General features: G+C 51.9%; 13 protein-coding genes and 1 non-coding gene across 18 annotated transcripts; 11 read left to right on the forward strand and 3 right to left on the reverse strand.

Moving 5' to 3' along the window:
- Positions 1 to 285: 285 nt before the first annotated feature.
- On the forward strand, positions 286 to 7,291 carry TNK1 (tyrosine kinase non receptor 1). The gene is made up of 13 exons (XM_045570090.1): positions 286 to 378; positions 1,708 to 1,887; positions 2,000 to 2,070; positions 2,181 to 2,369; positions 2,501 to 2,656; positions 2,774 to 3,057; positions 3,253 to 3,526; positions 4,577 to 4,671; positions 5,011 to 5,175; positions 5,418 to 5,497; positions 5,935 to 6,233; positions 6,319 to 6,414; positions 6,499 to 7,291. Exons 2-13 carry the CDS (start codon positions 1,725 to 1,727, stop codon positions 6,610 to 6,612), a joined length of 1,986 nt encoding a protein of 661 aa, XP_045426046.1. The 5' UTR covers positions 286 to 378; positions 1,708 to 1,724; the 3' UTR covers positions 6,613 to 7,291.
- Positions 7,256 to 14,432, reverse strand: PLSCR3 (phospholipid scramblase 3). 2 transcript variants are annotated; one of them, XM_045570091.1, is made up of 8 exons: positions 11,713 to 14,432; positions 11,329 to 11,501; positions 10,832 to 11,067; positions 10,698 to 10,740; positions 10,383 to 10,603; positions 9,999 to 10,160; positions 8,130 to 8,291; positions 7,256 to 7,943 (listed from the first exon to the last, which is right to left on the reverse strand). In XM_045570091.1, exons 2-8 carry the CDS (start codon positions 11,333 to 11,335, stop codon positions 7,887 to 7,889), a joined length of 888 nt encoding a protein of 295 aa, XP_045426047.1. In that variant the 5' UTR covers positions 11,336 to 11,501; positions 11,713 to 14,432; the 3' UTR covers positions 7,256 to 7,886. The 2 variants fall into 2 exon arrangements, with proteins under 2 accessions (XP_045426047.1, XP_045426048.1); XM_045570092.1 differs by having other exon boundaries at positions 11,329 to 11,505.
- A 3,407-nt stretch (positions 14,433 to 17,839) lies between these two features.
- Positions 17,840 to 17,947, forward strand: LOC123621329. Its single transcript, XR_006729065.1, has one exon. It is a non-coding gene; the product is annotated as a U6 spliceosomal RNA (small nuclear RNA).
- Positions 17,948 to 18,049: 102 nt separating this feature from the next.
- Positions 18,050 to 19,188, reverse strand: TMEM256 (transmembrane protein 256). The gene is made up of 4 exons (XM_045570094.1): positions 19,051 to 19,188; positions 18,734 to 18,765; positions 18,407 to 18,487; positions 18,050 to 18,302 (listed from the first exon to the last, which is right to left on the reverse strand). Exons 1-4 carry the CDS (start codon positions 19,133 to 19,135, stop codon positions 18,159 to 18,161), a joined length of 342 nt encoding a protein of 113 aa, XP_045426050.1. The 5' UTR covers positions 19,136 to 19,188; the 3' UTR covers positions 18,050 to 18,158.
- NLGN2 (neuroligin 2) lies at positions 18,124 to 33,126 on the forward strand. The gene is given in 11 exon segments (XM_045570093.1): positions 18,124 to 18,333; positions 19,065 to 20,630; positions 23,026 to 23,727; positions 27,093 to 27,143; positions 29,261 to 29,410; positions 29,577 to 29,762; positions 29,882 to 30,074; positions 30,445 to 31,041; positions 31,847 to 32,609; positions 32,611 to 32,691; positions 32,693 to 33,126. Coding segments are annotated over 9 exon segments (2,508 nt in total). The 5' UTR covers positions 18,124 to 18,333; positions 19,065 to 20,630; positions 23,026 to 23,270; the 3' UTR covers positions 32,723 to 33,126.
- Positions 33,127 to 33,500: 374 nt separating this feature from the next.
- SPEM1 (spermatid maturation 1) lies at positions 33,501 to 36,526 on the forward strand. The gene is made up of 3 exons (XM_045570095.1): positions 33,501 to 35,413; positions 35,512 to 35,572; positions 35,787 to 36,526. Exons 1-3 carry the CDS (start codon positions 35,270 to 35,272, stop codon positions 36,491 to 36,493), a joined length of 912 nt encoding a protein of 303 aa, XP_045426051.1. The 5' UTR covers positions 33,501 to 35,269; the 3' UTR covers positions 36,494 to 36,526.
- A 2,141-nt stretch (positions 36,527 to 38,667) lies between these two features.
- Positions 38,668 to 40,562, forward strand: SPEM2 (SPEM family member 2). The gene is made up of 3 exons (XM_045570101.1): positions 38,668 to 38,873; positions 39,016 to 39,073; positions 39,198 to 40,562. Exons 1-3 carry the CDS (start codon positions 38,736 to 38,738, stop codon positions 40,505 to 40,507), a joined length of 1,506 nt encoding a protein of 501 aa, XP_045426057.1. The 5' UTR covers positions 38,668 to 38,735; the 3' UTR covers positions 40,508 to 40,562.
- Positions 40,563 to 41,320: 758 nt separating this feature from the next.
- On the forward strand, positions 41,321 to 45,197 carry SPEM3 (SPEM family member 3). The gene is given in 4 exon segments (XM_045570096.1): positions 41,321 to 41,458; positions 41,607 to 41,664; positions 41,784 to 45,103; positions 45,105 to 45,197. Coding segments are annotated over 4 exon segments (3,552 nt in total). The 3' UTR covers positions 45,141 to 45,197.
- A 2,105-nt stretch (positions 45,198 to 47,302) lies between these two features.
- TMEM102 (transmembrane protein 102) lies at positions 47,303 to 49,414 on the forward strand. Its single transcript, XM_045570097.1, is given in 3 exon segments — positions 47,303 to 47,995; positions 48,095 to 49,374; positions 49,376 to 49,414. Coding segments are annotated over 3 exon segments (1,533 nt in total). The 5' UTR covers positions 47,303 to 47,781.
- Positions 49,415 to 50,284: 870 nt separating this feature from the next.
- FGF11 (fibroblast growth factor 11) lies at positions 50,285 to 56,689 on the forward strand. Of its 2 annotated transcripts, none has more exons than XM_045570102.1 (5): positions 50,285 to 51,709; positions 53,358 to 53,468; positions 53,660 to 53,763; positions 54,337 to 54,535; positions 54,813 to 56,689. In XM_045570102.1, the coding sequence occupies exons 1-5, from the start codon at positions 51,517 to 51,519 to the stop codon at positions 54,881 to 54,883; spliced, it is 678 nt and encodes a 225-aa protein (XP_045426058.1). In that variant the 5' UTR covers positions 50,285 to 51,516; the 3' UTR covers positions 54,884 to 56,689. The 2 variants fall into 2 exon arrangements, with proteins under 2 accessions (XP_045426058.1, XP_045426059.1); XM_045570103.1 differs by having other exon boundaries at positions 54,421 to 54,535.
- Positions 56,690 to 56,816: 127 nt separating this feature from the next.
- CHRNB1 (cholinergic receptor nicotinic beta 1 subunit) lies at positions 56,817 to 64,864 on the forward strand. Of its 2 annotated transcripts, XM_045570099.1 has the most exons (11): positions 56,817 to 56,940; positions 57,026 to 57,165; positions 57,806 to 57,850; positions 58,750 to 58,859; positions 58,945 to 59,053; positions 59,439 to 59,586; positions 59,906 to 60,115; positions 62,161 to 62,384; positions 62,902 to 63,074; positions 63,422 to 63,569; positions 63,894 to 64,864. In XM_045570099.1, exons 1-11 carry the CDS (start codon positions 56,880 to 56,882, stop codon positions 64,032 to 64,034), a joined length of 1,509 nt encoding a protein of 502 aa, XP_045426055.1. In that variant the 5' UTR covers positions 56,817 to 56,879; the 3' UTR covers positions 64,035 to 64,864. The 2 variants fall into 2 exon arrangements, with proteins under 2 accessions (XP_045426055.1, XP_045426056.1); XM_045570100.1 differs by lacking the exons at positions 56,817 to 56,940; positions 57,026 to 57,165 and adding an exon at positions 57,273 to 57,363.
- A 999-nt stretch (positions 64,865 to 65,863) lies between these two features.
- On the reverse strand, positions 65,864 to 80,027 carry ZBTB4 (zinc finger and BTB domain containing 4). Of its 2 annotated transcripts, none has more exons than XM_045570104.1 (4): positions 79,861 to 80,027; positions 72,880 to 72,950; positions 70,987 to 72,077; positions 65,864 to 70,372 (listed from the first exon to the last, which is right to left on the reverse strand). In XM_045570104.1, exons 3-4 carry the CDS (start codon positions 72,066 to 72,068, stop codon positions 68,428 to 68,430), a joined length of 3,027 nt encoding a protein of 1,008 aa, XP_045426060.1. In that variant the 5' UTR covers positions 72,069 to 72,077; positions 72,880 to 72,950; positions 79,861 to 80,027; the 3' UTR covers positions 65,864 to 68,427. The 2 variants fall into 2 exon arrangements, with proteins under 2 accessions (XP_045426060.1, XP_045426061.1); XM_045570105.1 differs by lacking the exon at positions 79,861 to 80,027 and adding an exon at positions 73,690 to 75,441.
- A 930-nt stretch (positions 80,028 to 80,957) lies between these two features.
- Positions 80,958 to 83,073, forward strand: SLC35G6 (solute carrier family 35 member G6). The gene is made up of 2 exons (XM_045570107.1): positions 80,958 to 81,080; positions 81,572 to 83,073. Exons 1-2 carry the CDS (start codon positions 81,078 to 81,080, stop codon positions 82,586 to 82,588), a joined length of 1,020 nt encoding a protein of 339 aa, XP_045426063.1. The 5' UTR covers positions 80,958 to 81,077; the 3' UTR covers positions 82,589 to 83,073.
- An 890-nt stretch (positions 83,074 to 83,963) lies between these two features.
- On the forward strand, positions 83,964 to 112,862 carry POLR2A (RNA polymerase II subunit A). Its single transcript, XM_045570106.1, has 29 exons — positions 83,964 to 84,457; positions 97,591 to 97,723; positions 97,870 to 98,006; positions 98,102 to 98,275; positions 98,469 to 98,750; positions 99,066 to 99,227; positions 99,357 to 99,577; positions 99,816 to 99,948; positions 100,414 to 100,538; positions 100,649 to 100,859; positions 101,668 to 101,877; positions 101,969 to 102,137; positions 102,280 to 102,374; positions 102,506 to 102,709; positions 102,871 to 103,093; positions 103,518 to 103,701; positions 104,118 to 104,289; positions 104,380 to 104,485; positions 104,572 to 104,777; positions 107,228 to 107,452; positions 107,564 to 107,810; positions 108,171 to 108,271; positions 109,442 to 109,546; positions 109,636 to 109,818; positions 110,053 to 110,256; positions 110,402 to 110,588; positions 110,720 to 110,833; positions 111,018 to 111,167; positions 111,271 to 112,862. The coding sequence occupies exons 1-29, from the start codon at positions 84,365 to 84,367 to the stop codon at positions 112,425 to 112,427; spliced, it is 5,913 nt and encodes a 1,970-aa protein (XP_045426062.1). The 5' UTR covers positions 83,964 to 84,364; the 3' UTR covers positions 112,428 to 112,862.
- The last annotated feature ends 22,686 nt before the right edge of the window (positions 112,863 to 135,548 follow it).

The raw sequence follows: 135,548 nt of genomic DNA on the forward strand, positions 1-135,548 counted from the left end.
GGGGACAGGACACGGAGGAGCGAAGCCTGGGAAGGAGTGGAAAGTTCTTCGGAGAAGGCTGGAAAGACAGTGTGAAGGAAGGCGAGCAAAGGACAGGGCAAGCCAGGGTCCTTGTGCTCTGGGGGTCGATCGGGCCTGGAGGAGAAAGGGGCCGCCAGTCGCGTTTGTGACCCTCACGGAGTCTTACCAGGGAATTGGAGGTGCGGCCTTTGCCAGCCCCTGGCCAGCCGCCAGGTCCCCGCCCTCCCCGGAATTTACTCCTGTCCCGCCCTTCTCGGGATTTAGTCCGGGCAACCTGGGCGGCTCCGCAGCCGCCGCTTCCGCCTTCGCCAGGTGAGGGTCGGGACCGAGCCGCGCGCCCCGGGTTGGGGCGGGCAGGTGAGTAGCCGTCGCCTGAGGTGCATCCGCGGGATGCCGGGCCTCCCGTCCTCTGCCCGGGTCCCTCCCTTCCGCGGCCGCGTTTCCTCCCGTCTCCCTCCTGCACGCTTTCCCCTCCCCGCCTCACCTGCGGGTCTCCCAGCGTCCCGGGCCTTCTCCTCCCTGCCCCCTGCTCGCGCCCAGTTCCTAGCCCATCTCTCATCTCCGCGTTTCCAACTGGGCCCCGCGTCGGGGCCTCCACTTAAGGGGGGGCGGGAGAGTCCAGGTGTGTGTGAGAGTGTTTGTGCGGGCAGCCAGTACGTGCAGTTCCTAGAGGCTTGTTTAACAAAGGTTGGTGGAGTTGCCTTGAAGCCAAGTTAGATTGAGTGACTCAGGCTGCCGGCAGGGATCTACACCTGGAGCTGAGAGGTGGGTGTGGACGGGACTGTGCACCCGGTAGCCTAGGTGGCTCTCTAGGCAGGACCTAAGCTTAGCGGCCCATGGCAAATGCCCGATTTCATTTCAAATGTCGCTGCCTCAAGTGTATAAGAGGCAATGAGGCTGGGTGTCTGTCTCTGGGTTGAGCAGCAGTATGGTATGTGTGGACACTGGACGTTGGTGTCTTGTGTGTTGTGTGTGTGGGTATCTTTGGTGTTTGGAGGCAGTGAACTATGGTGTCTCAAGTACACAGATGTGAGAGGCATGTGGCATTCAGCCTGGGCATTTTGTAGCCCCATGCTGGGATGTCTCAGCTTTGAGAGGGCATGTTTTGCAGCATATCCGAGGGTCTCAGTATGTGCATAGGTAGCAGAGTGCAGGAGGCAGCATACCTTTGTATGTGTGTGCCCGAGTCTACCTACTTGTCTGAGGTATGGAGTAGTTAGCATATCTGGGCATCTTCACTGTGTGTGCGGCAGGCAAAAATGTCTCATGTCGGAGGAGGGGAGGTGTCTCAGGAGTGAGTGTGTGCAACAGTGTAGCTCAGGTCTAAAAAGGTTCTGTATCTGGTGTCCTGGGTACAGAGGGAGTGTGCCATATCTCAGGATTGAGGAAGGCACCACACCTGGAGTCTAGTATGAGCAGGCAGTGTACTAAAACCTCAGGTGTGAGGAGGACAGGTTACTCAGTGGTAAGGGGTAGAGTATCTGGAGGCCTTGGCATGGGGCGCATTCTACCTGGGGTTTGTGTGTGTGAATGGCAGGGTTCCTGGCTGGCTGATGCGTCCCTCCCTCCGTACCTGAGTGTTTCTGATGGCTTTCGGGTGGAGCTGGAGACCCTGTCTCTGGTGTCTGCATGTCTCAGGTGCCTACCCTGGGCTATACATCTGAAAGGGAATGCCATCGTCCTTAGGGATTCCTTCTCCAGACATGCTCCCTGAGGCAGGCTCCCTGTGGCTACTGCGGCTGCTCCGGGACCTCCAGCTGGCCCAGTTTTACCGGCCCATCCTTGAGGAGCTTAACGTCACTCGGCCAGAGCATTTCGACTTTGTAAAGCCTGAGGACCTGGACGGCATTGGCATGGGCCGGCCTGGTGAGGGACCCCTGCCTCAAGACCCTGGTCTCTCCTTCCCCAGCCTATCAGTTGCCTGTCTCCCCCACCCCTTTTCTTGCCTGTAAATCTCTCTCTGCCCTGTCCTCCCCAGCCCAGCGCAGACTGGCTGAAGCTCTGAAGAGGCACCGTTCAGGGCTCAAGCCTAAGAACTGGGTCTACAAGGTACGTGTTGTCCGGGGTTGGAAGGCAGCTTAAGCCTGGGAATGAGGTGGGCCAGGTGGCTGGAGGGGGATGCAGGGTTCTGCACACCTGATTTCCCACCCCTGTTTCAGATCCTTGGAGGTTTTGCCCCAGAGCAGGAGTCCACCCCGCCCTCAAACAGACCGCCGTGCCTCCCTGAGCCAGAAGGTGGACTTAAGTGTCTGATCCCAGAGGGTGCTGTATGCAGGGGGGAGCTGCTGGGCTCAGGCTGCTTTGGCGTGGTGCACCGAGGGCTGTGGACACTGCCCAGTGGCCAGACTGTGAGTGTCCAGGGACCCTACCTCATCCTGGGTTCCTAGCCCAGCTGCCCCCTCTGTTCCTCATGCCCTCTGTGCTCTTGTCTTGGCGTGGTGGTTCCCCAATGTGCCTGACGGTGCTCCCCCGCCTCCAGGTCCCAGTGGCTGTCAAGTCCCTCCGGGTAGGTCCCGAAGGCCCCGTGGGCACAGAGCTGGGGGACTTTCTTCGAGAGGTGTCGGTCATGATGAACCTGGAGCACCCACATGTGCTGCGTCTGCACGGCCTTGTTCTGGGCCAGCCTCTGCAGATGGTGAGCAGATCCACACGCTGGTTCCCCGCATAGCCCCGGGGCTGGTGTGCGGCAGGAGGGTGGGCGGTCAGAGTCCCACGGGGCGGACCCAGCTCACGAGGCGCTGTGCTCCTACAGGTGATGGAGCTGGCACCACTAGGCTCCCTGCACGCGCGCCTGACGGCCCCGGCTCCGACACCCGCACTGCCCGTGACCCTGCTCTGCCTCTTCCTGCGGCAGTTGGCGGGGGCTATGGCGTACCTGGGGTCCCGCGGGCTAGTGCACCGAGACCTCGCGACACGCAACCTACTGCTGGCTTCGCCACGCACCATCAAAGTGGCGGACTTCGGGCTGGTGCGGCCGCTGGGCGGTGCCCGGGGCCGCTACGTCATGGGCGGGCCCCGCCCCATCCCCTACGCCTGGTGAGGGCGGGGCGCTCGAGCTGGGTGGGTCTGGAGGGCAGCGGCTAGGCAGCTAGGCTGGGACAAGAAGGGTTGTCGCCCTTGGAAAGGAGGACTTTTGAGGACTTTGGAAACACAGGGAGCGGGGGCCTTCAGTGGAAGATGAGCTCCGAGGGGCACATATCCGGCCCCCTTCATCTCCACTTCCTTCCGCAGGTGTGCCCCAGAGAGCCTGCGCCAGGGAGCCTTCTCATCTCCCTCAGACGTGTGGATGTTTGGGGTGACGCTGTGGGAGATGTTCTCCAAGGGCGAGGAGCCCTGGGCCGGGGTCCCGCCGTACCTCATCCTGCAGAGGCTGGAGAAGGACCGAGCCCGGCTGCCTAGGCCTCCCCTCTGCTCCAGGGCCCTCTACGCACTCGCCTTGCGCTGCTGGGCCCTCCACCCTGCTGACCGGCCTAGCTTTTCCCAACTGGAGGGGCTTCTCCAAGAGGTGGGGACCCCCATCTCCTCAGATACAGTCTCTCTTTCCTTCATTCTCTGTCCCAGGGTTCCATGCACAAGACTAACATATCCAGATGCCAGTGCCGGGCTCTGGGACCCAGCTCTGAGAAAAACACATTCAGTCCCCACCTGCAGGGAGCTCAGAGCCGTGGGGAGGCAGCTTGGGGCTACCTAGATGCAGTCTGGGAGACTATGGTCTGTGTCTGGGCCAGAAAAGGGCACAGAGGAGAGACCAGTAGGTGGCAGGGGGTGTTTGACAGGCAGAGGAAGAGTTCAGCATGGGAGGGGGAAATGGAAGCAATGTGGCGGCAGAGTGAGCAGGGGCTGCTTGCTGGAGGGTTTTCCAAGGCATGGCAGGTGATGCTGGCTAACCGGTACAGCTCTCGACCTGTGTAGGGTACCACACTGCGTGCTTTATGTGGATCCTTATGCAGATTCACTCGTTTCATCCTCTCAGCCATCCGATGCGGTAATTATTATCTCCATTTTAGTGATGGGGCAGTTGAGGCACCGACAGTTTATGTGACTTGCCTAAAGTCATACAGTAAGTGGAGGAGTTGGATTTAAACCAATCAATTTGACTTCAGGGCTGTTCCCTAAATCACTACACTCTACTGTTAAAGTTTAGTCTTTACTCTGAGGGCATTTGGGAGATATGGAAGGGTATTGAGCAGGGGAGTCACAAGCCAGCTTTGCACATTATATCACTCCGGGGTGGTGCAAGAATGGACGAGAGGGATGATGCTGAGGATGAGAGGACCAGGTAGGCGACAGTGGCTGTGAAGCTCTAGGTAGAGATAGGGCCCTTCTCTGTTGCTCTTGAACCCTGTGCAGTGTACAGCTTGGCATGGAATCCAGGTCTACCTCCCCCACCGGATCACAACAAGGGGACAAGAAGAGTCCCACCCTGGGCCCAGCACAGAGGACATATGTGCTGTGGGTTTGATTGGTGGGTGCACAGAGGGGAGTCTTCTTTCTTCCATGTTCCCATTCTGACTGAGGCCACAAGCTCAACCACCCTTTCCTCCTGTGTTCATAGGCCTGGCCTTCTGAGGGACGCTGTGTAAGGGATGTCACAGAGCCAGGTGCCCTGAGGATGGAGCCGGGTGATCTCATCACCATCATCGAGGGCAGGTGACAGCCCCGTACCTCCCAAGCAGCCCCAGGAGGAGGATGCCCTCCAATCCTTCCTGACTCCTGGCCGCCTCTCTGCTTCTCCCCAACTCCTTGAACCCCGATCTTCTGTCTCTTCTCCTCATCTCCCCACTGGGCCCTGAGAGCTCCAGCACAGTCCTGGCCTCCCTGCTGGGGCTGCTGCTGGCTCACAGAGCACTTTTGCATCAGGGAGAGGCTTTCCTGCCTGCAGACAGATGCAGCTCCAAGGCACACAGCCTGGTGAGCTCACTGTGGGCTGCAGCCCAGACCCCACTCTTCCTCTTGTCCCATCCCATTCACCAGCTCCTCTTCCCACAGCCCCAACTCCACAATCTGGAAGGGCCAGAATGGTCGCACCTTCAAAGTGGGCAGCTTCCCAGCCTCGGCAGTGATGCTGACAGACTTGGCGGGCTCGCCAGCTGCCTGTCCAGTGCACAGAGGCTCCCCTGCCCAGGGAGAGCAACCCCCAGGAAGCATAGAAGGGTGAGGACCTGAAAGCGTGGGGGATAGGGCTGGGCTGGGGGGACCAAGTCTACCAACTCATCTGGAACGGAAGCTTGGGGACAGGACCAGAGTGGAAGCTGGAGGTGATCCTAGACTTGCCTCCCAGCTAGAGCTTCCACCTGGGTCTCCTAGGTGTCCCGGAGAGTTTCTTTGAGGGAGAACATTGGTATGTGTGGTGGAGAGGGGTGGTGTTGAGGATGAACTGGATCACTCTCTGACAGGGACAGAAAGAAGGAAAAGCTTCGGGATCTACCCCCAGCACGGGGCCAGAGAATGAACATTCCCCTACACAGGATGAAAGGTGGGCACGGTGGGACTCCACAGTCTCTGAGGAGATCCAGAACAGCCCTCCATTTGTGCCCCCTGCCCCTAATCCATGCCTTTGCATGTATGATTTCATTCCTCCAAATTCTGTCCATTGGCATCCTAGCTATACTGTGAGAGCTTAAGAGACAGGAAGCCACTCTGCCTTCCCTACTGAACAGAACCTCCCCACTCTTGGACCCTGAGCACTCAGTTATTTGGGCCCTCAGCTGCCTAGGCCTTGGTGTCCATTTGCACGCCTATCTTCTTACTGTCCCATCTAATGTGTGGATTGTCCTGAGGGCAGGGCTGGCTAGCTTATCTGCATTTGTTTGCAAAACCATCCAGCTTAGCACAGGTAAGACAGAGAGCAAGAAGAAGGCAGGACCTAGCATCTGTGCCTCCTCTCAAGCTGTTTCTTTTTCAACTGTACAGGCATTTCCAAGAGTCTGGAGTCAGTTCTGTCCCTGGCCACTCGCCCCACAGGGGGTGGTTCAAGCCCCCCTGAACTTCGACAAGCCAGAGCTGTGGCCCAGGGACCCCCAGGCCTGCCTCCACGCCTGCCTTTCGCCTCCAGCTCTTCTCAGCCCGGCCAGCCCCCTAGGGAGCGGCCTCCCTGGCCCAAAAGAGAACCCCCCCCCAATCACCCCATGGGAGTGCCTGGAGCCACTAAAGCCTCTGTCTCCACTGGAGCCCTCCTGGCCAACCCTGAGTTGCAAAGGAAGATTATAGAGGTGAGGTCTCACTGCAGTGGCCACTGTAGTCCAGAAGGGGTTACAGGCTGGGGCAGGAGCCTAAATAAAGCTTTGTCTCCCACAGATGGAGCTCAGCGTACATGGAGTCACCCACCAGGAGTGCCAGGCAGCACTAAGAGCCACTGGGGGAGATGTGGAGTCTGCCATCCGGAGCCTCAAGGTAAAGCCAGACCCTTCTCTCCGACTACCTCCTCTCCTACCCCTGACACCTAGTGGTCAGCTGCCCTCTCTGCTGCACCCGCAGGTAGACCAGCTCTTCTACCTTAGTAGCCGGTCCCGAGCTGACTGCCGGCGCATCCTGGAGCATTACCAGTGGGACCTCTCAGCTGCCAGCCGCTATGTCCTAGCCCGGCACTGAGCTCTGCTTCCCTGGGCATGTACACCAGCATGGAAAGCCTGGGCCCCTCAGGGCCTGGCCATGTGGGACCAAGCAGAACCAGAACAAGGTCCTGACAGGGGCAGACTTTCCCACCTGGGGAAATCCCACCTGCTATGGGTGGTAGAAGAGGAGCCCTGGGTCAGACACTGACAAATGTCTCCTGCCTACCCTGCCCCTTGGCCTCTGAGTGCTCAAGCTCCTTTGGCTAGGCCAAGAAGGATCTAATCCACTCTGCCCACCACACTCCCAAACAAGAGGAGGACTTGGAGGAAAGAGCTGCTATATATCCTATCCAGACGAAGCTTCTACTCGCTACAGAGAATGATGAAGTGGCCACACTGGACCATGGGAACACCCACCCTGAACTGTCATCAGCTACCACCCTGAACTCTGTAAGCAGTCATCCTGGATAATGGAAGCAGCCACACTGACTTGGGACACATGGCCCAGGGCCATTGTAGGAGATGACAATTGCTCTGTTGGACTCAAGAACATTTGATCCTGGTAGCATGGATTATGAGGCAGGCCAGCCCCTGCCCAAATTCAGCTGTCACATTTCCCTTTGTTTCTTTCCACACCAACTCTTTCTTCTACCCTCCCCCATCACATACATCTTCCAACGTCCAAAAAGTTACAAAGTTTATATGAATATAACATACAAAGATGCAGCCTCCTTCCTAGGGCAAGGGAAGGAAAGGGTGGTTAAATAAGGCACAGGAAGCTGCAGCAAGCACCAGCTGTGGGCAGGGCCCAAGGGGGAAAGGAAATTGGCACTGGGGCCCTGCCCCTAAAGCTGTTGGTAGGGAGGTGGGGACCCCCTCAAAGTGCCATAGTCTGAGGCTGAGCTAATTGGCCAAGCTGATGCAGGTGGCTATGTCTGCCATCTTTGGTGCCGCTTGCCCTTCCCCACCCAGCCCTGTCACAAAACTGTAAAACCCAAGTCCTGGGTTCCAGAGGCCCCCAGAAGGGGGCAAGAGGGAGTGGGTAGGGGAAGTTTGAAAGCCGATATGCCTGTGTGCTGAGGGACTGCTAGGAGACAGTGGTGGGAGGTAGCAGGGGACAGGTTCTCATACATACTCTTCTGTGGGTACCACAGGGGAGGAGGCCAGGGAGTAGGGTAGGGATGGGCCTCCCGTCTGTCCCCTGCAGTGCACATGGAGGAAAGGGGCTGCCTCTGAGGAGGGGCCAGGCCAGGGCAAGTGACCATCTTGAGTTCTGGTTGAGGTGATGGTCTCCTCACACCGAGGTGGCTTCTAACTGGCGATGGCAGAGGGCCCAGCGCCTCCTCGTTTCTCGAAGAACATGTAGTCCTGAGGGGAGGCCTCAGTCAACAGGAGATCTGCTGGGCCAGCCTAGCTCAACTCTCACAACCCAAGTCTGGAACCTCAACCCCCCATAACATTAGCCCTAACTTTCTCCTAGCAAGAGGCCAGGAAGCACACAAAGCTTCATACGACAGCAGAGAAGCAGGAGGAGAGGGAGGGCAGCCAACTCACAATGAGGAACGTGGCTCCCAGCAGCACAGCCTTCACCCTCACATCCAGGTCCAGCGGGAACTGCAGGCCAAAGTCATCTGCATCCGTGAGGGCTTCTTGGAGCAGCCCCCCCCACTGCTTGCTGATGCGGCCCACACTGCGGGATTCATCCTTTGTCTTCACCTGTCAGGAGGGAGGGAGGAAGGACCCAATTGGGGAGAAAGTAACCGATCTCACCTGCCTCCAATCCCACTCCCACAGTCGCCACGTGTGAATTGTGCAGGCTCTACACTCAGTGAATCTTCCCAGCCAGAGATCACCCAGTTACCTCTTTCCCAACTGGTTCCCATCACAGAATGCAACAGCTGGGGAAGCAGGCACCCTACGTCACACTATGAGTCTATAGCAAAAATCAGGATTCAGACTCTGATCTGTTGCTATTCAAAGGCCATGCATGAAATAAATGGACATCAGTGGTGGGAGCACTGGAAGCATGATATAGTCTAATCCCCTTAGTGTATGGCTGTTTGCTAGGTTTGCTTTTGTTCCCAATGTCCCTGCCACCCACAGTGGGTGCAGTTTGTGCCCTGCACAAAGTACCCTAGCTGAGAGGGCAAGGAAGGCTGCTGAAATCCTGACTGTACTTCTACCAGCCAAGCACACTCCCAGAAGGCTTTGTCTACCCAAAGTAGTGCCTTTTCCCTACTCTGCAAAGTAGGGGTGGGGGGCCTGTACAGCATTGCATGCAAGCCTGATCCAGAGGGGATACAAGCCTGTTTGTTAGGGGGAGGGGAAGCAGTAAGTAGCCTTCGAGGACCACAATTTCCACTGGCCTCTCTGAGCCCAGCAGCAACAGGCCCTGCTGATGTGGGTGGTAACTCACAGTGACTTCCTGGTCCTCTTGCTGTGCTCATTCTCCAGTGAATAGAACTGGAGTGATTTCTTTCTGTGTCCTTCCCATCCTTATTCCCCACGGTCCTACAGCTCTGGCACACTTCTTGCAGCCCAGTCCTAGGCTAGGCGGGACCTGTCTGAGCTAGCCCTGCAGTCCCAAGGGTACAGCCCCAAGTATGGACCATTCATAATTGTGTAAAAGGGACACTATGAGAACCCCACAATCTACACATTCTCATCTAGGGATCACCCACTTATCTCTTTTCCAACCAGTTCCCATCACAGAACCTCCCTCTGGCTACCAAGGTGACTCATTTTTTACAAGTAACCTTATGTAGTGCACCTCATTAGAAGTGCTGGAAAGTCTACTGGATTATATCTGTTGTTTTTCCCTTATATGCACAGGGAATTATCCCTTAAAGACCCAAGGATCTGTGGAGTGCCTTTGTCTTCTGCAAACCAAGGTGTTTCCCAGGCCTCACTCTGAAATTCTCACCACTTGGGATGTCCAGGCTCCGGGTTGGTGATAGGAATGCACGGTGAGAAGAATATCACCTGGATATCAGGTTGGAGGGGCCATTTGGACTTCTAGGTTGGCGGGCAAGCCACGAGATGTTAACACATTAAATTAGCACTTGCTCCAGGGCCTGGGCTCACAAACTTATGCATAGCAGCCACATAGGCCCAGCCCATGGCAGACTTAAGTCATGTTTCACCCTAAATCCAGTCTGGCCTTAGGTTCCCTACCACCACCAACTTGGAGCTGTATGTAACCATCAGCACTGGTCCTTAAGATGAAATCCTCTTTGCCATACTATTATAAGACCATGGGGCCATCCTTATTTCCCAATGGAGGAAAACTGCAAATGTGGTAGGAGTCATTGTGGATTTGGATTGATGAGCTCAGGATCTTGACCTTAATGTTGGCCATCCTGCCTCATGGAAGCTGCCATCCTGCTTATGAAGATCCCAGGAATCTCCCCGTATTCCTGATACCTCAAAGTTGGTGTCTGTGCCACAGCCACAGGTCCAGCAGGGCCCCACCACTCGCAGGACCGTCTGGCGATCGGCATCCTGGATGGAGAACTTGGGGAGGAAGGGATGCCAGGTCTGTAGTACATGGCCAATGGTGGTGCCTGGTGGAGCCTGTACTTCCATCTGGAGTGGGAAGCAGACAGGGTCACTGCCCAGCCTGGGCACCCTGGCCCAAGCTCTCACTGGTCCCAACCCTACCTATGTGGCCCCTCACTAAACCTCCCATCCCCATCTGCCCACTCCCACCCAGCCATGCCTCATCCTGGGCCTGCCCCATCATTGTCCCGCCCCATCAAGGCCCGCCCCCTACCAGAGCCTCTTCCCAACCCCACCCTTCCCACCCACCTCCTGGAGGCCACAGGGGCAGCAGCTGCAGCCACAGTGGAGTGGGCGGAGCAAACGCAGCACCTCCCGGTCCCCGGGGTCTGCCAGGCGGACACGCAGTGGCCGGCGGGCACCACAGCACAGACGGGCGCAGCAGTTGCTCTCCTCGGCCGCCTGGCCCAGGGGCTGCCCGGCCCCCGAGCGCAGTTCGTACCGGTTACAGTTCTCCCAGCCTAGGAACGCTGCCAAGGGTGACACTGAAACTCAGACACAGCCTGCCTAGGCGCCCACCATCCCTGTCACCGTCATGAGGCCCAACGTACTCCTCCTACTTACTTTCCACTCGCTCAGCCTTCTGGTGAATCAAGATCTGATCAATCTGGAAACAGAGTTAGGGGCAGCGCAGACATCAGCTGGTCCACCTGTACGCCCAGATCCCCTCCTCGTCACCCTTCCTTCCTCCCACTCACCTGCACCAGGAATTCCAGGCCAGAAGGCACCCCTGGCAGTGGCAAGAAGGGGGCAGCAGACGCTGGGGCCACGGGGCCAGGCGAGGGGAAGAGAGCGAAGCCAGGTGCAGGGGCAGGTACCTGAGCAGGCACTGGTGCCTGCCCGGGCCCAGGATGCAGCGCCGGCTCCGGGTACCCAGCGGTCACAGGGTAGGGAGGTGGGGGCGAAGGGGCGTAGCCTTTGGGGGACAAGTAGCCTGTTGGGGGGGCAGGGTTAGATTAGAAAGGGACCTGTGGCCTCATCCCCTTATTCCTCAGCCCATGGCCCGCAAGGCTGCGGGGGAAATGTGGCGGGAAGAGGCAGAGAGATGGGGCAGGGGAGCAGGGCGGAGGCTCCCCAGGAGGAAGGGAGGGGCCCCACCCAGCCAGTCCGAGCACATTCTCGGAGGATGTGTTCCACACCTGGCTCCCAAGTCTGTGGGGGGATAACGGAGACCCCCGGCCTTGCGCGCATTTACCTGCCATGAGAAAGGGGCTGGAGTTTTCGGGATGTCGGTGTCGGGGCGGCTTAGTTCTGGAAGTGGAGGCAAGCTCGGAAACAGCCAGACAGACACAGAGACAGACACAAAGACGGACAGGCAAACGCGGAGAGGCAGCTGCGCGCCGGCCCAGGGTCTCTCGGGCGGCGCCTCTGACTCGGAAGAAACCGAAAGTGTCAGTAGGCGGGGCGGGGTACCTGGGACCCTGGATTCCCTCAGGGGCCCCAGAACCGCCCCCTCCCTTTGTTCTCCCATTCTCTGTGGAGGCGGCTCTTGGCGGACAGCAAGATAGATGGACCCGCGGTCAGACCGACGGCCGGACCTGGAGGGCGGTCTCCCTGACCCCTCTGTGCCCCGGCTCACCTGAAGCCCTAAGCACAGTCGGGGTGCGGAGCACTCGGCGGCTCTCAGGAGTTCTGGGAGGTGGGCCCGGAATCTGACTCCGCCCCTCGACCCGTCCAGGCCCCGCCCCTCTCGGCCTGAGCTGCGCGTCTGCGCAGACAGGAGGCCGCCTCTTGTCCCGCGGGGCCGCGGACCCTGGATTGTGCGCTCCTTGGCGTCGCCCGCGTCCCCGCCCCTTCCGCTCCAACTGCAGATGTCCAGAGAGGAAGAGCGCTGGGGAAGGGCGGCGGGCTAAGCACCAGCGCTGCGACCCCCGGCCAGGTCCGCGGAGCGCTCAGCGCCCCTTGGTGGAAAGCGAGGGCTGCCTGCGCTGCGCTCCCACGGCCCGGCTGTGCTGAGCCCTGGGTTCGGGCCTCGCTGACGCAGCGGAACACCCTTCACACTCACTCATTGGCTTCCAGGACTGGCTCCTGGCTCCCTTTCTACCTCCCAAGGGCGACCTCGCCATCCTCTCTCCGTGACGCAGTGGTGACCCACACAGGCGCCTCGCAATTACAGTACTTCCTTCAGGCGCCCCCGCCACGCGGTTGACGGGCCGCCAGTGTCAGTAATGAGTGTGCGTGAGTTGAGGCCTGGGGGAGTGGGGCAGAGAGGTAGCGCGGTCAGAAAAGGCTTCCCCCAAGATGAGCTCTGGGGTCTGGGTCCTGAGCAGAGGGAGGTCCCTAGGTGCAAGGAAGCCATGGGAGCCTACTGGCCGGGCTGCGCAAGGGATGAATTTAGAGAGATGCTGTCCACGTCCCCAGAGGCCCTCATGGGAGCTGGGATTTGGCCCGAAGGGCAGCAAGGAGCCCACCAAAAGGTTTTAAGACAAAGAGAGAAGGTCAAATATGTGTTTTAGAAAGATCATTCAAACTGCAAACTACAATGTCGAGAACAATGGAGGTGCGCAATAGTCTAGGGGAAAGGATGGCTGCCATAGTGTTAGTGCAGACAGAGGGGGCAGACGTTAGAGGTATTAAGAAAAATAATATAGAACTTGATTTGGGGGGTGAGATATGGAGGTAACTAGTGAAGGATGACCCCAGATGCCTGTCTAGTAACCAGGCAGATGGAGGTGTCAGCTGCCAAGAGAAGCAGGGGGAGAAGCAAGTGAGGGTGGGAGGGGCCTCTGTCTGCCCCTATGTCCTTGTTCTTCTGGACTTGTCCTGGCCCCTTCTCCCAGGGCTGCTCAGCTCCTCCCGCAGCTTGAGTCCTCATCTGCTCCAGACTCAAATGCCTGACCTCTCCCCTGGTATCGCTTAGTGCCTCAGACTCCACATGGCCCAAAGCTTGAGCTAGCTTCCACCAAAACATATAAACATACAGAAATTCAGTGATCCCGTGAAGATTTAGTGAGCACCTACTATATGTCAGACAGCACTGAGGTGATAGGAATATATAGCAGAAAACAAACAAACACCAAATTCCTGACCTCCTGGGGCTTACATTCCAGTTGAGAAGAGTCAGATAATAAGTAACTAAAATAAACGGGAAGTCAGATGGTGATAAGTGCTGTAGAGCAGGATAGGGAGGGTAGGGAGTAGAGGGCAGGCGTTGCCATTTAAAAGAGGGCAGACTAGGAAGGCATCACCAAGGTGATCCTGAAGGAGAGGGATTCAGTCATACAGACTTCTGGGTGAAGAGTGTTTCAGGCAGAGGGAAGAGCAAGGGCAAAGGCCCTGAGGCAGAAGGGTGTCTTACTTGTTCAGTGAACAAAAGACCAGTTCTGCTGGAATGGAATTTGCTGGGGAAAGTCAGAGAGGTCACAGGAGACCTTTTAGACCATTGGATTGTATTCTGAGATGGGAAGTGTTGGAGGGTTTGACAAAGAGACCTGAGACTTACACACTGCAACAGTGGTTCTCAACAATGGCTACACGTTAGAATCATCTGGGGTGCTTTAAGAAATACCTATGCCAGAGTCTCACTTCATAGCAATTAAATTAGAATATCTGGGGTGAGGTACACACATAGGATCTTGTTGAGAATTCCTTAGATTTTAATGTGTAGCCACAGTTGAGGAATACCATGTTAGAAGGAAATACCATGTCTTTCAGGCTGCTTTGTCAAGAGTAGGCTGTAGGTAGGCAAGGGCAAAAGGTGAGATATGATGGGGGTTTAGACCTGGGGCCAGGGTGATAGCAAGGGAGGTGGTGGGAAATGGTCAGATTCCAGATATGTATTTGAGCCAACAGGATTTGATGATGGCTTGGATGTAGGATGTGAGGAAAGAAGTCAAAGTGGACTCAGACTTGGCCGGGGAGACCCTTCTGCACAGTGTGGGCCCACCCTTACTCTGTTTGGCTCTTTCCTACCTGCCTACCCAGTCCTGGGCCCGAGGCACTCCAATTTTCCCTCTTGTTACCAATATGGTCTTGTCCCTTTTTTTCTGGTGAACTCCTATTCATGTTGAAAACCCAGCAACACACTGGAGTCTTACCAGTCCCCAAAGGCAAAACAAACCCACCTCAGTATCTACTTGTAACACTGAACATAATGCATCAAGTTATCTTTTTAAAGGGTCTGTCTTCACTGCTGAAATGTATATTTTGGTTTGTAAAAGAAAGAACAAACTTAGCTCTGGGAGTTGGACAGAGGAGAGTTTGAATCGCAGGTTACCCAGGTCCTCGCTGCATAATAGAGGACAAGTTCCTTCATCTCTCTTAGCTTCTCTGTCCCTAATCTGCAGGGCTGTTGAGAAGACCTCCCCAAAATGTTCAGTAAATGTCATAACTCTCGTTCATATTAATGCTGCCTCAATATACATCTTCTTGTCCTGTCCTTGGCTTGTCACCCTTGACCTATATCTTTTGAGGCAGTCTCCACCCATTTCCTGCTTTTGTGTTCTAGATAAGTAAGCCTATACCCCGAACAACTTGACTACCTTACTTTTGCTCTAAGTCTGGTGACTTAATAGTGGTTACCCAATAGTGTAACCCCTTAGTGTCATGCTCCCTTCAAATGAACCAATCCAACTCTGTCATGGGAAACCCAAGTAGGTTACACTCTGGTCCCCAACAAAGCTTCAGCACACAGGTCCCTCCCTCTCTCTTTTGCTGCCCAGCTGCTGGTTGAACATGTGTGTCCTGGACAGCTCCCTCCTTCCTGCTGGCCCTGTGAAGTGTGCTAACTTCTTCACTCTGGGTCTGTAATAAATTTCATCTTTTCACCATTTCTGTCTGAGTGTCCCTTGCTGTGCCACACCTGACTACACCCAAACTAACTTAAATACCTCACTTAACAAAATCACAGTAGTAATAATGGGGACCAATTATCAAGTAGGCTTTATTTATCTTGGTCCCCCAAGAGCCCAGCCCACTGGCAGAACCAAAGCTAAAGCATTGGGGATCCCATTATATGGAGGGTGGCCGTTACAGATGCTTGGGGTCTCCTCTACCTGGATGTTCCCCCTGGGCCCCAGATGCTACCTGAGATGAAGGATGGACATGCAGCAAGAGCACTGGACTGGGAGGTAGGAGCCTGGGGATCTAGCCTTGGCTCTGTCACTGGACCCTTGTGCCACTATTAGGTCCCCTCTGAGAATGTATTTTACTCATCTTTAAAATGAAGAAGTATGCCGAATTCAGTGGCTCACGCCTGTAATCCCAGTGATTTGGAAAACTGAGGCAAGAGGATCACTTGTGGCCAGGAGTTGGAGGCTACAGTGAGCTATGATGGTACCACTGCAGTCCGGCCTGGGTGACAGAGCAATACCCCATCTCCAAAAAGTTTTTTAAAAATAAAATGAAATATTGTGGTCCTCTACTAATGCACCTCCAGTCATGCCACCTCCCTGAATATAAGTGGGGTCAGTGGCTCCCCATTTTCCCCAGGAGAGAGTCCAACTTCTCAACACAAGGCCCTCCACCATTTGGCCCTGCTATCCTCATCTCTCACCCTCTCTTACCCTCTCAAGCCAGCTGCCAGGAATTCTTTCAGGTCTCTAATACACTCTATTGCCTCAGGGCTGCCTTGAAAGCTGCTGGTATAGGAATCTGGAGCTCAGTAAAGACTAGGATGGGAGACAGAAATTCTGGATTTGAAAGTATGCAGATTGTAATTAAAGATACGGGCCTGGATGAGATCACCTAAAATCCTCTCATTGAGAGAAGGGCCTGCACACGTTCTGAATGCATACCTTCAGAAAAATTAGGTAGACACTGTGAATATATTATACAGACTATACTTTATAAAACTTACACAAAAATAGAAATTAAATATAAATTAAAAAGAATGCTAGGCATGGTGGCACAAGCCTGTAGTCCCAGCTACTTGAGAGGCTGAGGCAGGAAGATAGCTTGAGGCCAGCAGTTCGAGGCTGCAGAGTGCACCACTGAGCCTGTGAATAACCACCTCACTCCAGCCTGGGCAATATAGTGAGACCCATCTCTTAAGAAAAAAAAAAAGATAACTTAAACCTTTCAATAACTTACTATTGCACTGCAAATAGAGTCCAAGTGCCTTACTACTATCTGCAAGGTCTGTACTGGCCATCTGGGACCCCTTAGTCACAACACGACAGCCACACTACCAACTCACCAAATTTTCTCCTGCCTCAAGCTTTTGAGTTGCTCCTTTCAGCCTGTTTTGCTAGCTATTCTTTATGCTTAGAATACATTTTCCCTCCACTTTGTACATGGTTAGTTCAGCTTCAATAGGACTACCTTCACCAGGCTTGGTGGCTCACCCCTGTAATCCTAGTGCTTTAGGAGGCCAAGGAGGGAGGACTACTTGAGAACAGGAGTTTGAGATCAGCCTGGACAACATAGCGAGACCCCATCTCTACAAAAAATTTAAAAATCAGTGGGGTGTGGTGGCACACACCTGTAGTCCCAGCTACTTGAGAGGCTGAGGTGGGAAGGTCACTTGAGCCCAGGGGTTCGAGTTTGCAATGAGCTATGATCAGCCACTGCACTCCAGCCTGGGAGAAGGAGTGAGACCCTGACCCTGAAAGAAATTTAAAAATAGGACCATCTTGGTGAGGCCTTTCCATCGAAAGGGGCACACCCTCCACTGTCCAGCTGTTCCACTGCCTCCCTAGTCTTCTCCTTCAAGCATATAGTGCAACTCAAAATGATGTATGTGTTTAGTTGTTTAAAGTCTACTTCCACTACCAGATGGGAAACTCCATGAGAGAAAGGACAGTGTCTGTCTTGCTGATAGTTGATCTTCCTTGTAATGTGCATCTGACACATGATCACCACTAGCTTAATAAATACTGCCCCCCTAAACATCTTCCAGTTCCCTGCATGCTGTGAGTGCTACTGCAGCCTGCCTTGCCTTTTCTCAATTGCTTCCTGCCTAACTCAGAATCAGCCCACACTGCCCACCTCCCTCCCTTCCCCGCCTCATTCTTTGTCCATTGTGTTTCCTCCATACAACAGAGCTCCTTTAAGGATCATCTCAAGCACTGTGAAGTATTTTCTGACCCCCAATATATGATGATCTGTTCCTGCTTTGAACTCCAAAGTATTTTGTAACTAATGACACTCCTCCTGTCCTGCCTTGCCTTAACCCTCACTTCTAGGTAACTGGGTGCTCAACAAATCTGTGGAACAACAGGGCTGAAAACCACCACTTTACAGTAATCTTCAAACTCTAGTGGGCATCAGAACCACAAGATGAGCTTACTAAAATACAGATTCCCAGGCCCCCAAAAACGGCTTCAGTAGGAATCTGCACTATTCCAAGCATTCTTTTTATTTTTTTATATTTTATTATTTTATTTTATTTTATTTTTGCGACAGAGTCTCACTCTGTTGCCCAGGCTAGAGTGCCGTGGCATCAGCCTAGCTCACAGCAACCTCAAACTCCTGGGCTCAAGCAATCCTACTGCCTCAGCCTCCCAAGTAGCTGGGACTACAGGCACGCACCACCACACCTGGCTAATTTTTTCTGCATATATTTTTAGTTGTCCAGCTAATTTCTTTCTATTTTTTTAGTAGAGACAGGGTCTCGCTCCTGCTCAGGCTGGTCTCGAACTCCTGAGCTCAAAGGATCCGCCCGCCTCGGCCTCCCAGAGTGCTAGGATTACAGGCGTGAGCCACCGTGCCTGGTCCTCAAGCATTCTATGACTTTTGATGCCCACCGGTTTAACAATTTCATAACAGTGCTCGCTTTGGCAGCACATATACTAAAATTGGAACAATACAGAGAAGATTACCATGGCCCCTGTGCAAGGATGACACGTCAAAAAAAAAAAAAAAAAGAACTTCATAACAAGTTAAATGAAGTGAACAGAATCCCCAGTCCCAGGGTTCACTGATTAAGCCTTAGGAGAGTTCAGAGGTTGAATCCTTACCCTTCCTCCTCCAAGAGGTTAGATAAACAAAGACTCCAGAGTTTATTTGCTTTTCCCTTTTAATCCGCTTCCTGCTCCAACTCTTAAAAATTTACCCAGAAAACTTAGTAATTAAACAAAAGAGTGCTCAAAGAGCCAAGGCAAGCCATCCCAAGAGTAGCAGGCTCCCTCCCACAGGGGCCAAAGTCTGGATGGTGGGGTCTCCACTCAGAGCCTGGTAGTAAAAGCTGGTGCAGAATAAGGTGGTTCCGGAGGCCAGTAGTAACCCGGCCTGAAGAAGACACAACGTAGAAAACAGGATTGTGAGTACAGGGCTGGCTGAGGGGGGTGGGGTGGTGGGGGGCTTGGTCAGGTTTAGACAGGGAGAAAGATTACCCAGAGGGGCTTTCTGCAGTGGGGTACTGCTAACAGGGCCAGGCTGTGAAAGAAGTGGTGTTTGTTGGTTTTGTCAAAGAGCTGTAAGAAAAAGAGAAAGGTGGGGACTTCCTAAGCAACCTAGGAGCCTGAGATCCCGTGGTGGCACATGGGGCCGAAGTTCGTTCCCCCACCCTACCCTTGAAGTTCCAGCTTGCTCCCACACCCCAGGCTTGCAGCCCTGGCTGCTCGAGAGATCCTCACCACCCCCTCAACTTCTCTCAGGAATCCCAGACTGTATGCCCCAGTAGACCCGCGAGTCGAGGAGCCCCGGCGCGGTTACTTCACCTCCTTCCCGTAGGCATCTGGGAATTGGGCGCCTGTGGAGAGGAGAGGGAAAGATTACCAGTCCCGCCCCCACGCGTGGGGGACCCAGGCGGACACAGACGAGAAAGGGTGCCCCCCAGGTAGCTTCTAATTGATGGAAACACGCATCGGGCAGTACTGGAAACCAACTGGACCAGGCTGGAGGACTTTAAAAGGTTTAGGATTCCGCGGGCAGTCTGATAACCAGGAGGCTGGGCAATTCCCATATTCTCCGCCCCTGCACCAGACCCCAGAGGTCGCCCCAAGCACAGTCCCAACTTCGTCCCCAGCGCCCTAACCGTGTGCCCCGTAGGAGGCCAAGCCTAAAGCCCCAGCTCCGGACAAGGCGCCCAGGCGGCGGAAAGCAGTCCCCAGCCCCGCCATGGCAGTGGATGGTCACGCGCCGGACGAACACCGCCCAGGCCATCCTGGAGGCCAGCCAATCCCGATCACCCATGCAAATAAGGTTCACAGGTGCCCAATCCAGGCCGTGTTCATTTCAGCGTTCAGGTCCTCACCCCGGTACTGGCGCCTTTGTAAAACTGCTGCGGAGTGGCGAAGACGTATGGCGGGCGGAGAAACCAGAACCAATTAGGAGCAGAGGAGCGAAGCGGTGGGGGGCGGGGTTGAGGGCGGGACTAGAGGATTTGCGTCACGGATTGGCCCACTTTCCAAGTTGATCGCCTCTTCGAACCCTCCCCCACTACCTCCGGCCAATTTCCAAAGATCGCGGTCCCCACGCAAAGTTCCGCCCCCCTCCCCATAGGCTCCTCCCGTTCGGCTTCAAACCAGACCTACTCCCAAAAAGAGGAGGCCCGGATACCCAAGCCCCACCCACCTCCATTAAATCCCGCCCACTGGACGATGGCCCCTCCTCCACGGACGGAAGCTCCTCCTTCTTCGGATGATGCCCCGCCCCCTATAGTTCAGCCCTTCTCCCCCCTCCCAATCACTAGAGCCCGGGGGGGTGGGAGATCTGGGGGGATGTTTCTACCCTGCCCTAGCCCTCTACGTCCATCCATCCGTCTGTCTGTCCACTCCCACCCGCTTCCACCGTCTCCAATCCCCCCACACTCCGGAGGGCGGGCGGGCTGGCGGGTGCGAGCGGGGGGTGTGCGCTGCTCTCTCGGCAGGGGGCGGGGGAGGCGGCCGCGCGGTGACGCGCGGGGCTGCTGCGGCTGCTCCGCCGGCGGATCATCACTCTCGGGCTGGGATGGACGCGGGGCGGGCGGGCCCTGACGCGCGGAGCCAGGAGTCCGGGCCTCCCGGCTGCTGAGCGTCCCTCGAAGCCTCCCCTACCCTCGCCTTCCTTCCTAGGAACCGTGCCGACCCCAGCCCCGGGGCTCTGGACTCGGCTCCCGCCCTCCTCTGAGTCCCCGGACCTCCCCCTCCCGCCCGCCCTCGGGATCGACTAGATCCCTCCCCCTCCCCGAGGATTCCGGCTGGATCCCTGCCCCTGCACCGCGGATCCTGCGCTCCCGGGCCCCTGGGGATTGCCGTGGACTCCTTCTCCAACACCCGATCCTCCGCCTGGACCGCCTTCTGGTCCCTCGAAGCCAGCCCACAGAGCCAGTGGATCCCCAATCCAGTCCTGTCTCGTTGCCCCCTCCTTGCTCTGCCGTCCCCACTGCGGGGTTCCCTGTTCTCGGGCTCCCCCTGACCCCATCTCCTAGATCTCCTTTTCCCGGGGATCGACTGGATCCCGGCCCCGCCCCCCGGGGCTGGGGCGATCCCCCTCCCCCGCCGGGTGAGGCGCTGCGGGCGGGGGCTGGGCCTGCGGGGCCGCGGGGGCTCAGAGGCCGCCGCCCCCCTCCCGAAGGCCGTCCGCCCCCTACTCGGAGCCCTGGATGGAGGCACCACGGCCCCAGGGCTGAGCCAGGTAGGAGCTAAGCCGGGCCGGGTGGAGGGGGCTGCGGGCGGTCCACTGGGGTCTCCCTCTCCCCATCTCCCTCCCTGCGCCTGGTTTTCCCCAGCCTGCTCTGTCTGCGTGTCTCCGCCTAGGGATGCTCTCGCCGTGTCTCTGCGTCTTGGTCTCTTTGTCTCTGCCTCTCTCCAGTCCATGAATGATCCTTTGAATGGGCCCACAGACCCCGTGTGTTCCCATCTCCCCTCCCCCTCCTTCTCCCCTTCCTGGCCAAGCCATTTTCACCACTGCAGGAAGGGGGGGCCTGCGGCCTGAGCCCCCGTCCCTCAACTCTCCCCGGCTGGGGGAGTCAGGCCTGGGCAGGAATGGAGAGAGCAAGGCAGAGGGATGGGGAGGAGGAGGGAGCAAGATGTGGCAGACAGAGATGGGGAGAGAAAATGGGGGAGACAGAGACAGGGAAAGACAGGGGAGAGAGAGAGAGAACACGAGCGAGCTTGAGGGAGAAATTTGGGGAAGGTATTTGGAGGAGGAGAGAGAAAGAGATGAGAAAAACCAAGGAGAGAGATGAAGAGAGACTGAAGGCAAGAGCTGGAGCAAGCTGGAAGAGGCCCAGGAAAGATGCTCTGAGGGAGCGCTACGGAGAGGAGAGAGATGGGGGGGCCTCCAGTGGGAGGGAAGAAAGGAGAGAAGCTGGCTGGTAGGGAGAAGGCCAGGGGTCCAAAGTACCCTAAGGGAGAGGGGGTGACAGATGCAGGCCATGTTGGCGAGAGGGGGCAGCAAGGCCATGGTAGCTGAACCCAGCCTGTCTTAGGAAGAGGTGATCCTGGGGGAGCTAGCCCCAAGCCCCCTCCAGGTGATGGGGGAACAGGAGCTTAAGACAACCTGAAGATGGGGAGGGCATGGCTGGGGGTGTGTGGTAAGGATTCCTGTGTCCTCATCTCTGGAATAAATTGACACCTGCAGAGAGCCACCCGCGGGCTGGCGCCTGGCTCTGAAAACCCCGCGTCAGCAAACAGCTCTGGCGGCTGGGAGGGGGGTAGGGGGGGCTTGCCGAAATGACCTGGGTACCTGCCCCTTCAGGCTGATCTTGTCCCTTGTCCTGCCCCTCCTGCCCTGAGCACCCAGGCATCACAGCAGCAACTGTGGGGGCTGGCAAGGGGAAGGGGAGGTGAATGGATGGGATGGGATGGGATGAGAAGAAAGCTGAGAGTTGTCCCCAGGACATGGGTCAAAATGCTGTGCAAAGAAAAAGACGTGTCTGTGGTCCAAGGCTGTTCAAGATTGTGGGAGGGGGGCAGTCAGTGGACTCATGCGATGCCTTTCCAAGCCCACCTCAGCACCCCTTCTCCCCAGCCAGAGGCCTGGTCACTAGGAAAAGCTCTGATTGGCCAATAAGGAAGGAAAAGGCAGGTCTTTTAGGGTTCTCAATGCCCCCAATCTTCCCCTCCCCTCAACATATATACTTCTTCCTCTAGGCTAAGGTTGGGGGAAACTCTAGCACTCTGACTCATGACTCTGCCCTCCCCCTCATGCTCTGAATGGACCCCACAACCAAGCCAGCCCCTTCCCCTCTTCCTCCAGACCCCCCCCCTCCAGGGTTAAAGCTGCAGCCCGTTGCCGAGGTAACATTGCGGGGCAGCATCCCGTCGCCCAGCAACCGGCTGCAGGATCACGCATCTGTCCCGGGATTTGTCCCTCCAGCATCCCCTGCCTACTCTAACCCCGGCCTCAAGACACCTCAACTTCTGAAGGAAGAAATGGAGAGGGCCTGGGGAGAGACGGGTCCCTGGGTGCACAAATCCTTAGGGGAATGGTGTGTTGAAGGGGTGAGAAGGTGCTGGGCTTGTACAGTCCCAAGGAAGGCCTAAGTCTGGCCTGGGGTGGGGGTTGAGCACCATGAAATTACAGCTCAGGAGTAATTAACACGTATAAACAAACCCGACACTTCCTGCTAATTAATGACTTGGTATTTTTTATTTTCTCTTCCTTGTCTATCTCATTCCCCCCCAGGGGGGTGGGAAGTGGGACTCCTGAGTCCCTGAGGAGAGCCTGCCTGGGAGGGACAGAGCAGCTGGAAGGGGGCGTGCTGGGTCTGGGGCGCTGACCCTCCCTCTCCTCGGCCTCTGCCCTGGACTTTTACCCCATCTTGACCCCACCCCCAGCCTGGATCCCCGCTGAGGGGAAGAGGGTTGCTGGACTGGGAGGGGGAGGTGCCAGGGGGCTTGTGGGTGGAAGGGGACAACTTGGTCTGAATTCCAAGTCACTAACCACTTGTCTCTTCTGTTTCCCCATTCCTTTCTGTCTGCCCCGTCCAATTTCCCTTCCCTTCTTCCACCTCTCCTCTGTATTTTTCTGTCTGTCTGTCTGTCTGTCTCTTGCCCCCCTGTCCCTCCTGCTCTGTCTCCTGCAGGTCGGGCCTGCCTTCACCTGCTCCCACCTCCTTCCCCTTCCCCACCCCTTGCCCCCTCCATGGAGAGGAACAGACCCCTTCTCTGTCCAGTCTAACCCAGGACCCTCCCCATCCCCCTCTTCCCTCCTTTCCCCCGCCCCCTCCTCCCTCCTGGGGCGAGGGGGGCCTCCCTCCCTCTCCCCCCCTTCTCTCTCTCTCCGAGGGGGGGGGGGTCCCGGGGAGGGAGGGGGGGTCCCCCGATCAGCATGTGGCTCCTGGCGCTGTGTCTGGTGGGGCTGGCGGGGGCTCAACGGGGAGGAGGGGGTCCCGGCGGCGGCGCCCCGGGCGGCCCGGGCCTGGGCCTCGGCAGCCTCGGGGAGGAGCGCTTCCCAGTGGTGAACACGGCCTACGGGCGAGTGCGCGGTGTGCGGCGCGAGCTCAACAACGAGATCCTGGGCCCCGTCGTGCAGTTCTTGGGCGTACCCTACGCCACGCCGCCCCTGGGCGCCCGCCGCTTCCAGCCGCCTGAGGCACCCGCCTCGTGGCCCGGCGTGCGCAACGCCACCACCCTGCCGCCCGCCTGCCCGCAGAACCTGCACGGGGCGCTGCCCGCCATCATGCTGCCTGTGTGGTTCACCGACAACTTGGAGGCGGCCGCCACCTATGTACAGAACCAGAGCGAGGACTGCCTGTACCTCAACCTCTACGTGCCCACCGAGGACGGTAAGGGCACAGGCACAAGGCTGGGCACCCCCTGGACACAGCCCACAAATGCACACACGTTCGGGCACTGGCACTACTCCGGAGCTCAGAGCTGGGCCTTTGTGGGAGACCATGTGTCCCTGCAGCCTCTGCTGCCCTCTGAGGATTGTAAAGGTGCTTGCCAGGCAGTCACAGGCACACGTCCTACAGGCAGCCACTCTAGTTCTTTGTGCCCAGAGGGAGCCATTGTAAAGGTAGCAGGCGCTGGACTAGGCTTACCCACACACTTCTCAAGGAGGCACACAGTCAGCCAGCTCATCTCAGTGTGGCCACCCTGTCCAGACACCCAATCCAACCCCCAAGTTCCTGCCTCCAGGCCTGGGCTTGCCCCTGCCAGAATACTCACTTCAGCTATACCTACACTTCAAGTGCAGTGTAGACTCTTCGTCTCTCCCAGGCCAGCATCCATCCATCACATCCCATCCAGAGCCCTTCCCTGAGCCAGGTACCCTTGGCAGTGGTCCTCACACCCTCCTCCATACTGTTCTGTCCCCTGACCCCTATATAACCCTGAAGGATCAGGAAAACTCCTTGCCAAGGGGCCCTCCATTCACAGCACAGCCCACCCATCCCCATCTTCCCTGGGGCTCTCAAGCAGCTGTTCTTACCAATGAACTCCTGTTCACTGCAGTCTGCTCATAGCCCCCAGCATGCTCCCTCCGGACAGTTCTCCAGCCAACCTCTGCACACGCAGATTGATCAGGATACCTTCTAGCACATACAACAGAGGGTAACAGGCAGATTGCAGCCGTCCCAGCAGACCAGCCTCGCAAACAGCCCCCACATTATCCTCTGACACCGTCTCGCCACTCCAAACCAAGCCACACCAACACCTCCACAGGCCATGTTTCCAGCAACCTTACACATCGGCCTGTATCCAGGAACCCCTAATGTACCCCTGATGAACCCAATACCTCCATATCATGTACTCAAGTCCCATAATAGACTGTGAACCCCAACTACTTGGCTCTCAGATCAGGTACCCAACCAGCCAATACCCTGACCATGAGCTCTAACACCTTCACATGGCCCATATCTCCAGCACTTCTCTGAAATTGTGTGCCCCACAACCCACACAGACCCATGCTCTCCAGTGTCCCTGAATATAGATCGTTGCCCTAGTAACACCCACACATACACCTTATACCCCAATAACCCTGCATGTGGACTATGTGATCCAAGTGGCCGCTCACACCACAGTCCCCCACTCCCTCAACACTTCTCAAACATTGTCTACCCCAACTCCTACCTAGAGATCATCTGCACTATACTATAGGTGGTGACAACACACCCTGCAGCCCTACACCCTAATCACAGCTCAAGTACTCTAGCAGCATGCGTCCTGTGCCCAGAATCCTCTTATGCCAAACTCATGCACCTTTACCCACCCACATCCATCCCAATACCTCCAAGATCTCATACCAGCCATACACCTTAACCTCCTAACTACCCCTCTCCTTGTAAACCATGCCTCCTAAACCCACACACACAATGCACAGAAACATCATCTGCTGTAATCCCATCCAAATTCTAAGCACCCTAATCCCCCATAGACCGTGTACCCCAACACACTGCACCCATCCTCCTCAATGCCCAATGCCTTCCATATAAGGACTACCTACTCCACATTCCTCTGCCCTCTCTTGGGCCACCTGTCTGCTGCCCTCCTACCTATGAATCATTCACCCCAGTACCTCCACACACACTGTCCAGCTCAACACTCCCCACCCCCACACTTTCACATAGGCTGTTCACCTATCTCATCACCCCCCATGTGAAACATTCACCCAACTCTTCCCACCAAAGGACTGTCCCCTGCCCCCACACCACCCATGCCCACACCCTCTGTATTTTTAACCATCACTCCTTACAGACCTGCTTGGGGCCTGACACATCCAGGTGATCTCACTGAATCTTCACACCAGCTCTGGGAGGAAGAGGTTGACTCAGGCACACACACGCTCGCGCGCACGAACACACACTTCATATTCTCACGGGTACACATGCCCTGATGACTTCATCCCCATCCCCATCCTCTCACAACGAGGTCCTATTCTCCATGAGTCCCCATGGGGCCTTCACTGCCAGTTAAGAGAAGCCTTCCAGAGCTAGCCTGGGCCTTATGACCCATCCCTCCCTGTGCTGGTCCTCATGCCATTGAGGAAAAAACCAATCAGCCTGGGGGAACCCCTGAGGCCTCTGAGTTCATGCTCTGCCCTGACCAATCCCCTAATCTGAAAGAAGCCTGGAGCCAGTCCCTGGGCCCAGTCTGGGGCTTTCCCTGACGCTGGGCACACTTCATGCCTTCAAGTGCTTCCCGGCACCTTATGTGTCAGACTGGCTCGGGGCACCGTGTTTCCTGTTTCCTATTTGTGGACTGAACCCCCAGGTGGGGAGGGGGGCTTTTTGGCAGTGGAGCAGGGGTGGGACGGTGGGGGTGGCTGGTGGCCCTGGTGTGAAGTTCACCATTTTGGCGGGGAGGAGAGGAGGCCTGGGTAAGGGGTGAGGTTGGGGGACAGCGGAGGGATGAGTTGGAGTGGAGGGCAAGACCTGATGACCCCTGTCCCTGCTTTGCCCACACTGGGGAGCTGGGGTGAGAAACCAGGCTTATGAGTGCAGATGGAAGAGAATTGCTGGTGGGTGAGACTGGGTAGGGGGCAGGCAGCCCTAGCTGACCTACCCACAGCCCCCCAGTGGGAAGTGGAGGGCTTTCAGGGCTGGGGCTGAGCTGAGAGGCAGGCTGGCCCCCAAACCCATGCTGCCCGCTGCCCTCCAGAGTGGTCCAGAGGGAAGCAGAGTCCTTTCTGCTGCAGCCTCTCCTCCCTGTAGCCTGGGTGGGGCAGCAGGCAGGCACTTGGCTGGCCCTGAAGGGGGCCTTCCTGAGAGGCAGCCTGGGTGGCAAGCTGGCCTTGGTCTTCCTGGGCTCAGGGCGGGCTTCCCCTCCCCTCCCACCCCCTTCTAACACCGTTTCATTTCCAGCAATTAGCAAACACACCGACAAGCCAAATCCTTTCCAGCCAAGTCAATATGTCTTAAGACAGGCCTCAGCCCACTCAGGCACCCCACCCCCCCCAAAACCAGCCTTTTCTTTGGGGCATGACTTTTTCCGGGGAGGGGAACAAAATTGGGTTGTAGAAACGTTTTTCTCTTTTCTTGGTTTCTTTTTCTTGCAAACAAATTTTGCTTTTTTTGGCTTATTTTTTCTGCCTCCCCCACCCTCCCCTTTTCTGCTTTCTCTCCTCCCCTCCCCATCCACCACCTCCCCCGATCCCCATCTTTCCCCACAAAATTGTCCTTTTTTCTCTGTTTTGTGTTCCCGGTCTTAGGTCCGCTCACAAAAAAACGTGACGAGGCGACGCTCAATCCGCCAGACACAGGTAGATTTAAAAATCCCGCTGCTGCATGTGGTTGCTTATAAGAGGACGTTCATGGCCCTGCCCCTAACTAAATGTCCCCACAGCCCTCAAGGCCCCTCAGTCATTCTCCCAACTAAAAACAAAAAAGAAAAGAAAAGAAAAATTTTTAATAATTGGAAAAAGGAATTATGAAAACTTCAAACAAAATTTAAACAATGTTGGACCCACTAGAAAACCTTCAAGAAAAGCTAAACCTGGTGAAAATAAGGTGGAAAAAGAAAAGGAATTGGAATGTCAGAAAAAAACAAAGAATTGGATAAAATGTTTAGAGTTTGAAAGAAATTTGGACGGTTTTGAAACTTGTGAAATGTAACATTTGAAAAAACAATTTGAATTCGGAGCAAAACGACTTTTGAAAAAAAATGTAAAAGTTGGCAAATTGATGACACAATTGAGACATCAGAAACCTGCAATTTCCAAAAGCCTTTCAGACACAGAAAATGCAAACATTTGAAGTGAATTAAAGAAATTTGGAAATTTTTGAAAACAGGGCCCAATATCTTGAAGTTTCACCACAAAATTTTGAAAAAAAAAATGCAAAGAATTTTTTTCTTTTTTTCTTTTTTTCCAAAATGGATCTTTTTGTTTTTTCTTTTCTTGTTGAATCTGCCCCGAGAGCTTCTTGCTTTTTGGTTGTTGTTTTTTGCTTTCTTTCTTTCTTCTTTCTTGATCCTGTTTTTTGTTGTTGGTTTTGAATTCTTGTTGCCCCAGCCCCCCTTCCTGCCTCCTTCCCTTTCTGACCCCCCCAACACTGGGAGAGGGGTGGGGTGAGGGTGGGGAAGAACGGAGGACATTTAGGACAGGACCTTGGAGGGAGGGAGATTCCAGCGTGAAACTGCTGGAAAGCCACTCAGGGTTCCAGAACGAAGGCAAGAACAGGATTTGGGGAAGACACAGAGAGGTGCTGCCCACCTAGGAGCTCTGGCCAAAGCAGCCAGGAGCATAGAGGTTGCAGAGATGGTCTAAGAGGCAGGAAGCAGGATGCTGTCTGGGGAGTCAAGGGCGCTGTCTAGTGATCTGCAGGTTGACCTTCTGGCAGGAGGAAAGTTTTGAGCAAAACGAGGGAGCTGGGCAGAGTTGTTGGGGATCAGGTGTGCAGGGGAGGCCCAGGCCTGGCTTTTGTTTGCTGAGTGTCCAGGCTAGTCGGGGATGGCAGGTGTTAAGGAAAAGGAGGGCATGTGGGCCTGGGATGACCCCTAGCCCTGGCACTGTGGCTGAACCATGGGGGAGCTGCAGGGGAGGGTACTAGCCTTGGGGACCCTGGCAAGACCTCTCAGATTCCCATCTTTTTTTGGAATTAGTCACCCCTCAGTCTGCTCTGGAGTGTCTCAAGGGCCTACTACCTGTGGCAGTGATCAGGGGATCCTTTGGGGACATGGCTAGAGAGGGGTCCAGTGCAGAGCCCAGGGTTCAGGCCAGTTTATTGGGGTCCAAGTCTAGAGAGCTGCACCCTGGCTTCATTAAGCAGGCTCTTTCCCACCCTGCCTCCTCCTGCCACAGTAATTAGGCTGGGGGTTGCCATGGTGACTAGGGAGGTGACCTAGAAAGGAATTAGGGCGGGGAGGAGACCAAGCCCCCAGGGACCCTAGGCCTGGCACCCCCTCACCCACAGACCAGGGTACCATGTGGAGCGGAGGCCCAAGGCCTGAGTTGGAGGAAATGCCAGGACTCTCCAGCATCTCTAGCTCTAGTTCTAGCCTCAGGAGCTCACTCTTCCCAGGAGCAGGAAGGAGATTTGCTGTGTGAGTGTGGGGAGGGGGTTCCCTGGATCCAGCAGGTACCCTGAGGAGGGCCACCTCCCACCCCCAGCTTCTGTTGGGCTTCTTGGAAAGTCTGCCCAGCATTCGGAGAAGTGCCACAGGGCAGGCTGGCAGGGGGTGTGGAAGACCTTCTGCCAGGGCTAGCTGGGGAGGGAGGAGGGGAATCCGGTCTTGCCCCCCAGGGATGGGAATGACATGTCTCCCCTGAGCTCCAGGCTGGTCCTCAGCAGGCCTGGGAGCTGGGTGGTGCTGCTTCTGGTCTGACTGTGTCCTTGTCCCTGACCCCCTGGCCCACCTGCCCGCCCCCTCCCCACGCAGATATCCGCGACTCTGGGAAGAAGCCTGTGATGCTGTTTCTACATGGCGGCTCTTACATGGAGGGCACCGGGAACATGTTTGATGGTTCAGTCCTGGCCGCCTATGGCAACGTCATCGTAGCCACACTCAACTACCGTCTTGGGGTGCTCGGTGAGGGGGACAGCCAACTTTGGGGGGTGGAGTCTGGGAGGTGGGCCTGGTGGGCAGGGTTCCTCCAAACCCAGTAGAATGGCTTCAGGGCTGGACTGAGCTGCCCAGAAAGGTGACAAGGGCGCTGTGACACCTTCAGGGAGCCCCTTCCTTCTTCTGCCCCCAGGTTTTCTCAGCACCGGAGACCAGGCTGCAAAAGGCAACTATGGGCTCCTGGACCAAATTCAGGCCCTGCGCTGGCTCAGTGAGAACATTGCTCACTTTGGGGGTGACCCTGAGCGCATCACCATCTTCGGGTCTGGGGCAGGGGCCTCCTGTGTCAACCTTCTGATCCTCTCCCACCATTCAGAAGGTACCAGCAGCAACCCCTGCCTGCCCCATCCTTCCGCCTTCCCACAGCCCTGACCCTGCCAGCTCCCCCTTCTCCTTCTGGCTGATACGGCCTGGCCTGAGGTCTGCCTTTCCCACCAGGGCTGTTCCAGAAGGCCATTGCCCAGAGTGGCACCGCCATTTCAAGCTGGTCTGTCAACTACCAGCCGCTCAAGTACACGCGGCTGCTGGCAGCCAAGGTGGGCTGTGACCGGGAGGACAGTGCCGAAGCTGTGGAGTGTCTGCGCCGGAAGCCTTCCCGGGAGCTGGTGGACCAGGATGTGCAGCCCGCCCGGTATGGGGGTGGGAGGGGACGGGGTCCAGGCCTTCACTCTCCTTGCTGGTTCCAAGGAGGTTGAGGTGAGAGGTGCCTGAGGGTGTTCCATCTGGCAAGGAGAGGGGGGCTTCAGGCCCCTCTAGTGGCCTCCTCTTGGAAGCCTTCCCTCACTGGAGGTGCTTGAACAGAACAAGTAAGCACAGGGTGCCATGAAGTGCTTCAGGAAAACTTCTGGAGGGGCCACGTGCCCTGAAAGACTCAGGGGAGGTTTTCTAGTAGGGGAGAAGGGCTTCCAGGCAGAGGGAAGCACCTGCATGTGAGCTTAGCTGGCCGTGGGCTGAGAGGAGGCCAGTGAGCAGGTGATGAGACCCTGATCCCTTCTCCCCAGCTACCACATCGCCTTCGGGCCCGTGGTGGATGGCGACGTAGTCCCTGATGACCCTGAGATCCTCATGCAGCAAGGAGAATTCCTCAACTATGACATGCTCATTGGCGTCAACCAGGGAGAGGGCCTCAAGTTCGTGGAAGACTCTGCAGAGAGTGAGGACGGCGTGTCCGCCAGCGCGTTCGACTTCACCGTCTCCAACTTTGTGGACAACCTGTATGGCTACCCGGAGGGCAAGGATGTGCTGCGGGAGACCATCAAGTTTATGTACACGGACTGGGCCGACCGGGACAACGGCGAGATGCGGCGTAAAACCCTGCTGGCGCTCTTTACTGACCACCAGTGGGTGGCACCAGCTGTGGCCACCGCCAAGCTGCACGCCGACTATCAGTCCCCTGTCTACTTTTACACCTTCTACCACCACTGCCAGGCTGAGGGCCGGCCTGAGTGGGCAGATGCGGCGCACGGCGATGAGCTGCCCTATGTCTTTGGTGTGCCCATGGTGGGTGCTACCGACCTCTTCCCCTGCAACTTCTCCAAGAATGACGTCATGCTCAGTGCCGTAGTCATGACCTACTGGACCAACTTCGCCAAGACTGGGTGAGGGTCAGAGGGGCTGGGTGGGGCTGGGTAGGGCTGGGGCACCCTCCCTCCTTCATGCGGCCATCATTCCTATATTAAGACACTCACTCTGGCTCATATGCCTGCTGAACACCTTCTCTGTACCAGGCACTGAGATGAGTGTTGGAGAGTCAGCAGCGTTAGACAGAGAGTCCCTGTCCTTCCTGGGGGTGGGCTCACTTAGTGGCTTTGGTTTCGTGTCTGCCTCTCCTTCCTCCCTCCCTTGCCTTCCCACTCCTCCCACCCCCACCCAGTGCTCTGCTCCTCTGTCTGACTATTCGGGTGTGTGTGTTTCAGTGTGTGTAAGAGTTTGTGTCTGTCTTTTTCTTTATTTGTCTCTGTCTGTCTTGAAACCCATTGGTATCTCTCCCCTCCTCTCTGCTCTCTGACCTGTTTGCTTTTCGCCACGTCCGGCTGTGGGCTGGTTTCACCGTGGCTATCTCTCCGTCTCTGACTCTCATGTGTCTTTGTCTCTCTGTTCCTGTCTCTGTCTCACTCAGTCGCAGCTTCTGACTCTCCCTGGCTATCTCTTTGTCTGTCTCTGCCTCTCTGTCTTCATTTCTGGCTGTCTCTGGCAGTCTGTGTCCAACCCTGTTTGTCTCGCCGTTCCTGTCCCTGGCAGATTCTCTGTCTCTTCTTACCTGTCTCTGCCTCCATGACTTTTTCTCCGGCTTTCTTGCTGTCTCCCCATCTCTCCACAGCTTGTCTGTCTCCCTCCCCACTGCTACCCACCCTCCTTCAGAGCCTTGCCCTCACTCCTTTCCCTGCCCTCCTGTGCCCACAGCGACCCTAACCAGCCAGTGCCGCAGGATACCAAGTTCATCCACACCAAGCCCAACCGCTTTGAGGAGGTGGTGTGGAGCAAGTTCAACAGCAAGGAGAAGCAGTACCTGCACATTGGCTTGAAGCCACGCGTGCGTGACAACTACCGTGCCAACAAGGTGGCCTTCTGGCTGGAGCTCGTGCCCCACCTGCACAACCTGCACACAGAGCTCTTCACCACCACCACGCGCCTGCCTCCCTATGCCACACGCTGGCCACCTCGCCCACCCCCCGGCGCCCCGGGCACACGCCGGCCCCCACCGCCCGCCACTCTGCCGCCTGAGCCCGAGCCTGAGCCAGGCCCAAGGGCCTATGACCGCTTTCCTGGGGACTCAAGGGACTACTCCACGGAGCTTAGCGTCACTGTGGCCGTGGGCGCCTCCCTCCTCTTCCTCAACATCCTGGCCTTTGCTGCCCTGTACTACAAGCGGGACCGGCGGCAGGAGCTGCGATGCAGGCGGCTTAGCCCACCTGGTGGCTCAGGCTCAGGTGTACCTGGTGGGGGCCCCCTGCTCCCCACCGCTGGCCGAGAGCTGCCACCAGAGGAGGAGCTGGTGTCACTGCAGCTGAAGCGGGGTGGTGGCGTCGGAGCGGACCCTGCTGAGGCCCTGCGCCCTGCCTGCCCACCCGACTACACCCTGGCCCTGCGCCGGGCACCGGATGATGTGCCTCTCTTGGCCCCCGGGGCCCTGACCCTGCTGCCCAGTGGCCTGGGGCCCCCGCCGCCCCCCACCGCCCCCCTCCCTCCATCCCTTTGGGCCCTTCCCCCCGCCTCCCCCCACTGCTACCAGCCACAACAACACGCTACCCCCACCCCCACTCCACTACTCGGGTATAGGGGGCGGCTCGGGGAGGCCCTCCTCCCCAGCCCTCCCTGGCCCGGCCACTCTGAAGGCAGGGAGGAGGACTTGGCAACAGGCTTTTGTCCTGTGGAGTCGTTACACGTCATCGAGCAGCATCAAGGTGGACATGGGATTCCTCACTGGGATGTGTGTTTTTCCCATGCAGAGAGGCTCATTCTCTTCTCTGGACCTGGGCCTTTGAACAACTGGAGGGTGTTTTTTCCCCTCCAATGGGACACCAGTCTTCGGTGTGTGGAAATGTGGAAGTATTTTCCCACGTGGAGGTGTGCTTTCTCACGAGGGGGTGTGTTTTCCCATGTGCAGGGTGAGGTTTTTTTTTTTTGCCGCCCTGGACACATGTTGGCCCCCTCAAAGAATTTCTGCGGGGATTTGTACCCCAGAATCCTGTTCCCTCATGCCTTCTCCCCCCTCCTCCCTCCTCCCTCCCCCTGGAGACCCTGGAAGTGGTGTGTTCACATACAGTGACCCTTGGCTACCAGATGACACAGGGTGGTACCTGGGAAGCAGCAAGGAAATCACAGCCCCCCTTGCCCCTGCCCTGCCCCCTGCCCCAGCAAAGCATGTCTTTCCCCCGTGGCACAAGTCAGATGAAGCACGTTCTCCCGGGAAGGCCCTCACCTTCCACAGGGGACAGACACAGATTTCCTGCCAGGGGGAAGGGAGGAGATCCGTGCATCCTGGTGCTGCCTGGAAACTTGTTTTCCCATGGTCCAGGACACATTTCTCCGAGTGGAAACATGTTCTTGCATGTGGATGTGTGTTTTCCCAGGCAGAGGGTCCCTCTCCCCAGCACTCCCCTGCGTCTCCCAGGCCTCAGGCCCAGCACTCAATTCCTCCTCACACAGCAGGTGGGAGCAGCCTCCCGGACAGACAGACGGATGGGAGATTGACAGAGCTGAGGGCACGTACAAACCCTGAGAGAGGACTCAGCCCTCCCTGCCCCAGAGATGCTGAGCTAGGGGGCGGGGCCATGCATGTTTGACCAAAGCCCTCCTCAGGATCTGAGGACAGTCTTTCCCTCAGTCCTGAGATCATTGCTCATCTGTGCCAAACTGGGTAGGTGGGATTGAGGGGGAAAGACCCCCAAAATGTGCCAAGGATTCCCCAGTCCCAAGCCCGAGCAGGAGAAATGGTGGGGAGGAGGAGCAGCAGCAAAGGGGGCTCCTGCCTGTGTCTCTTCTCTCCTCACCAGGTCATGTCCCCTCTCTGTCTCAGTTCCCCATTCTCCTCCATCGCTGTCCCTCTTTGAAGCTGTCCACATCTCAGTGTCAGACCAGCCTTCTCCCCTCAGCTGACCCCTCCCAATTTTGACCTGTCTCCCCTTGGCTGAAGGGATGGGAAGGAGCAGTGGAGGCTGGAGGGGAGGCAGCGGGAGAAAGGTCTCGCCAGACAGGCTGGGGAGAATGAGGTCAGCTGTGCCGAGGAACAGATGGAGGGGACAGGAGGGGATGGGGCTTGGGCACACACCAGCAGGAGGAATTGAAAGGAAAAGTGTGAGGTGACTGCCCAGAGGTCCCTGGGTGTGAGCCTCTGGGGAAAAGAATGATGTCAGGAAGGGTTTTAAGGGACGCCAGTGGAGGAGGGATGAATTCTCTGCTGGCACGTTGTGGGACATTAGTGCCAAACTTGAGTAGGGGTGGGGTGCTGTCTTCCACTGACACCCAAATCCAAAATCCCTGGTCTTGAGTCCCTAGAAACTTTGCCTCTTGACTGTCCCTTCTCCTCCTACCTCCATCCATGGAAATTTTGTTCTTTTCTGACCCTTTCCCCTGCCTGGTCTAGCTCCTGTCCAAACAGCCATGCCCTCCAAATGCTAGAGACCTGGGCCCTGAACCCTGTAGACAGATGCCCCCAGAATTGGGGCATGGGAGGGGGGCTGGGGGACCCCATGATTCAGCCACGGACTCCAATGCCCAGCCCCTCTCCCCAGAACAATCCCCTGACAGTCCATATCCTTATCCCAACCCTTTGCGGCTCTGTACACATTTTTAAACCTGGCAAAAGATGAAGAGAATATTGTAAATATAAAAGTTTAACTGTTGGTTATTCCTGCTATGTTGGGGGGCATGTGGTTCTGAAGAAACAAGCCTTGGGGAAGTGACTGGATGAAGGAGGAGGGGGAGTGGGTGCTGGGGTAAGGTTGCCATGGTAATGGGGCTGTGTGGAGAGTTAAGATCAGGACTCATGTCTGCAGAGGTTGGAGGCTGGTGTAGTTCCAGAAGGAGGGGCAGGGGCTGATGGGGCCAGATGTCAAACAGGCCAGCGGGCCAGTGCGCTGGTCCAGACAGCTGGCTATAGGAGAGGCATGCAAGGTGAAGGGTTTTGCCTCTGCTGAGGCCTGGGCTCAGACTAGAGGGTCAGCCACAGGCCCAGGACTCTGAATAGCCCCTTAGCACATTGTGAGGGAGAGCCCCAGTGCCATTGTGACCTGCCTACACACTCTGGGACAGGCAGGCGGGCTGGTGGCCACTGTGGGCACAGTGGGGTGGGGGCCTGAGGGCCCCGGTGGCCCTAGGGACCCCATGGCCATGGCTGAGCGGCCTCGGCCTGGGTGGGCCTCATATCACAACCCCAACACCAACAATTGCCAGGACCTGGGCAATTCCATCCTGTTGCTGCTGGGCCTCATCATCTGCATTAACATTGGCATCAATATGGTGACCCTGGTCAGGGTGGGGCTGGGCGGGAGGGTGCTGGTGGGATGGCTGGGGGCATGCCTGGTGGCCAGGGTCTGCCTGGGGTCACTGTGTCCTCCCCCACCTAGCTCTGGAGCCGACTCCGTGGCGTCTTACACAAAGTGTTCCATCGTATCATTTGTGAGAAAGGTAGGCCTGGGGCTGGGGGCAGTAGGTGCCAGGGATGAGGGTTGGGGCATAGGAGGGACAGAAACTAGGCATTCTAGCCCCAGCCCTAAGCTGGCCCTTCCCTTCCTGCTCTCCCCTCCCAGACACCACAGCTGTGCGGCTTCTCTCCCCGAGCCCTGCCTCTCCACCCCTGTAGGAGCCTCCCACTAGCCTTTCCCTTCTCCCCGATACACAGAAGCTCCTAGGTCAGGCTCAGCTGGGAAGCAGATCCAGCCCTCGAAGAAGCAGAGCTCCCCTGCAGTCCATCTTCGATGCACCATGGACCCTGTGAAAATGACCGTGACCCCCCCTCCCACTCACCGCCATCGCCATCGAGGCTCTCTGACACGCCGTGCCCACCGCCCAGTCGCTTGGGCCCCTGACACTGATGATGAGAAGACCCAACATCAGTACCCAGCAATCTACTCCTACCACTGGGTTAGCCCCGAGGACTGGGAAAGCTTCCAGCCCACTGTTCCCTGGACTCAGGACACTCCAGAGGTGTCTCCCCAGACCATCCGCTTCCAGCCGATGGCAGAAGAAAGGCCCCTGAAAACAGAGATCAGGTCAGAGCTGGGTCTAGAGGCCTATGTGTACCCTGTGAACCCCTCACCTCCCAACCCTGAGGCCACCTGCCACAAGAACAGCGGGGCAGTGGCAGAGGTGGAGGCTCAGTGCCAACCTTCCCCCCTACCTGTCCTGGGCCCAGCAATCGTCCCCGAATTCCCCCAGCGCCGCTCTTCAGGCCGAATAGTGTATGATGCCCGGGACGTGAGGCGGCGACTTCGGGAACTGACTCAGGAGGTGGAAGCCCTGTCCCACTGTTACCCACTGGCCTCCGGATCTAGCACTGTTGAGGGGACAGGGAAGGAGTGGGTGTACCGTTCTCTGAATGGGAGGTGACTAGGAAAAAATAAAAAGGAGAGAGGAGGTGGTTTGTTGTGGTGTAGGGGGTGCCGGGGCCTGTGCAACACCCGGAAGCCCTGCTTGCAGAGGGAAGGGTCTCCTTGGCAACAGGGCCCTGAGAGCTCTGAGGACCCTTGTCAACCTCTTGCCCCCATAGGCCCTGTCCTCAGCCCTTTCCCTTTCCCTTTCCCCTTCCCCTCCTACTTGGTTCCAAGGCTCACACCTGCCCCTACCCTGTTTTCCTTAGTGCCCAGAGAAGCCCCCCAAACCCAGCCCAGATCCCTGGGCGGTCCTGAGTTAAAGTGACCTCCACCCCCAGCCTAGCTCCTCAGAGAGCTGATCCCTGCCAGAGCCCACGTTTAGGCCGTAGCCACAGGTGAGGTGTGGTTCCCACTTAAGCCTTGGTTTCTTTGGGGAGGGATGGATGAAACTAAGGGTATCCAGCTCTCACTCTTCCACAGTCAGAACCTGAAGCTCCTGTACCCTTGGGCAGGCTTGGAGCAGAAGACAAAGTACTGGGGACACTCTCAAGGTCTGCCTCCCCATCATATCACAGCCCTCTGTGATATCCTCTGATTAGTCCACCACGTCACAAATGAAGAGACGGAGGTTCAGGGAGGACAAGTGACTTGCTCAGGGTTAGAAAGTCAGGCCCTGCCCTACTCCTAGACCACTGGGATCACATGCATGTACACACACACACACACACACACACACACACATGCACACACACGCACAACTTGGGAAGAGCCACAGGAGTGAGCCCAGACTGAAGTGAGTGTGAGTGAGCCGAACCTCACCTTCTGTACTACACGGATACCTGGAATGTAAACAGACAGACCTTTTGCAAGTTGCCCTACTTCTCCATTCATTTACACTCAACTAATGTTATTGTTCATTTTAAACTAATTATATTCAGTGGGTATACACTGAGCATCTATTATGTGTTTGGAGGCCTGAGGGGAAATGCTCACTGGCCTTCCCTCTATTTCTGCTGAGTCGTTCACTGTGTAAACAGATGGCTTGCCATCCCCAGGCCACCATTTCCACAGACCCCAGTGATGAACCTGGTTTACATTAAAGACTCCTTTTGTCATAGCAACAATGGCATATATTTTGTGCTTTGTTAATTTCACATGGTTTTTATTTTATTTTATTTTATTTTGAGACAGAGTCTCACTTTGTTGCCCAGGCTAGAGTGAGTGCCGTGGCTTCAGCCTAGCTCACAGCAACCTCACACTCCTGGGCTTAAGTGATCCTACTGCCTCAGCCTCCCGAGTAGCTGGGACTACAGGCATGCGTCACCATGTCCGGCTAATTTTTTTCTATATATATTTTTAGTTGGCCAGATAATTTCTTTCTATTTTTTAGTAGAGATGGGGTCTCGCTCAGGCTGGTCTTGAACTCCTGACCTCGAGTGATCCACCCGCCTCGGCCTCCCAGAGGGCTAGGATTACAGGTGTGAGCCACCGCACCCGGCCTCATGTGGTTTTTTTTAAAGGTTTTTCTTAAGCTAATACTTTTTCAACTTGGAGTCAGAGTGCATCAAGGGTCAAGGCATTTGGTCAGGCAGGAGAGAAGCCATGGTTGGGCTTGGTTGCTGCAGGGGCAACTTCATCAAAGAAGAAGTGAGTCTGCCTCTGAAGGGAAGGGGCCAGTGGGCTCAGGGACCACCAACACCTAGGGCTACAGGAAGAGTTGGGCAGGGATGGGTGCTAGAGGGATTATGACAGGGAAATGGGCAGGATAGGGAGGGATTGTTATAGCAGAGTAACACCTGAGGGGACTCTGTCACCCATCCATCCACATTATCCTAGCTGCTGGCCCCAGAGCTATAATGTCTCCATAAAGTCTCCAAAGAACAATGGAATGGAGGAAATCCTTTATGTATGACTCAACCCCTGTGAAGACTGTCTCATGACTGCAGCTACCACATTTTCAGGTCAGAAATCAGATGTGGGGCTAAGTAAGCCTCATGGAGACACAGGAACAGACTGGAGTATCTGGGGACTGGGCTCCATCAAGCGGGAGCCAAGGGCAGAGCCAGCCGTGTAAAAGGCCAGCAGGGTGGATAGAAGAGTTTCTACCTCTGCATTGTGATGCTCCCTAACCTGCCCCATTATGACCTGGCTCCCTCACCAGCCAGTAGGTATCTCCAGGTACTGGCATGAGTGCAGTGTGGGTCGGGGCCAGGAGGGTGGGGGGGGCGTGGCCCAGGTGGCCCTAGGACCCCCCCACCATGGAAAACCAGCTATGGCATAACACCGTGGGGTGCTGCAATCAATACCAAGAAAGCCCCCAGGATGCCGAGGACATCTTATTCCTGCTGCTGGGCCTCATCATTCTTGTCAACATTGGCATCAACATGGCAACTGTGGTCAGTGATGGTTGTGGACCACCCCCAGGGGTGGTGAAGAGGGCTAAGGGTGGGAGCCAGCTGCAGTCTGCACCTCCACCTGCACGTGCAGTGCTGTTGGGGTGCAGATCCTGGTCTTCACTCCCATTCCACCTGCCCCTAGATGTGGCATGGGCTGCAGAACATCCTAGACAAGATGATCGATTGCACAAATCAGAAGAGTAAGTATGGAGAGGAAGGGGACCCCCACCCCCACCTCACAGCCCTAGAAACCCAGGCCCAGTATTCCCAACCCTGACGTCTTCTGACGATTGCCCCGACCTCCTGGACTCTTGCCTTCCCCAGGTGAAGTTCAGCCTAGTGAAAGTCCCTCCAAAGGCCTCCCAGCCAAGGTCCAGGACGTCCAGATCCACTGCATCCTGGACCCTGTACAGGTGAAGATGACCCGACCCACACACTACTCCTCTTCCTCGTGCCATGGTCTTGGTAACCACCGCAGCAGCCGCCACAGCAGCCGCAGCCGCCGCCAGCGCCAGCGTTGCTACAGCCACCAGCAGAGGCCACAGAACCACAGAGGACTCTCCCATGGCCGCTCATTCTTCCGTAATCAACATGGCCGCTCAATTTTCCATAACCATCACAGCTGCAAGATGTCACAGCTAAGGCAAAAGTCCTTCTTTGATCGGGAGGACCCAGACTCCTACCTGGAGGAGGAGGATGACCTGGCCTTTCCATACTCCAAATACCCACGGGGGGGCTGGGGTGGGCTCTATCCACGAATGGGCCTGCACTCCAATGTGAGGCTGTGGGGCCGCCAGGGTGGAATCCTGGCCAGCCTGCCCCCACCCTCCCTCTACCTGTCACCTGAGCTGCGCCGCATGCCCAAGCGCGTGGAGGCCAAGTCTGAGCTGAGGCTGCAGTCCTATGGGCCCCCATCACAATCCCGAATTTGGGAGAATGTGGAGGCTGAGCAGTGTGCCTCATCTCCACCACCTCTCCGCCGGCTTCCCCCTAACCCTTCCTGGGTTCCTGGGGGGCACACCCCTTACCCCTCAGCGGGCCTAATACTGTATGACTCCTGGGATCAGCGGCGGCGTGGTGTCGAGAGCTCTGAACCCCCACCTGCCTTGGTGTCCCGGAACTCCCGGCCCGAGGCCCAGGGCTACCGGGAGCACTGTTCCCCGCAGTCCCGCCGGCGGAGCCTGCCTGGTCATGCTCACAACCAGTCCAACCGCAGCCCCCACCCATCCATGGGACACTTGGGCTACAGCCCCCGGGATGCCCATGAAGTCCGGCGCCGGGTGGCTGACTGGTCTGAGATTCCACCTGCTCGGCATCCCCTGACCACCTCTGCCTCCATCACGGTGTTGGGTGAGAACTCACACCAACGGGCCCCAGCTGCCAGCTCAGCCCTGCTCCCCCGCTCCTCCCAGCCCCTGCCCGAAGTTCAAGCTGCTGATTCTGCCCCACCCCCGACCACCTTCATCCCACTCAGCCGGAATCCAGGGGGCAATATTAACTACCAGGTGTATGACAGCCTGGAGCTGAAGCGGCAGGTGCAGGAGGGCAGAATACGGGCCAATTCACTGCCACTGCCTTCCACCTCAGCCTCGAGGCCCTCCCTGCACAGGAGCCGGGCAGGGAAACTCAACTGACAGGGCAAACGTGGGTGGCGGGGCAGGACACGGAGAATGGAATAAAGAGAAACAGTCCAGGAAACGCTGTAGTAGTATGTGCTTTGAAAGTGCCACTCCTGCCAGCCTGTATCCCTGCCCTTGACTTTCTGAAATGAGAAACCAGTGTCCCCTTCTTGGTGCGAGCCTCCCCTTGGCTTAGTGGCCATGCTCCTGCCAGCAGGTCCCTCCTGGTCCTGTACCATGCACTAAGTAGATCTTGCCGGGGCAGGCTCTGAACCCCTCCAAATCCCTGGCCATGCACCCTGGCTCTCTGCTCTGCCTGCTTGCAAAGAGGGCTGAGATGTTCACCCCAACTCAAGACATTAAGGTCAGAAATCCAGACCTGGGGGTTCCATGTCTAGGCAGATCCAGGCTTGTGGCCCAGTGTAGGGTGGAAGAAGGCCAAGTCTCCAGATTCCAGCCAGGCCTTCCCTAGGGCTCTGAAGCTGAGGTCTTCCCAGTCTCAGGTGTGGTCAAGGGTGAAGGGCTCACGATTGTCAGTGGAAACTGCAGGAATGATGGAGTGAGTGAGTCGGTCAGTCAGTGGGCAGCAAGGGAGCGACTGAGAGAGAGGGCAGGTGTGCTGGCTCCCAGGCTCTGCTTCACTGTCCATGCTCCCTGGTTGCCAGGGAACTCCACCCTGGGCCCTCCTCTTCCTTGACTTCCCTCATTATGACCCCAACCACCTGCCTCATTATGACTCAGTCCTTCTCCCCTCCCCCACCACAGAAGTCAGGCTCCTAGTGAGTATGTGGGGGCCAGGGGGCCCAGGTAGTCCTGGGACCCCAGGCCATGGGTGAGCGAGCCCACCACGGAGCCCAAGTATGCTCTGGCACCAACCCCAGGAAGTGCCAGGACTTAGGAGACTCAATTCTTCTGATTCTGGGCAGCTTCATCTTGCTCAACGTGGGGATCAACGTGGTGACTCTGGTCAGGGCGGGGTCTGGGCAGCAGGGTTGGGGGAGCTCTGGAGTCCCAAAGAGGCTGAGAGGGGAGGGCTGTTGGGATATGGCCAGACAAGGGCTGGACTCCAGGGCTCACCCTACCTCTGGAATCTCCCCTCTCCTGCTCTCCTCAGCTCTGGAGGCATCTGAAGAGCACCTTGAGGACTCTTTTCCATCATTTTTTCCCCAAAGGTGAGTGGGCCCTGGCATGGGCTCCCAAGGATGTGGGCCTGTCCTTTTTCTTCCATCCCTGTCCCAGTTCTCAGTCCCTAAGGAACCCAGGCCCTGACCCATCTCACCTCTCCCTGCAGACAAGCAACCCAGTGGTATAGGCAGCCATCCCATGTGTATGCGCTGCTCCACGGATCCCAAGAACCTGTGCTCAAGAGTCTCTTCTTGCTTCCATCGTCGCCCAAGCTTCCTGCTCAGGCATGCTAACCACCTTGATTCCTGGATACCAGACATGAATGATGAGAAGGTTTCTAGGTGCTGCTGGATGCCTCCTCAATGTGGACATGCCGGGGCTCCCACGGAGGCTCCATGGGAACTGTGGAAGGAGGGGATGATGGAAGCTGGGGAGGCCCCTCAGGTCACAGCCTTAAAGGGCCAAACCTCCTTGCTCTTCAAGCCAGAGACATCTTCCCAGTTCCCAAAGATGAGCAAGTTGGACATGGTTCCACTTCGGTTGCCCCCAGAGAGCAAGACTAAGACCCCAGACTATGCCCCAGCCCAGGCCCCAGCTCAGGCTCAGACCCACTCCCTAGCCCACATCTCTGAGCACACTCCCACCCACACCCAGACCTACTCCGCAGGCCACACCCCTCAGTGCACCCACTCCCAGGCCCAGGACCTTGAGGATGCATCAGCCCACACGCAAGCCCACACCCCAGCCCCTGCCCCAGCTCCTACTCCACCCCCTACCCCAGCCCACTCCTCAGTTCACACCCCAGCCCAGAACCTAGACCACACCCAAGCCCGCACCCCAGCCCAGGCCCCAGCTCAGGCCCAGACCCACTCTCAGACATACACCCTTGAGCACACCCACTCCCAGGCCCACAGCCCTGGCTATACCTCAGCCATTGCCCCAGTCCTCTCCCCAGTCCACACCCCTGCACATGCCTTCACCCACTCCCAGGCCCAGGCCCCTGAGCACACAGCAGCCCATGCCTCCGCATATGTCCCAGACCATTCTCATCTAATCCATACCTATGCCCACACCCCAGCTCCTGCCCCAACCTCTGCCCCAGCCCCTCCCCCAACCTTAGCCCCAGCCACTACTCCTGCCCCAGCCCCTCCCCCAACTCCTGCCCCAGCCACTACTCCTGCCCCAGTGCCTACACCAGCCCCTACACCAGCCCCTGCCCCAGCACGGGTCATGGCTATGACTACCACTCCAACCCATGCTCCTGTCCCTGCCACCACCCCTACCCCTATCCTAGCTCCTATTCCCTCTACCCTGTCTGCCTTTGGCCATGGCCTCTCCACTGGCCATGTGGTCTATGATGCCCGCAGGGCAAAGCAGAACTTCCATATGTGCACCCTCCAGAACTCTGGGTATTCCAGAAAGAACTTGAGTGCCCTCTCCAGGCTCCAAGAGGGTCAGAGCCTGGTGAGCTCTGGTATATCTGACCAAACATCAAAGCAACACAGTGGGGACACTGCCAAGCCTCATGTAGGATCCATACTGGGCTACCTGGAACTGGGGAATATGGAATGGCAGATCTCAGATGACGCCAAAGACAAGTTCTCCCAGCCCAAGACCTTCCCTTACTGCAGCTTCCATCCTTGCAGTTCTGAGAGGAAGAATACAGACTCCCAGTCTCGAGTCTACCCCAAGGTCCTGGTCTACTCTCAGGATATTGCATCTTCTAAACCTTGCTTTCATTCTCCAACCACTGCCCGGAGCTCACAGTGTACCCTTCCTCCACCATGCACTCTTTCCCTGCCACTTGTTCCCCCTAGATCCTTTGTCCTTCCTCAATCTATCAACCACCAGAAGCCCTCCACCTTAACACAAACCCCCACCTTTCTCCCAACCTCCAAGTCTCCTCAGTGTATCCCTCCTTCCCAACTCCTCGAGCCTCCCCAGTTCTCCACTACTTCCCAAATCCAGATCCAATGCCAACGTTCTGATCTTCAGAGTCTAGGCCTTACCCAAGACCCAGGCCTTCAAAGGACCCCATGCCCTTCAAAAGACTCTAGAGTTCCCAGGAACCCAGGCCCTACCCAAGATCCAGCCCTCCACAACAACCCAGGCCTTACGCAAGATCCAGGCTTCCACAAGAACCCAGGTCTTGCTCAAGATCCAGGCCTACACAAGTTACCAGGCCTTACCCAAGACCCTTATCTGTGCAAGAATCCAAGACCTTCTGAAGACTCTGGCCTTCACAAGAATCCAGGCATCACCCAAGATTCTGGCCCCCAAAAGAGCCCAGGTCCTACTCAAGATGCTGGTGTCTTTAGGAGGCCATGTCTCACTCAATCTTCTGGCCTCCACAAGAAAATACCATTTACCCAAACTTCCCAGAAGAGTTTGGGCTTTATACAAGATTCTGGAGTCTGTAGGAATCTTGAACAAAACCAAGAGACTGTAGTCTACAAAAGTCAAGATCCCTGCCAGGCAACTAACTGCCAAAAGAACCCAGGCCCTTCTCAAAATTCTGGAGGTTACAAGAGTACAGGCAGTGTCCAAGATCCAAGAGTCTATAAGACCCTAGGCCTTACCCAACACTCTGGACCACAGAATAGCTCACACCTTGACCAAGACTCTGAAGTCAACAAAAGCCCAGGCCTTGTCCAAACCTCTGATCTCCCAAAGTGCTCAGGCCTTACCCAAGACTCAGGAGACTGTAACAATCCAGGCCATAGCCAGGGTTGTGGTGTCTGCAGGGTCCCAGGTCTTACTCAAGATTCCAAACTCCACAAGAATCCAGGCCTTACCCAAGCTACTGAAGATGAAAGGAGATTGAGCCCTACCCGAGATGCTGGAGTTTACAGGAGAACAGAACGTAGCCAAGACCCTAACCTCCACAAGTACCCAGGAATTAATCAAGATCCTGGCCCTCATAAGGACCCAGCTGTTGTCCAAGACTCTGGCCTCCCCAAGATTTCAGACCTTACCCAGGAATCTGGCCTCCACAAGGGCCCAAACCTTGCTCTAGCTGCCAAATCTGTCCAAGTCTTATGCCCACTTCAGACCTCAAAGTCAACACTGTCCCAGACAAAGTTTGCATCCAAGAAGGCTCCTCAGAAGGAGGATAAAGAGCAGCACGTACCCTGCACCTCTGCACCACTCAATCAGAACTCCTGCTCTTACAAGGCCCAGGTGATCTCCAGTGACTTGCAAACCTTCTCAGAGGTACCTGTACTAATAGAGCTGCAGCCACCATCCCGGCGGACAGGCAGCCAAGACTGGGTTTACCGCCCTGTGGATACAGTTCCTTCAGGCTTCCAGAACTATCGTCAGGTATCTATGCCTCCCAAAATCAATGGGAAGTACCACTACCCTGGACCAGGCACCCGGGGAGGGCATGTGGTCTTTGATGCCCGCCAGAGACAGTTGGGAGTGGGCAGGGACAAGTGTGAAGCTCTGTCTCCCAGGCGTCTTCACCAAGAGGCACCCTGCAACTCAGGGGAAACCATCAAGCAGTGGGGATATCAGAATGTGATGAGGACCTTGGACAAAGAGGGGACAAATGTGCATCAGGAATAAAGAGGCAAGAGAAGTGTTCTGTGGTTGTTTGAGGACATCCACCCTATACGATCCCTGATGCTAGCCACCCACAGAACCTGATTAGAATTGGAACTATCATGTCCCTCCTCCTCCTCCATAGTTGCCTAGCTAAGCCCATTATCCTCAAGACCTTAGAGCTGCATTGTCTAATACAGTAGCCACTAGCCACATGTGGCTATTAAAATGTAAATTACAATTAAATAAAATGTAAAAGTCTGTTTCTTAGTCTTATTATTTACATTTCAAGTGCTCAATAGCCACATGTGGCTAGTGGCTACTGTATTTGGACTGCAACAATTCAGGACATTTCCATCACTGCAAAAATTCTATTAGAGAGCAATGCTTGAGAGTTTAGAGGGACTTTCCTTTCCCTTGTCACCCACTGCAAACATCTTCAAAGTTCCCATAGAGTCCAGAGAACTTAGTTCTTCTTAACAGTGGCTCAGGCCGGGGCGCGGTGTCTCACGCCTGTTATCCTAGCACTCTGGGAGGCTGAGGTGGGAGGATCGCTTGAGGTCAGGAGTTCGAGACCAGCCTGAGCAAGAGTGAGACCCCGTCTCTACTAACAATAGAAAGAAATTATCTGGACAACTAAAAATATATAGAAAAAATTAGCCAGGCATGGTGGTGCATGCCTGTAGCCCCAGCTACTCGGGAGGCTGAGGCAGAGGCAGAAGGATTGCTTGAGCCCAGGAGTTTGAGGTTGCTGTGAGCTAGGCTGACACCACAGCACTCTAGCCCGGACAACAAAGCGAGAAAGCGAGACTCTGTCTCAAAAAAAAAAAAGAGTGGCTCAGAAGCCACCCTCTGGAGAGGAGGTGAGATGTAGGGATGCCTGATGCCTGCTTACCCCACACTGTGAGTTCTCCTGGCCTCTTGGGTCACAACCAGATGTATATGCATGGAAACCTACTTTCCCAATTCTGGGCCATGTTTTCATGCTCTCAGTTCTCCCAGGGACCCCCAACCTTGGTTACTGAGGGGAAGAGCACTGTGTCAGGGATTAGGAACCCCGGAGGTCTGGCCTCCCCAAATTGAGCTCTGGATTTCAGGAGTCCCTACCTTTATAGGTCTCTAATTTTTCCAGGTGTCCCTGCTTAATTCACTTGCCCATAGACTAGGCCTACCCCACTCTGGAGACAGACTGCAGGCAGAAGGAACATAAGAAGTCCTAGCCCAGTGATGGATTGGTCTGATCTGTGAGCCTGCCCCTGATTTCCTACCTTTCTGTCCCATTATCCTGGCTTCAGGGCCCATCGGGAGTCACAGCTGTGTTCTGGACTCTGATAGCATAGGTTACTGAAAGCAATTTCCTGCCCTTGATAATTTCCCATTGCCCTGCCCCAGCTCAGCTGATAATTTCTTCTGGACTTGACTTTCAGCCCTGATAACTCTTCTGTGTACACACATAAACTTTGAGACTCCGAAGTATTTTCCCTGCCACAACTAAGGTTGGAGTGACCTGGGGTGGGCATCACTAATAAGTACATCTCTTGCATGAGTCAGATGTTCGTTTCTGGGTGGCCACCTGTCTGTTCCTGCTTAACACTACCACCATTGATTCCAAGAAGATACTTCTCCACCCAGCCAGGAAGCCCCTTTCCAACACTTCCATGGCTTAGCTCTGACCGTGGACAAGTCATGTGCAAACTTTCGAGGCTGCAATCTCCTCATCGGCAAAATGAGGACGGAGGAACCCTGCTAGATCTAAGTGACCAGAGCTCCTGTACTCATACATGGGATGCAGGGGCCCCATCTTTCCCCAGGTCCTAGGGTAGGTCCCTCATTATTGTTTGCTATTCAGATCCATCCTATTACGCCTCTACTCCAACCCCAAGGAATGTTTGTGTGGGGTTGAGCTGGGCTTGAAAAGACACAAAATAGTCTATCTCCAGAGAAACTACAACTTCCATCAGGCACTACTTCAGCACAACCGGGAAGAATGCGGGGGCGTGGCTCCAACGCCCTAGTAGCGCGGGAAACAAACTACAATTCCCAGGATAACGCGAGAGCTCAGCAGGGCGAAAGGAGGGACTGAACTCTGACTGGGGGCGGGACCCGGCCGGAACAGCCCCTATAGCCTCCAGAAAGGGGCCAGGTCCAAATCTTAGGGGCGTGGCTATGTGGGCATCAGGAAGAAGTTACCTGTTGAATTGTCCTATCCTTTCTGTTCCCCACCCTTGCAGCTACCCCTAAGAGGGAAGCCGCAGACCGATAAGCCTCTTCCGAAAAAGAGGTAAGGGGAGAGACTAGGGGCGGCGGCAGAGACTGGCTACTGTATTTTGTAGAAGGGGCCCAACAGCTACTTTTTACCTGCTGAGTCAGGTGTGCCGGTTCACGGGGGGGAGGGGGACCTGCATATTATAAAAAGGCAAGAATAGAGGAGGTATTTATTTGTTCATTTTGAAGACTAAATATAGAACCCATCATCTGCGGACCTACTAGTGGACTGTGTCTGGAACATTCGCTCGGCCTCGGAAAGAGGGAGGATCGGGGGCGACTTTTTGGCTGCACAGGAAAGGCCCATCTAGGCTACCTCCTTTCCGTGTTTCTGTAGCCCAAAGCGATAGAGCTGCATGGCTTCCGCTGTCTGGGGAAGTGCCCCCTGGTGGGGCCCACCACCCCCTGCCCCAGCGCGGCCGCTCACGGACATCGACTTTCGCTCTGGGGCTCAGCTGCAGGAACTGACCCAGCTGATCCAGGAGCTGGGTGTGCAGGAGAGCTGGAGTGACGGGCCCAAGCCGGGAGCAGACCTTCTCCGGGCCAAGGATTTTGTCTTCTCTTTGCTTGGTATGTAACCTTTCTTGCCTTTGGGAACTCACAGCTCTCAGCCTCACCATGCCCACGCCCCTTTGGGCGACGCCCTCACGATCCCTTCTCTTCCTTTAGGTCTAGTTCACCGCCGGGACCCCCGTTTTCCTCCCCAGACAGAGCTCTTGCTTCTTCGTGGTGGGATTCGCGAGGGCTCCCTGGATCTGGGGCATGCACCCCTGGGTCCCTACGCCCGGGGACCTCACTACGACGCTGGCTTCACACTCCTAGTGCCCCTGTTTTCGCTGGACAGCACTGGGCGGGAGCTGCAACTGGACCTGGAATCTTGTTACGCATGGCTCCGCCTCCCAGAGCTGGTGTGTGGAACCTCCATCCGAGAAATGTGGCAGGATTGCCTAGGACCTCCAGCCCCAGGAAGACGTGGGTTGATCCACCGAACGGAGAGCGAAGAAAGTACCAAGGCCCGGCAAAGCTCGGTGGACCAGCCGCACGGGTACGTCACTGAGCATGAGCCGCTGGTGTCTTTGGAAAAATCACCTAGTGACGTTTCAGTGTCCAAGTCGCCTCGGCATGACGTCACCGACCTTGGCTCTCCGGACCCAGTGAAAAAACTGAGTAGTGACGCCACCGAGGCTGCCGTCGAAAGCCCCATCCCAAAGCCCTCGGAGGCTTGGGAGGCGTGGCCCACATTGTGCCCAGCCCAGGTGGCTTCCTGGTTCTTCGCTACGCTGGCCGCAGTAGCCGAGTCCTTGATCCCAGTCCCGGGCGCCCCGCGCCTAGTACACGCAGCTCGCCACGCGGGTTTCACCACTGTCCTCCTGGCTACACCAGGGCCCCCGCGCCGTGTCCTGCTCTTCGACCTGATCCCGGTGGTGTCGGTGGCTGGCTGGCCCGAGGGGGCTCGTAGCCACTCATGGGCCGGTCCGCTGGCCTCGGAGTCGGCTTCCTTCTACCTGGTGCCCGGCGGCGGCACGGAGCGGGCAGGCGCCTCAGGCTGGCAGCTCTGCTTCGCCCGCCAGGAGCTGGCGCTCAAAGCGCGCATACCCGCGCCGCTGTTGCAGGCGCACGCGGCGGCCCAGGCGCTACTGCGCCCGCTGGTGGCTGGAACCCGGGCCGCGGCGCCCTACCTCCTGCGGACGTTGCTGTACTGGGCGTGCGAGCGGCTGCCCGCGCTCTACCTGGCGCGGCCAGAAAATGCGGGAGCCTGCTGCCTCGGGCTACTAGACGAGCTGGGCCGTGTGATCGAGGCCGGGACGCTGCCTCACTATTTTCTGAGTGGCCGAAAGCTCTGTGCGGGGGACGGCCCTTCTACCCTGCTCGGGGCGTTGGCCCGGCTCCGCGGGGACCCTGCCCGGGCCCTGCGTACCGCGGTAGAGGAGGCCAAGGTTGCGCGCAAGGGGGGGGGGCTTAGCGGGCGTGGGGGGCGGGGCCCATTAAAGACGCTGCTCCTACCAGAGTGCAAAGTGCTTGTGTTGGCGAGTGGGACGTGGACGGGACTGCTTGCCCTTCATCTGGGGGACAGACTGGGTGCCCTGGGCCCAAAGTCCCCTTTCTAGAACCTCCTCGGTTCCTTCCCATTACCCCACCCCGCCCCGCCCCTGGCACAGGTCTTCTCATTCTGGCCTCTCCACGCTCCAAATTTATGGCCAGCACTCCTCCCCACCGGGGGCAGCTTCCAGTAGCCATCTCTCCCCAGTTCTTTTGGTCTTTTCTATTAGGAGTCAATAGAAACGGAAGGAATGTATTTGCTACCAAAACGTGGAAAGGAAAGATATGAAAACCAGGGACTGATGAATTTAGCTTACTCAAAAGCAGAGATATTTAGAAGGCCGGATTTCGCCCCAGGGTGGACCTCACCACCATCCCTCCCCTATCTCTCCAGCCCCCCCCCCCCAACTTTCCTCATTCATTTCTGTCCTCACTTCCATCCTGGGCAGGGTCCCTCTCTCTTCTCCGGGCGTCCGCCATTCCATCTATCTTAAGCCCAACCTCTCCTCTGCATCCAGGGTTCCGTTCAGGAGGCGACTCTGAACGTCCCTTCTCCGAACCCCGAGACGTGCGGCCTTGCGTCGGATCCACCTGCCTCTAAGGCAGTCCCCACTCTCAGCTTCCAAGGAGCCCCGGGGTTCCTCATGCCCAGCTTCACCCTCCTCTTCCCCAGCGTCTCCGCCCCCTGCCCCGCCCCCGGGCCGGCTCTCAGAGGAGGGGGAACTGCTGTCGCCGCCGCCGCCTCAGCTTCCCACTGCCGCTGCCGCTGCCGCTGCCGCCGCTGCTCTGCCTGGTCCAGCCGCCAGGCCCAGTGCTCTGACTTTGCCGGACCGGGGCGCTCTGCAGAGACACTCTCACTCCTTTCCGAGGGTCCGGGACGCCTAGCCGGTTGTGGGGGGAAGCTCCGCTTGCGGGGGACAGGGAGGGAGGAGCCCGGAGCCGGAGCCAGCGCCACCCGTCGCCGGATCAACAGGACAGGACAGGTTGAGGGGCGTCGGGGAAAGGAAGAGGGGGTGCTGTAGGCAGTCCCGGGGAGAATGAGGAAGCCCTGTCGCAGGAAGCTCTGATGTTCTCTGACTTGTAGGGGGGCCTGTTCACATTTGGGGACTGGTGACAACGTGGGTGGACTCTTCTTAGGGGGCTGGTTAGATTGGAGGGCGTGGGATCTATACAGCACCAGCTGTCCCCAAGAAAATTTAAGGGGCAGCTAGGAAAAAAAAAAGGCTGTTCCTTATTTCTCCTTATTTCGAGGTGACAGAGGGCCCTTGAGACAACCACCTGGTGTATTCACTAGGAAGGGCGGATTTGGAGGTGACTTCAAAAGGAGTGGAGGGTGACCAGGTGGGGAAAGGGTCTGGGCAGCCCGAGCCCTGTGCTTCTGGAAATAGGGGTGACTTGGTGAAAAGGTTTTGTCCAGCCAGAGGGTCTGGAAATCCTCACTGAACCTGGACAACCTAGATATTCAGAGACATATTATGGGGGGATTCAGTGAAAATAAGTGGGGGATCTCCATTTAGTGGGTAGCAAAGGAAAAAACATCAAGCTTGGGTTCCTCACTGACATTGGCAGCACCCCAGTAGGGGTGGGGTAAGCTAATATCCCCAAATATAAGGTTCTATCCCCTTTAGATTACAAGAGTGGGTTTGGCAGGAGTGTGCCCCTCAAAATAGAGTGGGAAGGTGCCTGGAGATATTGAAACCATATCTTGGAAATTTTGGGGGTCTTGGCTTTGGGATAGGGGAAGTGGGGACAGAGACACTGGAGACAAGGGAAGGGGGAGTTTTCAGTAGGAGGCAAAATTCGAGGGTGGGGTCAACTGAAGAGTGCATAGGCTGCAGGGTCAGGTCGAGCTAACACGGGTCCCAAGGGTGTGAGCTGGCTGCTAGGCGGGTAGGGTGGGGGGAGTCTGGGGCTTGTCCCCTGGTCCTGTGGGTGGGGCAGTGAGTCGGGGCCTGAGCGTCAGGAGAATGCCCTGGTGAGCGGGCTCCTCTGGGGGAGCCCAGCGCGCTCCGGGCGCCTGCCGGTTTGGGGGTGTCTCCTCCCGGGGCGCCATGGCGGCGCTGGCCAGTAGCCTGATCCGGCAGAAGCGGGAGGTCCGCGAGCCCGGGGGCAGCCGGCCAGTGTCTGCGCAGCGGCGCGTGTGTCCCCGCGGCACCAAGTCCCTTTGCCAGAAGCAGCTCCTCATCCTGCTGTCCAAGGTGCGACTGTGCGGGGGGCGGCCCGCGCGGCCGGACCGCGGCCCGGGTGAGTGCGGCTGGGGCAGGGTCTTCGAGCCAGAGGTCTCTCTGCCTGAGAGGTTGAGGCTAGGGACTCTGAAGAATAGGGGCTGACTGAGGGGACTCCCCGAAAGTGGAAGGGGTGGGCCAGGACGACAGAGTCCCTGCCAGACTATGCCTCAGTTTCCCTTCTCTTTTGTCCATAACCCGGAGTCTCCTTGCTTTCGAGGGCAAGCGGAAGGCTTGAGGGGCTAAGTCTGGCGCCCCGAAGCCTCGCAGTTCCTGCCCGCCCCCCCAACACAGGAGTCCCTACCCCCACCGTCCTTGCCTACGTGCCGGCTCTCGCGATTCTTTCAATCTGGAGCGGAGGGCACCAGATTGGGGGTTCCGGACGCCTGGGTCACCCCGAGGGTTTCTGCGGCTCCATCCGCCCCGCCCCGCCCCCCCTCCCGGTTCTCCCGCTTCTCCCGCTTCTCCACGCCTTGGCTCGGTTCCTCCCGGTCGAGCTCTCCTGGCTGAGAGCCAATCTCTCCAGCTCTCCCTCGGGTGTCCTTGCAGCTACCTCGGCAGCCAGCCCTCTATGCGCCCTCCTCCCGTGACCTGCGCTTCAAGACGGGAACGGGGCACCCACTCCCATTACCCCCGCGTGATTCCAAAATTGGGCCCCACAGGCTCAGGGGACCCTACCCCGGTAGGAACTCAGATACAGTTCACCGCTGGAGATGGGCGCGGAGACTTGGGGGTCGTACCACTTACCAGGGGGGACAGGGAAGTCGGCAGAGAGCAAGCGATGGGGGAGGAGAGTTGTGAGGGTTAGCGTGTGGTCCCTGTTCAGGTGCTACAGTCAGGGAGTCCCTTTAGCCCCACTCCCGCCACCTCCCAGCTCCCTTAGGGGTAGCCCCCTCGCGCCCTTCTCCCCCCGTCCGTAGTGGTACGGTCCGCAGCCCACCCTCTGAGAGGGACCCGGCCCCCACGTGACTCAGCCTGCTTCTCCACCTCCTCAGCCCCCTCCCCCAATTTCCTTCATAAGGTACCGAAGGTCCCCCCACCCCAGGCGGGTTACCTGGCTGAAGGGGAGAGGCTGAGCCTCAGGGAGGACTGGGCCCCCGCGAGCCAGCATACTGACAGACAGACAGATGGGTCAGTGTCAGACAGGCCGGCGCTGGGCCAAGGCAAGGCCCGCGCCAAGCCAGCGGCAGCCGCAGTAGCAGCAGGTGCTGAGTCAGCGTCAGGCCCTGTCCCACCCCCACTCATGAGGGATAGCCCCTATCCTGTGGTCCACTTGCCACCACCACCACACACACACACTTGCAAACACTGCTCCTTCAGGGGCCGTGTCTCCCTCTGTCCGCTGCGTTTTGATGTCTCTCTCCCTTTCCTCTTCCCTCTCCCCTCCCCCCCTTCTGGTTGAGCTGTAGGGTAGGAATTAAGCCATTTAAATAAATTTCAATAAATTAAATTGAAAGCTGATGGTTGGAGGAAACTAAAGGGACCCACACCCCAGCTTCCCCAGGGTTCAAAGAGAGGTGGGAGAGAGCTTGCTGAAAGGGAAGAGAGCGGAGACCTGGGACCCTCTTCCTTCCGCTCATTCTCCTTTCTTTCCTCTGATCCTGCCTAGTGTAGCAATGTTTCTGGGAACAGAGATGTCATTTTCAAAGATGAATTTCTCTCTCTAGAGCCTCAGCTCAAAGGCATCGTCACCAAACTGTTCTGCCGCCAGGGTTTCTACCTCCAGGCGAATCCCGACGGGAGCATCCAGGGCACCCCCGAGGACACCAGCTCCTTCAGTGAGAGGGGAAGCCAGCTGCGGGGTGGGCAGGGGGAGACTGGGGATAGCAGGTGACAATCCTGTTCCCTCCTCAGGTTCTGTTGTCACTTTGTCTCCCTGACCCTCAAGGGAAGAAGTGGAACTGGGATGGGGGGAGATCAGATGAGAGTTACAGGCCTGGGTACTGATGTCCCCTCTCTCTACCTCCAGCTCACTTCAACCTGATCCCTGTGGGGCTCCGTGTCGTCACCATCCAGAGTGCCAAGCTGGGTCACTACATGGCCATGAATGCTGAGGGGCTGCTCTACAGCTCGGTGAGACCATGAGGCTGAGTGGTCTGGGGTACTGGGAACTCCCCTTCCTCAACTACACACATATTTTTGCAGCCCAGGACTCCCTCTCACTCCCTCCAGCCTTTGCTGATGGCCTGTCACCACTGCCCACTCCAGAGCACTTTCTCCAGGGTCTCTCCAATCCCTACTCCTCACACAGCCCCCCACATACCCCCAGGCTCTTTGAATGTCCAGCTCTTTTTGCCTTTTAGGGCTCCTACTTCTCAACCCACCTCCTCCAGACTTCATGATTGCTCACTTCTCTAGAGTCATTCAGGATAGTGGGTGGTGAGAGACTGGGAGTAGAGTGGAGAGAAGGAATCTTATTCCAAGACCCCCAAAGTCTAGTTCATAATCCTCAGGGGCCCATCAGGCTCTTCCTTGTCCTCCCTTTGCTCCTAGTTCCTACATAGACTCAGAAGTTTCCCTCTCCCTCCCTTCAAAAATGTCTGGATTACATCCTGGCTTGTTCTTTCTAAGGGCTCTCTTCTGCCCAGTGATGTGTCTTTTTGTCTCTCTGTCTGTATTTGCCTTTCTGGGTCTTTGTCTCTTTAGCCACATTTCACAGCTGAGTGTCGCTTTAAGGAATGCGTCTTTGAGAATTACTATGTCCTGTATGCCTCTGCTCTCTACCGCCAGCGCCGTTCTGGGCGGGCCTGGTACCTAGGCCTGGACAAGGAGGGCCGGGTCATGAAGGGAAACCGAGTCAAGAAGACCAAGGCAGCCGCCCACTTTGTGCCCAAGCTCCTGGAGGGTGGGTATAGACTCAAGAAATGTGGGCCATGTGGGTGGGTATTGACCTTGACATTTAGGGACACATAGCTCAGGCAACAAGTGTTAAGAGGACCCTGTTATTAGAGGCCAAGCCAGAAAGGCTTTGGCCTTTGGGGGTTTGGGGAGCACTCCTCCATTGGGTTGGGGTTACTAGAGGGTGAGTATAGGGGAAAGGAGGCCTTTCAGAGCACTGGTTCTGCCTGGGTCTTTCTGTGCCTAACTCTCCTTCCCTGCTCCTCTCTCTCTCCCCTTCACAGTGGCCATGTACCGGGAGCCTTCTCTCCACAGTGTCCCTGAGACCTCCCCTTCCAGTCCCCCTGCCCCCTGAAATGTAGTCCCTGGACTGGAGGCTCCTTGCACTCCCACTGAGCCAGCCACCACCAAAGCCTGTCTCCCAGTCCTGCTCTCACCCCTGCTGCCACACACATGCCCTGAGCAGCCAGGTCCCACCAGGTGCTCTACCTTCAGGGGGCCTAGGGGCTGGCTGTCACTTCCAGGGCTGCTGAAACCCTTAGATCATTGGGCCAGGGAGGGGGTCAGAGAGTGGGTTGTCTGAAAATGGTCCTGGCTGATCACTTCTTTCTTTCCACACTCACATGCCTCCAAAGCCTTTTCCTGAGATGGCGCTGGGTTGCCAAACTGACAGAGCCAGAGCATAAACACACCCCAACCCTGGCTCAGCCAGTTCCTAGAGCCCTCTGCCCCTTTTTATTGCCACTGAGCCACAGATTTATGGGTCCAGTGGAGCTCAGGATTAGTTTCCTTCTTTCCCTACTGTACCTTCTACCTTGGTCTGAACAAGTTCTGGAACACCAGACACCTCAGCCAGGGCCATTTCTGCACTAGGGCTCTGTGCTGGAACCCCGGCATGCTGCCAGGCTCCGTTCTGGATCCATCAGCCTTGACCCTGATGGACTCCTGGTTTCCAAGTAGAGAAAGGCTGGATTTGAGCCTTATCAAGCTGTTGGCCTTGACCTGAACTAGGACCACTCTCAGATCACCACAGGTTTAACCTTCTTCCAGAGTTATCCAATTCTAGAGCATGGTATTCTAGACCTTTATGGAGCCATACTTTCTCCTGAATTCCAGCTCTAGGACATAGACCATGACTCTCAGCTCTTCTCCCAGGATGGAACTGGAGCCTATGTAGCCGTAATATTGCTCTAGAACATGTTCTATACCCACCCTCCCACTTTCTCAAGTGATACCTATTAACGATGAGCTCTGGAAAGGGCCCAGCTGTGATTCATTAAGAACTAAGTTCTGGATGAATCAAAAACCATTTCTTGTTTTTCTTAGATAATTTTCTAAAAATCTTATTCTTCCATATACAATGCTAATCTTATTTATACATGCAGTTTCTAGTTCTTTTAACTCAGCTGGGGTCCTGCCAGAGAAACAGAATCTGGGCATGGGCAGAATTTAGGAAGGATCCCTGGCTCATAGTAGGGAAGTTGGGACAGGGAAGGCGCCAAAATCATGGCATGACTGAACCTGTGTCTGAGTTGGGGGGACATGAATACTTAGTTACCTCAGCAGGAATTCCTTCCAGGTCCCCTTTAAAGCTGAGGTCTTTAGGGTAATGGGTCTAGAATGAAAAGGACAAATGGGACACAGCTTTGGCCCTCCCCACAAGGAGACCCCAATTCAGCAATAAGTCCGACCCTTCTCCCCTACAGGTCAGGTCAAAGAGGGTGAGGACCTCTTGGGCTCGAGACCTCATACACCCCCAGAGCTTCTAAGTGAATAGAACTTGCTTTACCTTACAGCTTATCACCTCAGCTGGGTTTTGGGTACCCATAAAGGACCTGTCTAGATTTTTTTCTGAAAAACATGGGGCGCTGGGGGTAGGCCTAGAAAGACTGGGAACCTACTAGTAAACTAGGAGGGAGACTCAGTAGCCTCAGCCTTGAGCAGGATAGACTGAGGAAGCCCTAAGACAGTAGCTAGGGCTCAAAAGCAGAGCACTTTTCCTTGGGCTGTTTTACTTCTGGCTTGTTGCAAGAGGAGCAGATGCCCCCCTCACCCACACAAAGCCCGCTCAGGCTCCACCCATCTCCTGGATCTGCTCCCAGCAGACTGGGTCTTCTTCACTCCACGCTTTCTCAATTAAAGACGATTTATACAACTGAAATATTGTCTGTCATCTGTGGGTGGCAGGCTTCCGCAGTTGCTCAGGGAGAGATCAAATCTGGGGGCGGGGCAGGTGGACTGGCAGCTGCCCCCCAACAACAGGTGCACATTCCTGGGCGCCTGGTCACTTCCCTTGCCCTGGCGGTCCCGGCAGCTTTCCGAGCGAACTCACTGAGCAACGTGGCCAGGCTATGACCTCAGGGGCACTGTTGCTCCTGCTGCTGGGGGCTCTGGGGACGCCGCTCCCCACAGGTAAGTGTGGGCTCCGAAGGGACAGTGACAGGGACAGCAGTCGTGACCGGACACCAGGGCTTCAGTTAGTGTTCCCTTCCCCCAGGTGTCCGCGGCTCAGAGGCGGAGGGCCGACTCCGCGAGAAACTTTTCTCCGGCTATGATAGCTCCGTACGGCCGGCGCGGGAGATGGGAGACCGCGTCGTGGTCAGCATTGGTCTCAGCTTGGCGCAACTCATCAGCCTGGTGAGGGCGCACGCGGGGGATTTGGTCAGGCCGGCCCACAGGCTGGGGGGCGTGGCTTTAGGCAAGGTGGGACAAACGGACAGACTGGGGGCGGAGCTAAACTGAAAGATGGCCGAGACTTTAGCGAAGATTAGGTGGAAATCGGACCAATGGACAAACTGTGGGCGTGGCTGCTGGGCAGGAGTGGAACAGAGTCGGGTAGGGTGAGAAATAGGCCTGCAGGTGGATCTAGAAGTGGAGCTGGAGCCGAAGGCTGACGGACTGGCGGTGGGTGGGGGTGTGGACCTTGAGGCGGGGCCACATACGGGGCGGAGCTTGGTGCACAACAGCGTCTCTGAACAGCAGTGGGCGGAGATGCCGGGCTGCGTGGGTTACGAGCTGTGGGCGGGGCCGGGCAGAGCTAGGCGGGGGCTGGACGGGGCGGAGCTGCTAGATAGGCCGGGAGTGTGGACAGCTGGAAGAGTGTTTCCGAGAGAGAGGCGGGGCTTAAACTAACGCAGCTTCTAGGAAGTGGGCCCTGGACTCAAGAGGGTGGGGATCAGAAAAGGGGGGCGGAGTTTCCAGGGAGAGGTTGGTCTGCTGAGCCCCCTCTTTTCTCTCCACCCTACTGCACCTCTACACCTAAATTTTTCCCATCTAGAACGAGAAGGATGAAGAGATGAGCACAAAGGTGTACTTAGACTTGGTAAGGAGGTCCCGAGCTGTGGGGAAGGGTGTCTCACTGCCTTTAACAATTTCCTCGAATGTCTGGCCCAGTAAGATTATTTTTTACATCACAACCTCAGAAAACACATTTATTTATTTATTTATTTATTTATTTATTTATTTATTTATTTATTTATTTATTTTTGAGACAGAGTCTCACTCTGTTGCCCGGGCTAGAGTGCCGTGGCGTCAGACTAGCTCACAGCAACCTCACACTCCTGGGCTCAAGCGATCCTTCTGCCTCAGCCTCCCGAGTAGCTGGGACTACCGGCATACGCCACCATGCCCGGCTAATTTTTTCTAGATATATTTTTAGTTGTCTAGCTAATTTCTTTCTATTTTTTTTTAGTAGAGATGGGGTCTCACTCTTGCTCAGGCTGGTCTCCAACTCCTGAGCTCAGAGGATCCGCCCGCCTCGTCCTCCCAGAGTGCTAGGATTACAGGCGTGACCCACCGCGCCCGGCCTAGAAAACACATTTATTACTGAAACAGAAGCTTGAAATACTGATACCTATCTTCACTACGAAAGTTGTGCCGCATGCATTTTTCATTCTAAATTTTTTTCAACACTGTTTTGGGGCCACTAATTTGATCCCCCATCCACTAAAGGGTCACGAGCTGTAGTTTGAAAACCACTGTTTTAGAGGCTAGCTAGTGCAGCCTCCTCATTTTTACAGAGTAAAAAATTGGGGCCCAGTGGTGGGGGGAAGGGAAATTAGCCGCTGTGGATCACAGTGAGTGAAGGCGGAGCCAGCCAGAACCCCGACCCCTTGCCAGCGGGCTCCCCTCCCTTGCACTCCCTTCCTGAGCTTCCTTCGGATATCCCAAGTCCCCTCCTGGCCTCCAGCCCCGACAGCCCCTCAGCCTCTGCTTCTCTAGGAGTGGACTGACTACAGACTGAGTTGGGACCCTGCAGAGTACGACGGCATCGATTTGCTCCGCATCGCGGCAGAGTCTGTATGGCTACCTGACGTGGTGCTGCTGAACAAGTAAAATCTTACCAGGCCTGGGAGGTGGGGCGGGGCCTCCGGGGGGCGGGTCCCGATCCCACCTGAGAGGATCCCTTCCCTGCAGCAATGACGGAAATTTTGATATCGCCCTGTACATTAACGTCGTGGTATACTCCGACGGGTCCGTTCGCTGGCAACCCCCGGGCATCTATCGCAGCAGCTGCAGCATCCAGGTTTCTGAGCTCCGCATGGGAAGCTGAAGGACCTCTTAGAAACCCTCCCTCTCCTTAGACAGCATGACTCCCCAGCTTCTCCCATCCTTCCTCCATTATCCCCCATGACTCTCATCTCTCATTTGCCCTCCTGATTTTCCGTTGTGTCATCTTCTCTGTACACTTTCTTTGATTCCCAGTCTTCCTCAGTGATGCCCCTCTATTTTCCCAATGGCCTCCCATAATAACCTTCCAATTCCTCTGTGACACCACTTCCCTGTGACCTCCCCTGTTGATCCCTATCTCCCTGGTGCCCCATATCCTGTGACCTCCCCCAATGACCTCTCAAACTCCACCAGCCCTGGCCAGTTCTCTGATATCTCTAGTAATTCCCCCCTCCATCCAGGTCACCTACTTCCCCTTTGACTGGCAGAACTGCACTATGGTGTTCAGTTCCTACAGCTATGACAGCTCTGAGGTCAGCCTGCAGACAGGCCTAGGTCCTGATGGGCAAGAACAGCAGGAAATTCACATTCATGAAGGGACTTTCATTGGTGAGTAGGCTTGGCTCCCACATCCATGGGCTCTATGACTTCCAGTTTCTAACATGCTGATAAATATATTCTGTCAGCAATGCCCAATACAACCCTGTGAGGTCAGCAAGATGGGTATGACGATCTATATTTTATAAATATGGAAATGGAGACTTGTCCAACTTTATTAGATATGGGCTGCCCAGCCCAGTGTCCTCAGCTGGTCCCTTATCACATCAGCCCCACACCCCAGGTCCAGGATGTGGCAGAGCAAGCCATACCTGGCACTAACCAGGACAGCTCCTACATCTGTGTCCCCTTCTGCTCACTCTACCCCCAGAGAATGGCCAATGGGAGATTATCCACAAGCCCTCTCGGCTTATCCAGCCCCGAGGGGATTCTAGGGGAGGAAGGGAAGGACAGCATCAGGAAGTCACCTTCTACCTCATCATCCGCCGGAAGCCTCTCTTCTACCTGGTCAACGTCATTGCCCCATGCATCCTCATCACTCTCCTGGCCATCTTTGTCTTCTACCTGCCGCCAGATGCAGGTAAGGGGGAAAGGGCCCCTGCCTTTTTTTATCATTAGTTCAGTTTCTTCCTCTTTATCCTTAATCCAGGAAGGGTTTTTCTGCCAACTGAAACCATCATGGCTTGGGCTTCAACAATCCCACCCAAGTTTTCTCTCCCACCAAGTGGACTCAACCTCAGGCTCTGCCTCTCTTTGGCTGCTGGGTTTCCTCTATCCAGTGAAATCTGAACTCTTTCCCTTTAGAGTCCTAGCCACTTATCCACAGAATTTCTACTCATCTGAACAACAAACTTCCAGGGTTAGACAACTGTCCCCTTCCTTTTCCTCATTCCTAACATGTTCCACCCACTTTTCAGACACCCACTAGTCTTTCAACCTTCTACCTCCCTGGGAAATACAATAATGGCCAAAATTTCTCTAAGAGGCAGTATGATGTATTAATAGGGTACCCTTGGACAAATTCCTTAATCTCTATGAGTCTCAGTTTCTTGACATGGAATTGGGATCAATCATTGTCCGTATTGCACAGTATTATTTTGAGGATTCACTAGGTTAATAGAACCATGTGCCTGCTACTCAGTAAGTTCTATGTAAGCATTGGATTTTGGGCTGCTTTTGTTTCTGCTTTTTCTATTTTTGAGCACTTACTATAAAGTAATTCAATTACCATATTACATGTATTAACTCAATTCCAATCTTTACAACAAACCTGTGAGGTTAAGTACTGAATTGTCATTTCCATTTTACAGAAGGTGATAAAGAGGCTGAAAGAGTTTAAGTCATTTGCCTGGCATTACACAGTTAGAAAGAATCAGTGTCATTATTGCAACCCTGGTCAGTGCCAGTCTGATTCAGAGACCTGATATCCTTAACTCTGGTATTCAAAATGAGCTTTCCTCCTCTACAGCACCAAGTCCTCTGTTTAGAGAAGGAGAGTGCTACAGTTCTAGAACATACTTCTGCCTAGAGCAGGACAAATCTTAGAACCCAACATTATAGGAATACAGTAGAATAGACCATAAAATGTATTTATTTGAATACCTTCCATAAAGTTTGTAATGCCTGTTGTATGCCACAGGAATAATCAGCCACCTGGCATATCCTTGCGTACTTTGTCTCATTTTTAGATCCTTCAAATTGCTATATAGTTCCTGAGAAAGCTACCAATGTCCATTCATTCATACAACAACATTTGTTGAGTATCTATAATGTGCTAGGCACTGGGAATACATCAGTGAATAAAAGTGGGAAAAATCTCTGACCTCATGAAATTTATATTCTAATGGAGGTGTTCCCTGGTGATCAGGTATATGAAAACCTACCCCCAAAGGCCAAGGGAGCTGAGAGGCTGAAGAAAGAGTCTGACAAATTCAGTTTCTCTGAAAGAAACATTTCATAGGGACTTATGAATAGAAGTCATATCTCAGGCAGACTCAAGATGGTGGATCACAGCACTGTTACCTCTCAGACCCAGGGGTTTATATACCACAGGGAAGAAATGTATACGACAGGTGAAGTGGACCCCTGAGGGAAAGGCAGAAATTTGCCTAAGGGCAGGATTTATGGTAAGATAAGTATGTGATTTGGACCAGGGTGGTGATGGTAGATGTGATAAGTCATCTGTTTCAGGGTATATTTGAAGGTAGAGCCAATAGGGTTTGCTATGGATTGGATATGGTGGGTGGGAGGAGAAAGAAGAGAGAGAGAGGAGTTGAGAATGACTCAAAAGAGTTTGGTCTGAGCCATAGGAAAAAAGGAGTTATCACTTATGAGATAGGGAAGTCCAGGGAAGAAGCAGCTTTGGTGGTAAGAGAATAAGAGAATTAGGTTTTGGACATGTTAAGTTTAAAATGTTTACTGGACATCCAAGTGGAGAGGCTGAGCAGACAGGTGGATATGAGTCTGGAGTTCAGGGGAGAGGTCCAGGCTGGAGGTACAAATGTGGGAGTAATTTGCATGCAGATGGCCCTTCCAAAAGCCTGTCTTTGAGTGGTCACTGATTATGCCATAGAGACTTCCCTCTGACAAAAACTAATCCTTCTGCCTTCCCCTCTGCCCTCCAAGGAGAGAAGATGGGGCTCTCAATCTTTGCCCTGCTGACCCTTACTGTGTTCCTGCTGCTGCTGGCAGACAAAGTGCCTGAGACTTCCCTGGCGGTCCCCATTATTATCAAATACCTTATGTTTACCATGGTCCTCGTCACCTTCTCCGTCATCCTCAGTGTTGTGGTTCTCAACCTGCACCACCGCTCACCTCACACCCACCAAATGCCCTTTTGGGTCCGTCTGGTAAGAGAGATCTCCTCCTCCAGCTTGTGTTAACTCCCAATCCTAGTACCTAGCTTTTTGTCCAGACATCACTCCTCCCTCCCACCAACCCCAACTTCACTTTTACAGGCCTTAGGGAGAACTATAGCTACCTAACCTGATAGAGTATCAAAGTGCCAAAACCTGTTGGGTATTGAAACACTGCACAATTAATTTTGTCCTCCCACCATTATCGTTTCATAGATCCCATACTCTATTCAACAATACTGCCTATCTTGGGTCCCAGGTAAACATTCTCAGAATTAGATACTATCAAGGCAGAAGCCCTTGGAACCTCTCTTTCCAGTTAGGATGCCTCCCAACCCACTAAAGAGCTCTTAAGACTGTATAGATGCATTTCCTTGTTCGTGTTGCTCTGTGGAACCACGTGCACGCACTGCACGGGAATGGGCATGTGGAGTGGGGGTGGTTGGCTGCTTCCCTTCTGGTCTGAAAGCATGAGAGCGCCCTCCAATACGCCTCTTCTTCTACTCTGCAGATCTTCATTCACAAGCTCCCTCTGTACCTGGGTCTGAAGAGGCCCAAACCTGAGAAAGATCAGATGCCAGAGCCCCCTCACTCTTCCTCTCCGGGAAGTGGCTGGGGCCGGGGAACAGATGAATATTTCATCCGGAAGCCGCCGAGTGATTTTCTCTTCCCCAAACCCAACAGGTAGGACCTACATCCATCACTCACACAGAAGGGAGAGAACTCTGGTTCGCATTAGACTGCGGAAGCGGGCGGCCGTGCTCCCGGAAGATGCTGTGCTGCGCATCATGGGAGTTGTAGTATCTCTTGCTGCTCACTTTGTGGGAGGGTGGACACTAAAGCTTCAGACGGGTGGAAGAAGTTGCAGAAGGCTGGAGAGGTCACTGCTGTCGGGAAGAACCTGAAGGGCCTTCTCAGGTTTTGAGAACTAGCAGGTTGTTGGGGAGGCAGTTGGAACGGGGCCTCGATCGCCGGCGCTGGCTGTTTGTCTTTGCGCCCGGGGCGTGGCCAAACAGTCACGCCTCTTCCAGGTTTCAGCCTGAACTGTCTGCCCCGGACCTGCGGCGATTTGTCGATGGTCCACCCCGGGCCGTGGGCCTGCCTCCTGAGCTGCGGGAGGTCGTTTCCTCTATTAGCTACATCGCTCGACAGCTGCAGGAACAGGAGGACCACGACGCGGTAAGTCCAATGAGGGTGGAGCAGGGCGCGGCCTTGGCGGCCTTGGCCCCACCCTCAAGTTACGCCCCAGCATTATTTTCATTTCTGATTGGACGTTTGCCTCACTTTGTCCCGCCCCCTACTTTCAGACTGGTTCTTTACTCCCATCCATCACCGGCAGTCACGTTTTTCTTGTTGCGCAGCCGGCTCTTGCCTCAAACCTGTGGTTGGAGAGCCCAGGCAGGGCGTGGAGGCGTAGGGGTGGGCTTCCCTGGGGGGGTGGGCTTCCCTGGGGGGGTGGGCCTGGAGCTCAGGAAGTGGAAGTTTTCTCTGCCAACCCTCCAGCTGAAGGAGGACTGGCAGTTTGTGGCCATGGTAGTAGACCGCCTCTTCTTGTGGACCTTCATCATCTTCACGAGCGTCGGGACCCTGGTCATCTTCCTGGATGCCACGTACCACTTGCCCCCTCCCGACCCCTTTCCTTGAGGTCTCGAGGGCAGAGACCTGGTCCTGGAGCAGTTGAACTGAGAGTTTGGCAGTACCGTCAAGCCCTGTCCTTCTCTGCCTCTTAACTCCTTCACTAGGAATCCAGCCCTCTTATTTTGTTTCTGGGCAGGAAGCTGACGTGGGATTGAGGGCTGGGGTGACGGGTGCCTTGAACCCACCTAAAATGCACTATCAGCTTATTTTTTCCTTGGGTTCCTGAAGAATCTTCTTTGGGTATCAACATCTAGGTCCCCAATGAAATAGAAAAAAGAATAAGAACTAGATTGTGAGCACTATGAAGGTAGGAAATGTGTCTTGTTCACTATATATTCCCAGCACCTTGCACAGGTCCTGACCTATAGTAAGTGCTTAACATTTGTTGAATAAATAGGGAAAAAATTTCTAGGAGGAAATACACCAATTAATAGTGCTTTTGTTTGCATGTTGGGATTAGTGGTCATTTTTACTTTTACATTTCTTTGATTATATTTTGTAACGAGTACTATCTTTAGGATGAAAAAAGGTTATTTCTAAAAGCATGTGTTTGTAATGAGAAAAGAAAAAAAGCACTTTGAAGACCTCCATTCAAGTTGTAGCTTTGGTGCTCAAATAAGTCACTAAACTGCTCTGTAGTTTCCACATCTGTAAAATGAAACTAATAATAGTATATGCTTCATGATGTTGTCCGAAGATCACATGAGAAGATGGGAACAAAAGTACTATACAGTATATATCAGAGGTTGCAACTGTGTTTTGTTTGGCCCATGTTGTTGGCCTCCACGGTTTTAAATTGAATTATTTGGCTACTCGTTTTTTTTTTTTTTTTTTTTTTTTTGAGACAGGGTCTCACTCTGTCACCCAGGCTAGAGTGCAGTGGCATCATCATAGCTCACTGCAACCTCAAACTCCTGGGCTCAAGTGAGCCTCCTGTCTCAGCCTCCTACAGGTGTGCGCCACCACACCCAGCTAATTTTTCTGTTTTTTGGAGAAACAGGGTCTCAGCTCTTGCGCAGGTTGGTTTTAGAACTACTGACCTCAAGCAATCCTTCCACCTTGGCCTCCCAAAGTGCTAGGATTATAGGCATGAGCCACCATGCCCAGCTATTTGGCTACTTTTAAAATTTGGATATTTCACAGAGAAATTTGGATTTCTGGCTTCTCTTGAAAAAAATTTGAAAAACCATAGTACCACTAGGCCCGATTCCCCTGTTGGCAGCAATGTGTTAGAGCTGATTAGGGGCTGCCCACTCAGGTCAAGTGATTTGTGCCAGAATTCCTCAAAGCCCCTGCCCACCTGACTGACTTCACCCATTTTACCTGCCCATCCTCCCATAACTGAATGTATGTATCTGTATCTCTCCATGTATATGTATCTAGAAAAGATATAGGGGAAGGGAGGATGGACAAAGAGTCAAAGCCAATGGGTAGGCTGGGAATGTGAAAAAGAAAGGTTGTGTCTTAAGGCCATCACACATTTTGTGCCTCAGTTTCCTTTCAGTTTGGAAAATAGGTTAGACCTGGTTTAAGGTAGGGCCGACCATTCTGGACATGGAGATCATGCGCCCAGCAGTTGTGTACATCAGGGTATGTGAACTTGTCTGTTAATGTTTCTGCCTGGAGGTTGGAAGTAAGTTGGCTTGAGCCTAGTGGCTACAGCAATTACAGCAAAGTACCTAGAGTCAACAAGCCCTCACACCTAAATTGCTGGAAGTTGTTACCTAAGAGGGAGCATAGGGCTACAACTCCCAGGGATCCCTGTGGGACAAGGTTAGCATGTCCTTTTTCCCCAGACCCACCAGCCACGCAAATAATTGCACCTAGCATCCCACTGTGGAGCAGTTTGTTTGTCTTGTTGGTTTATTGGCCTAGAGAGTTGGACACACACACAAATGCGGAGATAAATATTGGTCAGTTTCTCTAAATCTGGGTCCTCACTACGTATAGAGCTAGAGTCTGTAGAATTCTAAATCTTGCGTGCTGTGGCACAGAACCAGTGGCCTTCCCACTCTGCCGTCACCCTTCTTCCCAGGGAACATGGGGAAAGACGGCACAAACTGACAAGACTTGATCATTTTCAAAAGACGAAACTGCAAAATCCCATATTTCCAACATGTGAAACTCACAATATTCAAATTCCCCAGCTCAAATACATATATTTTAATCTCCACTTAGCCACTATCTCATTTGTTGCCCAGAACCACCAAATTCTGGAAACTATTTTCCTTAATCATATTTAAAAAAAAAATAAATGTCTACAATCTCAATTCTCCCAAAGTGTCCATAGTTTTGGAATTTTGACCTATTCTGAAATTCAAATTCCCCAATCCATCCTCAGCCCCTTCCATTGTCCCATGCCTGTTTGCCTCAGAGGAGTACAGGTTAAGGATATAGGGGCACTGTCATCACATCTGCCCCCTGCCTCTAGGCCTTCCTCAGTCTCTCTTGTGGTTCCGCTGTATATATAGATATATATAATTTGTGTGTAGATATATATGTATTCTTTATTATGTATTTTTTCGCAGTTTTTCTAAAGTGCCAGAAACAAGATTTGTGAGAATTTTTAGTGATTTTTTTTTTTTTTTTTTTTTGCATTTTTCCCTGTTTGAAACTTTTTGCCCCCTTAAAAATTGGAACTTGGTACATTCAGTAGGAAATTCTTCACTCAGGCTGTGGCCAAGACCAAGAAAAGTGCAAAGAGACAGAGGAATGAAGGAGTGTCTCCTCCATGGTTAACATTCAGGGAGCCTGTCAAAAACTTCCCCTTTCCTGTAGACTGGGAGGGGAAGAGGGGGCAGGAGGATGCTCCTGGCCCTTCTCTAAACTCACCTCCCTCCAGAAGCCATGATCTTGCCCTCCCAGCAACTGCTGCAAGGGCAGCCATCTTGGCCCCAAAAAACAGTAGCTGGGGAAAGGCTGCCATTTTGATGACAGCAACTTTTCCCCTTTTTAAACTGCACTCCTCTAATTCCCATTTGTCAAATTTGCTCCCCCAAACAGGCTCTCCCTTGTGAGCTGTTTTTTTGGTGGGGAGGTGAGTGGGATGGGAAATGTTCATCCAATCACAGAACAGGGAGGCCCAGTTTTCAAAGAGAATTAGGAGCAAACATTTCTTCATCTCCCCCACTGGAAGGAAGTATAGGGACCCCTGACCAGGGTTAACTAGTGCAAATTAGGGATTAGGGACTATGGTCCCTGTACCCCATCCCTAGGCTGGGATCTTTGGGTGTGGGGAACTGAGTCAAAGGTGGGGTATAAGGTGCTATTCTGGAGGGAAAGTTGGTGGGGATACCCCAAAGCCCACCAGAAGAGTAGAATGGTTCCCCCAAAACCATCTGGAGTGATTGGTGAGGGAAGATGAGGGTAAAGGTAAGGATGGAAGGTCATGTGCAAATCTTGGGCTTACCCACCCATCCAACCCCCATCTTTTTTCTGGCTATTTGGTCTAGTCTGGGAGAAACCATCAGGAAAAAAAACAGGGAGAAAGTAGATTCCCTTCTCCATCCCACATGGAGCTCTTCCCTCCTGGCCCCCAAATCTGGTTTAGCCCAGAAGAGGCCATAGGTAGAGGCAGGAAGAGGTGTGACCTATTCACCTCTTCTGCCTTGGAAGAATCTGGGGCTCACTGGATTTGGGGGTCAAGATAAGGCCAAGATTTCCCTGCCCTGGGCTGGGAAAGTGCTCAGCCATGAACAGAGGGGTAGCCCTCCCCCCAACACCTCCTTGACCTGGACTGGGAGAGGCCATCTCCAAAGTCTAGGGGTATGGGGAAGAATATGGAAGATCCAAAGGCATGGAAGCCAAAGAAGGCATGGCATCTTCACGCAAAGGAGACAGGGACAGAGAAACCCACCCTTGGGAAGAATGGAATCCAAAGCCACGCTCCCAGGTATGTGGGTTTAGGTTTCACAATGGTCTGGTCCAGGCCCTGGGCCATAAAGAATGGAATGTGCTAGGAAGCATCTGAGGGAGGGCTTAGAGAAAGCTTCAGAACAAGGGGGGATCATTAGGTGAGAGAGATGGTTTCCCCCTAGGTTTACAAATCAGAGGAGCAGGTTAGACATTCAGAGCTGGTGGGGGCCATGAGTAGAGATTCAGATAAGTATATTGCTCAGTTGCCCCAAGGGCTGGAGAAAGGATGGGAGCTGGCCCTGCCCCTCATGGAGGCCACTCCCTGGGAGGAAGCTTGAGAGGGGAACCACCAAAGATCCCTTCCCAGGAGATGGGAAAACTACAATCTCACACAAAGCAGCCTGACCCCTGAGCTCCAGGAGCCCCCAAGTCCCTGCACAAGAGTGTGGAGGGGCTCCCAAGGGGCAGGGAGGCCGGGGAGCTGGTAGTGGTGGAGGGTTCAGGGAGGGTGGCATCTGGTGAAAGGGGGACCTGGTCCCAGAGCTCACCCCACATCTCCCTTCTGGGTTCTCTCAAGCCCTTTCCTTTCCCCTTCTCCCTTAGGGGGAACTGGTGGAGGAAGAGTTGGGGGTGGTGGTGTTGGGGGAGTAGGGGGTGCTGCTTGAGGATTCACTGCGTAGCCAAAGACCCCTGGTAGGAAGGGAAGGGCCCCTCCTCCCTTTTCATCAGGTAGGACCATGTTGAGAGCAACCGGGAGAGCGGCCAAGTTGCTGAAGTTATAGGGGTAGGCAGCAAGGAGCTGAGGGCCATAGACGAGTGGGTAGGGCTCAGGGTAGAAGGTGACTTTGGCAGCCCCCATCCCTTCTATCCGGTCCCCTTCACCAGCACCCCCTGGCCCCTCACTCCCAAGTTTCCCCCGGCCACCGCCAGGATCCCGGCTGCCCCCAATGAGGGCCAGTGGAAATTCCTGCACAGGTGGGTACGCATAGTTGCCCCCTCCTGCCACCACTGGGGGCTCCTCACCCCCTGAAATGACAGGGTCCTGGAGTGAGGCGGTCTCGGAAGCTTCCTCAGCAGCAGCGTTCCCGCCACCTGCCTCCCCACTGGATGAGGAGACTTGCATCTCTTGGGGGGCCTCCTCCTTGACATCCCCAGGCCTGGTGCCAGCGCTGCCCTTGGAATAGGCAATGACAGGTGTGGGAGTGCCCCCCGGCCGCTCAGCAGCGTGCCTCTGCCCGTGGCGGCTCAGAGCAGCTGCCGTCTTGCACACCTTGGCGCAGTGGGGGCAGGTGAAGCGGGTGGAAGGCCTCCGTCCAGCCCGGGAGCTGTGGGAGCCCCCACCATGGGCCTCTTGGTGCTTTCGCAGCTTCCTCAGGGTGGCAAAGGTCTGGGCACAGTCCCCACAGCGGTGCCTCCGCTCTGTGCGGGCACGCCCTGCTGGGCTCTCGGCTGCTGGGGTCTCCTCCCAGCTCCTCCGTTCCAGCTTCTGCCTCCAGCGTGGTGGCCGGCGGCCTCGGGGCAGCCCACTGCCACCACTGCCACCTCCAGCAGCTCCAGGCTTGCGCTTAGGCTTGTACGAGTAGTAGGGCCTCCAGAGCTGGTCCTCCCCACTAGCCTTTGATTCCTCCTCGTCCTCCTCCTCCTCGTCCTCCTCCTCCTCGTCATCGTCCTCACTCTCCTCCACCTCCTCTCCACTCAGCTCCCCAGGACGAAGGTCAGTTTCTGAGATGCGGCGCTTGACAATGGCCTCCTCCCCGATTCGCACAGTGATCTGACACAGTGGAGGTGGAGCCTGTAGCTGAGAGGGGCCCCGGCCCGGCCCTGCAGGGGGACCCCCGCCCCCGCCAATCCCACCCACTGGCTTGGCTGTGTAAGTCAGAGTCCTCCCAGCCCGTGGATTCCGGCCCTTGGCCTCCTCTGTGGCGGTGGCCGTGGCTGGCCCTGCAGCCGTGGCTGGGCTGACCACTGTGACTGGGCTAGTGGGTGTGGCTGCAGGCTCTGGGGGAGGAGGTGGGTACTCCCGTTTCTTGGGAGGCCTCGGGGGAGCAGTGTAAGTGATGACCGAGGCGGCCTGGGACCCTCCTGTGCTGGTCGGCCCACCCCCCGCTCCACCACTGCTACTGCCCCCATGGACAATGACAGAGGGGGCTGGGTGAGCAAAGGTGATGACAGAGGGTGGGGGGCCAGGCTCTGGGACAGGTGGAGGTCTGGGTGGTGGGCTGGCTGGCATTGCCACAGGGGCCGGTGTGTTGAGGTTTGGAGAAAGGGGGGCCTCTGGAGCTCCCTGGCTGTAGGTCTTGTAGGGCCGCTTGGCTGCCCGCATGGGGAGTAGGCGGTACAGCTTGAGAGTATTGAGCTTGGGCTTGTAGCCTCCATTGGGTGTCTTCTCACTGGCTAGGAGGCCCGGGCTAATGCCATGGAAGGCTCGCTGGTGGGTCTTCAGGTTATAATAAGTGACAAAGGTCTCCCAGCAGAAGATGCACTGGTACCTGGGCCAGGACAGCAGGGAATAGGGCAGGAACAGAGCCACTTGAGTCAAGGGCCCTGAAGCTAGGGCCTCAGCTTCCCAGGTCCTCTACTGCCCTCCACACAAGCCTATAACTTCCCCAGCCATTTGCTCACCCTCCTTTCATGCTGTTTATCTCACCCTGCCAGCCTCCAGGAGGGCCACCGTCCTAAGCTCAGCACCCCCCACTGGCTGTGAGACTCTTGGCTTCAGCTGTTCCATCTGGGATCCAGCCTAACTTACAAAGCCTTCTTCTGAAGCCCAAATGACAGAATAGGGAAATGACTTATGAACAGGGACACACTATGGAAATACAAGACACTGTTCTGAGTATTATAACTATTGCTGGGCATGCCTGCACTTCCATAGTCCTTTCCAGCGAAGGCAACTTTCTCTTTCCTTTTAGGGGACATGGCATGTAGAGGTGCTGATGGACATCAGCTGAAGGAACTGGGGCTGGAGGGAGGCAGGTGGGTGAGTGAGGGTAAGCAGGGCTAGTCTCAGGATGACTCTCTAGGCCTCATGCGCTGCCCATTCCCTCCCTTGCCCCTGAGGTCTCTGAGTACTGGCCCTTGGACCCTGGCCCTGGCTACTCACCTGCGCTCCCCGGTGTGCCACACCTCGTGCTTAGTTCGGTACTCAGCTAGGGCGAACACCTTCTCGCAGTAGCGGCAGGGGTACTTCCTCCGCCATGAGTGCACGTTGCTGTGCCGCTTCAGGCTGGACAGCGTCACATAGGACCTCTCGCAGGCCGCACACACGTACAGCACGTGGCCGCCCACCACCTTCACCACGTGCTCGGGGCCACCTCGGAAGCCCATGGGTGGGGGCAGAGCTGAGGCATCCACTCCTGCAGGACCACCGGGGCCAGAGCCCCCGGTCCCCAGCCTTGTAGACCCCTGAGTGCTGGCCCCCCGTCGGCACTGGGCCTCATGGGTCTGCAGCCGCTTGGGATGGATGAAGCTTTTTCCACATCGGGGGCAGGGGAGGGGCCGCCGGGACAATGGGGGCTGTAAGTCAGGGGCCTGGGCCTCAGCCCTGTCTCCCTCCCACTCCACAGCTGGCCTAGGCCCAGGCCCGAAGCTGTCGTCTTCAGGCTGTGAGGTGGCCATGGGGGCTGGGGTGGGAGGGACCCAGGCATCGCCTCCCTCCCCCAGGCCCTGTAGGCGAGAGATGCCCAGACGCCGTCCCAAAGCTCCAATCTCTGCTACAGCTGCCCCGTCCCCTCCGCCACCAGGTAGTGCGAGCCGGGCACTATAGATGAAGTTGAGGACATCAGAAAAGGCAGCTGCTGGGACCCCTGGAAGTTCCAGGACTCGGGGTGGGGATGAAGCAGGGGGAGAGGCTGGAGGGGGAGAGGAAGAGGAAGAAGAGGAAGAAGAGGAGGAGGAGGAGGAAGAAGAAGAGGAAGAAGAGGAGGAGGAAGAAGCAGCTGTGGTGGCAGCAGGGTTGGCAGCTGAGCCCCCAGTAACTGGTGGGAGGGGCAGTGGGGCTGAAGCAAGCAGAGCCTCTCTGAAAAAGGGACTTGAAGCAGCCAGGACACTGCGGTGAGCTGGGAATTTGGTGTCTCCAGCTATGAGGGTGACGTCACAGAAGAGACCACGGAGCCGCTGCTCATTGAGCTGGCGCAGGACGGCAGGGGCGTGAGACGGGTCCGTCACCTCTGCGGGAGGGGGCATGGCGCCAGCCTAGACAGCAGAAGAGGCCAGGGAGAGTCTCAGCGTCTTAGAGGCTGGGCAGAGGGGCAGGGCCCTCTAAGATCAGGGAGGTGAGCTGGGAGGGGATCAGGGACTGGTCAAAAACTAGTGGAAGGCTGGGCTGGGCGCGGTGGCTCACGCCTGTAATCTTAGCACTCTGGGAGGCCGAGGCGGGTGGATCGCTGAAGGTCAGGAGTTCGAGACCAGCCTGAGCAAGAGCGAGACCCCGTCTCTACTAAAAATAGAAAGAAATTATCTGGCCAACCAAAAATATATATAGACAAAAAATTAGCCGGGCATGGTGGTGCTGGCCTGTAGTCCCAGCTACACGGGAGGCTGAGGCAGTAGGATGGCTTAAGCCTAGGAGTCTGAGGTTGCTGTGAGCTAGGCTGACGCCACGGCACTCACTCTAGCCTGGACAACAGAGCAAGACTCTGTCTCAAAAAAAAAAAAAAAAACTAGTGGAAGGCTGAATAACTTCAGGTCACAGAACTTAACCCCTTAGCCACCCAAGTCTGGCCAATGTCCCAGGCCAGTATGTCTAACATCTAGGGCTGAAAGAGGCCAGGGATACCTCAGGTCATGGTGAAGGTCAAGGGGTCACGACCTTTAAAGCCACATCCTTAGAGAAGTAAGCAATGGAAATCTCTGTCTCACTGGAAGGAGGAGGAAGCTCCCACAACTACTGATAACCATTTCGCAGAACTTCCCAGCCTAGACAAAATGGCTGCCCTCGCTGGCCTGCTGCCTTGGGTCTAATTTTCCTAGCTGTGGTTCTCTCGGCACCTCTTACCTGAGAGCACAGCCAACATGGAGCAGAGCGGGCGGTGGCTCAGCGAGTCCCTTCTGCTGGGCCTGTTCTTTCTGTGGAGAAACAGAAACCATGTCAGGCGGACCTAGAGGAAGAGGCGGGAAAGGTCCTCAGGAAGGAAACTGGGAAGGAAAGGACCCCAGAAGTGGGAAGTGGCACAGTGTTGGGGTCAGAGAGGACATCTGGGCTGCTCTGCAAACCCTGATCCCTCCCAGGAACCTTGTCAGGTTACTTGGCCACACACATTATTGCAGAGCCTTGTTCTGCTGGCCCAGAGAAGTACAGCAACAAGATAATTTGCATATTCCCAATTCACCTCCAAACAATACAGCAGCACAGTACGATCCCATAGGTTCAGGGAAGCCTGGCAGATCACACTCAAGTCCCTTTGGCCCAATCTTGGGGCTCAGAGGAAATCAAAACATTGTCTTTTACCACAATAGTCTTGTTTATATATCTAAATATATTTGTGTGAGCTTTTTTATTGGACCTAATTTGGTAGGTAGGTATTCAAACTAGGAGGGGACCTCTTCACATACCCCAAACCCCATAAATCTTAGAGGGGGTTTCTGGCCCAGTTGCCAGGTGACCACTGAAGACCACTGACTCATACAAATACCAGCTTGCTGCAGTCCCTGGAGGGCACTGGAAAGGCAACCAGACCAGGAGTGAGGAGGCTTGGGTCTCACTCGTTACTGAGACCTGGTGGCTTAGGGACTTTGACTTAAAAAGCTGGGAACTGCAACCCCTACCTCACCTCTTGCTGGGAGGCTCATCCAAAGTCATACAGACCTGGTAATGACAGGTGAGGTCTGTTCACAGATCGAGGCCTGCTGACCTGAGAGCAGAGCTCTTGGGTCCTTCTCATCCACCCTCCACGAAGCTTGAGCGCTCTCTCCTCTCTTTGGGGGCATCCTTCCAAATGCCATGGGTCACACATGTCTCTAGAGGTATCCTGCATCAGGAGTCCCTCATACAATTCCCTGAAAAATGTTCTTTTCCCATTTATCACGCATACTGTCTGGACTCAAAGGCCTTCCCCTCACACATGCCGCATCTCACATGCCCCAAAAGATTTTTCTGACATCTCTCCTGGACAAGAAGAAGGAAGATAGTAAACAGGGGTGATATTCAAAAGTTTTAACAACCCTGACTGTCAGGCACAGATCAGATACTGGATCAAGTGCTTTCCTGTCTGCTGCTGAATTGTGGACAGTTTGGGAATCCTGGGAATCCCATGGCTGGTGTTCAGGCCTCCCACTCCCTTCCATGACAGCCACTGGCCCACTGGGACCCCAAGAATCTGTGCCTTATTTGTATTAATAGCATCTCATTTGCTCCTCATCACTACTCTGAAAGGTAACAGTTAGCTTCCCCACTTTAAAATGACAGACTGTGGTTCAGAGATGCTAGAGATGCCCAAGGACATATGACCAGTTAGTAGAAAGGCTGGGGTCTGATCCCAGGAAGTCTGGCTCCAAAGCCTGTGTTCCTGATGACTTCACCATACCACAACGAAGGCCCACACTAGGGCACCAATAGCCCATCTGGTGCTTTTCTGAAAATTAGAAGAAAGGCCCCTTCCTCCAGGAGGTAGCAGCCTGCACAGGTGAGCAAAGTCAAGGTTCGATTCCAGTCTCCGTTCACCCCCTTGGCCAGCCCTGCTCACGGGCACAACCATATACAACATGCTTTGTGCCTACCCTGACTGCTACAATACTTGAACAAGGCCTGACAGGGCTTCTTAGAACCACAAAGATACAAAGCTGGACTGGCCATTGGAGATCAACAAGAATCATCATCATCATGGTCTCTGTAGCTGCCATTTATGAAATACTTATTATGTGCAAAGTGTAGTGCTAAGCATTTTATCCGCATCACCTTATTCCAACACTCAATGACCACAGTGAGGATTCTGGTGTAGAGAAACTGAATACTCCAAACGCCTCCCTTTCAGGTCAAGGGAACATAGCGCTAACCAAGCTGGGGTTTGGACCCAGCTTTCCTGAGTTCAAGTGCCCTATCACTGGCCACTGCCTTGCAAGGGCTTATGGGAGGTGGAGAAGATAGTAGCTTTGTGACCCTGGGCAAGTTACATAGCGTCTTTGTACTCAGTTTCCTTGTCTATAAGGGGGGAATGATGAGCAGTTCTCACTTTGTGGGGCTGTTGTAAAGATTAAATGAGCTAATGACTGGCAGCACCCAGATCTTGGAACTCAGCCCCAGAAAATGGTAGGGGGAAGTGTTGAAGTAAAAGAGGCAGAAATCGGGCTTCGTGGTAAGTTTAGTGGCTCTGTGGTTTTAAATGTTTTATTTGTTTCTTCTTACTGTTTCTCTACTCTTGACTGCCTGTGTCACCTCAGAGGTGCCACTGAGTAGGGGAATCTGAGTATGGCCACCAGACATGCTCTACCTCTTGTTCCCTCTGCCTGGAATGTTCTTTCCTCCAGATAGCCTTATGCTTCACTGCCCCACTTCCTTTAAGCCTTGACTCAAAAGTCACCTTCCGGGAGGCCTTCCCTGGTCACCCCCCCACCTCCCATAACTTCCTATGCCCCCTACCCTACTTTATTTTTCTCCTTGGCACTTAGTAAAACATATTGCTCATTTATGTCTAGAATGTAAGCTCCAAGGGGTGGGGAATAGGGATTTTTGTCTGCTTTGTTTACTGCAGTATCTCCAGTCCTTAGAATAGTCCTAGCACATAATGGGAGGTAAAACATGTTTTGGAAATGAATGAACCTGCCCTCAAAGTCTGCCTGGAGTCCATCCACCCTCAGGAAGGAAGCATCCTCAGTGCCGGACTGAGCACTTGACCACTTCTGGGGCACTCACAATTTGCCTGATACACTTTTAGGTGCTTCTCCTGCCTTGCCTCCTTTAATGATAGCCTCAAAATGGCCCCCCATTTTGTTTTCCTACCTTTATTTATAAAGAACATAACTCCCCTCGACACAGACACACACACATTCCAAGGAGGAACCCATTAAAAACAACAGAACTGAGAACAGTGGGACATTACTTAACACCAGTCTGTGTACCCCAGACTCGGGGGTCACTGGCAACATTTTCTCAGATATGACATCTCACCTCAAAGACAGGAAGAGAGACCTTGGCCTGGAGGGCCCACCCACCTACAAAGCAGAAAGCTCCACTCTCAGTATCTGGCATCATCAAACTGTCCCATTTCAAAGACCATCTTGAAATAATGGCGTATTATCCCAATTTTACTGAAGAGGAAACTGAGGCTCAGAAAGGGATGTACCTTGCTCAAGGTCACATAGCTTGTAAGTAGCAGTCAAGATTCAAATCCAGGCCCGGCTGACCCCAGATGCTGAATCTTTCCCTGTGCCATGCTCCTGGATCCTGCCCTGAAGGGGCCTATGGCAGCCAGCTGGTTACATAAATCACCACACAAGGTCTCACGTGCTAAGTGCTAAATGTGTCATGTCTGACTCCACCCTTTCCCTTGCTCCACATCCAGCAGTCATAAGTCTGGCTGAAACTGCGGCAGAGCTTGGGAATAGCTCTGGAAGCCTTCCCTTCAACCCACCTCTGGTCCCCAAACTAGCTCAGGTCCGTGTTAACACTCACGCAGTCCCAGGCCATGGCCTGCCAGTGATCCCCCAGCCTGCAGGCTTACCTTCTTCCACCCAGGCCTCCTCCCACTGAGGGTCAACATCCTTAACCACAGCTCAGGTACCACCCCTGGGCTCAGAAACCTTCAGTGGTCCCTGCTGACTCCAGAATAAAGTTCAAATGCCTTCACCAGACATGTAAGGGCTCTGGTCTAGCTTCAATCTTCCTTTTTAATCTTGCCTTATGTTGTGCTCTCTTCAAACACCCAGTGTGAGCCAGGCACAGTGGCACGTACCTGGAGTCCCAGCTACTCAGGAGGCTGAGGCAGGAGCATCGCTTAAGCCCAGGAGCTCCAGTCCAACCCGGGCAACATAGCGAGACCCTATCTCTAAAAAAGAAAAACACACCCAGTGTGCTTTCCAGCCTCTACACATTCTGTACCCCCATGCTTCTGCCTGTGCTGGCTCTCCTGCCAGAAATGCCCTTTCCCTGATCTCTTCTCAAATTCCCCCAAAATGTTAAGATCTAACCCAAATGCCATCTCCTTGGCCCTCCCTGACCTGCAGGACAAGGACAATTTCTTCTCTGACTCATCAACCTTTTGTACCCCTATGGCCAGCACCCACATTATACAGCAGCAGAGATTTAGCATCTCACGTCCTAGGCTGGGACACCCTGATCACACCAGTTTTCTGAGATGGATTGGTGCAGTTGCTAAGGTCTGCAGAAATTGGGGAGAAGAGGGTGTGTGTGGGGGGGGTGCAGAAAGGTCCACTCAATTCTCCAGAAGGGCAGCAGAGTACAGCAGTTTAAGAACACAGGATGTGGAACCTGACTGCCTGCGTTCAAATATAGCTTTACCTCTTTCTAGCTAAGTAACTTTGGGCAAATTATTTAACTTCTCTGGGCCTTGGCTGCATCACCTGAAAAAGGGAGGTAATTAGAGCTCCTACTTCCACAGTTGTGAGGACTGAGTGACGCATGTAAAAGCACTGAGAACAGTGCCTGGTACACAGTCAGTGCTAAACAAGTGTTTGCTGCTACTGTTACTAGGAAAGTCCAGAGAAGGGGATTCTCAGTGCTGGCAGAGGACTGAGCGGGGCTGGCAATGGCACAGCCCCCAAACTGTAGTCACTTTCTAGGTCCGTTTCCCATGTGCTGCTGGAAGACAGGTAGGGCAGGTAATTAGCCCCACTTTACAGATGAGGAACTGAGGCTCACTCAGGTAAAGTGCCAGTGAGGAAGTGGTAGAGCCGCCAGAACTCAGCTCTAATCTAGGGCTCTTTCCCCTTCACCCACTGTCATCGTCATCACACCTGTTGTGCAGGCTTTGCACGGAAGCCAGCCCCCTCCCAGCCCCTGTGCCCTCCAGTCCCCAGTGTATACACATCCTCACTGCCAGGCCAGGCACAGTACACAGTGGTGTGCAGGGTTGGAGTGCAGGCACACACACCCCTACAGAAGGGCCCAGGCCCCAAAGGTGAGGAAAACCTGTTCTGAGGAATCTGCCTCGTGAGCAAATTCCGATCCGAGGCCCTTCCACAGTTGCAGCAGTGGGGCCCAGTGTGCGTCAGAGATACCCGCAAGGGGGGCAGAGAGAGGGTGGGGGCGAAGTGGGAGAAGGCTGAAAACTTCACATTTCTTTTTTCCATTTTAGTGACAAGAGTCACACCCGGCCTTTACATAAACATGGCCAAGGAGCCACTCTGTCTAAGCTCACTTCCCTTGCAGCCGCCCAGCCCAGTCTCTCCTCCAGGTGACCCTGACACGCCAGGCAGGCAAGCACACCGACCCTGTAGAAGACTAGCTGGGCCACCCCACAACACCCGTGCCTCCGCCTGCTGCCCTTGCTCTGCCCCACATTTATCTGGCACCTTCCTCATAACATATCTCCCCCCCCACCCCCAGCCTTCTCCCTCTGCCCCTGGCAGCCCCACCACCGCTTAAGCACACAGAAGGTAGGTGCCCTCGCACACGCACACGCACACACACACACAGCTTGCAGCTGGTCTCTCAGGTCTGAGGCCCACACTGCCCTTGTCATGCCACCTCCCTCCCATGTGTTTTCTGACCAGCTCGCCTTCCAGCCCAGCAGCCCAGACAGGCTCCCACAAACAACGTCACAAAAGAATCCCGTGGAGAATGTTGCAAACACAAGACCTTCCTCTTGTTTGGCTGCCTAAGATCCCATAAACACAACTGGCACATCCCACCCTAAGCCCCTCACACTGATGTCAGCTGACCCACGGGCACCCAAGACACACCCTGGGGTTTCTCACTCCCCTCATGATCTGCGGGATCTGAGTTCTAGATATGCAGCCCCCATGCAACTCGCTCATCACAGACACACAAACCCATCTGCTGGCCTGTCCTTCACAACTGGACCACACCTCAGCAAGGCTACAGAAATGGGACCCAGACATGACGCCTTCTGACTCAAAGGTCTACAACCACCCCCTCCAAACGGGCACATACACCCTGCATTCTGGCGCCCTCCACAACACAATACACCATGCCAGCTGTGCAGAAAACAGTTCATAAACAGTTCGTATGTGCAACACAAGACATACATGCAAAAAAACACACACTGGTAGAAAACATACATACAACCCCACATTGAAAAAACTCCGCACTCAGCGTATCATGCCCTGCTTAGAATGCCCATCTGTCACCCAAAGCCACAGGGCCACATCTTGTAATTCTGCCCCACAACACTGGACATCCCTCCTGGTTTTCTATCTCCATAGCCCAGGGAGGGCCCTATCAGGATCCCTGGCTGCCAGACCAGCAAACGGTGGTGCCCAGGAGAGATTTACCTTGACCCACAACATAGCACGAGATACAGTCTCCAAAACTCACAGCCACAACCCTGCCCCGACGGCGCGGCGGTTCCGGGGCCCCAGTTCGCCCTGCGCACCCCGCACACCCCAACTCTGGGGCGCTGGGCGGCCCACCCCTCCCCCTCTCTGCCTGGCTCCTACGCCATCGCCCTTCCAGCAGCTTGCAGCGTTTGCCCGGGCTCACACCCGCCCCACCCCACCCCCAACCTGCCCCACTGGGGGAGGGGGACATTAGGCTGCAGAATTAACCCTTCAAAGGGGGAGTAAGCGCAGCCCCTTCCACGGCCCCAGGCGATCGCGTCCCCCCGCCGCCTCTCGCTCGGACGCCATACCCGGGCCCCCTTAGTCGCCCCCCAGCGTCGTGCGCGACCGGGGGCGGGGCCAGGCTCAGCCCCCGACCCCTGAGCCCCCAGGTCAACCCCAAAGGCTAGCGGTCGGGGCGCCGGGCGCGGCCGGGGCCCCCGCGGCGCCGGGCAGCGGGAAAGGGGGCCCGGCAGTTGGCTCCGGTCCGCCCTGGCCCTGCCCGATTCGCCCCGGGGCCCACCTGACTGCGATGGCGCCGCGTCCGCCAGGCCCGGCTCATCACCCTGGCCGCCCCCGGCCGCTCCGGTTTCGCCCGCCTCCAGCTCCGGCTCCGGCTCCGGCCCCGGCCCCCCCAGCGCCTGGCCCCGGCCCGGCCCCGCCGCCGCCGCCGCCGCCGCTGACATCATCGCTCCCCCCCGCCCCGGTCCTACCCCCACCCCCACCCCCGGAAACAGTCCCCCCCCAGCGCCGCCGCCGCCGCCGAGAGGAGGCCGGCGCAGCGTAGCCAACACCAACACTAGGCTCCGAGCGTCCGACGGCCTTCGCCGGGACGGATCCGCGCAGGACACCGCGCTGGGCCACCGGGCGGGTGGATACCGAGCGGGGCGCGGCGCGCTGCAGCACCCCCTCAGGGGCTCACGACCACCCACTCCTTGGGAAGGGACTCCCCCCACACGCCCTTCACTCAGCTGTGCACACCGCCTGAGAGCAAAACACACTTGCTGTCAGGGCGCAGACATACGACATGGCAGATTCACAGTCGGCCCCAGTGGGACCCACAGACCTAGTGGCAGCAGACCCAACAGGGGCAGCCCTGGACACACACACACACATACACACCCTCCCAGGGAATGCGCAGGGACCCACACCAGGCCACCAGCAAGGAAAGCCCCAACGCTACACCACTGGCACACATCATTGACCACCAGCGCAGATGAACATGCAGCTTGGTACATTTGTCCCCACCAGCAGAAATATCCACATTTATATGCTTGTGCATAAATGCAGAGCCGTTGGCGTGGGCCTCCTTGGACAGCACCAGCAAAACACCAGGTGGAAGCACACAGAAGAAACATTCCTGAAACTCCGCAGGGACAATCCCAAGGACTCCTCCCTTGGTGTTGGAAAATTAAAAACTCAGGAGGAGTCAGAGGAGCCAGCCCTCAGAGCCCCTTTCCTTAAGACCTTTCTGAATCAAAGCAAGACATAAATAAACAAATTAATTTAAAGCCACAGAGCTAGTCATAAAGAGAAAAAAAGAATCAGACAAATTTTGGAGTCATGGAAACATAAATATAAAACATGGAGAGTTGGAATCAATGAGAAAATAGGCCCACCACCACCTGAGGAAGGTTCCAGGGAAGAACCCCACCCCCACTCCAACCAGGTCACAATGGCTGGAGCTCTGAGGGGCCCAGGCCCCTGGAGCCAGGAGGAGAGGAGGAAGTCCAAGGAAAGATGGTGAGTGTTGGGGCCAGGGTGGGCATAGGGCAACACTCCCTTCCTGTAGCTCCTGGCTGCTCCCCTTCCCCTCCTCCCATAAAACTTCCCAGCTACCCTAGAGACACTCACAAATGAAATTCATCATGTTGTACCCAGATGTCGCTAGAACCTGTGACATCACACAGACACACAGCATCTGAGGCCACCTGCCCTTCCTCAAACCAACAGAGCATCCCTGGGTCCTTTTTCTCCTCCCAGGAACAACTTACCCAGAGAAATATGATGCTTCAGGACTGCTCACTCCCTGCTTCCTGCTTTAGATGCTCCAGGCCCACATTGTACCACCTCATCCATCTTTCAAGCCCTTTCTAGCTCCTAAGAGCTCCTCAGCAAGACAGCCTGCCCCTCTTCTGTCCCACAGGGTCCTGGACCCCCAGCCTGGCATTGCCCTGCCCTAGGCTCCCCAGGCTGTGGCTGCCTTCATGCCCGAGCTCCTTTCTCCCTAACAGGCTGGCAGTCACCCCTACTTCAACCTGCCCGACTTCACCCAGCCATCGCCGCCCTCCACTCCGCCCAGCCTCCCCTCGCACCAGCGCTACTGCCGGCCTTCCGATGCCACCAAGGGCCTGCTCGTGGCCCTGCTGGGTGGGGGCCTGCCCGCTGGCTTCGTGGGCCCCTTCTCCCGTATGGCTTACCAGGCTTCCCACTTGCCCTCACTGGAGCTGCTCATCTGCCGATGCCTCTTTCATCTCCCCATTGCCCTGCTACTTAAACTGCGTCGTGACCCACTGTTGGGACCTCCTGATGTCCGAGGCCGGGCCTTCCTCCACGCCCTGCTCAACGTCCTCAGCATTGGATGTGCCTACAGTGCCGTTCAGGTGGTGCCTGCTGGCAACGCTGCCACAGTTCGCAAAGGCTCTTCCACTGTTTGCTCTGCTCTCCTTGCCCTCTGCCTTGAGAGCCAGGGTCTCAGCGGCTACGACTGGTGTGGACTGTTGGGCAGCACCCTGGGACTAATCATCATTGTGGGACCTGGACTAGGGACACTGCAGGAGGGGACCACGGGCCTCTACACTGCTCTGGGCTATGTGCTGGCTTTCCTGGGAGGCCTGGCACTGTCGCTGGGGCTTCTGGTCTATCGTTCCCTGCACTTCCCCTCCTGCCTGCCGACAGTGGCCTTCCTATTTGGCTTGGTGGGACTGCTGGGTTCTGTGCCAGGCCTTTTTGTGCTGCAGACCCCTGTGCTACCTAACGACCCTCTGAGTTGGAGTTGTGTGGGGGCAGTGAGCATCCTTGCCTTGGTCTCCTTTGCATGTGTGAGCTATGCAGTCACCAAGGCCCACCCTGCCCTGGTGTGTGCTGTCCTGCACTCTGAGGTGGTGGTGGCCCTGATGCTGCAGTATTATGTGCTCTATGAGACTGTGGCACCTTCTGACATCATGGGGGCAGGGGTTGTGTTGGGCAGCATTGCCATCATCACGGCCCAGAACCTCAGCTGTGAGAAGGAAGGGCAGGTGGAGGAGTGACATGGAACTTGAGAGCCAGGGGGTTGGGGGGGCAGGGGTAAATAGACTGAAATACAAACATGGGCAAATCAGTGACTGGAAAAGAACTGGTGTGGGAGAGGGACACCTCTTGGAATCAAGAGTGACTTGGGGAGATGGTGGAGAGAGGGAGTACATGGAAGACCTGGAAACAAGCCTGGGGACCAAGGGATGTAGAGTCTAGGCCAGGTCCTAGGAACCAGGACTTAACTAAAGGATAAAGTCTGAGGACCAGATTCAAGGGGCTGAGGCAGGCAGACTGTGGGCCATGGGGAGGACTTCCCTCAGCAGCAGAGAGAAGAGCATTGGGGCTGGAGTGTTCCCTGGGTGTTAGGGCAAAGACAGAGCAAGCAGCTGCACTGGGGGAGGGGATTCCTGCTAGGCCACGGTTTCCTTTCCTCGTGGTTGTGCCCCACCTTGGGGTGGTAATGTGACATTGACACCAAACAAGGATTACTCTGAATGTGGCTGTGCAGTGGTGTCATCTCTGCTTTGGAGGGAGAGTGGAAGTTCTACAGTTGCTCTTATTGGAGAATCCCTTGGGATCCCCGCCCCCCATCTTATTTCTGAAATATTCTAGAAGGTGGAAGATTTCCTAATGTTCAGATTCCTTGACCCCAAATCCCCCAGGACTTTCGTGTCCCGCCCCATGGCTAATCTGCTTTTCCCGGATTGTCGCGGTCCCGTGATCTCTCCCGGACAGTGACCAGCCTCCTTCGGGAGCAGGCCTCCGAGCTGAGGCCTATCCGAGCGGCTCAGGCCGGAGATCCAGGACTAAGACTTGGTATAGCACTCCCTGAGAGGCCCAGAGGTGCCCACTCATCTCTGGAGGCCGCTTGACAAATATCGGTTACTTCCGGACAAGCAACTGGCCTCGCCATCTTGATCTGCTCATGTATATTCAGCGCGAGACTGCATATTCATGACCAAGGACGGCCCCTGCACTCCCCCAGGCACCCACTCGGGAGCACCCAACCGGACCCGCCTCCATTACCGATTCGCAGAACAGACCATTTTCCAAATTGGGGGGGGTGTTTTAATGAGAGACTTCCGCTGAAGATGAAACCGTGCTCCAAACTAGAATAAAAGCGGCCTAATTTTACCCCTTGGTCCTTCAGATCTTAAACCTCAGCACAGGAGGGAGCAGCGAGGGGAGGCGGCGGGATTTAAAAAATCCCCCCTCCCCGTCATTCTAACGGCCGCCCAACCACAGAGCCGCGAAGGGAGGATCAACGACTCGAGCGCGCGCCCCGTGCGGCCCGGCGCAGGCGGCCCCGTAGCGCAAGGGAGGGCGGGAAAGGAAGGGGCGGGGCTGCAGAGGCGAATCTATAAAAGGTGTCATCCGGCGAGTTCGCTCCTCAGAAGCGCCGAGAGCGCGGCCGGGACGGTTGGAGAAGAAGGCGGCTCCCGGAAGGGGGAGAGACAAACTGCCGTAACCTCTGCCGTTCAGGAGCCCGGTTACTTATTTATTCGTTACCCTCTTTCTTCTTCCTCCCCCCAGAACCTTTTCCTTCCCCTCTTTTTTTTTCCTTTTTGCGAGCCGAAAAAATCTCCGGAAAGGGAGAGAAGAGCTCCTTTCGTTCCTTTTTATTTCCCCGCCTCCTTCCCTCCCCCACCTTCCCCCTCCTCGGTCTTTTTCCTCTCAACTCGGGGAGGTCCTTCCCGGCGGCCGCCCCGACGGGGTCTGAGCACCTAGGCGGAGGCGGCGCAGGCTTTTTGTAGTGAGGTTTGCGCCTGCGCAACGCGCCTGCCTCCGCGATGCACGGGGGTGGCCCCCCCTCCGGGGACAGCGCATGCCCGCTGCGCACCATCAAGAGAGTGCAGTTCGGAGTCCTTAGTCCGGATGAACTGGTAAGCTGCTCTGCCCTCCCCTCCCCCTCCCTCCTGCGCCTGCGGGCGGGGCTGGACGGTGGCCGCGGAAACTTGGCAGTTCCCGCTGTCTGCTGGTGACGGGCTGGAAGCGTGGCTTAGCAGCCATGCAGGGTCCAGCCTCAGGCCTCCCGGAGTTAGATTTTGCATGGATTTGAGCAAATTTAGTGTCAGAGATGGGGGCCTGGCTGGAATGTGCGGAGAAAGAGAGGGGTGACTGATTCCGCGCTCCAAAGTTACTGGTGTTGAACGAGATCAGATGGATCCTAGGGAGTGTTTGCAAGTTTGGATAGGAAGCCAAACCCCAGATTTTCCCCTCCCCTTCTACACATATTAATCGAACACCTGCTATGTGATAGCCACAACAGACTCTGGGGATACAGAGCTGAACACGACAGACAAGGACCCTGACTTACAGAGCACTTTCTGTGGAAAAAGGCAGGGGAGACAGACAATAAACATGAATAAATGAGTCAACAAGATAATTCAGTTAATGGCAAGTGCTTGGAATATAGTGTAGCGGGGTAATGCCGGGAGAGTCTCTGAGGTGGCGCTGCTTTGGGTGGGGTGGTGTCAGGGTCTGGGAAGGCCTGTCCGTGGAGGTGACATTACCTGAACGATAAAAAGCAGCCCGTCATCTAGACCAGAGATTCTAGGGCAAGAGCTTTTCAGACAGAGGGAACAGTAAGGGCAAAGGGTATGAGGGAGAAATGAACTTGGGCTGTTCTAGAGGCTGAAAGGTGGCCACTGTGACTGGAGTTTAGTGGGCGAGGAGAGTGTTACAGAAACAGGCTGGAGAAGCATGGGATATTGTTAATCATGGTAAGGAGTTAGGATTTAATTCTGTTTCCTGTAGGAAGTCATTGATCAATTAAAAGCAGGAGAATGACATCAAGTTTACAGTAAAACAAAACAAAACACTGCTGTGGTAGCTCTGTGAAGAACTGATGGCAGGGAAGGGTAAGAATGGAAGCAGGAGAGGCCAGAGAGAGGATAGTCCTGGGGGAGAGCTGCTAGTGACTTGGACTTCTTCCTTTATGGAGCTAAGTAGAGGAAGCTAGTTGGCTGGAGAGAATGGAGTTAAGTGGCTCTATTTGTGGATAATTTTGCTGGTGGAGAGGGTTCAGCTATGTCAGGAGTCAGAACATCCTGACTTCACCTATACCACAGAATGAATTCCAGATGAAGTTAAGATTTAAATCTTTAAAACCCCCCTAAAGGGCCCAAAGTGTGAGCCGAGACAGGAGGATTGCTTGAGGTCAGGAGTTTGAGACCAGCCTGAGCAAGAGTGAGACTCTGTCTCCACAAAAATAGAAAAAGTAGTCAGGTATGGTGGCTCATGCCTGTAGTCCCAGCTACTTGGGAGGCCAAGGCAGGAAAATTGCTTGAGCCCAGGAGTTTGAGGTTGCAGTGAGCTATGATGATGCCACTGCACTCTGGCCTAGGCAACGGAGTGAGACCCTGTCTCAAAAAAAAAAAGAAAGAAAGAAAGAAAAAGAAACAAAAAAACCCATAAAGCACAAAAAGTGAAGGCTTTTGGGAGCTGTTACCAGGGGCAAAAATCCTTAATAGGAATGACTTAACTATAGGTAAATTTTAAACGGTGCCTAAAATGAGCCAAGTAGTATAAATACAAGGAAGAACAAGGCAGATTTCACTAGAAGAAAATTAGGACTACTTCTGTTTATTAGAGGCACCATGGGCAAAGCCAAAAAACAGACTGGAAAACAATATTTGCAATGTGGTGGACAAATTTAGATTTCTTAATATACAAGGAACGCTCACAAATCAGTAGGGAAAGTACATATCTACTGAAAAAATGGATAAAGGATATGACTAAGCAGTTCACAGAAGTAGTACAAATGGCCAATAAAAAAGTTGGTTTACTAATAAAAATGTGCAAATTAAAATTGTTTTCCTTATCTGATTTTTCCCTGCTGGCAAAAATACTGGGATATGGGCATGCTTATACGTTGTTGGTAGAAAGATAAATTGGTATACTGTTTTTGGAGGCTAGTCTGACAATTTTATCTACTGTTTAATATGTATATCCCTTAACCCAGCAATACCATTTATAAAAATTCATCCTTAAATAAAAAAATCTTAATTTCTTCCCTCAATCATGCCTCTGTTCCAGTCTTGAATGGTTCCAAAAATAATTTCTCCATTTATTCAGTTACTCAGCTGAAAACCTAAAAGCCATCTTTGATTCTCTTTCTCACAATCTCCACTTAGTCCATCTGCCAGAATGTCAGTTCTGCCTTTGGAAGTAAGTCTAGAATCCAGCCATTGATTGATTGATTGAGACAGGGTCCTGCTCTTGCAGTGGCATGATCATGGCTCACTGCAACCTCAAACTCCCGGGCTCAAGCGATCCTCCTGCCTCAGCCTCCCGAGTGGCTGGGACTACAGGTGTGCACCAGCACATCCAGCTAATTTTTCTTTTTTGTAGAGATGGAGTCTCACTATGTTGCCCAGGCAGGTCTTGAACTTCTGGCCTCAAGCAGTGCCCCTCTCCCCCTTGGCTTCCCAAAGTGCTGGGATTATAGGTGTGAGCCACTGTGCCCGTCTGGAATCCAGCCATTTATGACCATCCCCACCACTGTGTGCCCCTATATTCTGCCTCACTATCATCTTTCCTGTGCAACTAGGGGCCAGAGCAACTGCAGTAGTTGCTGTGGCCCCTAGTTGGTCCTCCTACAGTTTGCAGAACAGCTAGAATAAACTAGAGAGGTATTTTCATCTGCATGGTATTCTCTCCAGAGGATTCAAACTCCTTACTTTGGCCTAAAAAGTCTTGTATCATCTGGCCCCTGCTTGCCTCTCCTCATTGCCGGTCTCCTCTTCGCTATTCTGTAACTGCATTGACTGTTTGCTCCTCTAACACTGCAAGCTTATTCCTGCTTCAAGGACTTTGTTATTCACTGTTCCTGCTGCTGGGAACAACGTTGCCCAAACCTCTGCATGCCTATTCCTTTATGTCAGTATGTTCTCTGTTGAGATATCATATCTATAGGAGCTCTTCCCTGACCACCCCCCTTACATTCTCTAACTCCTGTCCTCTACTATATTTTCCTCCACAGCCTGTCACTCCTGAAAGAATTAGGTTTTTTGTTTCTTGCTTCCTGGATAGAATGTAAATTTCATGAGGGACCTTGTCTGTGTTGTTCACCTTTGTTCTCTCAGTATCTCATATAGTGCCTGCCACATAATAGGCGAGTCATAAAAATTAGTTGAATAAATAAGTGAATGGAATAATTTGACAGATATGCAAAAATACATGTAGAAGGATTTTTTTGGCAACATTGTTTGAAAATGACAATTATAAACACCTACATATTTGCTAACAGGAACCCTATTGAATAACTCAGGGTGTCTTCTTACAACAGAACCAGACTGTCCCAATAGGTTAAATCTGCTGTTCCCAAACTCTGCTGATTCACCTAAGCAAACTCACAGAGGCATAGTGAGATATTTTAAAATTTCTTTCTTTTTTTTTTTTTTTTTTTTTTTTGAAGGACTGATGCTCTTTCAAGATATTTTAAAATTTTAAGACAATCACAGGAGCATTTGTCAGATGTTCCAGGTAGTTCAATTTCAACATTAGGTGGCGCTAAATCCCTTCCCATGACGTCATATCTTTGTAAAGCTGGATTTTTAGCAGTTGCTAGGTACTGGCAAAAATCAGTTGGTGCAAGAAATTAGATTGATGCTGTCCATTCTGATTCCAACGTTCCAGAAGTTGTGCAGTGCCTGACAGGTGTGAGTTAGTAAGTAATTATGGTTGAGAAAGAAATAAAAATATTTTTATTTTAATATATTAAAATAGTTTTTTCAATTTATGTTATTTTTTCAAATGGCTAGGAAGTTGCTAGGACATAAGTACTTAAGTTGTTTGGATCTAGGTACTTAATAAGTGGCTCTCCTTCGGCTTAGGGAGTGCTGTGAAAGTTACTGAGACAGTAAGGGCACTGTAAACTGATAATGTTAAGGAATCTCTGGGTAAATGAAAAACTCCCTGAGCAGTTTGCAGAATGAGGCCCTATTTATGTTAAAATGGGAACATATCTGCATTTTTAAAAAGTATGGAACACTGTTGAGAAAACATTACAGGGGTTATCTCGGGGGTGTAGGATTACAGGGGACTGTGATAGTGCTGTGCATGGCTTGCAGTGTATATATAGTGCTTCTGTATTTTGCTGGTCTAACAGATGGTTTGACTTTCGGTAGGAGGGTGGGGGAGTAGGGGTCTGCTTGTTGTGAAACCGGTGGTATTGAGGCTAGAATGTTTTCTGGAAGTTTGGGGGAGGGTGTATGGAGGTAAAGAGGACTCTGAGTTGGCTTTGAGATAGAGCGGTTGTCTTTACTGTCATAAGATGGATTTGAATGTTGCCATGTGCCAGGAAGGAAGCAAGGAGGGTTGGTGCTAGGGCTTTATACAAAGTAACACACAGTTGGCGAATGGGGGGCTTGATTTCATTTGCAGGGGTTGACCCCTGTTCATTAAAAACAGCTGTCTGCCATCGACTGCATAACATTCTCTTTATACCCTAACTTATTCAGAGAAGGATTTAAAGCAGTAATATACTCTTTTAGGAAGAGTTGATGAGTCAGAAGATTATCCTTCAAATTACGTATAATTTAGTGAGGGATTTCCTATATATGCAGCAAATATTTACTGAGCCCCTACCATGTGCTGGTTACCGTGCTAGGTGCTGAGGATATAAAGATAAATAAAACATGATCCTTGTCCTCAAGGATTAGTCTGATGGGAGAGACAGATGTGTAACCAAGTAATTAAAGTTGGACTGAGAACCTCGATGGGGTGTGGATAAGGCTAGGAAGAGTTACCAAAGACTTTACAAGGAAGTTACATCTGAACTGGCTCTTAAAGAATGAATAGAAGTTTACTCCAAAGGGGACACGTGAAGCAATAGGAATTTTGAGAAACCTGTTGTATATGGAACACAAGTATGGGGAGGGTGGGAGAATGTGGTACCAAATAAAGCTGTAAAAGTGAGTTGAAGCGAAATTGTAAGGACCCTGTCTGCTTTGCTGAAGGCAGATGAAAGAAAGTATTTACTGAGATTCTATGGCAGGCCTTTTGTTCTGTGACCTCAAGGGCAATACCTGAAAGAGAACACAGCCAGAACACTGGCCAACCCCTCAGGAGTCTAACCTTTATCCTACAGAGAGTGAGAACCAGTGTTTGTTTGAAGAGTTGGGTGCTAAAGTAGTTCATGCATGATCCAAAAATGACAATTTGTTAACCTATGGTGGAGAGGTAGTTCTTCTCATTAAGCAGGACATTCATGCCTGTTGTCCAGGACACCCCCTGGCCCAGTTTCAGAATGCCTGGAAGCAGAATTAGTCATTAGAAGGGTGGTTGGCTTGGGGAGCATGGACTTTGAGCAGAGAGAGTTGAAAAGTTTTGAGTGTGATTTCCCTTAGGCCCCTCTGCAGTGTCTGTTCTGGCAGCCAGATTCATGCCAGCTTCTGCTTTTTTGTGTTTCTTTCAGGGTGAGCAAATCCCCTTCTCATGTTTTCCATAGGATGCAATGCAGCTGATGAGGTCCCAGCTTTGTGAATTTAGTCACACACCAGGTCTGTCTGCCTGAGATTTCATCAGGTCATCTTTTTTTTTTTTTTGAGACAGAGTCTCACTCTGTTGCCCAGGCTAGAGTGCCATGGCATCAGCCTAGCTCACAGCAACCTCAAACTCCTGGGCTCAAGCAATCCTTCTGCCTCAGCCTCCCGAGTAGCTGGGACTACAGGCATGCGCCACCATGCCCGGCTAATTTTTTCTATATATATATATTTTTAGCTAGCCATATAGTTTCTATTTTTAGTAGAGACGGGGTCTCGCTCTTGCTGTGGCTGGTCTCAAACTCCTCAGCTCAAACAATCCGCCCGCCGCGGCCTCCCAAGTGCTAGGATTACAGGCTTGAGCCACCGCGCCCGGCCTTCATCAGGTCATCTTGATGAGAGTTTTGGATGTTCAAAACCTCTTCAGCCTTGCATCTGTAGACCGTTTTCGTTTCTACACAGCAGTGGCTAATCAAATCTATGAGGGGATTACTGGTTTGACTGTCCTGGGTTCACCTCTCATTTTTCAGGTTCTTTGAGGGCACCTCCCTGCAGTGGAGGGTCCTAAGCAGTGTGGTTCAGTTAAACATTTGCTGAGAGCCTGCCGTATGTCACGCAAGCACATGGGATTCAGGATAATCAAGGGATGCTGCCTGCCTGAGAGATGCTTATAATCTGTAGGGAAGACAGACCCCAGTAGATGATTGCATTGTAGTGCTGGATGTGCAGTGAAAGAGGGGCTATGCGTTCTACTAAGTGAAGTAGCCCAAGAATGGAAAAATAAGCAGTACATGCACTCACCATCAAATTGGTTTTAACTGATCAACACCTAAGTGCACATATAGTAATAACATTCATCGGGTGTTGGGCAGATGGGAGGGGGGAGGAGGGGATAGGTATATACATACATGAGTACGATGTGAACCCTCTGGGGGATGGACACTCTTTAAGCTCTGACTGGGTGGGGTGCAAGGGCAATATACATAACCTAAACATTTGTACCCCCATAATATGCTGAAATAAAAAAAAAAGAAAGAAAGAGGGGCTATGGAAGTATAGCAGAGGGGCCCGCATTCATCTTGGGGAGGCTGTAGAAAGGCTTCCTGGAGGAAGCAGTGCCTGAGCTGAGTCATGAAATAGGAGTTTGTCCAGTGGGGACGGGCATGTAGAAAACCCTGGAGGAATGCAGCATGTGTTGTGCCTGGTGATAGGGGACCCCAGGGGATTCTGTTACTGAAGAGTAAACCGGAAGGTGTGGAGCTTCAGGGAAATGAAGGTGGGAACGGCATAAAATCCTTTTGGTTAGCTGTCCTACTGAGTTTAGATGTCATTCTGAGGAAAAGAGGGGATGAATGATTAGATTTCCATTTTAGAATAAGCACCCTGATTGTGGTATGGATGGATTGGAGAGGGACAGGTTGGTGACCCATGAGAACACTCTGATGGAGACTAGAAAGGAACGGCCTGAAGGGGGTGGAGAAGAGAGACAAGATTCAAGAAATACTTAGGAGGTAAAAATGACCAGTACTTGTGAGTGATTGGATAATGATAGTGGTCATTATTGAGCACCTGTTATTTCTGGGGCTTAGTGGGCTAATCAAGTCCTTTAATGGTTACATAGTTCATAAGTGACAGAGCCAGAATTCTAAACCAGGGGTCCCTGACAGCAAAGTCCATGCTCTTTCAGTGTTTTATGCCTGAGGGTAGGAAGGGTGAGTATAGGTTTCTGAATTGAGTGCCATACCTGGGTTGGTGATGAAGGAAAAGGAGAGATTTTTATGGAGAAAGGAATTTGATTTTAGACAGGTTGTGTTTGATTTATTGGTGGGATGTCTGCAGGGCGTTGACTAGATAGTTAATTATGTTCATCCAAAGTCCAGAAGAAAGGTGAGGCCTGGAGGTATAGATTTGGGAGTCATTAGTATCAGATATTGCAGATGACCTCAGTAGAGTGAGTCACGATTTTTTTGGGAAGTTATGTTTATACTACTATTCTGTTGTCTGTTAGGTATGCAATAGCATTATGTGTTTAAAAAAAAAGTGTACATACCTTAATTGAAAAATACTTTATTGCAGCTGGGTACGATGGCTCACACTTGTAATCCTAGCACTCTAGGACTCTAGAAAAAATTAGCTGGATGTGGTGGTGCCCATCTGTAGGCCCAGCTACTCGGGAGGCTGAGGCAGGAGTATCGCTTGAGGCCAGGAATTTGAGGTTGCAGTGAGCTATGATGATGCCACTGCACTCTACCGGGGGTGACAGAGTGAGATTCAGTCTCAAAAAAAAAAAAACAAACAACAAAACTTTATTGCTAAAAAATGCTAACCATCATCTGGGCCTTCAGCAAGGCATAATCTTTTTGCTGATAGGGAGGGTCTTGCCTCAATGTTGAGGTCTGAAGATTGGAGTGGCAATTTCTTTTTTCTTCTTCTTCTTCTTTTTTTTTTTTTTTTTTTTTTGAGACAGAGTCTCACTCTGTTGCCTGGGCTAGAGTGCTGTGGCGTCAGCCTAGCTCACAGCAACCTCAAACTCCTGGGCTCAAGCAATCCTTCTGCCTCAGCCTCCCGAGTAGCTGGGACTACAGGCATGCACCACCATGCCTGGCTAATTTTTTCTATATATTTTTAGTTATCCAGCTAATTTATTTCTATTTTTAGTAGAGATGGGGTCTTGCTCTTATTCAGGCTGGTCATGAACTCCTGACCTCGAGCAATCCTCCCAGACTGCTAGGATTACAGGCGTGAGCCACTGCGCCCAGCCGATTTCTTAAAATAAGTTCACTGCCGTGATTGACTCTTCCTTTCACGAACAATTTCTCTGTAGCATTCAGTACTGTTTGCTGATTTTTTACCCACCGTAGAACTTCTTTCAAAATTGGAGTTTGGGCCAGGTGCGGTGGCTCACGCGGTAATCTTAGCAGTCTGGGAGGCCAAGGCGGGAGGATTGCTCCAGCTCCGGAGTTCGAGACCAGCCTGAGCAAGAGCGAGACCCTGTCTCTACTAAAAATAGAAAGAAATTAGCTGGACAACGAAAAATATATATAGAAAAAGTTATCGGTGGCGCATGCCTGTAGTCCCAGCTACTCGGGAGGCTGAGGCAGGATTGCTTAAGCCCAGGAGTTTGAGGTTGCTGTGAGCTAGGCTGATGCCATGGCACTCTAGCCTGGGCAACAGAGCAAGACTCTGTGTTTAAAAAAAAAAAAATTAAATTTGAGTCTGTCCTCTCAAACTCTGCCACTGCTTTATCAACTAATTTTATGTAATATTCTAAATCCTTTGTTGTCATTTCAACAATGTTCACAGCATCTTCACTAGGATTAGATGCCACCTCAGGAAACCGCTGTCTTTGCTCACCTGTAAGAAGCAACTTCTTATCCGTTTATTTTTTCATGAGATTGCAGCAATTCAGTCATATTTTCAAGCTCCACTTCTAATAACACTTTCCACCCCATCTGCAGTTAGTTCCTCCACCTTGAACCCTTCAAAGTTATCTGTGAGGGTTGGTATCAACTTCTTCCAAACTCTTGTTAATGTTGACATTTTGACCTCCTCCCAGGAATCATGAATGTTCTTAATGGCATCTAGAATGTTGAATCCTTTCCAGAAGGTTTCAATTTACTTTTCGCAGATCCATCAGAGAAATCACTGTCTATGGCATCTATAGCCTTACAAAATGTATTTCTTAAATAATAGTACTTGCCAATCTTAGTGGCTCACACCTGTAATCCTAGCACTTTGAGAGGCTGAGTCAGGAGGATTGCTTAAGGCCAGGAGTTTGAGAGCAGCCTGAGCAAGAGTGAGACCTCATCACTACAAAAAAATAGAAGAATTACCTGGGCATGGTGGCGCATGCCTGTAGTCCCAGCTGCTCAGGAAGCTCAGGCAGGAGAATTGCTCGAGTCCAGGAGTTTGAGGTTGTAGTGAGCTATGATGATGGCACTGCACTCGGGTCAGTGGAGACCCTGTCTCCAAAAAAGAAAAAAGAAAAATCAAAAATACTTGAAAATCAAAATTACTCATTGATCCATGGGCTCCAGAATGGATGTTGTGTTAGCAGGCATAAAAACAACATCAATCTCCTTATGTATCTCTTGGGTGACTAGGTGCATTGTCAGTGAGCAGTAATATTTTGGATGGAATCATTTCTGAGCAGTTGGTCAGACAGTGGGCTTAAAATATTTAATAAACCATGCTGTAAACAGATGTGCTGTCATCCAGGATTTGTTGTTCCTTTTATAGAGTACAGGCAGAGTAGATTTGGCATAATTCTTAAGGGTTGTAGGGTGAATGGTAAATGAACATTGGCTTCACCTTAAAATCACTAGCTGCATTAGTCCCTAATGAGAATCAGCCTATCCTTTGAGGCTTTTGAAGCCAAGCGTTGACTTCTCCTATCTATGAAAGTTCTAGATGGCATCTTTCCAGTAGAAGATGTTTCATCTACATTGAAAATCTGTTGTTGGCCGGGCGCGGTGGCTCACGCCTGTAATCCTAGCACTCTGGGAGGCCAAGGCGGGCGGATTGTTTGTTTGAGGTCAGGAGTTCGAGACCAGCCTGAGCAAGAGCGAGACCCCATCTCTACTAAAAATAGAAAGAAATTATATGGACAGCTAAAAATATACATAGAAAAATGAGCCGGGCACGGTGGTGCATGCCTGTAGTCCCAGCCACTCGGGAGGCTGAGGCAGGAGGATCGCTTAAGCCCAGGAGTTTGAGGTTGCTGTGTGCTAGGCTCACGCCATGGCACTCTAGCCTGGGCAACAGAGTGAGACTCTGTGTCAAAAAAAAAAAAAAGAAAGAAAAGAAAATCTGTTGTTTAGTGTAGCCACCTTTGTCAATGACCTTAGCTAGATCTTCGGGGTAACTTGTTGCAACTTCTACATCTGCACTTGCTGCTTCATCTTGCACTTTTATGTTATGGAAACGGCTTCTTTCCTTAGACCTTGTAAACCTTTATCAGGTTCACACTTTTCTACACCTTCCTCACCTCTCAGCTCTCATAGAGTTGAAGAGAGGTATAGGGCCTTGCTCTGGATTAGGCTTTGGCTTTAGGGAATGTGGCTGGTTTGATCTTCTGTACAGCCCATTATATCAGCAGTCAGTCTATTTTGCTATCATTTGTGTGTTCACTGGAATACTTCCTTCAAGAACATTTCCTTTACATTCACAATTTGGCTAAACTGTTTGGCATAAGCTGCCTAGCTTTCAGCCTATCTCTGTTTTTTTTTTTTTTTTGTTGTTGTTGTTGTTGTTTTTGGTAGAGACAGGGTCTTGCTGTGTTACCCAGGCTAGTCTCAAATTCTTGGGCTCAAGTGATCCTCCTACCTTGGCCTCCCAAAGTTCTAGGATTATAGGCATGAGTCACCATGCCTGGCCCTGTCTCTGCTTTTGACATGCTTTCCTCACTAAGCTTAATCATTTCTAGCTCTTGATTTAAAGTAAGAGGCATGCAACTCTTCCTTTCATTTGAGCGCTAGAGGCCATTCTGCGGTTATTAATTGGCCTAATTTCAGTGTTGTTGTTTCTGAGGGAATAGGGAGGCCCAAGGTGAAGAAGAGAGATGGGAACAGCTGGTTGGTGGAGCAGTCAGAACATAAACATTTATCGATTAAGTTAGCTGTCTTATGTGGATGTGGTTCATGGCCCTCTAAAACAATTACAGTAGTAACATTAAAGATCACTGATGACAGTTCACCATAACAGATATTATAATAATAATAATGAAGAAGTTTGAAATATTACAAGAATTACCAGATGTGACACAGAGACCCAAAGTGAGCACGTGCTATTGGAAAAATCGCGCCAATAGATTGACTCAATGCAGGGTTGCCACAAAACTTCAATTTGTAAAAAAATGCAATATCTGTGACATGCAGTAAAGCAAAGGGCAATAAAACGAGTTATTCCTGTATAGTGAAGATTGTGGAACACCATATAGTGTGAGGTGTGGATGGACCCAAACCCTGGGGAACAGCTGTGTTTAAGGAGCAGACCAAGGAAGGCAGAGGGGCCTAGGAGGGAGACAAAGGACGGAGGAAGTGTGGTGTGGAAGCAGAGGGAGCACTTTAAGGCCATGATTCGTCTGAGTGTGTCACTGGCTAAGCAGGAGTGATTTCAGGCATGTGGTGGTAGTGGAAGGAGATATAATATTTAGGGAGATAGTTGTTTGTACTCACTGCAGTTTGCTGATAGAGTGGAAAGAATGCACAGGTGAAACCAACAGACTTGGGTTCAAATCTGGTTCCACCACTTTCTAGTTGTATGATCTTGGGCCTTTCAAGTTTTGTAATCTGCAAAATAGAGGCAGTGATGCTTAGTTTATAAGTTAGTTGTAAAGATGAGATAAATCAGTTAGCACTGTGTTTGGCACCAAGAAGTTGTATTCTAGAGTTTAAATAACTATTTCTGCTGCAACATGGTAGAGTGAGAGGAGCAAATGTTTGGGACCAGAGAGAGTTGGGTTTGACTTCTGCTGGCTCCTCTAGATTGAGACCTTGGGTAAGTCACTTCAGGCAGCATCAGCGTTCTCATGTCTAAGAGAGAGAACATTCCTAGGAGGTTAGTGGTTAGGATTAGAGAAACAAATTTGGCTGCTGGCTTGAAGTTGACACTCAAGTCAAATGCCCTTGTGTTAAATTCTTTTAAGTTCTTCCATCTGGAAGTTTAATGGACCAAACCCTAGCTAATTAAAAAGTCCCTGATTTCCATTGTGTGAAAGGATGCTAAAAGCTGCCTTGAGCAACTCTAGCCCAGGGCAGAAATCTCTTCATCTACTGAGTTCTTACATCTCTTCTCCTTCACTGACATAGCCCCATTGAGTCCTGGCTCCACCTTCCTTGGAATTCCAGCCATTCACTTCTCCAAGTCATTTCTACCAGTCTGTCCCCCTTGCACCTGGTTCTCCTATCTTTTAATAAAATCTCCATGTGGACATGGAAGGGTTCAGGCAGGTCAGGCCCTCGAGAAGGAGGGTGTGACAAACATGGGGGTGAAGAGAAGACATCAGGGCTGAAGTTAAAGTTGGCAGGGCATGTCTTGGGGCAGGACCCCTGGGCTGTCATGGAGGGTACAGGTACGGAGCGCTTCCTGCCAGCTTCTCAGATTCATGGGCTTGCTTGCAGCTTGGAGGAAGAAGTAAGGCATTGGCTTTTTGGGTGGGTTTTTTTTTTTCCTTCCTTGAAACAATTTTTATTTCTTTTTGTGGTTAAATCCTGTGGATGTCAGTGACCTAGAATTTAACCAGAGGGATGTCTAGGGTTTGAGTCCTAGAGGTAGGCAATTGATACGGAGCTCGGGGTCAGCCGTACTCTGAGTACTGTCCTTTCAGTGACTGGAATAAGTTTTTGAGTTGTGATACTCAACTGGCCTTTGCAGACATAATCCCCCATTTCCCTCACCCAAGCTAAACTTAGTTTAGTTCTTCTGTAAGTAGTTTGGGGTTTTCTCAGGGTTTAGTACAGAGCTCCCCTGCCACGAAGGCTGGAAACTAGGACCTCTAGTTGTGATTGGCCTGCCTTTTTTCTCTCCAGAAGCGAATGTCTGTGACAGAGGGTGGTATCAAATACCCAGAGACGACTGAGGGAGGCCGCCCCAAGCTTGGGGGGCTGATGGACCCGAGGCAGGGAGTGATTGAGCGGACCGGCCGCTGCCAGACATGCGCAGGTGAGTGCTGGGAGTTGAGTGGGTTCCCCGAGAGAGGAGAGAGGCTTGGTCCTCAGAGCAAACCAGGGATGAGGGTGGACACCTGGACACCTAGTCTCTGAGGTAAGTGGGACCTGGGAGGAAAGCATCTGATATGTGTCCCACAGGAAACATGACAGAGTGTCCTGGCCACTTTGGCCACATTGAGCTGGCCAAGCCTGTGTTTCACGTGGGCTTCCTGGTGAAGACAATGAAAGTCTTGCGTTGCGTCTGCTTCTTCTGTTCCAAACTGCTTGTGGACTCTGTGAGTGAGGGATGGGCCCTGGCCTGGGGGTGAGAGGCTGCTTAGTGAGGGGCAGGGAGACAGCCCCAGTTGACCCTCCTCTGCTCTGTCTCCAGAACAATCCAAAGATCAAGGACATCCTGGCTAAGTCCAAGGGGCAGCCCAAGAAGCGGCTCACACATGTCTACGACCTTTGCAAGGGCAAAAACATCTGCGAGGGTGGGGAGGAGATGGACAACAAGTTCGGTGTGGAACAGCCTGAGGGCGATGAGGATCTGACCAAAGAAAAGGTGGCTGGGGCTGACAGAGACTGTGGGGAGGGGAGGGGTCAGGAGGTGGCATAGAGGCCTGGAGGGAAGAACAAGAGGAGACTGCAGAGGAAACAGGAACAGGAAGGACATGGAGGAGTAGGAGGGGCTGGCCTGGTGTGCAGGAAAATGGCCTGACCTCTGGGCTCTGATGGCCCCTCTATCTCCCCGAAAGGGCCATGGTGGCTGTGGGCGGTACCAGCCCAGGATCCGGCGCTCCGGTCTGGAGCTGTACGCAGAGTGGAAGCACGTTAACGAGGACTCTCAGGAGAAGAAGATCCTGCTGAGTCCGGAGCGGGTGCATGAGATCTTCAAGCGCATCTCCGATGAGGAGTGCTTTGTGCTGGGCATGGAGCCCCGCTATGCGCGGCCCGAGTGGATGATTGTCACCGTGCTGCCTGTGCCCCCCCTCTCTGTGCGGCCTGCAGTTGTGATGCAGGGCTCTGCCCGCAACCAGGTCAGTGGCTCCAGGGCTCGCCTCTCAGCTGGGGGCTGGGTGTCTGAGGGAGGAGGCCCTGCAGGTGGGACTGGGGGTGCCAGGGGGGCAGAGAGATCTGGGTTTGAAAATACCCTGCCATTTACTAGCTTTATGACCTTTATTGAGGCCCTCAACATGGCTAAAGGTCACAGAGGGGCTTCTGTGTCTGCAAATGAGGGAGCAGCCCTGCCTCCTGGGGTGGTGTGAGGACGGGCTGCGCTGCGTGCCTGGCACATGCCTGCCGGGCGCTGTCAGTGGTGGCTGGAATGTGATAATGCCAACTTCCTACCTCAGGATGACCTGACTCACAAACTGGCGGACATCGTGAAGATCAATAATCAGTTGCGGCGCAATGAGCAGAATGGCGCCGCGGCCCATGTCATTGCAGAGGATGTGAAACTCCTCCAATTCCACGTGGCCACCATGGTGGACAACGAGCTACCAGGCTTGCCCCGTGTGAGTCAGCACATTCCCAACCCACCTGTGGACTGGAGCCAGGGCAGGGGCTGGCTTGAGGCCTCAGAAGTCTGGAGGAGGGCCCAGTGCTGACTGCTGGGTTGCCCCCTACCCTGTGTTTCCTCACAGGCTATGCAGAAGTCTGGACGTCCCCTCAAGTCCCTGAAGCAGCGGTTAAAGGGCAAGGAAGGTCGGGTACGAGGGAACCTGATGGGCAAACGAGTGGACTTCTCAGCCCGCACTGTCATCACCCCCGACCCCAACCTCTCCATCGACCAGGTTGGCGTGCCGCGCTCCATTGCCGCCAACATGACCTTTGCAGAGATCGTCACCCCCTTCAACATTGACAGGTGTGCCTCGGTTCAGAAGCTCTGCCTGGAGGAGGACTCCCCTTCCCTAGGGGAGGCATGGCCTTAGTGGTGAGGCTTTGAGAAAGGTGTGCTCTCCCCTCCAAGGGGAGTGGACTTGGAGCAAGGAGCGGGGAGCATTGAAGTTTAGAAGTGTGACTTCCACTCAGGGCTTTGGGCTGAGTGTGGAATCAGGGGCTTATGGGAAGCATTTTGTTCATTGCACCTCTTTCCTTCCTAGACTTCAAGAACTAGTGCGCAGGGGGAACAGCCAGTACCCAGGGGCCAAGTACATCATCCGAGACAATGGTGATCGCATTGACTTGCGTTTCCACCCCAAGCCCAGTGACCTTCACCTTCAGACTGGCTATAAGGCACGTAACAGGCCAGGGTGGGCCATCAGAGGCTGTCTTGTTCCTTAGGATCCAGACTTGTTGACTGTCTTTTTTAAAGGCTGTGCTGTGCCAGGTGTGCTGGGAGCTGCCAGCCACTGGCATGGAGGGTGGGGGTTGGATAAACTGAGGGGCAGCGTGCATATGGCAGGGAAGAGGGATCCGTGGAGGAACAACACAGAAGGCCTCGTGTTTAGAGTCTCTCTTGGTTTGCTCCCCAGACTTGAGTTCCTCGAGATTGGTGGATACTACGTTTCATTCCTTTTTAATAACCTAGTGTCTTGCTGGGGGCATCATGGCCCAAAGCGGGTGTTTGATAAGTGTTTCAAGTAAAGTAACACCGTAGCATCATCTTTTTCAGTCTGCAAAGGACTTTAGGTCCATTGTCATTTCATTCTTAGCACATACATCCTTCACTGAGACCTTTTCCTTACTTCTCCTCCCAAGGTGGAACGCCACATGTGCGATGGGGACATTGTCATCTTCAACCGGCAGCCAACTCTGCACAAAATGTCCATGATGGGGCATCGGGTCCGCATCCTCCCCTGGTCTACTTTTCGTTTGAATCTTAGGTCAGTCCCCTGGCTGAGGGAAGCTGGCTGGGATTGGGCGAGGTTTGGGTTGCTCCCCTGGGTTTTGCTGCAGACATCTTCCTAACTCTGAGTTCTTTCTTTTGCTGTAGTGTGACGACTCCATACAATGCAGACTTTGATGGGGATGAAATGAACTTGCACCTGCCACAGTCTCTGGAGACGCGGGCGGAGATCCAGGAGCTGGCCATGGTGCCTCGCATGATTGTCACTCCCCAGAGCAACCGACCTGTCATGGGCATTGTGCAGGACACACTCACGGCAGTGCGCAAATTCACTAAGAGAGATGTCTTCCTGGAGCGGGTGTGTGGTCCACATGGAAACCTGGATCTGGTGGGCAGTGGGGTACCAGGGAGGAAGAGCTGTGGGTTTTTTCCTGACGTGTTCTGCACTGATTTCATGTGAGATGGCCTCTTCTGGTGAGGAGGGAGGAAAGGGGGTTAGGAAAGATCACACCCCAAAAAAGGTGTAGACTTTAGTTCCCCATTTCATATAATTCCAGGTACTGTCTATAAAGGGAAAATAAATGGGACTTGTATAAAATGTTACTTTTCTATATCTTTATTTTTACCTTCATTTATTTTCTAATTATTAAAAGAAGTTGGCCGGGTACAGTGGTTCATGCCTGTAGTCCTAGCACTCTGGGAGGCTGAGGCAGGAGAATCGCTTGAACTCAGGAGTTTGAGACCAGCCTGAGCAAGAGCAAGACCCCGTCTCTACTAAAAATAGAAAAATTAGCCGTGTATGGTGGCATACACCTGTAATCCCAGCTATTTGGGAGGCTGAGGCAATAGGATCACTTGAGCCCAGGAGTTTGAAGTTGCTGTGAGCTATGATTACACCATTGTACTCTACCCAGGGTGACAGAGTGAGACTCTGTCCAAAAAAAAGAGAAATTTGTGCTTACTGTTAAAAAAGAACAAAAACAAAAATTTCACTATTACACTGGATTTTTTATTAAAAGTTTGGAAAAACACTTTTCCTGGCATCTCTTTACCTCCAAAACTTGGCTTTCCCCTGGGACAAGGAAGCTTCCCCGACATTCTTCTCACATTCCTGAGATGTGAAGCCTGCAATCTGACTTCCTGTCTTATTGCTCTTTGTCTCACAGGGTGAAGTGATGAACCTCCTCATGTTCCTGTCCACGTGGGATGGGAAGGTCCCACAGCCGGCCATCCTGAAGCCCCGGCCCCTGTGGACAGGCAAGCAGATCTTCTCCCTCATCATACCCGGCCACATCAATTGTATTCGTACCCACAGCACCCACCCTGATGATGAGGACAGTGGCCCTTACAAGCACATCTCTCCTGGGGATACTAAGGTAGGGCCTGGCTTCTGGGTATGTGGGAACGGAATTTGGACGTGGGAGCCAGGACTAGAATGGGGGCCCTGAGTAGATGTGTTGCCCACAGGTGGTAGTGGAGAATGGGGAGCTGATCATGGGCATCCTGTGCAAGAAGTCTCTGGGCACTTCAGCCGGCTCCCTGGTCCACATCTCCTACCTGGAGATGGGCCATGACATCACTCGCCTCTTCTACTCCAACATTCAGACCGTCATTAACAACTGGCTCCTCATCGAGGGTAAGTTTAGGGGCTCTGTGTGAATCTTCTCCCACTCCTGACTGTTCTCCCATCCCTTTCTCTTTCCTCCTCGGATTTGGTGTCTCTCGGCTACAATTCCATCTATGCAAAGCATGTTGCTGATGCTTCTCCTTATCTCCAGGTCATACCATTGGCATCGGGGACTCTATTGCTGACTCTAAGACTTACCAGGACATTCAGAACACTATTAAGAAGGCCAAACAGGATGTGATCGAGGTGAGAGGGAAGGCTGGCAGAGACTGAATAAGGGACTCTGGGGGACTTTGAACTTAAAAGTCAGCAAGAGTGAAGAGGGTATAAGGGTTAGGGGGAGGGGATTGATGTCTCACTGAGAACTCTGCCTCCAGGTCATCGAGAAGGCTCATAACAATGAGCTGGAGCCCACCCCAGGGAACACTTTGCGACAGACGTTTGAGAATCAGGTCAACCGCATTCTCAACGATGCCCGAGACAAGACTGGCTCCTCTGCCCAGAAATCCCTGTCTGAGTACAACAACTTTAAGTCTATGGTTGTGTCTGGAGCTAAAGGTTCCAAGATCAACATCTCTCAGGTGAGGAGCTTCGTCTTTCTAAATATGGAGCCACAGGTGGTTGGGGGGAGGAAGGCAGATGTGTGTATATGTTGGGGTAAGGGGGAGTTGAAGGAAAATCTTGGGAACTCTTATTCTTAAGGCAAAGGGAGTTAGATGCACCTGCCTTGTTTGTTTCCCAGGTCATCGCTGTGGTCGGGCAGCAGAACGTGGAGGGCAAGCGGATTCCATTTGGGTTCAAGCACCGGACTCTGCCTCACTTCATCAAGGATGATTATGGGCCCGAGAGCCGTGGCTTTGTGGAGAACTCCTACCTGGCTGGCCTCACGCCCACCGAGTTCTTCTTCCATGCCATGGGTGGGCGTGAGGGGCTCATTGACACAGCTGTCAAGACAGCTGAGACGGGTGAGGCCTTCTTCAGGGTTCTTCCATGGGCTGGTACCAAGGAATGCCACAGGCTGAGAAACCCCTGATGGGTGGGCAGTAGGACTTCTCAGGCTAAAGGTCTCTGTTCCCAGAGGTGTGATTTTGGCCTGTGTGGAACGAATAGAGACTCAAGTTAAGCAAAGGCCCTTGTCATGATTGTTTTACAGCATCCCATGATAGGGATAGAGCCTCAGGGGCTCTGCTCCTGGCCTGTCACATGGGATGGTTTCTAAGGGACTCTGCTGGGCCCTCCGTTCATCTGGTCATGGACATGGTTTTCATTAAAAGATGTCAGGGATGGGGGGTGGCTCTTCTGGGAATCAGGGAGGTTGGGGCCCAGACTGGATCTTCAGGCTTCGTCATCCTCTTGCAATGGGTCCTATGATTGACTGCCTCCCCGCAGGATACATCCAGCGGCGGCTGATCAAGTCCATGGAGTCAGTGATGGTGAAGTATGATGCGACAGTGCGGAACTCTATCAACCAGGTGGTGCAGTTGCGCTACGGCGAGGACGGCCTGGCGGGCGAGAGTGTTGAGTTCCAAAACCTGGCCACACTGAAGCCTTCCAACAAGGCTTTTGAGAAGAAGTGAGGAGAGGCGGGCAGGCGGGGGGCTCTCACCTAAGCTGTAAGATTCCTATCCCCAGCCCAGAGAGATGGCCTGGAATGTGTCTTGCAGGGGACCTTACCTTTTAGTGCCCTTTCCCCACCCTTCGGAAACAGCTGTTGTGTTGTGGGAGAGGAGGTGAATGGAGGCCGATTTGACATTGGTCCTCCCTTTGTCCCTGGTGATGGCACAGTTCAAATACAGATGTGCAGGCACATGTGCAGGTCCCACTGGCAGTCCTTGGGCCTGGATCTTATATTTCTCAGCCCAGGATTCTTGGCCCCTAAATCCCTGTACCTACCTGGTGGGTCGTATACCTACAACAGCCTCACCGTGCTCCTTGTGGGGATCCAGCCCAGAGCCCACCTGCTCCCTGACCACCGCTTGCCACTTGCAGGTTCCGCTTTGATTATACCAATGAGAGGGCCCTGCGGCGCACTCTGCAGGAGGATCTGGTGAAGGATGTGCTGAGCAACGCACACATACAGAACGAGCTGGAGCGGGAATTTGAACAGATGCGTGAGGATCGGGAGGTGCTCAGGGTCATCTTCCCAACTGGCGACAGCAAGGTGCGTGTGGGTGGGAAGTGCTGTGCTGGAGAAGGGCTGCCTTGGATGGTTGTCACCTGACTGACAGCCCTCCCTCCCTTCCTCCTTCAGGTTGTCCTCCCCTGTAACCTGCTGCGCATGATCTGGAACGCTCAGAAAATCTTTCACATCAACCCTCGCCTTCCGTCCGACCTGCACCCCATCAAAGTGGTAGAGGGTGAGTACTTGCTCTGAGCGAGGCGGGGGGATAGGAGTCTGCTAGGCCCTGGTCTGATGATCTCTTCACCCTCATTTGGCCCCCAGGAGTCAAGGAATTGAGCAAGAAGCTGGTGATTGTGAATGGGGATGACCCACTAAGCCGGCAGGCCCAGGAGAATGCCACACTGCTCTTCAACATCCACCTGCGATCCACACTGTGCTCCCGCCGCATGGCTGAGGAGTTTCGGCTCAGTGGAGAGGCCTTCGACTGGCTGCTTGGGGAGATAGAGTCCAAGTTCAACCAAGCCATTGTGAGTGTTGCACTTCTCATCTCAGCCTTGTTTTTGTTCTTTTACCTATTGACTTCTCTGGTTTCCGAGAACAGCCTACTTCTGTCCACAATCAACTAATAATAGCTCTCATTCATTGTGAGACTGCTGTGTGCCAAGTCCTGTGTTTGGCATGCTGGGTCCCTTATACCACAGCAACCCTGAAACGACCACAGTAGGGGGGGGGATTGTTAGTCCCAGGTTGCAGAGACAACCTCATTGGAGAGAGAGATGTCATACAAGAAACAAGTGACATGTGAAATAGTATTGTTCTTTATTTTCCTAAAATGGCTGTTGTGTGCAGCATTCTAATTTAGATAGAGGTGGGGAATTAGAGGGAGTAAGTAGAAAAGAGATTTACAGATAACTGGAACATGTTTTTACTGTCTTTAAGGATTTTACGGGCTACTAGAAGAAGGGAAAAGCATAATTATAGGTGTACCTCTGAATCTATTTACTGTAAATTCAGTTTTACAATTAAGTAATTAAAAATACATTAGCCAACACTACAGAATACCATTGAAAGATTTTAAGGCTTAAATAAATTGAAGGGCATCTCACGTTCATGGTTGGGAAGACTTAACATTGCTAAATGACACTACTCCCCAAAGTCATGTACAGATTCAATACAATTGCTATCAAAATGCCAGCTGCCTTTTTGTCAGAAATTTACAAGCTGATGCTAAAATTCATATGGAAATGCATGGGCCCCAGAATTCCCACAACAATCTTAAAAAGAACAAAGTTGGAGAGCTCACATTCCCTGATTTCAAAACTTATTGCAGAGCTACAGTAATCAAGACAGTGTGCTGCTATCATAAGGATAGATCAATAAAACAGAATTGAGAGTCTAGAAATACACCCTCACATTTATGGTCATTTGATTTTTGAGTGGTCTTTTCAGCAAGTGGTGCTAGGACAATTGGATATCCACATGCAACAGACTGAAGTTGAATCCCTACCTCACACCGTATACAAAACTCTCAAAGTGCATCGAAGACTTCAGTTTAAGAGCTAAAGCTATAAACCTCTTAGAAGAAAACAGGGATAAACCTTCATAATCATGAATTAGGCAATGAATTTCTTAGGTATAACACCAAAGCATAAGCAACCAAAAGAAAAAGATAAATTGGACTTCATCAAAATTTAAAACTTTCATGCTTCACAGGACACCATTAAGAAAGTGAAAAGATAATGCGCAGAATGGGAGCTGTTTCCCCAAAGAGGAATAGTAATCATGTAAATGATCAATAAACACATGAAAAGATACTTAGCATCAATAGCCATCAGGAAAATGCAAATCAAACTATTAATACCTCTCCTTCACTGGAATGATTGTAATCCAAAACACACACAATAACAAGTGTTGAGGATGTCAGCCGGGCACAGTGGCTCACACCTATAATCCTAACACTCTGGGTGGCTAAGGCGGGAGAATCACTTGAGCTTAGGAGTTTGAAACCAGCCTGAGCAAGAGTGAGACCTCGTCTCTACTAAAAATAGAAAAATTAGCCAGGCGTCATGTTGCATGCCTATAGTCCCAGCTACTTGGGGCGCTCAGGCAGGAGGATCGCTTGACCCCAGGAGTTTGAGGTTGCCATCAGCTGTGATGATGCCCCTGCACTCTACCCTGGGCAACAGAGCAAGACTCAGTCTCAAAAAAAAAACAAAAAATGTCGAGGATTTGGAAAAATTGGAACCCTCATACATTACTGGCAGGAAAGGTGCAATGGCTTTGGGAAATAATCTGGCAGCTCCTAAAAAGGTTAAACGTAGAGTTACCCTATTGTCCAGCATTTTCACTCCTAGGTATAGACCTGAGAGAATTGAGAACATGTCTACACAAACACCTGTACACAAGTGTTCATACCAGTGTTATGATAGCCAAGCAGTGAAAACAACCTAAATGTCCATTGACCAATGGGTAACAAAACGTGTGTCTATACAAGGAAATATCATTCAGCTATAAAAAATGAGCTATCAAGCCACAAGATGATAGTGATGAACCTTAAATGCATATTAATGGAAGAAACTAGTCTGAAAAGGCTACATATTGTAAGATTCCAATTAAAAGGTTAAATTTTATGGTATGTGTTTATTATATATCAATTAAAATAATGCATGTGGGCAGCTTCCTATTTAGATGAGTATTGAAAAATGAATTTTTCCCCTGTAATATGTTTAGAAGTTTGGATTGTAGCTGGTATAGTAGCCTTCTCTGGATATGTAGCACATCAGGTGCCAAATGGTATAAGTGGGCTCTGAGGAAGGAAATGATCAAATAAGACTTATTAGTTAAGTCTCTCTGCCTTTTTCAAGCTCATCTGCCCCATGTCCCTTAAGATTAGATTGTAGTCCCAGCTCTGACCTCATCCCACTCTCATTGACCAGAAGAGAGGGGTTGGCTTTGTCTGATGCTAGCTTTTCCCTAGGCCCATCCTGGGGAAATGGTGGGAGCTCTGGCTGCACAGTCCCTTGGAGAACCTGCCACCCAGATGACCTTGAACACCTTCCACTACGCTGGTGTGTCTGCCAAGAATGTGACGCTGGGTGTGCCCCGACTTAAGGAGCTCATCAACATTTCCAAGAAGCCAAAGACCCCCTCTCTTACTGTCTTCCTGTTGGGCCAGTCTGCTCGAGATGCTGAGAGAGCCAAGGTAGGGGTTGGGAGCGATGGGCATAGAGTTTGGGATTCCCTTGATAGGAGGGTTTGAAGAAGGCTTGGAGCTACCCACCTGCCTGTGTCATGAATCCCTGTCTCTTCTCAGGACATTCTATGCCGCCTGGAGCATACAACATTGAGGAAGGTGACTGCCAACACAGCCATCTACTATGACCCCAACCCCCAGAGCACGGTGGTGGCAGAGGATCAGGAGTGGGTGAACGTCTACTACGAGATGCCTGACTTTGATGTGGCCCGAATCTCCCCTTGGCTGTTGCGGGTGGAGCTCGACCGGAAGCACATGACTGACCGGAAGCTGACCATGGAGCAGATTGCCGAAAAGATCAATGCTGGTAAGGCTGGGAGGGCCTTCCGGGCTCAGGAGCCCTACCTGGGCTCCCACCTCTGTTGTGTTCACTGCACTTGAATCTGAAAGAGCCCCCATCCTTGCCATCGCCCACATAGCAGTTCCGTTCCTCTAAGGCATCTTTTCTCCAGGGTCACTGTTCCCTGGTCCTCAGACTCTCCAGGTCCCCCCTGTATTCCCTTTCCCTTCCCGGTGTTCCCCTTCCTTATTTCTAAGGGGCGGGGGCATCTATGAGAAGGGGGAGCCAGAAGAGAGCCCTGCTGGGAGAGAGCTGCAAGTGGACAGCGACCAGGAAGCAAGTCCTGTAAATGCTGTCCTTCTCACGGCTCATTCTTGTCCTCACTAGGTTTTGGCGATGACTTGAATTGCATCTTTAACGATGATAATGCAGAGAAGCTGGTGCTCCGTATTCGCATCATGAACAGTGATGAAAACAAGATGCAGGAGGTAAAGGGGACCCAAAGGAAACTGATACATCAGACGTAGAAAACCATTAAATGGTGTTAGTGACCAGAGAGGTTGAGACGCAAGCAGCAGTGCGGGCTGGTCACGCCCACCTAATTAAGGAACAGAGAATGGTGGTTAGCAATAATTTTTAAAACTTTCAGCAAAAATCTTCAGAATCCGAAGCAGCAGCAAGTAGATAAAACAGATGTATTGAAATGGGAACATGAATACTTTTTATCATGATTTTATAATATTAAAAGAAACCCAAGAAAAGGCACCCACATCCCACCACGATAACACAAATGACAGTCTTCAGCCCTGTCACTTGGCACTCTCCTCCCCCAAGGCTCCTGCAGCTTGTTTGCCTAGGGCAATACAAACCTCTGCCATGAGGCCAGGGGCCAGAGTTGGGGGCAGATTGGACGATAGGAATTGCTATCCTGGAGAAAGTTGTGTGACAGCAGGTATAATAAGACCCATTAAAGTGCTTGACCAGTGACTTCACGCCTGGGTGTGGCTCCTAAGAAATTGTTCACGTGTGGGTGCCTGGTACTCTAGTAATAAAAACCCAAGAACTCATTAACTACTGAACCGTCAGAGAGCAGTGAAGGAAACCTTGATGTATCTTGATGGACACAGTGTACACGAATTGGAAGAGATCGCAGCCGAGACAGTGGAGCAGGGAGTGCGGACAGTACGAGACATAGATGAAGGAAACAAAATAAAGAGTCTAAAAATAGACTCACACAAATACAGTCAATTAATCTTTAACACATTGCAAAAGTAATTCAGTAGATAAATATTATCTTTCTGAGGCCAAGGTGGGAGGATCGTTTGAGCTCAGGAGTTCGAGACCACCCTGAGCAAGAGCGAGACCCTGTCTCTACTAAAAATAGAAAGAAGAGCAGGGAGTGCACCTGGGTGAGACTTTGGGCACTCACGCTAGACAGGACTAAACGAAAGTGGAAATTGTGTTAGGGTGGTGGGATGTGGGTACCTTTTTTTGGGTTTCTTTTAATACTGTAAAATCATGATAAAAAGTAGTCTCACCAGAACTGAGGGGCAAAGAGTGGTAACCAACTCTCAGGTCCTCGAGGAGGCTATGGTTTGGGTGAGAGCTGGGGAAGGGACCAGAGGATTCTCAGAGTGCCAACCTTGCTGTCGTTGCAGGAGGAAGAGGTGGTGGACAAGATGGACGATGACGTTTTCCTGCGCTGCATCGAGTCCAACATGCTGACAGATATGACCCTGCAGGGCATCGAGCAGATCAGCAAGGTCGGCCCTTCCCTCCCCACAGCCCTCCCCGACCCGCTTCCCCCACCAAGCCGCCCTGCCCAACCTGAGCACGCTCCGTCCCCCTCCAGGTGTACATGCACTTGCCACAGACAGACAACAAGAAGAAGATCATCATCACAGAGGACGGGGAGTTCAAGGCCCTGCAGGAGTGGATCCTGGAGACAGACGGCGTGAGCTTGATGCGGGTGCTGAGTGAGAAGGACGTGGACCCTGTGCGCACCACGTCCAACGACATCGTGGAGATCTTCACGGTGAGCTCCCGAGCACCCCGCCCAGGGCCTTTCCTGGATCTCTGGCTCGTTCCCAGGTCCCTCACGCCATGCTGTCTACTCACAGGATTTCCTCAGGCTGTGATTGGTGCTGCCTGAGTCCATTTCTGAGTGTGGGATGCAGTTGCTTCTGATCTGCTCTGGGTCCGGGTGGCGGCAGGAGCAGGGAGGAGAGCAGAGTTGCTTGGTCCTGACCCACCCCTCTCCTCGTGCCAGGTGCTGGGCATTGAAGCCGTGCGGAAGGCCCTGGAGCGGGAGCTCTACCACGTCATCTCCTTCGACGGCTCCTACGTCAATTACCGGCACTTGGCTCTCTTGTGTGATACCATGACCTGTCGCGGCCACTTGATGGCCATCACCCGACACGGAGTCAACCGCCAGGACACGGGACCTCTCATGAAATGTTCCTTTGAGGAAACGGTAATGGGAGAACTTCTGAGCAGGGTGGAAGGAGGGAGAGCTGTGGGAGGATGGGCACTGGGTGGTTGGGCTGTGAGGATGGCACAGCAGCCTGCGTGCCATGTGCGCAGGGATCTGATGAGACTTGTGCTCTCTGGTTGCTCAGGTGGACGTGCTTATGGAAGCAGCCGCACATGGCGAGAGCGACCCCATGAAGGGGGTCTCTGAGAACATCATGCTGGGCCAGCTCGCTCCGGCTGGCACCGGCTGTTTTGACCTCCTGCTTGATGCAGAGAAGTGCAAGTATGGCATGGAGATCCCCACCAACATCCCCGGCCTGGGCGCTGCTGGACGTGAGTATGAGGGCCCCAGCCGCACAGCACCTGGCTGGGTCTGGGGGTGAGGCAGGCCATGGGTGGGAGGGTGTCACCAGTCCCTGGGTGCTGTTCCTATTCCTCATGCATGCCTGTGTGCCTCTTTGTAGCCACCGGCATGTTCTTTGGCTCAGCACCCAGTCCGATGGGAGGCATCTCTCCTGCCATGACACCCTGGAACCAGGGTGCAACCCCAGCCTATGGTGCCTGGTCCCCCAGTGTTGGTGAGTAACCTGGCCCAGGAAGAGGGCCCTCTTGGTGCTTCAGAGGTGGGTAGGCTGGGACCATGAATAGTACCCATTGTTGGAACTCCAGAGGCCACCCAGGGCTGGGGGAAGCTGTGTGTGGTGGTGGGGGGCAGGCGCTGGGCTGCAGCTCTGGCTTTAACCTGTTTCTCTAACTCTGCAGGGAGTGGAATGACCCCAGGGGCAGCCGGCTTCTCTCCTAGTGCTGCTTCAGATGCCAGTGGCTTCAGCCCAGGTTACTCCCCTGCCTGGTCTCCCACACCAGGCTCTCCCGGCTCCCCAGGCCCTTCAAGCCCGTACATCCCCTCACCAGGTGAGTCGTCGCTGTCTGGCGGGCCAGGTTCATTTCATTCTTGGTCCTTCCTTCTGGGTGAGTCTTCCCATTGCTTATCTCCTTTGTTGGCTTCTTTCCACAGGTGGTGCCATGTCTCCCAGCTACTCACCGACGTCACCTGCCTACGAGCCCCGCTCCCCAGGGGGCTACACCCCCCAGAGTCCCTCTTACTCCCCCACTTCACCCTCCTACTCCCCTACCTCTCCATCCTACTCCCCAACCAGTCCCAACTATAGCCCCACATCTCCCAGCTACTCACCCACGTCTCCCAGCTACTCGCCAACCTCCCCCAGCTACTCCCCGACCTCCCCCAGCTACTCCCCGACTTCCCCCAGCTACTCCCCAACCTCTCCCAGCTATTCGCCCACTTCCCCAAGCTACTCACCCACCTCTCCCAGCTACTCGCCCACTTCTCCCAGCTATTCACCAACATCTCCCAGTTACTCACCAACTTCACCCAGTTATTCCCCCACCTCCCCTAGCTACTCACCCACCTCTCCAAGCTATTCACCCACATCTCCCAGCTACTCACCCACTTCCCCAAGTTACTCACCCACTAGCCCTAACTACTCTCCAACCAGTCCCAATTATACCCCAACATCACCCAGCTATAGCCCAACGTCACCTAGCTACTCACCTACTAGTCCCAACTACACACCAACCAGCCCTAACTACAGCCCAACCTCTCCAAGCTACTCCCCAACATCACCCAGCTACTCCCCAACGTCACCAAGCTATTCCCCTTCCAGTCCACGGTACACACCACAGTCTCCAACCTACACCCCAAGCTCTCCCAGCTACAGCCCCAGCTCTCCCAGCTACAGCCCTACATCGCCCAAGTACACCCCAACCAGTCCTTCCTACAGTCCCAGCTCACCAGAGTACACCCCAACCTCTCCCAAGTACTCACCTACCAGCCCCAAATATTCACCCACCTCTCCCAAGTACTCTCCTACCAGCCCCACCTATTCTCCCACCACCCCCAAATACTCCCCAACATCCCCTACTTATTCCCCAACCTCTCCAGTCTATACCCCAACCTCCCCCAAGTATTCGCCTACTAGCCCCACTTACTCGCCCACTTCCCCGAAGTACTCTCCCACCAGCCCCACCTATTCACCTACCTCTCCCAAAGGCTCTACTTACTCCCCGACTTCCCCTGGCTACTCGCCCACCAGCCCCACCTACAGCCTCACAAGTCCGGCCATCAGCCCGGATGACAGTGATGAGGAGAACTGAGGGTGAGCCGGGCGCAGCGTAGCTGGCTAGGGCCCAGGACAGCTCATGTGTGCTCTGCAGTCCTCTTGCCTCCCTCGTGGGGCGCAGCCCAGCCCAGCCCCTTTGTACATAACTCCTTGTGACAAAGTTTCCTGTTGAAGTTCTGGATCCCATTTGCGATGGGACTTTTTGTCTTGTTCTCCACTTGTGCTGTCTCAGAACCCGCCAATCTAGTGGTGTTCTGCCTACCCCACCTACCCCATGCCTGTCCCCAAATTGAAGATCCTTCCTGGCCTGTGGCTTGATTGGGGAAAAAGGGTACTTTAACTTTTTAGGGGTAGTTCCTGCTCTGGGTCTGAGAGCATCTGATCCTCGGGAAGAACAAAGCTAAAGCTGCCTTTGTCTGTTATTTTATTTTTCTGAAGTTTAAATAAAGTTTACTAATTTTGACCAAAAGTATGTGCATCATTTGCTTGAGTGGGATTCAGGGAAGGCAAGAACACCCAAGTTCCTCCCCGCCCCAGGCTGCTGTTGCCATTTAGGGTGTTTTAGTTGATCCCTGCTAGAGGAGGAGGCAGGAAATTGGGAACAGACGTTATAGTCCTTCATTGAGCAAATACTGAGTCCCCACTGTGCACCAGACACTGCTTTGTACTGGGTTTGCAGTAGTCAAAACAGATGCAGCCCCTGCCCTCCATTAAGGCAATACTGAGCATAACAGCTTTCTAACCCATTTCACTGGTTATCATAAATAATTTGGAAAAGTATGGAAAGGTGTCATGCAAAAGCAGAAAAATGATCACCCTTCATCCCACCACTAGGAGGCATACTTTCGTTTGGTATTTTTTCCCTACATCTTGAGTCACTTCTAACAAGTGAACAGAAATGTATATTTTGGCCTCAAACCAACAATGGAAAGATTATGGTTACCGTGATACATTTTATTTTTTTAAGACACAAAATATGTCACTTAGGCTGGAATGCAATGGCATCATCATTGCTCAATCACATAGCCCAGCCAGAAATTGTTTTATAAGAATGGGATTATTTATATACTATTTAACAAATTCAATAATTAAGAAGAAAAATAAGGGAATCTTGAATTTACAGGACATCATAGTGATTTTTCCCACAAGAAATATCCCAAAAGGTCTAACATGAAAAACAAATATAAAAACTATTGGTCAGTTGGTGATGTTATACTATTATAAAAAACATTTAGGCCAGGCACAGTGGCCTTTAATCCCAGCATTTGGGGACATTGAGGTGGGAGGCTCACTTGAGACCAGGAGTTTTGAGGTCAGCCTGGTTAACATAGCAAGATGCTTTCTCTACAAAATTTTTTTTTAAAAATTAGCCAAGTGTGGTACACATCTGTAGTCCCAGCTACTCAGGAGGCTGAGGCAGAAGGATTGCTTGAGCCCAGGAGTTTGAGGTTGCTGTGAGATATGATTGCATCACAGCACTCCAGCCTGGGTGACAGAGTGAGACCCTGTATCTAAAAAAATAAAAAATAGGCCAGGCACAGTGCCTCACACTTGTAATCCAGAACTTTGGGAGGCCAGGGTGAGAGGATTGCTTGAGGCCAGGATTTCAAGACTAGCCTGAGCAACATAGCAAGACCCCATCTCTACAAAAAAATTTTAAAAATGAGCCAGGTATGGTGGTGCCCATCTGTATTCCCAGCTACTCCAGAGGCTGAGGCAGGAGGATCACTTGAGCCCAGGAGTTTGAGGTTGCAGTGAGCTATGATGACACCACTGGATTCTAGCCTGGGCAACAGAGCAAGACCGTGTCTCAATTAAAAAAAAAATTATATATACTTTATCCATGCTACTGTTGGTGGATATTTATTACAACATGAAAATTCCTGGTGCCTGCCCAGTGGTGCACACCATGCATGAGTTTCTCTAGGATATATCCTGGAAGTAGAATTGCTGGATCATTAGATGTGTACCAGGTGCCATCATTTGAATGTGTATGTCCCCTCCAAAATGTATGTTGAAACTTAATCCCCATCGTGGTGGTATTAAGAGGTAGGACCTTTTGGGAAATTAAATCAGGAGAGTTCTGCCCTCATGAATGAATTAGCCTTTATAAAAAAGGCTTCACAGAGAGTTTGCCTCTCTTTCTCTTCCACTGTTCTGCCACGTGAGGACACAGCCAGTGTTTCTTCTCTGCCATGTGAGGACACAAAAACATGGCACCATCTTGGAGGCAGAAACCAGGCCCTCACCAGACACCTTACCGAACCCACCAGTGCCTTGATCTTGGCATTCCCAGGCTTCAGAATTGACAGAAATAAATTTCTATTGTTTATAAATTGCTCAATCTCAGGTATTTTATTATAGCAGCACAGACTAAGACATTAAGTAATACCAAACTGTTTTCCAAAATGATTCTGTTAGTTTACAATACCACCAATAGTGGATGAGAATTCCCTTGCTCCACGATCTCGTCAATATGTGGTATTGCACAAATTTAAAATTTTTGCTGCCAGGCCCAGTGGCTCATGCCTGTAATCTCAGCACTTTGGGAGGCCAAGGCAGGAGATCACTTGAGGCGAGGAGTTCGAGATGAGCCTGGACAACATATCGAGACTCTGTCTACAAAAATTTAAAAATTAGCCAGCCCTGGTGGTGCACGCCTGTAGCCCTAGCTACTTGGGAGGCTGAGGTGGGAGGATCGCTTGAGCCCAGGAGTTCAAAGTTACAGTGAGCTGTGATCGCCCCACTGCGGCCAGCCTGAGCAACAGTGTGAGACCCAGTCTCTAAAAACAAACTATAATAACAAATTTTTTCCCTATTGGGTGTGAAATAGTATTTTATGAAGCTTTTAATTTGCATTTCCTGGGTTATTAAGAAGGCTGAGTATCTTATGATTAAGGGCCAATTATTTCCACTTCCGTGAAATTTTTAGCCATTTTTTCCTCTTTGATTACTTGTCTTTTTGTGATTGATTTGCAGGAGATATTTATGTATTATTTTTTCGTTTTGAGACAGAGTCTCGCTCTGTTGCCCAGGCTAGAGTGCCATGGCATCAGCCTAGCTCACAGCAACCTCAAACTCCTGGGTTCAGGAAATCCTTCTGCCTCAGCCTCCCGAGTAGCAGGGACTACAGGCATGTGCCACCGTGCCCAGCTAATTTTTTCTGTATATTTTTAGTTGTCCAGATAATTTCTTTCCATTTTTAGTAGAGACGGGGTCTCCCTCTTGCTCAGGCTGGTCTTGAACTCCTGAGCTCAAATGATCCACCCACCTTGACCTCCCAGAGTGCTAGGATTACAGGCGTGAGCCACCGATCCCAGCCTTTATGTATTTTGAATATAAATCCTTTGTCAATTATCTATGTTGCAAATAACCCTCCAATTTAGTGGCTTGGCTTTTCACACCACATAGTGTCTTGAATTCTTAATTTATTGTAGTTGAATTTACCTATTTTAAAAAGGGCTTATTTTTTTGTATGTGATTTAGGAAACCTATCCTTACCCTATACAATATTCTCTCATATCATCCTCCCAAAGTTTTATAGCTTTGCCTTTTAAACTTAGGTCTTTAATCTACCTAAAATTGATTTTTATTTGGTGGAAAGAAGGAATCTAATTTCATATTTTTTCACATGGATAACTAATTGTCCCAGCATAATTTATTAAATGACCCATCCATTTCAAATTATCTATCTTCTCTGTTTAAATTATTTCCATATGTACCTTGGTCTGTTTCTGGCTCTTTATTTCCTTCCTTGAGACTATAGTCTCTCCTTTGCTAATGTCACATCATATTTCATTGCTACACTTTTTATTATATTTTGAATATCTAGTAATGCAAATCCTCCTCACCTTGGTCTTCTTCAACAATTGTTTTGGCCATTTTTGGTCCTTTGTTCTTCGATAAAATATTCAGAAAGAGCCCACAAAAATAATCAAGCTAGGATTTTTGTTAAAGTTTCATTAAATCTATAGCCTATTGTGGGACTATCCTCCCCACATTGAAGTTTTCTATCCTGAAACATGGTATATCTCTCCATTTCTTTAGTTTTTCTTTTCTGTTCTTTAATAAAATTGTACAGTTTTTCTTTACAGTTTGTGCTTATTTTGTTAGATTTGTTTCTACATTCTTTCCATTTTTATTGACATGATACAGTATATTTTTTAATACCTCATTTTCTAATGTCTGGATCTACAGAAATAAATTCACTTTTTGTGTATCAATTTTATATACACCAAACTTTGTAATCTCTCTTAATAATATGGTAATTCATGAGTAGATTTTTTATTTTATACACAAACATATCACATGCACATAGTGCCAAGTTTTTTTCTTCCTTTCCAATAATTATAACTTTCGTTTCCTGTGTTACTGTACTCTGAGGAATTTGAGCAAGTTGTTCACTAGGAGAATAACTCATCTTTGCTCTTGATCTTAAAAAAGAATGCTCTCATTGTTTTACCATTAAGTACAATGTGTACTATAGTTTGATTAAAAAAAAAACCTTTTATTTTATTTATTTAGTTTTTTGAGACAGAGTCTCACTCTGTTGCCTGGGCTAGAGTGCCCTAGAGTCAGCCTAGCTCACAGCAACCTCAAACTCCTGGGCTCAAGCAATCCTCCTGCCTCAGCCTCCCAAGTAGCTGAAACTACAGGCATGTGCCACCATGCCCGGCTAATTTTCTTTTTATATATATTTTTAGTTGCCCGGTTAATTTCTTTCTATTTTTTAGTAAAGACAGGGGATCTCACTCTTGCTCAGGCTGGTCTCGAACTCCTGACCTCGAGCGATCATCCCGCTTCGGCCACCCAGAGTGCTAGTATTACAGGCTTGAGCCATCCACCCAGCCCTATTCTACAATTCTTTTAATGGTTTCATTAACATTTGCTTGATTTTATTAATAGCTTTAAACGGTTACATTGCATTTTAAAGAAATTGACAGGAAAACAACAATCTTGGATATTTGCCTAAATATTTAGCCTTTTCTATGCTCTCATTCCTTCCCAAAAGTCTGAGTTTCGCCCCGCCCCCATCATTTCTCTTTTGTCTAAAGAAGTTCCTTTAGTGTTTCTCACAGAGCAGTGCTGCTGATGACAAAAGATCTTAGTTTTCTTTTATCTGAGAATGTCTATGTTGCCTTCATCCCTAAAGAATCTCTTTCCTGGATGTAGGATTCTGATGTTACTTTTTTTTAAGCACTTTCAAGATGTCCTACTATCTTCTGCCCTTCTGATCAGAAGTGTGCAGACCTACCCACCCCTCAACCAGTGGTCCTTGGGCTGCTAACACTCACCATGTCCCAAATTTCAAACCCACTCTTCCCCTCAGTCTTTGTCTCAGATGGCCCTCCATGCTTCAGGCTCCCAGAGAGAGCCCTGAGCCCCAGTCCGGATGTCTCCCTCCCCACGCCCATCCCAGCCCTGCCCATCAACCTCCGCAGCTTGGCGTCTAGGACTCCTGGACGTCTCAAGCCTGCCCTCTTCTCCTTTACTGCTCTGCCTTCGCCCAATGCCGTCCTCTCACACTTGTCTCTGCCTGGCCTCCTCCCTGGGCTCCTGGCCTCCCATCTCACCCTTTAGCCCAGTAAAGCCTGTGGTGGGAAAAAAAAAGTTAACAGGAAAAGAAATCATGTGTTTCAGTTTAAGAGGAAAAACCTTTCAGAAATCACTTTATTACTTTTTTGTTTATTTGCTTTTTGAGACATGGTCTCCTTCTGTCACCCAGGCTAAAGTGTAGTGGCATCATCATAGCTCACGGTAACCTCCAATTCTTGGGCTCAAGCAATCCTCCTGCCTCAGCCTCCCTAGTAGCTGGGACTACAGGCGTATGCCACCACACCCCGGTAATTTTTTCTATTTTTAGTAGAGATGGGGTCTCACTCTTGCTCAGGCTGGTCTTGAACTCCTGACTTCAAGCGATCTTCTCACCTCATCCTACCAGAGTGTTAGGATTATAGGCATGAGCCACCGCATGTGGCCATGCAAGGAGTGTTAAAAGAAGCCAGACCTGGTTTGAGTGGAGAGGGATCAAGAAAATAAACCCAATAAGGTAAGAAGCCATGGTCATGGCAAAAAGCCACAAGCAGACTAAATAAATGTCCTACTGCGGAGGACAGGATTGCCAAGCAACCCCAGCCTGTCCATGGTCATTAAGAAGGATCGTTTTCAGGCTTCAGAGCAACCTGGAGAGATGCCAAGAGTGTACAGTTACAGAAAATGGGCCATGGACATAGTGAGGGTGGCAGCATCACACCATGCACAAATTCGTCTGCATTTGGAAAATGAGCAGACAGGGAACTGAGACTCAAGAAGGCGGTCAATTTGCCAGCAGGGGCATGACTTGGGGCAAGGAATTGTGGTTATTTTTTTCTTTTAAAAAAAAGTCCTTTTATAAAACATATCTGAATTTGCTTTAAAAATAATTGAGCAGAGGAGAAAAATGTGCAGCATATGGACAAGAATGGCCATGTGCTGGAAGCTGGCAATGCTGGGTGATGGGAACGTGGGAGTTCATTAGAGTTTTCCCTCTGCTTTTGTGTATGTTTGACATTTTCCCTAAAAAAAAAGGTAAAAGTGTTTTTCTTTGCAAATAATTGGAAATGTTGAAAAGGTTTCTAGTAGCTGAAGAAGAAAGTAATTTAAGCCACCTTTCCAAAAGGAAAAATGGCAAGATCAGATATATGAGTTTCTCCTTTAACAATAGAGCCCTGGGGGAAGGTGGTTAAAGCCACACATAATGGGACCAGGACTCCTGGGTTCAAATCCTGAAGCAGTCACTTACTAGCTGTGGTATCTGAAGCAATTGATTTAAACTCAAGGTAAAGGCCGGGCGCAGTGGCTCAACCTGTAATCCTAGCACTCTGGGAGGCTGAGGCAGGAGGATCGCTCGAGGTCAGAAGTTCGAGATCAGCCTGAGCAAGAGCGAGACTCCGTCTCTACTAAAAATAGAAAGAAATGATTTGGACAGCTAAAAATATAGAGAAAAAATTAGCTGGGCATGGTGGCACATGCCTGTAGTCCCCGCTACTCAGGAGGCTGAGGCAGAAGGATTGCTTGAGCCCAGGAGTGTGAGGTTGCTGTGAGCTAGGCTGACGCTAGGGCACTCTAGCCCAGGGAACAGAGCGAGACTCTGCCTCAAAAAAAAAAAAAAAAAACTCTAAGTAAAGCCTTTCCTGTTTACTATAGTGGTGAGTATGAAGATTTAAAAAAAAAAAAAAAGGAAGAAGAAGAAAAACAAAAATTAAAAAACAAAATTAAAAATGGAAATAAAAATAATAAATAAAATAAAAGACACTCTAAATGCCTCACTGAAGAATTGGGATAACAGCAGTAGCTATCTCCTAAGGGCTGTGTGAGGATTACTGGATTAATGCCTGTTAAGGGCTCAGAACGGTGTCTGGCATGAAGGAGGCACCAGACAAATGCTGGCAGTTGTTGTAAAACCAGGTGCATTTATAGTCTCTTCACTGTGACATCATTGTCCCAACGGCCACTTATATCAGACTGGAAGACAAGAATTCTCCCAATGCCAATACACTCTGGTAACCTTCCTTTTAACATGTACAGAATCCTTTTACACAATTCAGTTGTTCCAAACACTCATGGGACACTGTTTAGATACCGTACATAAGTCATGTTTACAAGGATAATTAGGACAATTTCCTCAGTTGATGTGACTCAAAAGGAAGTTTACAAGAACTCCTTAAAAGTTCATTTTGGTGTGACAATTATAGTGTAAAGAGAAATATACCTTTGTTCTCTTCCTAACTCTGTAGACTTTTTTAAGTTATAAAAGTGGGCCAGGCGCAGTGGCTCACACCTGTGATCCTAGCATGCTGGGAGGCTGAGGCGGGAGGATCCCCTGAGCTCAAGAGTTCGAGACCAGCCTGAACAAGAGCGAGGACAAGAAATGGACTCATTTTTCTCAGACATTAATGTGTATATAAATCCCCTGGGATTTTGTTAAAAATGCAGATTCTGCTTGAGTGAGTCTGGGAAAGGGCCTGAGATTCTGCCTGTCTAACGTGCTCCCAAGTGCTTTGTGTGGCAAATGTCCTGCTGTGCTGCTCCGTGCAGCAGCCAGTAGCCACACACAGCTGTTGGGCACTTGAAATGGGTCTAGTGTGAAATGAGCTGTACTTTAAGTGTTAAATACCCCCCAGATTTCGAAGACTTAGTATAAAAAATTGTTTTTATATTTATCATGTGTTGATATGGTAACATTTTAGATATCCTGGGTTAAATAAAATATATTAGATTTTTTTTTTTTTTTTTTTTTGAGACAGAGTCTCACTCTGTTGCCCGAGCTAGAGTGCTGTGGCATCAGCCTAGCTCACAGCAACCTCAAACTCCTGGGCTCAAGAGATCCTCCTGCCTCAGCCTCCCGAGTAGCTGGGACTACAGGCATGTGCCACCATGCCCGGCTAATGTTTCTCTCTATATTTTTAGCTGTCCATATAATTTCTTTCTATTTTTTTTTTTTTTAGTAGAGAGAGGGTCTCACTCTTGCTCAAGCTGGTCTTGAACTCCTGAGCTCAAACAATCCGCCTGCCTCAACCTCCCAGAGTGCTAGGATTACAGGCGTGAGCCACTGAGCCCAGCCATGTTTGGGAAGTTTTTAGACAATTATTCTTTCAAATATTTTTTTCTGCTCTATTCTCCCCTTCCGGGAGTCCAATAACATGAATATTTGGCTATTTCATTTCGCCTCACAGGTTCCTGAGACTTTTATTCATTTTTTGCAATCTTTTTCTCTTCTTTCTCTTTTTAGAATAATTCTATTTATCTATCTTCAAGTTTACTGACTCTCCTCTGTCGTCTGCTATTAAGCCTATCCATTAGGCCAGGCAGGGTGGCTCATGCCTGTAATCCTAGCACTCTGGGAGGCCAAGGCGGGCGGATCATTTGAGCTCAGGAGTTGGAGACCAGCCTGAGCAAGAGCGAGACCTCCATCTCTACTAAAAAAATAGAAAGAAATTATCTGGACAACTAAAAATATATATAGAAAAAAAAAATTAGCCGGCATGGTGGCTCATGCCTGTAGTCCTGGCTACTAGGGAGGCTGAGGCAGGAGGATCGCTTGAGCCCAGGAGTTTGAGGTTGCTGTGAGCTAGGCTGACACCATGGCACTCTAGCCGGGGTAACAGAATAAGACTCTGTCTCAAAAAAAAAAAAAAAAAAAAAAGCCTATCCATTAAACTTTTTGTATCAGATGCTGTATTTTTCAGTTCTAGAATTTTCATTAGTATATGTAGTCGACTCATTGTTTGTGATAGTTATGTTTTGTAAAGTGGCTGCTCCTAGGAGAAATAAATACATAGTTAGATACCTGCAAGCCTCTGGTCACAACATTTTTATCAACTGATCAATACATAGCCTTGTTTTACCTTGTTTAATATATGTTGTTAATTATCGCTGAACTCACAGCCAACAGCATTATAACTCATGCCAGTATGAAGCTTATTTAGCACATATATTTTCTCTGTAAGGTACATAACAGCCTACTTGCATTTAGGAACACCAGACAACATTTCAGCACTATGCTGGTGGGGGGAGCATTTTAAGCAACAAAATCATCAACCAAAAGCATAAAATATGAAAAATGTGGCACAGTGGCTCATGCTTACAATCCCAGCACTTATGAAGGCCGAGATGGGAGGATCACTTGAGCCCAGGAGTTTGAGACCAGCATGGGGCAATGTAGCCAGACCCTGTTTCTACAAGAAATCAAAAAAATTAGCTGGGCATGTTGGCACACCTATAGTTCCAGAAGTTTGGGAGGCTGAGGCAGGAAGAGCCCTTGAGCCTGGGAGTTGGAGGTTGTAGTGAGCTGTCATGGTGCCACTGCACTCCAGCCTGGCAACAGAGCAAGACCCTGTGTCAAAAAAAAAAAAATGTATGTGAAAATTGTGTCACTAAATACACTGAGAAAATAGAAAACAAGAAAGCAGAGCATTGCTTTGTTTAACCTCAGCTGTGAACATATGTGTTGGGAGACTCAAATATTTTGCCAGGCTGTGCATATCTGCAAATGGTCACCAGTATTGATTTCAGAGTTATAAATAAATTTTAGGCAGTAGATGAGTTTGCAAATCTGGAATCCATGAACAATAAGTATCAGCTGTGTGTGTGTATGTGTGTGTCCATCCCTCCCTCTCTCTGCTGAGGGTTCTCTTTTTTTTTTTTTTTTTGAGACAGGACTAGAGTGGCACTCTAGTGGCATCATAGCTCACTGCAGCCTCCAACTCCTGGGCTCAAGCAATCCTCCTGCCCCAGCTTCCTAAGTAGCTGAGACTATAGGTGCATACCACTATGCCTGGGTAATTTTTCTATTTTTTGTAGAGACAGGGTCTTGCTATGTTGCCCAGGCTGGTGTCAAACTCCTGGCCTCAAGCAATCCTCCTGCCTCGGCCTGCCAAAGTGCCAGGATTACAGGTGTGAGCCATGGCACCCAGCCAGGGCTTCCCTTCTTTGGCTCTCTTTTCCAGGATTTCCCACTCACTTCCTAATGCTATGGTTATCCTGGGCTTTGTCCTCTGGTTCTTCTGGCCAGAAAAACAGTGGGTTTTCTATCAGATTACTGTAACCACCATGCTCCACACTACAATTGTGGCCTCCCTCCAAAATCTGCCTGCTTTTGTTCACTCCAGAGCCTTCAGGAGTTCAGAGTTCACCCCTGTTTTCTGTTGGACGATCAGTCTGTTAGGAGCTTACTTCATCATACTGGAGTTGGAACTCTCAGGCATGCTTTCTCTAATGAAAGCATTTTAAAGCAATAAATTTTTAAAAATAGACTTTATTTTTTAGAACAATTTTAGGTTCACAGCAAAACTGAGCAGAATATACAGAGAGTTCCCATTTACACCCTCCCATCCATCCACATGCACAGGTTCTGCCACTATCAAGATCAAGATCCTGGTCGGATGTGATGGCTCACACCTGTAATCTTTTTTTTTTTTTTTTTTGAGACAGAGTGTCACTTTGTTGCCCGGGCTAGAGTGAGTGCCGTGGCGTCAGCCTCGCTCACAGAAACCTCAAACTCCTGGGCTTAAGCAATCCTACTGCCTCAGCCTCCCGAGTAGCTGGGACTACAGGCATGTGCCACCATGCCCGGCTAATTTTTTCTATATACATTTTTAGTTGTCCAGATAGTTTATTTCTATTTTTAGTAGAGACGGGGTCTCGCTCAGGCTGGTCTCAAACTCCTGACCTCGAGCGATCCACCCGCCTCGGCCTCCCAGAGTGCTAGGATTACAGGCGTGAGCCACCGCGCCCGGCCACACCTGTAATCTTAACACTCTGCGAGGCCAAGACGGGAGGATACCTTGAGGCTAGGAGTTGGAGACCAGCCAGGGCAATATGGCAAGACCCCGTCTCTACAAAATATTTTTTTAAATTATCCAGGCGTGGATTGTGTTCCCCTAGCCCTGCACTAGGCAATCACTGACCTATGTTCTGTCTCTGTGGATTTACGAATTCTGGCCATTTCATATAAATGGAATCCTAGAGTCTCTGTGGTCTTTTGTGATTAGCTTTTCACTTACATAATTTCAAGATTCATTCACTTTGTAGCCTGTATCAGTAATTCATTCTTTTTTATTGTCATATATTCGATGACATGGATATACCACATTTTGTTCATCCATTTATATAACAGTTGATGGGCCTTTGGGTTGTTTCTACTTTTTGGCTATTCTAAAAATCCTGCTATGAAAATTCATGTACAGGTATTTGTGTGAACACATGTTTTCATTCCTCTTGGGTATGTAACTAGAAATGGAATTCCTAGGTCATATGATAACTTTATGTTTAGCCTTTTGAAAAACTGCCAGACTGTATTCCAAAGTGACAGTGCTGGTTTACATTCCTAACAATAGTATATGAGGGCTCCAGTTTCCCTACATTCTTGTCAACACCTTATTACCTATGTTTTGGATTATAGTCATCCTAGTGACCGTGAGGTGCTATGTCATTGTGCTTTGATTTGCATTTCTCTGAAGCTAATGATGTTGAGCATGTTTTCATGTGCTTATTGTTCATCTGTATACATTCTTTAGAGAAATGTTGGTTCAATTCCTTTGACATTTTTTAATTGAGGTATTTTTTGTTGTTGTTGAGTTGTAAGAGTTTCTGAATACGTGACCTTTATAGGATAAACGATTTGCAAATATTTTTCCCCTTCTATAGATTGTCTTGTCACCTTCTAAATAATGTCCCTGGATGTACAAAAGTATAAACGTTTCTAATTTTAATTTAATTTTATTTTATTTTGTTTACACAAGTTTTTAATTTTTATAAAGTTCAATTTATCTTTTTTATTTTTTCAGAGATGAGATTTTGCTCTGTCGCCCAGACTAGAGTGCAATGGTGTGGTCACAGTGCACTGCAACCTTGAACTCCAGGACTCAGGCATTCCTCCCGCCTCAGCCTCCCCAGTAGCTAGGACTACTACAGGTGTGAGCTACTGCACCTGGCCTAATTTACTTATTTTGTTATTATTGTTGCTAATGCTTTTGGTGTCATATCTAAAAATCTGGTTGGGCATAGTGGCTCATGCCTGTAATGCCAGCACTTTGGGAGGCTGAGGCAGGAGGATCCCTCGAGCCCAGTTGAATCGGGTCTTTGAACTTTATTCTTAAGTCAAGAGTGCTCCCCTTAGCTGTTTTTCCCCCAGTTCTCTTTGGCAAACTAGCTAGCTTCTCGTTTAACTTGCTGCTCTTAAATAAGAGGAACTATACTTGACATTTGAACAATGTAAGGGTTAGGGGCACCAATCCCCCATGCAGTTAAAAATCCACATATAACTTTTGATTCCCCAAAAACGTAACTACTAATAGCCTACTGTTGACTGGAAACCTTACCAATAACATAGTCAACTAACACATATTTTGTATGTTATATGTATTATGTACTGTATTCTTACAATAAAGTAAGCTAGAGAAAAGAAAATGTTATTAAGAAAATCATAAGGAAGAAAAAATATATTTACTATTCCTTAAATGGAAGTGGATCATTACAAAGGTCTTCATCCTCATCATCTTCACGTTGACTAGGCTGAGGAGGAGGAAGAGGGTTTGGTCTTACTGTCTCAGGGGGTGGCAGAGGCAGAAGAAAATCCATGGATAAGTTCAAATTTGTGTTGTTCAAGCATAGATTATACCAGCTTCCTCCTATTTGCCTACCACCAAAATCTCAAATTATTTAAGAGAGTGCCCTTAGACTTGAACCTCCCTACACTCTATTTCAAATAAAGCCAGTTCCTTTGGAGAGAGTGTCAGATCTCCATGTTCTTATGAACTACCCATTTCCCTGGGCGAAATCTCTGAGCCACTACTCTGGCTGCCAGGCAGGGGTGGTCGCCCTGATCTTCTCAGCTTGCCCCTCCTGAGCATAGAGCCTCTGCCCTGTGGTGAGCTGGGGTGAGGACACTCAGGGCCCCAGTATTCTCGGCCTGCCACAGCTGGGGCGAAGCCTCTGTCCACTGTACTCCTTGACTGGGAGCTGAGGAGGAAGCCCCAGCATCTTGCCCACACCTGTTCAGAGTGGAGCTTCCAGCAAACAGAGCCTTCGGGGGTGTGGATAGGGAGCAGGGTGTGATTCAAGTGCCAGAGACTTACTGTTCTTAACAAGTTTTAGTAGATTTTCTTGGATAAATGTTTCTTGATTTGCAGTATCCTCTTGGGACAATTACTTTAAATTACTTTTTTAAATGTTTTTTTACCAATTTGCTTGTTTTACTAGGGAGTGGTCCAGGAACTCCTCATGCTGCCATCCAGAGGGAAACTTCACCTCCAGTCTTCTTTTCTTTTCTCTCTTTTTTTTTTTTTTTTTTGAGACAGAGTCTTGCTCTGTTGTCCAGGCTAGAGTGAGTGCCGTGGCGTCAGCCTAGCTCACAGCAACCTCAAACTCCTGGGCTTAAGAGATCCTACGGCCTCAGCCTCCTGAGTAGCTGGGACTACAGACATGCACCACCATGCCCAGTTAATTTTTTCTATATATATTTTTAGCTGGCCAGATAATTTCTTTCTGTTTTTAGTAGAGACGAGGTGGGGGGGGGGAAGGTCTCGCTCTTGCTCAGGATGGTCTCGAACTCCTGACCTCGAGCGATCCACTGGCCTCAGCCTTCCAGAGTGCTAGGATTACAGGCGTGAGCCACCGCGCCTGGCTGCTTCTTTCTCTTTTTAAAAAATTGACAGCTTTACAGACATGTAATTTACATACTATACAATTCACCTATTTCAGTGTAGAATTCAAGGTTTTTAGTATATTTACAGATATATGCAAACATCACCCCAACCAATTTTAGAATATTTTCATCACTTCAAAAAGAAACCCAGCCAGGCACAGTGGCTCCTGTCTCTAATGCCAGCACTTTGGGAGGCCAAGGCAAGAGGATCACTTGAGGCCAGGAATTGGAGGCTGCAGTGATGCAGTGAGCTGTGAGCACGCCACTGCATTCTAGCCTCTCAGTGACAGAGTGAATCTGTCTCTAAAAAAAAAAAGAAGAAACCCCATATCCTCTTTTTTTCCCAGGTAGTACTTCAAGTGACACCATATCCTCATATCCTTTAGCTATGGCCTCCCCTGTCCTCTCACACCCCACCCCCAACTCTAAGCAACCATTAGTCTACTTTCTGTCTGTATAGAATTGTCTATTCTGGACACTTCATGTAAATGGAATCATAGTATGTGGTCTTTTGTGACTTGTTTCTTTTTAACTTTGTTCTTGAAAGATGGTGTTATTGGTTATTGAATTCTAGGTTGTAGGTGTAATTCTGCAGTCTCTTGTCTCTTCTGACTCTTGCATCATGCCTTAATTGCTTGATAGCTTTTGATTGTGAGCTGTTCTCTTTTTCCTTGGAACTTTATCTGTGGGAGAACTTTGAGTCTGATTGATTGATTCTTCCGCTCCTCTAGCAAGAATTTGTATTGCTTCTGCCTGGCACCTGGGTGCACCACCAACCCAGGAATTCTCCAAAATCTCTTGTTAAGGTTTTCTTGGGCTACACGGGCAGTGTTTGTTCGTTCAAATATGGGATGACTGACTTGAGGTTTCACTGAGAACCTGTCCAAGATTAAGACAGGCAAGTTTTCTTGTTGCCTTCTTACCTGAAATGGGTTTTTGTTTTTGTTTTCTTACATGCCTTTACACTGAGGTTGTAGGAGGTCGCAGCCATATGCAGAAATCCCCCATTATCTTAGTAGAACCCAGGGCTTTATCTTCTGTCCTCTACATCCCAGAGAAACATCGGGCAAAACTCAATGTCTCCTGTGTTTCACAGAAGCCCTCGGGGAGAAAAGCTGACTTTGGCACTCAGTTATCTCCCAGGCTTCCTGATTTCACTTCATTTTTGGCCTCTGTAGGAGTACTTGTAGTACTTGTGCCAACGCAGGAGCATTTTTTTTTTAAAGTTGTGAGGTTTTTTGGACAAAATATTTCATCCAGGATTTTAGTCTTCTCAATTAGGAGAGTTATTTAGGATATCTAGTCTGCTCTTCCACATGCATGTGGCTTTTAACCTTTTTATTTTGTCGGCATTTATAATATTTACTTTCTGTTCTGCAAATACAGTCAAGTATTGCTTAGCAAAGGGTATACATTCTAAGAAATGAGTCATTGTGCGAACATTATAGAGTGCGCTTACGCAAACCTAGATGGTATAGCCTACTACACGCCTAGGCTATATATTAATATATGGCCTATTGCTCCTAGGATACAAACCTGTACAGCATGTTACTGCACTGAATACTGCAGGCAATTGCAACACAATGCTAAGTATTTGTGGATCCACATATATCTAAACACAGAAAAGGCACAGAAGGCTGGGCGAGGTGGCTCACGCCTGTAATCCTACCGCTTTGGGAGGCTGAGGTGAGTGGATCGTTTGAGCTCAGGAGTTCGAGACCAGCCTGAGCCTGAGCCAGAGCAAGACCCCGTCTCTACTAAACATAGAAAGAAAGTATATGGACAACTAAAAATATATAGAGAAAAAACTAGCTGGGCATGTTGGCACATGCCTGTAGTCCCAGCTACTCAGGAGGCTGAGGAAGGAGGATCGCTTGAGCCCAGGAGTTTGAGGTTGCTGTGAGCTAGGCTGACGCCACTGCACTCTAGCCTGGGTGACAAAGTGAGACTCTGTCTCAAAAAGAAAAAAAAAAGAAAAAAAATGGTACACCTGTATAAGGCACTTACCATGAATGTTGCTTGCAGGATTGGAAGTTGCTCAGGGTGAGACAGGGAGTGAGTGGTGAGTGAATGTGAAGGCCTAGGACATTATTGTGCACTACTGCAAGGCAGGGGGCGGTGGCTCACGCCTATAACCCTAGCACTCTGGGAGGCTGAGGCAGGAGGATCGCTCGAGGTCAGGAGTTCAAAACCAGCCTGAGCAAGAGCAAGACCCCTGTGTCTACTAAAAATAGAAAGAAATTAGCTGGACAACTAAAATATATAGAAAAAATTAGCCGGGCATGGTGGCGTATGCCTGTAGTCCCAGCTACTCAGAGACTGAGGCAGTAGGATCCCTTAAGCCCAGGAGTTTGAGGTTGCTGTGAGCTAGGCTGACACTACGGCACTCTAGCCCGGGGAACAGAGTGAGACTCTGTCTCAAAAAAAAAAGAACCAAAAACAACTGTACACTACTGTAGATTTATAAACACTGTACACTTAGACTACATTAAATCTATAAGAAAATAAAGTAATTGTGCTACAACAGCACTAGGTGATAGGGATTTTTTAGCTCTGTTATAATCTTAGGGGGCCACCATTGTATTTGCGGGCTATTGTTGACTAGAATGTAGTTATGCAGGGCATAACTATATAATCCCTCCAGTTGTGTAGTCTTATTTATTTGTGTAGATGGCTAGTGTCTGGTCTTCTTACCACTGCTTCTACCCTGTCATCTTTTTTATTCATCTCTCTAGTAATTTTTTTAGAAAGGGTCCATAATTGCTTTGTTATAGTCCCTGAATTCTTTTATTTTTGGGAATATTCTCCTGTAGGCTTTAAAACTGAAGGACATCTTGGTTGGATATTTATTATATTCTTGTAACACTTTCTCTTCTTCAGAATTTTATAGAGATTGCTTGATTTTTTTCTGGCATTGAACACTGCTTTGGAGAAATCTGAGGCTCTCCTGATATTTTTACCTTTAATTTTCCTGCCTGGATGCTTGAGGAATTATTTCTTTATCTATTTTTTTTTTTTTTTTTTTGAAACAGAGTCTCACTTTGTTTGTTGCCCGGGCTAGAGTGAGTGCCGCGGCGTCAGCCTAGCTCACAGCAACCTCAAACTCCTGGGCTTAAGGGATCCTACTGCCTCAGCTTCCCGAGCAGCTGGGACTATAGGCATGCGCCACCATGCCTGGCTAATTTTTTCTATATATATTTTTAGTTGTCCAGATAATTTATTTCTATTTTTAGTAGAGATGGGGTCTCGCTCAGGCTGGTCTCGAACTCCTGACCTCGAGCAATCCACCCGCCTCGGCCTTTATCTATTTTTTTTTAAGACAGAGTCTCCCTGTGTCACCCAGGCTAGAGTGCAGTGGAATCATCATAGTTCACTGCAGCCTCAAACTCCTGGGCTCAAGCAATCCTCCTGCCTCAGTCTCCGAGTAGCTGGGACTACAGGCATACGCCATCATGCCCGGCTAATTTTTTCTATATATTTTAGTTGTCCAGCTAATTTCTTTCTATTTTTAGTAGACACAGGGGTCTTGCTCTTGCTCAGGCTGGTTTCGAACTCTTGACCTCGAGCAATCCTCCTGCCTCGGCCTCCCAGAGTGCTAGGGTTATAGGTGTGAGCCACCGCCCCCTGCCTTGCAGTAGTGCACAATAATGTCCTAGGCCTTCACATTCACTCACCACTCACTCCCTGTCTCACCCTGAGCAACTTCCAATCCTGCAAGCAACATTCATGGTAAGTGCCTTATACAGGTGTACCATTTTTTTTCTTTTTTTTTTCTTTTTGAGACAGAGTCTCACTTTGTCACCCAGGCTAGAGTGCAGTGGCGTCAGCCTAGCTCACAGCAACCTCAAACTCCTGGGCTCAAGCGATCCTCCTTCCTCAGCCTCCTGAGTAGCTGGGACTACAGGCATGTGCCAACATGCCCAGCTAATTTTTTCTCTATATATTTTTAGTTGTCCATATAATTTCTTTCTATTTTTAGATCCTCCTGAGTTGCTGGGACTACAGGTGCACACCACCAAGCCCGGCTAATTTTTCTATGTTTAGTAGAGACGGGGTCTTGCTCTTGCTCAGGCTGGTCTCAAACTCCTGACCTCAAGCAATCCTCCTACTGTGGCCTAGCAGAGTGCTGGGATTACAGGCGTGAGCCACTGGGCCTGGTCTGGCTTCTTTCACTTAGCATAGTGTCCTCAAGGTTCATCCATGTTGTAGCATGTGTCAGAATATCCTTCCCTTTTAAGGCTGAATAATACTCCATTGTACGTATATGCCACATTTGGTTTATCCATTTGTCCATCCATAGACTTTTGAGTTGCTTCCACCTTTTGGCTATTGTGAATAATGCTGCTATGAACAATGACGCACAAAGATCTCTTAAAGACCCCGCTTTTAATTCTTTGCTACATATATACCCAGAAGTGGAATTGCTGGGTCATATGGTAATTCAATTTTTAATTTTTTGAGGAACTGCCATATAGTTTTACATAGCAGCTACATCATTTTACATTCCCACTAACAGTACACAAAGGCTACAACTTCTCCACATTCTTACCAACATTTTGCTATTTTCTGATTTTTTTTAATGGCAGATGTCCTAATGGAATATCCTAATGGAATGGATAGTAGACATCCTAATGGCATCTCCTTGTTTTTATTTGCTTTTGCCTAATGATTAGTGATGTTGAGCATCTTTTCAAGGCTGTTGGTATTTCTTCTTCGGAGAAATGTCTATTCAAGTAGTTTGTCCAGTCAGATTTGTGTGTGTATGTGAATTGTAGGAGTTCTTTATATAAGCCCTTCTCAAGTAAAATTTGCAAATATTTTCTCCCCTTCTGTGGGGGGCCTTTCCTCTGTGTTGATTTTGTCCTTTGATGCACAGAAGTTTTACATTTTGAGGTAGTCCAGTTTACCTGTTTTTAGTCTTGTTGTCTGTACTTTTGGTGTCATATCAAAAAAAATCGTTGTTTTTTTTTCCCCTTTGTTTTTTTCTTGGAGTTTTCTATGCAGCTGGGAATACTTGGGTAGCCCCTCTCCCCAGGGCTAACTCCAACTGCTGCCTAAGTCGCCCTTCTCCAGGAGGCCGTATCTAATCCCAGCTGCATGCCCAGTGCCCTGTGGCATCCTCTGATGTCCCACACAGCACCATTTCTCCTTCACAAGTGTCCTGAGGTCATTACTTGGTGGGCATTCGTCATCTAGAAGACAGGAGCCTGCTTGTTCTCAGCGTAGCTCTGGTGCCCAGAACAGCACTCAGTGCACAGCAGGGCCCCGCACATTTCTGCAGGACAAATGAATGAGTGACCAAGTGTCAAATGAGTAGGACAGACTGTGAGTACAGGTAAGTTTAAAATCTGGATGGTCAGAAAGAGGTGAGGTCTGAACTGCGCCTTAAAGGCCAGGAAGGGTTTGAAGGAGAAAGACCTTTGAGAAGGGTTTCTAGCTGGAGGGACAAGAGATACTGCACTTGGAGGTGGGAATGGGCAAAGGTGGTATGATAAGAAATACATTTGGTCTTTGTTCCCGGGTCCTGGCAGGTGGCTCCTAAAATCTTTGGAATTTCCTGAGTGACAGGGGCATCTTTCCTTATTCATAATGAGTGCTTTTGATCACAGCTGAGTTTATGTTAATGAGGTAACTTAGGTTGGGGCCCCTAGACAGCCCCAAAATGGGGGCCTGGTCACCAGAAAGATAGAGTGATCAGAGGGTTGAAGCTTTCAGCCCTGCCCACCAACCTCTGGCAAGGAGAGCAGGGGTGCGGCTGGAGATTAAGCTCCATAAAAACTCCTGCACGAGATTTGATGAGCTGCCCATAGGTCAGCACAGGGAGGTGGGAGGGGGCTCGCCCTGAAAGGGCACACCCCCTTCCCCTGCACCTTGCCCTGTGCGTCTTTCCCACTTGGCAGCTCCTGGGTTGTATCCTTTATAGTAAATTGTCAATGTAGGTGAAGTGCCTTCCTGAGTTCTGTGAGTTCTAGCAAATTATCTAACTGTAGGAGGCCGTCATGGGAACATCTGATTTACAGAGTCAGAAGCATGGGTGGCCCTGTGGGGCAGTCTTGTGGGACTGAGCCCTTAAGCTGTGGGGTCTGTGCTAACTTGGGGTTGCCAGTGTCAGAATTGAATTGAATTGTTGAACAACTAGTTGGTGTCTAGACAATCAGAGAATTGGTTGTTGACACTGGGAAACATCTCAGAGAAAGGCTGTCTGAACATTGCCCGGCAGCCGACCTGTCTGCAGGAGGGGCTGGGGTCAGGGGCTGCGGGGGACCCAGCCTTCACTGGGCTTATGAATCTGCCTGTAAGGATGAGGGAAACCAGCAAAGAGTTGGAACCGCCCTGTGATGTAATAAAATACTGTTTTCTGGAAGATTCTTTTGGCAGCAGGTGCAAGATGGTTGGGAAGGGGGAGATGCTGCAGGTACAGAGGCCAGCTTGGAAACCTCTGCTGGTTTGAAACCTCTTCCACGATGTCTGAAGAACCCAGCTCTTTACTTACGTGCAATGATCTTCAATCTTTTGCTAAGAACCTCTTGGGCAGCACTAACTGGTCACAGCTCAGCCTCCCAGCGTGCACCTGTTTAACTGTGTTGATTATGCAGGTGGGTTTGGTGGAACATACACACAGGCTCTGTCCTTGTCATCCGCCATCCCCAAAAGCACAGAGCGGGACACTGTGCCCGCTCACCTGCCTGGTCGGGTGAGCGAATGCTTTCATGCAGGCATTCTTTCTGCCCCCTGAATGACACCTCCCCCTCCACTGCAGCTTTTTTTTTTTGTAACCCACAAGTGAAACTTCATTTTCAAAGGCTGCGTTAGCGTCTCTCACAGCATAATTTAGGTAAGATATTCCTCACGAGTCAGGCAGACTGCCCTGTGCGCAAATTCTGTACTCATCAATTGGTTAAAGAATTAGGTAAAAATAAAAGGTAAATTAAGAAAGAGCCTCAACAAACGCATAATGGGAAATCCACACAACAGTTTGTCGGGAGATGTTATTTTCCAGAGGCCACGGAGAGACGACAGACACTTTTGTCTCAATAGTTACATAGATCTGACTTAGAAAATGTGTATGAGGAGATAAATCTATTTATACCAATGTTTAGGAATCTGTTAGGTCTGGAGCCGAGAGAGACACATGAAGCCTCATGTGTAGCAAAATGCTGTTTATTTGGGACATCTCGGTGCAGATGGGTGGAGGCCAAAAAGCATCCACCCCGAGGGAGGGGAGAGCCTTGGGTTTTGTAGAGGGTTTCTCAGCGGGGAGTGAGTACCTGGGCCAGAACAGCTGCTGCAATAAAAAAATTTTTTTTTAAACAACCCATTTCTGGGACCCCTGGGTCAGTCTCATCCTGTAGAGATACGGGAGGAGGGTAGTTCCGTCCTTATCAGGGGGGATAGGAGTGCTGGCTGCAGCTGTCTGTTAGGTTTACAACCTCGGGGACTCTGCTGACCCCTGCGGCTATTGTTTCCCAGACCTCGGTTTTCCATTAACTGCATTCCGTGTCCCATACATACTTTTGGAATTCCCACCTGGAACGAACCTAACAGAATCAAAGTCCACAGACTGATCAAAGCATCTTCCTCAGCGCTGAGGAGTCTGTGCTTGTGTTAATCTAACCCTATCCCAACAGCTCGGAAGGCATTCAGCACACCCGCCCAGCTCGCCGTCCTCACTCTCTCCCAGGGGCAGGGGGGCACAGTCGGACACTGAGACTCCGGGCGAGCGCACACGCAGGGGGAGGCTGGGCTGCACCCACCCACGCCACAGTGTGAATCCAGACACAGCTCCCTGGAGGGGCTCCAGGATTCCAGACTGACTGAATTCTCCGTGGAATATGAAAACTAAAAATTACTTGATTATAGAAGTTTCTTATTTTTTCCAGCCAAAATATTAGATTTGCCAGCAAGTATCACTTCAAAGCAATCACTGTCATGGTCATCACCATGGTGTCCACTGCGGTTTAAGAGAGAAGCCTGGTACGTTTTCTCAGAATAATGCTTGCTCAGGCGGAATAGAGTACATTCCTCATGTGCAACTACAATTTTCTCTTTGTAAAATGAAAATTGCCCTGCACAGCCCCTCGCACGCAAGGGGGGGCTCCGCAGATATTTGCTAGCAGTGAGCAGACAGCGGTGCCTCAATAATTGTCCACTGACCCGGCCCAAACACGACTTAAGAACATGCAAGACCTAAACAGGCCTTACAATCCATCAAAAACCCAAAGACAAAGCTGCCACCAGTGTGGCCATTTGGTGTCATTTGGCTGCCCAGGATTTGAATATTTGGGGAATTTCCTGTTGTTGAGGTTCAGAAACTGATACCCCAAAATATGGCGCTTTAACAGGCTGAACTGAAGAAGCCTCACATTCTCTCTGACCTTCTCACTCCAAAACCATCTTTCCTTTATCTGCCCAAGATCCAGACTCACCAAAAGGAAGCTTTTTTTCTTCCTCTCCCTGTAAGACCAAGCATGTGACCACATCTGAACAGACCTTGCACAAGATAATGTCCAAGTTTTTTTTCTCTGTTCCCTGACCCATGACCCGCTCATTCTCCCCCGTGATCCCCTCAGCAGAATTCCCCTCGCCCCTCCCATAACCTGTTTTGCCAGGATGGTCTGTAAGCCCTGAACTCCGCTGGGTGGTGGATCATCACTGGGTAGCTCTCCCCGGGTACATGTTAATAAAATTTGTATGTCTTTTCTCCAATCAGTCTGCCATTTGTGAGTTGATTTTTCAGTGAACCTTCATGTTAGGGTGGAAAGCCTAGGAGGTGCTCACGGCGCGGGTGGAGAAAGATTTCTCATGTAGAGATTAAGATATAAAAGTAAAAAATGTCAACGGAAAAGAAACCAAACTCTGTAAAATAATTTTAAAGAGATTTATTCTGAGCCAAATTTGAGGATCATGACCCGGATCCACGCCCAAGAGGCCTTGAGCAAGTGGACTCGCTGTGGCTGGATTCCAGTTTGG

This window comes from Lemur catta, chromosome 15, assembly GCF_020740605.2.
Source record: "Lemur catta isolate mLemCat1 chromosome 15, mLemCat1.pri, whole genome shotgun sequence".
Taxonomy (NCBI): domain Eukaryota; kingdom Metazoa; phylum Chordata; class Mammalia; order Primates; family Lemuridae; genus Lemur; species Lemur catta.

Coding starts and splice junctions, on each gene's coding strand:
- TNK1 (XM_045570090.1), top strand. CDS start 1,725: ATGCTCCCTGAGGCAGGCTCCCTGTGGCTACTGCGGCTGCTCCGGGAC. Junction 2,657..2,773: donor TGGGCCAGCCTCTGCAGATG/GTGAGCAGATCC, acceptor GTGCTCCTACAG/GTGATGGAGCTGGCACCACT. Junction 3,527..4,576: donor TGGAGGGGCTTCTCCAAGAG/GTGGGGACCCCC, acceptor CTGTGTTCATAG/GCCTGGCCTTCTGAGGGACG.
- PLSCR3 (XM_045570091.1), bottom strand. Junction 10,741..10,831: donor GCCTGGAATTCCTGGTGCAG/GTGAGTGGGAGG, acceptor CTCTGTTTCCAG/ATTGATCAGATCTTGATTCA. Junction 7,944..8,129: donor TGGGAGCCACGTTCCTCATT/GTGAGTTGGCTG, acceptor GCCTCCCCTCAG/GACTACATGTTCTTCGAGAA.
- TMEM256 (XM_045570094.1), bottom strand. CDS start 19,135: ATGGCGGGGCTGGGGACTGCTTTCCGCCGCCTGGGCGCCTTGTCCGGA. Junction 18,766..19,050: donor GGCCTCCTACGGGGCACACG/GTTAGGGCGCTG, acceptor TCCTCTCCACAG/GCGCCCAATTCCCAGATGCC. Junction 18,303..18,406: donor ACTGCAGAAAGCCCCTCTGG/GTAATCTTTCTC, acceptor TGTCTTCTTCAG/GCCGGGTTACTACTGGCCTC.
- SPEM1 (XM_045570095.1), top strand. CDS start 35,270: ATGGCCATGGCTGAGCGGCCTCGGCCTGGGTGGGCCTCATATCACAAC. Junction 35,414..35,511: donor GCATCAATATGGTGACCCTG/GTCAGGGTGGGG, acceptor TCCCCCACCTAG/CTCTGGAGCCGACTCCGTGG. Junction 35,573..35,786: donor TCGTATCATTTGTGAGAAAG/GTAGGCCTGGGG, acceptor CCCGATACACAG/AAGCTCCTAGGTCAGGCTCA.
- SPEM2 (XM_045570101.1), top strand. CDS start 38,736: ATGGAAAACCAGCTATGGCATAACACCGTGGGGTGCTGCAATCAATAC. Junction 38,874..39,015: donor GCATCAACATGGCAACTGTG/GTCAGTGATGGT, acceptor ACCTGCCCCTAG/ATGTGGCATGGGCTGCAGAA. Junction 39,074..39,197: donor CGATTGCACAAATCAGAAGA/GTAAGTATGGAG, acceptor TGCCTTCCCCAG/GTGAAGTTCAGCCTAGTGAA.
- FGF11 (XM_045570102.1), top strand. CDS start 51,517: ATGGCGGCGCTGGCCAGTAGCCTGATCCGGCAGAAGCGGGAGGTCCGC. Junction 53,764..54,336: donor AGGGGCTGCTCTACAGCTCG/GTGAGACCATGA, acceptor TTGTCTCTTTAG/CCACATTTCACAGCTGAGTG. Junction 54,536..54,812: donor TGTGCCCAAGCTCCTGGAGG/GTGGGTATAGAC, acceptor TCCCCTTCACAG/TGGCCATGTACCGGGAGCCT.
- CHRNB1 (XM_045570099.1), top strand. CDS start 56,880: ATGACCTCAGGGGCACTGTTGCTCCTGCTGCTGGGGGCTCTGGGGACG. Junction 58,860..58,944: donor GACGTGGTGCTGCTGAACAA/GTAAAATCTTAC, acceptor CCTTCCCTGCAG/CAATGACGGAAATTTTGATA. Junction 63,570..63,893: donor AACAGGAGGACCACGACGCG/GTAAGTCCAATG, acceptor CCAACCCTCCAG/CTGAAGGAGGACTGGCAGTT.
- ZBTB4 (XM_045570104.1), bottom strand. CDS start 72,068: ATGCCCCCTCCCGCAGAGGTGACGGACCCGTCTCACGCCCCTGCCGTC. Junction 70,373..70,986: donor TGGCACACCGGGGAGCGCAG/GTGAGTAGCCAG, acceptor GTCCTGGCCCAG/GTACCAGTGCATCTTCTGCT.
- POLR2A (XM_045570106.1), top strand. CDS start 84,365: ATGCACGGGGGTGGCCCCCCCTCCGGGGACAGCGCATGCCCGCTGCGC. Junction 100,539..100,648: donor ACTTTTCGTTTGAATCTTAG/GTCAGTCCCCTG, acceptor CTTTTGCTGTAG/TGTGACGACTCCATACAATG. Junction 102,375..102,505: donor CCAAACAGGATGTGATCGAG/GTGAGAGGGAAG, acceptor CTCTGCCTCCAG/GTCATCGAGAAGGCTCATAA.